Below are 110097 nucleotides of genomic sequence, written 5' to 3' on the forward strand. Positions count from 1 at the left end.
GGGCGGGCGGGGGCCCTCCCACCCAGCCCAGTATCTCCCTCCCTCCCCAGGCCCCTGCGTGGTGGGAAAGGGGGACCTCCCAAACCTGAGTCAGTCCAGGCCTGACCATCCCCAGACCTTGTACCACTGCTTACTCAACAGAGTTCTGTAAGTTCACCTGATCTCGTCCCAAGTGTTAAGATCTGTGAAATCGCAGGCTTGATCTGTTGGTTTTGCTTTTTTTAACAGACGCTAAAAGAAATCACGTGTTTTAAAAAAGTTTGTCGGGACCATCTGTGGATCAAGTAAGGCACAGCTGGCCTGGGGGAAGGCCAGCTCCTCCTTTGGAAACGCAGAGCCCAGAGGGGTCTGGCTGCAGCTGAGATGACCTGGGAAGGGGCTCTCCCCAGGGCAGCCCCAGAGCGTGGAGGCTGTGGTCTTGAGTCCAGTCCAGAGCCCCTCCCCGCTACACACACCTTCCACAGGCCTGCCCAGAAGCAGCCTCTCCAGGCAGCCTGGGGTCCCCTCCGCCCTGGGAACAGTGGGCAAGGTCAGGTACACTCCAAGCAGGCTCCCAGTTGGCCTCACACCCACTCACATCTCCCTTCGGCTCACCCCTCTGGGCTGCACCCCTCCTTCATCTCCAAGCCCCTGCCTTCCAGGCACCTCCTCCTGTGCGGGATGAGGCTTCAGCCCCTGAGAACCCTGCAGCTGGGAGAGCCCCCACATGGCCAGGTGACCAGCTTTGTACTGGCCCTACCCCTGGCCTGCCCCAGGCCACTGCCAGCTGATAGAATCACTAGACCGAGAAAGAGTCCCTGCAGCCCCTCAGGAAAAGCAAGGGTGAGGCCGAGATGCAGAGCGCACCCCCTACTGGAGAGAACCTGCATGGCATGCAGTCCCCCCCAGCCCTTGGCCACTGTGAAGGCAGAGGACGGAGGAGGCCCCTGCCCCATCTGCTCACAACCTTGCCCCCAGGGTCCCTCCTCCGGGTGGCAGGTAGGTCTTCTTTCTGGGGGGTAGTGAGCTCAGCCCCTGCCCTGGGGTCCTGGAAGCAGTTTAGAGGCAGGAAATGAGCTGATGAGGTCCTTGAGACACAGGCCAGGTGCAGGGTGGGCTAGACCGGCCCATCGTGGTCTGTGTCCCCAAGAGCGAGGCTGTGGGCAGTGAGGGCTGATATTACTGAGTGCTCACGACATACCAATGCTGGCCTCCACGCTGTACCTGCCTCCTTGCGCTGAGCCTACTAAGAGGTGGGTGCTGTTCTATCCACCTTTGACAGACGAGGAACCTGAGGCACTGAGTGACGGAGCCACCCACTCAGGCCCTGCAGAAGCCCCGGAGGGTCAGAGCTGAGACTCAGAGGCAGAGCCCACAGGGCCTGGGCTGCTGGGGTCCCCCTGCTGGCCTGGGTTCTGGGTGTGCGGCCTTCCAGGACCCCTTGCCCACCTGCAGCAGCTCCCCAGGCATTTCTCACCCTCACAGATTCCTCTCTGGCCCAGGGGAGGGAATGGAGACAAAATCTTTTCCTCTAAAAGGTTAAAATCTAGGTTAGGGGACTTCTCTGGTGGTTCAGTGTTGAAGACTTTGCCTTCCAGTGCAGGGGTGCAGGTTTGATCTCTGGTCAGGGAGCTAAGATCCCACATGCCTCGTGGCCAAAAAGCCAAAACATAAAACAGAAGCAATATTGTAACAAATTCAATAAAGACTTTAAAAATTGTCCACAGCAAAAAAAAAAAATAAAAGAAAGAAAAAAACCCACGTTAATAAATAAATAAGAATCTGGGCTGAAAAAGGGAGGGCTGTCTGGTGGTTCCTCGAACATAGAATCACCATGTGACCCAGAAATGCCACTTTGGGGTATATTCCCAAAAGAACTGAAAGCAGGGACTCAACCAGATATTTGCACACTGCTGTTCACAGTAGCCGAAAGGTGGAAACAACCCAGGGGTCCACTGATGGATGAAGGACAAACAAAATGTGCTCTGGTCCATACAATGGAATGGCATTCAGCATTAAGAAGGAAGGGAATTCTGACACATGTCACAACGTGGATGAACTCGAAGACATTATGCTAGTGAAAGTGGTCAGACCAAAAAGGACAAATATTGTATGATCCCACTTATATGAGGTTCTTAGAATGGGTCAATTCATAGAGACAGAAAGTAGAATAGAGGTTACCAGGGGCTGTGGGGAGGGGGGAAGGGGAGTTATTGCTTAATGAGTAGAGTTTCTGTCTGGGATGATGAAAATTTTAGAAATCGATAGTGGTGATGGTTGCGCAACACTGTGAATGTAGTAAAAGGCACAGAATTGCACACTTTATTATTATTTAAAAAAATTTTTTTGCCATGCCACGCAGACTGAGGGATCTTAGTTCCCCAACCAGGGATCGAAACTGTGCCCCCTGCAGTGGAAGCGTGGAGTCTTAACCGTCGGAGTGTCAGGAAGTCCCTGAATTGCACACTTTAAAAAAATACTTAAAATGGCTAATTTTATGTTATATGTATTTTTCCACAATAAAAAGAAAGATTTTTTTAGAAGGAAGGGGCCCAGTGAAAGACATGTAGGCGACCCCCTGGGGCCTCCCCGTCCCTGTCCCATCCCTCTGAGAGTCAGAGTCCACCTCCTTGGCAGCTCCCCTGCCAGGCAGGTCCAGCTTAACCGGAGATAAAAAGCAGTTCTGGGGCTTCCCTGGTGGCGCAGTGGTTGAGAGTCCGCCTGTCGATGCAGGGGACACGGGTTCGTGCCCCGGTCTGGGAAGATCCCACATGCCGCGGAGCGGCTGGGCCCGTGAGCCATGGCCACTGGGCCTGCGCGTCCGGAGCCTGTGCTCCGCGGCGGGAGAGGCCACAGCAGTGAGAGGCCCGTGTACCGCAAAAAAAAAAAAAAAAAAAAAAGTGAAAAAGCAGTTCTGTCCACTTTGCTCCTTATTCAAAGACAGATGGAGGAGAAGTTGACACCATCGGCACATATGAGGTTTGGGGGTCTTGTGTGGATTTCTCACGTCCTGCACCCGTAGCAGGAGTAGCTGCCAGGAGGCGGCATTGCTGCCACCATCCTCTTTGCCTGGTTTCGGGGGTGGTATCCTCTCTACCATCCCCCCCACCTCTGTCGCCAGAAAACCTGTCCTGGGGGACCTGATGCTGCGGTCAGTGTGATCCCGAGTTAGGACCTCTTCTGCGACTGCCAGCTGTGTGGCGTTGGGAACACCTGCAACCTTTCTGGGCCGCTGATTCTACACGGAGTCACCCACGGAACATGCAGGGAGTAGTCATCTCCGCATGTGAATGGGAGTCACCGGCTTGTGGTGGTGCGTGGTGGCACTCAGAGATGCTGCTCCTCCTCGTGGGGCGTTTCGGTGCGTGTTCAGCATCTTCCGTAACGAGGGCTTATTGCCATTTTTCAAGCTTTATTCTATAACAGAGCACAATATCCTGTAGAAAGAGCACAGGCCTTGTTAGAATAGGCTTCACTGTTTCCAAGCTGTGCCATTTCCAGGAGGCTGCTTAACATCTCTGAGCCTCATTTTTCTTATCTATAAAGTAGGATAATAACATCTGCACCCCAGAAATATTGTGAAAATGAATGTGGGAAAGCGCTTATTTGCATGGTACTTAATATAGACTGTGTTCTCAAGGGTGGTTACAGGTGAGGCTGTCACTGTGTTGGGGGTTGAATGGTAGGTATCAGCCCCCCCCAAGAAAAAAGATATGTCCACCTGGAACCCGTGACTGTGACTTTATTTGGAAAGAAGGTCTTTGCCAGCCTCCCCCCAATACCCCACTGAGGGTGGGTTTGTGGAGCTCACTCTTGCGCTGTCTTTCCTGCCCATGGACACAGCGTTTGCCCTCAAGGCTGAGCTCAAGGGCTGCTATGGGGGCCTTCCAGGCTCCCAGGAAGGGATCAGAGCTGCCTGCTACTCCAGCACTCAGATTCTGCTTTGTCCCCTCCCCTGGACCTCAGGACACAGGCCCTTCCCAGAGGGCCTGTGTCCAGTCCAACTGGCTGGCAGTGTGCAAGGTGCCAGCAGGGCAACGAGGACCTCGGGAAGAACCGGGGGTGGGTGCCCCAGGCCACCAGCAACGGGCCCTGGCACATCAGGGGTCCTCTGTGAGCTTCAGTCTCCTGGTCAGCTAAACGGAGGGTACCTTCAGCTCATGTGAGTGTTGGAGGAATCTCTCAATCGTATTTACCAAAAGGCCTCGGTGCCTTCAAAGGCAGTTGTGTTACTGCAGTGGGCATGCCAGTATTTCCCAAAGGGGTGAAGTCCCCAAGGCCCCAGTCTTGAGATGGGATGGTCAGGGAGCAGAGAAGATGCTGGGGACTCCCTGGGCCCTCGAACCACGGGAAGACCTTGGCTGACCTGGCTTTAGCCCCAGTGTGGCCCCAGCTCCCTGGCTGACCCTCTGGGGTCTGGACGGGTGTGACAGGAGGGGCTGGCCCTTCCAGCTCTGCCCTCGAGAGTGGGATGGGGGTTGCAGAGAGGAGGAGCCCCCTGACCGTTCTCACCCCCCACAGGAAACAGGCCGTGGCGGCGGTGGCCTTGGCCCGGGCGCCTGGGTTCACGCGCCAGGCTGCCGGGCCCCACGGGCGTGGAACCGATTTATTCGGTAGCTTTGCCGCTGATTAGTTGCAGGTGAGTGGATGGCACGTGGTTTCTGTTGTAACAATATTTTGGGACAATTAGATTGAAACCACATTGTCTCGGCCCTGCTGGTGGCTCGCCCCAGTGCTGCACTCTCCATGCCCTTTGAGGCTCCCGGGCTGGCCAGGCCACCCCAGTCTTCCTGGGGCCCTGGGGTGCAAGGCGAGGGGCCGGGGGCCCTTCTGCTGGGGAGCAGGGCCTTCCATCCTCACCCTCACCAGGGCTCTTCCCAGTGGCCTCCCACTGACCACAGCCCCTAGTTGTTCCAGAAAACAGCTGCTGGGAGGCTTCCCAGGGCAGGTAGGGAGGGGGCCCTGGGGGACCCAGAGTAGGACTTCTAGGCTGGAAGGCCACCCCCTTCCCCCCAACATTATCTCAGGACATCCCTGTCCCCACCCTGCAGAGGAATGCACTACGCATCCCCTCGCCCCCCCTCTAGCCAACAGCACCCCCAGACTGCATGCTCCAGGAGCGAAACCCAAGCCCAGTGACCCCAGGGTGGGAGGGGACAGCCAAGGCCAGGTCGGCCCAACTGCTGGGTGGGGGTCTCTTGTCCTGTCCACCCCCCTAGCACCACACCATGGGCAGAGAGGCCTGGATGCCAGGTTATTCCTCTCACTTTTGGGGAACCACACTCCCTACCCACCCCCTCGGGAAATGCTGAGGGCTCAGCATCCATCTACAAGGGGTGAGGGGGTGCAAGGGGGCCCCTGGGGCCAGGCCCAGGCTTAGGAAGGGGATAGCTGACAAGACCAGGCACAGGGAGCAGAGTGGGACCCAAGACATGCTCCCCTGCAAATAGCCAGCAATACCCCGGGCAGGGCCACGTAGAAGGGCTGGTGACTGCAGGTGAGGATTTTATTTTATTTTTATACTTTATAAATTTATTTATTTATTTAATTATTTGCTTATTTATTTTTGGCTGCGTTGGGTCTTCGTTGCTGCGCACGGGCTTTCTCTAGTTGTGGTGAGCAGGGGCTACCCTTCATTGCGGTGTGAGGACTTCTCATTGCGGTGGCTTCTCTTGTCGCAGAGCACGGGCCCTAGGCGCACAGTCTTCAGTGGTTGTGGCTCGTGGGCTCTAGAGCGCAGGCTCAGTAGTTGTGGCGCACGGGCTTAGTTGCTCTGCGGCATGTGGGATCTTCCCGGACCAGGACTCGAACCCGTGGTCCTGCATTGGCAGGCAGATTCTTAACCACTGTGCCACCAGGGAAGCCCCAGATGAGGATTTTTAAATTCAGGTGTTACCCGAAACCAGTTTGAGTCTGGGGACTTGTGCAGAATGGGAGATGGGGGTGATGGGGGTGGAGGTGTGGTACCTCCCTCCCTTCAGGAGGAGCTCAGGTCACACTATAGGCAACAGTTCTGGCACAAAGCATTCTGGGACAGCCTCTGGGTTGAAGTTGGAACCAGGCTGGGACCCTGGGGTGGAGGCGGAGCCAGGCTGGTAGCAGGGCCGCCCCAGTTGGGTGGGCAAGTGTCGCTTCTCAGCCCCCCAAATCCCCCCAGCTCTCAGACAGTGGTGTTCCTGCAGATAGGATCTTCCAGCCTGCTGGAGGCCCTGCCCAGGGTGTACCGGGGCCGTTCCTTGCCTCCTGCCTGCATCTTTGGTCAGGACCTGTGTTGAGATGGGGATGTGGGTGCCCCCACACCAGAGAACAGAATTAAGAGGAGGATTTGCCTTCTGCAACAGGATCACAGTATCTATCAGGTTTCCAATTTAATTCTGATAACGCTCGTTTGCCGTTGGAATGTTTCTAATGCTTCCTGAGCACTTGAGGGAAATTTTTCTGAATGGGATTTTCCTGGAGTTCTGCTCACTTGCCCACTTCAGCCTGTGCTGTTCCTTCCCCAGAACTGCAGCTCTCTGCCCGGCCTCTGCTCCAGCCCGGGGCAGCTTCATGCTTCCCAGTGACTCTTGCCTTATGACACGAAACAGAAATACAGGTCCAGGAGCTGAAACCTCAGGTGTGCCTGGCAATGGGGAGGCTACCTGGCTGGGCTGGGAGTTGGTGAGTGGCCTGTGGGCCCCAGCCCAAGGCACATGGTGTGGAAAGCTAGCTCTCCCATCCTCCCCAGCATTTCTGCTTCTCCAAGCCCCACCCCCGCCCAATCCATTCTGGGAGGCCCAGCTGTGCTCTCTGGGCACGGGCACTCTGCTCTCCTGGCCTCGGGTCCTGTGCCCATCTCTCAGAGGGACACTGCCAGGTCTCTGTGTCTTTGCCTACCACAGCCCTTCCTGGCCCAGGTTTGCAGAGGGGACAGGGGGCGTGAGGGCCAGGGCATGGCCTCTGACCCTGTCCTGTTCAGCCCTTGTTCCCACCAGGCAGAGGCCTCTCCGAGCCTTCTTCCCTGAGGCTCTCTGCTCCGTACAGTAAGGACGGTGGCCAGGGGTGGTGTGCCTGTGCCCCATGACCCTCTTCAAACCCTTTTCCAGGTGAGGACCCTAAGGCAGAGGAAGACTGAGCAGCTTGCTTGGTTCTTGGGGAGATGGGGGGTTTGTGAGCCCGGGTGTCAGTTCCATCACTTTGGAAACCCCTAAAAATAAGTGGGATCAGCCTGAGGGGACAATTTCTGGGGACTGAAGCCATCACACTTGGGGTATAAAAGGAAAATGTGATGAAACCCCAAAACCACAAACAGAAAAAGAAATTTCTCACACAAAATGTTTGAAATTTCTCCATGATTAAAACATCGTTATTGACAAATGTCAGACAGCAGACTGACCCAGGAAATGCAAGTTATAGCCACAAAGAGATGCCGCTGCGCACCTCCCCATGTGACCAAATGCAAGAAGCAGCCGGTATCAGATGCTGGTGAGGGTGTGGAAGGCTGGGCCTCTTGCTCTGCCTGAGGCAATGGAAAATGGTGCAGCCTGGTGGGGGGGGGGGGAAGCAGGTGACAGCGCTGGAAAAGGTCACATCCACCTGCCCTGTGACCCAGCCGTTCTGCTCTCAGGTGTTTGCCCAGGAGATGAAACACGTTCACATACAGCCTTGTACTTGAACGTGTTCCTAGCAGCCTGGCTTATTTATAGCCCCAAACTGGACCTGCCCAAGTGTCCAAGCACAGGTGAACGGTGCAGGCACGGCCACCAGGCCGTGGACGCTACCTGGCAGTGAAGAGGACACACACAGCAATGGCCTGGTTGAGTCTCAAAGTCATTTGCTGAGCAAAGCAGCCAGTACATTCTGCATGGTTTCTTCATTTATCTGAAATTCTAGAAAAGGTGAAACTATTCCGCAGGGGCAGAAAGAGCGGGTCGTGGTGGCCCGGGTTGAGATTGGGCGGGAGATGGGGATTGACCAGGCGCCTGAAGGAAGATCCCTGGGCTGCTGGGAAGTTTTGTATCTTGACTGTCGGGGTGGTTACACGACTGTACCCATTTGCCAAAACTCATCCAACTGGACACTTAAAATGGGCACTTTTATTGTATCTAAGTCATAACTTAAAGCTGATTAAAAAAAAATCCTACCAGACACTATTTGTCACCTATCAGATGACAGAGGCCAAAATGACCGATCATCTCTAGCTTTGCCAGGGACGCAGGGAAGCGGAAGCTCTCACACTTGGTGGGGTATATATTGGCACACTTTTGCCCAGAAGTTTGGCAATAGCAATCAAAATTTGAAATATGCATGCTTTTCACCTAGCAGTTTCTCTTCTAGGAATTTTATCTTCCAGACACATGTGCATAAGGGCACAAAGATGTGTGAACAGAGATGTCCTTCGTTAGGTTGAGAAACTAGCAACAACTGAAGCAACCAACAGTAGCCGCTGGCTGAATACGTGGAAGCTGACCCACCCTAACCAACCGCCTCAGCGCTCCTGGCACTAACACTGACAATCCCACGTCCTGGGATCCCAAGCCCCCTCATACCAGGACACACCACGGTATAGACAAGCTAGGGAGTAATACAAAGTCAGGAAAAATGACAGATGGGTTTACGTGTGCCAGCGGGCAAGGTGTCCGAGAGACTGCGAGTGAGATCAAACAAACAACCAAATTGCAGGTGGCGTGGGGCCGTCCACAGATGCCACCTCTGGAGAATGAGGCTCTGGAAGAGACTACTTTCGCTTTGTATCCTTTGTGCCGTTGGCTTCATTTATTTTGTGTGTGTATGGGTTGTATAATTAAAAAATATATTCTAAAGGACATGTGACCTTGGTCTGCATGTGTGACCTTGGTCTGTAGTCAAAGGCAGGTGGGCGGGGCCTCTGAGTGACAACCACAAGGAGGCAGGTGCAGGGCGAGGGAGGGGCCCGAGGCAGCTTCAGCAGCGGAGGAAGTTCTGAAGGGGAGGGGGGAAAGAGGCATTCCTAGATCAGGGCTTAGAAGATCCCTTCGGTCCTCCGGGCCCCTCACCCAGGGCCCGCCTCCCGGAAACTGACTGGGCCCCTCTTGCTGCCTTTGAACCCCTTGCCATTAGCAGGCAGCCCCTGGGCCCCAACCAAAACACAGCAGCCCAGGGTTGTTGCGCAAATGGACTGGTGGGGCCCTGAGCCTAGCTAATTCCTGTGTCTTAATGAGTGGGAAGATGAGGTTTTTATTCATCACTGGGGCTATAAAAATTGCAGTAAAGTGGCCCACTTTATAAAGAAAAAAAATCAATAGCTAAAAGAAAACAGGAGTATGTAAATGGACAGAGTGACAAAAAACAGGCCAATTACCCCCAAAATGAGACACAGTTATGGCTCCATTAACTCAATTAGATTTTCAAAAGGATTTCTTACGTGGGCCCCACCCCACCCCAACCTCACACGCCTGTAATTTTTACATCAACTTCAAGCCATTAAGTTGCATTAAATTATTTTGTGGGAGAGAGAGGTGTGTTTGGGAAAGGTGAGCTGTGGTCCTGCCCGGCTTCCCTGGGGGCCCGGGGTCCCGTGTGACGAGTCGAGCCTGGGGGAGGGACTCCTGCTCTCAGCCCTGAGAGATAATGAAGAGGAACCGCAGACTTCCCCCACGTAGCAGGACCAGCCTGGGAGTCCCCAACCCCAAGGTCCCCTATGCATGCCCCCCGCCGAATTTTTATTCCCAGATGATTCACTGCTCTGTAACTACCCCCCACAGTGGGACAGTGGGTGGCCCTGCAGGTGCCAATCCAGATGTGGGCACCTAATCCCCTTGGCTCTGTGAGTTTTCTCTTTGTCTCTCTACAGTTAGGAAACAATTTTTTGAAGGCATGGGAAAATACAGTGTATTAAAAGCAACCACACCACCAAAATTGGGGCCTAAACGGGGATATATTCGATGCCTGCTCTTCATGCAGCCCTTTGCAGGCCCAGAGCCCCTGGATGACACGATCCTAAATGACACTGGGAATTGTTTATTCAGCCACCACCTTCCAGCTCCCCCGAGATGCCAGGGAGGCCCTGGAGGCCTGACAGTGCCCACCCGCATTTCCTGACGCTTTCTTAAGAACGTGCCGGCCCTGAGGCTCACTGGCTGTAACCTGCTTTTCTGAGTCTGCTGCCCCCGGGGAGCCGAGGCCTGTCCTACATAAGCCTGTGCCCGGGCCGCCCAGGACCCAGCACTTAATATCAAGGATTTCAGGCGGAGGCGAGGAAGAGGAGGAGGAAGGGCTGGGGCCCAAGGGCTGGTCAGACAGGCTGTTGCTGGGCAGAATGTCCAGGGTCACTGGGCCAGGTCGTTGGCCAGAGAATATAAAACCAGCCAGTGGACAAATGGACGGGTGGAGACTCAGGCTGAGCAGCAGGGGTGGGGGCGACCCTAAGGCACAAGCCAGGGCCCCCCACTTCCAGGGCTGGTGCAGTGAAGGGTTAAGCTACAATACAGACACAAAAAAGCAAATAGAATCAACACCCCTCTGCCCTTTGGGGTATCAGACCCAAGACAGGCTGAAGAGAGGGCCAATCTGGGCATGCTGTACAGAGGGGTCCTCAGAGGTTCCAAAGGGCTATAGGGGGAGGAGAAATGAGGGAGGGGTCCCCTTCGACCTGGAGAGGGACCATCGCAGGGTGACCTATAGGGAAGATGGCACCATGGGGAGTGTGAGTGAACTTTAGGCTCTCATAACCTCCATCACCCCACAAGCACCCCAAACTTGCTGTGCCCATGCACCTGGGAGACAAGCCCTCACTCCGTCGGGCCCTCAGCCCCGTTTGAGAGCCTGGGGCAAGAGATTAACGGGGGCACTTCCCTGGTGGCGCAGTGGTTAAGAATCCGCCTGCTAATGCAGGGGACACGGGTTCGAGCCCTGGTCCGGGAAGAGCCCACATGCCGCAGAACAGCTAATCCCGTGCGTCACAACTACTGAGCCTGCGCTCTACAGCCCACGAGCCACAACTACTGAGACCGTGTGCCACAACTACTGAAGCCCGCACGCCTAGAGCCCATGCTCTGCAACAAGAGAAGCCACCTCAGTGAGAAGCCCGCGAACCCACGCCCACCCCCAGACACCTAGGCACCTTCCAGAGAACCTCGAAGGCTTGTGCTTACTTAGACCCTTCGCTCCTAGGGGATGGGGATGTTTGCACCTTTTTCAGTCCCTTGTTGCAGGAAGATGTGTGTGGTTCTCCTGCTGTCTTCTCCCCAATCCTGTGGGAGGCTGCACAGTGCCTCAGGACGAGGCCCCTCCCTTAACCTCTCCTGGCTTTTCCCCTCAGAGAACAAGCGGCCATTCCCCCCGCCCCCATCACGACTCTAGCAGGTGATGGAGTCCCCAGGAGCCATTAAACAGCTGCCCGGGACCAGTGGCTACAGGGTAGGGCTGTGGGAGGAGGCCAGAGCGCCCCCTGCACGGTCCCCAGGAGCAGACGGCCGCCAGCCTCCTGCCTTTTCCTGGAGATGGCATCCACAGGGGCCCAGGTCCCACGTCAGCCCAGGGCAGCCAGAGTTGCAGGTGGTGGGGTCACCTTGGAGCCGGGCTCTGCTCCCCCCCCAACTTTCCACGTGCCGGCTCGCCGGCCAAGCTCTTCTCAGCTCGGAGCTCCTCAAGGTGAAGAGGGCATCCTTGAGGGCTCTGGCGGCCCCACGCCAAGGTCCAGGCACCAAGGTCACTGCCAGCCCACACCGCAGGAAGGGAGAGGGGTGATCAGGAGGTTACAGCGAGGGAGGAGGGGGCCGGGGGAGGGGAAATAAAAAAGATTACATTTTTTTAAAAAGGCACTCTAGCTGTCTGCTGACACCATCTCTGGTCTCCGTCTGTTTTATAGCCTGATGGCTCAGGCCGCTGGGCTTTGCCGTCAGGGCGTGTGTGTGTGTGTGTGTGTGTGTGTGTGTGTGTGTGTTGGGGGGCGGTGAGGAGCCAGACCCCCACCAGCCAGACCAGGCGTCCTGGTAGACGCACCTCCTTTCTGCTCCCACCCCCATCCCTGGCTTCTGCTATGGGACTGCTCCGGCCACGGGCACCCAACCCTTGGCAGGGTGAAGGGCATCTGGTGCAGGTGAGATCCCAAGGGTGGAGGGGAACCTGGCCCCTGGCTGGCGGCCACTATCGCTGCCCATCTATCCCCCTGACAGGTCAATTTTCTCCCGTGTTTTACAGGACCTTTCAGAGCAGGAAATGTGATCTGGCGGCTGATTTATGTCTTTACCTGGTCTTTGTTCACAAGCCTGCTCTGCGGTCCCCTGCTCTGCAGGGCTGCGCCTGTGCAAGTGTCCAGGCCCTGAGTTCCTCCGCAGGGGTCCCCACCCTCGGCTCCTCCCAGGGACTGGGGCCGACTGTGCCCAGCCTGAGCTCGCCTCTGACTCGGGAAGAGGGTCCGAGCGGCTTGTTTCCTGGGAAAGGGGTGGTCTGGGGGCACTTCGAATTTCCTGGCAGAGGGGCTGCCCCAGCCACATCCTCCTACCACCTGCAGTGTGGGGAATGGTGACGTGGGGAGAAGGATGGGGAGCCACATCTGGGGAGAGCCGTGTCCCTTAGCAACGCTTCCCGGGTTTGGAAGGAAGGGACAGTTAGGGTAATTGTGTTCTTTACATGTTAAGTTGACTTTTGTTTCTCAAACTAAGTTCTTCCCTGGTGTCAGAGCACACATGGGGCCAAGGCGGGATGCGGGCCTCTCCCCTGGTCTCCTCTCGGGGAGACAGCAGTTGGAGGATTTTGGCAGCCACCTTCTGAAATAAAGAAAATCTTTTGGGTATAATTGACAAGCTCTCAGTCTTTTAGAAAGTGGCGCAGAGCACGTTTAGAAAACTTTCAGCGGACATTCCAAGTGAAAACAGCTCTTGGTTCCTGCCCCGCCTCCACCTCCCCCAGGTGCCACCCCCCACCCCTTCTCAAGAGGATTCTGGGAACCTGAGACTGTGGTCTCTTCCTCCGCACCATCCACAGGTTCCGTGTGGTTTTGTCACATACTCTGGGTGCTAACCGAGGTGACCACTGCTAACAAACAAGCTGGATGCCACCTTCCTCCTGTTTCCACCAATGCCCAGGTCTCGCCCCCAAGGCGCTGCCACCTAGTACCCAGGGGCCTACGATATGATGATCACTCGATCGGTGGTCAAACAAGTAAGTGGATTAAGATCCTCAACCCAGAGTCTGTGTGGGTGTCTCCAAGAAGAGGGTGAGTCCTGCCCTGACCACCAGGGCTCTCCGGGGTGGGGAGATGCAAACATGGCACACCGGGGGGTCCGGCATGGGCAGACGGCCTCCCAGCAGACCCCACTCCTGAGCAGTGGGCTCTGCCTCGAGATTAGCAGGGGCCATGCATGATTCTTGCTGAGGTAGGACCCCCATGGCCATGTGGTCTCTGCCCCCACAGGAAGCCCAGACACACATGTCCAGCCAGGACCTGTGTGTGACCCAAACCTTGGCCAGCAGACTCTCCCTGGCTCTTGGTGTTGATGCCTGACCGAGTCACCAGGTAAAGGGACAGGTAGAATCTGTGGTTGTGGCTGACCAGGTGTCCTGGCCCGACTGTGCCTGACCAAAGGTGAGTAACATTATTCCTGCTTCTCGCCTCCCCAGGAGGCCCCACTTTCCAGCCACCTGTTTCTTTTTTCTTTTTTTCTTGGCTGAGCCACGCAGCTTGTGGGATCTTAGTTCTCCAACCAGGGATTGAACCCAGGCCCTCAGCAGTGAGAGCAGGGAGTCCTAAACACTGGACCGCCAGGGAATTCCCTCCAGCCACCTGCTTCAACTGTGAGATCCTGTTATCCTTCCAAACTTATCCTGTTTAAATGGTGAGAACAGTGTTGGTTTTTATCTCCAAAAACTGAAAGTATTTTGCTGATTCAAGACCCACCAAGATGAAATTAACAGGGTTGGGACTTGCGGTTCCACTTGGAAAGGACTATAGTCCAGGTCATGCCCACCAACCCACCCATTTATCTCTCCATCCATCCATCATATGTACATTTACTCACCCATCTGTCACCCACCCACCAATCCACCAACTCTCCCCTTCCATCCACCCATCTACCCATGATCCACTTACTCATTCATTCACCTGTTCACCCACCTACCCATCCATGTGTCCATTCATTTGCTCATCCATCCTTTATCTATCTATTCCCCACTCCAGCAAGCCACCTTTCTATGAGGAGCACTGACAATATTCCAGGCCTGGTATCAGGTACCAGGGCCACAACAGTACATGAGACCTTGCTTTAGTCCCAATCTGGTGGAAGAAATAACATGTAAATCCAGGGGGCTCTGGGGCACGTGAGCAGGGCATGTATAACCCAGTTGGGGGAAAGAGAGGGCCAGGGAGTCTTCCAGGAGGAGGAGTCTGTGGAGCTTCAAAATGGGTAGTGAGGAAGGGCCTGCTGGGCAGAGGCCAGGAAAGGTGGGTGGCTTGAGAAGCCTGAAGAACAGAGTAGGGGGTCGGAAGTACAGCAGGATGCAAGCTGGAGCTGCAGAGCTGATGTGGCGGGCCTCATTCCCAGGCCATTTGGGAAGGGCAGAGGCGTGACCACCGACCAAGGAACCCATCATATCCTTCCTTCCTGGTGTTCCATCTCAGTATCAGCCAACCACTCACGCTGGAAATGATGATATGGAAGGAAAGAGGGGCCACAGCCCCTCTCCCGATCCTTCCCTTGTCAGTTTGCTGGAGGAGAACTCGGGCACAGCAGGAAGTGAAATAAAGACAGCAGAGTTAGTTTTGTGGCCTGTCTGTACTGTGTTCATAACAACGGAATACAAGAGCAGGTACCAGCTACAAAATACGAGTTGTGTGATTTCAGTGATTCCGCCTATATTTGTGTTTCAAACGGGCATCACACATTATAAAGATGAATGTTAAACGCATGCTAATAATTTAAAGTTTTCTTTACTTAGAATGACATTACATAGCAACTAAAAAACACCATGACAAGTGGAGAGACCATGGAAGAAAGGGAAAACGTTTATGCTTTCCCTTCTTTGATGGAATTTTCCGTGACTTTTGAGCAGGGTCCACACTCTCCTTTTTTTTTAAAAAATTATTTTTTATTTTTAAATAAATTTATTTTATTTATTTATTTATTTTTGGCTGCACTGGGTCTTCGTTGCTGCGGGCAGGCTTTCTCTAGTTGTGGCGAGCAGGGGCTACTCATCATTGTGGTGCGCGGTCTTCTCATTGCGGTGGCTTCTCTTGTTGAGGAGCACAGGCTCTAGGCCCGCGGGCTTCAGTAGTTGTGGCACGTGGGCACACTCTCCTTTAACTGGGCCTCATAGGTTTTGTAGCAGGTCCTGCAGATGACGGAAGGGACTCACTTTTCCCTGTGGGTTTTGGGTGCAGTGTTAGGAAGGCCTGGCCTGCTGGGGCAACTCTCCCTCCTTTAGCCTCAAACACAGGTGACTTCAATCTCTGTCAGCGCGAATTGAGGTGACTGTGGCCCAGCTCCCAGGGAGGAGCTCACCACACAAAAGTGCCCTTTCAAGACCCCTGCTTGGAACTAGGGGACCCCAGGAAGAGTGGGGGCAGCATCCTGCAGCTCCGTCCTGTGACTGCCTTCCCCAGGGGCTGGAGGATGGGAATGAGGCCAGAGGCTTCTTGTCTGCTTGGGCTTCACCCCCAATCGCCCCCCCACTCCCCCCCACCGTGGTCTTGGCTGCTTCCATCCCCAGGGATGCTGAGCACAGGAGTCGTCTGTGTGGAGCCTGGACGGATTGGGGGCTGGGCTGATGTGTGACCGAAGGCTGTGCGCTCTGAACCCTCCTGGATCTGTATCCGGCCAGTCCAACTGCCTGCCCTGCGCAGAGGCAGGAGGCCACACCCCCAGGTAGTGTGGGGACAGCTGGAGGAGCCCGGGCTGGAATCCGAGCCTGGTGGCCCTTGTCATCATCACCGGTCCCTGATGGGCCCTGGACGTGCAACGGGTGCCTGGCTTGGGGCTCAGCACCTGCGAGCCTGGAATTTCACTGGCTCTCCTGTTATCTGAAAACTCGGCCTGTGTTTGGGCACCCAAAAAACGGTAATAACACTAGTGGGCAGTGACAGCGCCCACGTCCCACGCACATCTGCTGCTTCCCAAACACGTGGCCCACTCCACCTCCATGGCACCTGACAGAGCAGGCGTGGTGACCGCCTCTCCATCCCTGGGGTCGAAGGCCTGTGAGCTGCCAAGTGTCCACAAGCGGAGGCCGGCCTTTCACCTGCAGAGGTGGTGGCAGGGCCCACTGTGGCCACTTCTAGAGGAAGGGGTGGGCAGTGCTGCAGCGGGGGCAGCTCCTCATTGATTAAGCCCGTGCTGTGTACCAGGCCCTCTGTGGGCCTCACTTAATTGACTGCCATGGCTGTGGGCGGTGTGTGTGTGTGTGGTTAGCGCTATATTTCAGTGAGGAGACCAAGGCCAGATGAAGATGATTGTCCAGCCCGATGGCTGGAAGATGGGGAGAGGCTTTGAAGGTCGCCTGGTGGCTACAGCCCTGTCAGCAGCAGCTCTTCTGAAGGAGAGACAAAGAGTGAGTCTACCCTCGGGCCAGGCGCCAGGTGGGGCTCCTCCAGGTCCTGTTGGAGCAGATACTGTTCCTCACCCTGCGAGGGGGCCTGAGGATTTGACAAAGCCCTGGCGCGGATCCAGAGGGCCCGGCCAGGCCCCCTGCCCTCAGCCCTGCCCCCCCGCCATCTGTAGCCTCCCTGCCCGGGACCCCTGCCTTCGTGAAGGCTGTCGTCCCCCCAGGCCCAGCTCCGGCCCTCTGCCTGGGGAGTGGAGGGGGCTGTGTCCCCAGGGACAGCCCGTCCTGCGCTCCCTGTCTCCATCAGCTCTCGGCTGTCACCGGCTCTAATTACCCAGGCTCCATCTGCCTGGGCCTCTGCACAGCTGGGGAAGCTCTCAGAAGCTGCACCCCACGCCCAGGCATGTCACATTCCTGTATACCTCCCCACCGCCCCGCTGTCCTGCCCAACTGCAGGGCAGCCACGGGTGCAGGGAGCCTGGGGCGGGGGGTGGGGGAGTGGGGAGGGGGCTGCCGCTGCTGGATGGGGGAGCCTGAATGCGGCCCAACTGTGCCCCAGGACTCCCAGCTGTGTCTCCCTCACCCCCCCCATCCTAGTCCTGTCCCCCGACCTAGCAAAGAGAAGTCAGAAATTTATCACTCTGGGTCTGTTGGGGCCACCTGGAGGAGCTCAGTGTTCTAATGGCGAGGGCAAGGGCAGGACTTCCCCACATGAAGGGGACCGTCTGACCTTCCAGGGTTGCCTCCCACCCTGTGGGTCACAGCCTTCCCTGGAGCCCGAGCAGGGCCCATGGGCCCTGTGGTGCCTGGGCAAGCCATGTTTGGGGCACACCTTTTAGGAGAGATAAGTGACACCTTTGATCCCAGGGACGCTGCCCTGGAAGGGGGCCCATCCTGGGGAGATGTCCCCGCTTCTGTGGCCTGGGAGGACCAGATGCAGAAGGGGCTGAAGAAGGTGGGCATTTGCCGGGCTCCGGCCACCATTGCTGGCTCCTCCCTTCTGGAGCATGAAATGGCAGTTTCCTGCTGGCTCAAAAAACCTTCGAGGTAGCTCACCCTGGCAAGCCTGGGGCGCGCACATCTGTAGCCAGAACATCCCACCCTTTGTCCCCACTCCTCAGATGTAGCCTGGGGAGCAGGCGTGAGGCCTCATGCCTCTTGCTGGCCTGCTCCACAGAGGGTCCGTGGGGCAGGGAGGAGGGTGAGCTGAGCGCATGCTGGGGTCTCAGCCCGGCTCTGCCCCAATCTGCCAGGCTGAGGCTGGGCGGAAGGTGGCCATGGTACAGCCTGGCATCCTGGTTTAAGGAGCATGGAATCCCAGAGCAGGCGGGGGGAGCACATGGCCTGCTGGTTAGGGGTTGGCAGCTGCTGGGGTCAAGTACCAGCTCCTAATCTGCTTGGTGCGTCAGGAGAATGAGCTCAGACATGGCCCTGACTTTCCCGCACCCCCAGATCTGCCTCCAGCCCCAACAGGAAGGGAAACACCTTGTGAATTTCCCAGGGACCTAGGTAGGGAGCCCACCCGCCCATGCAGGGCCTGCAGGGATGGTGCCTGGGGGTCCCTGTGTCCAGACGTGCGACTCTGCACCTTATGTGCCCAGGCAGCTCTCGCCTCGTGTCTGGAATTTTTAAAAAAAGGGGGGGGATAAATAAAGTAGATGAAAGCAGTTTTTCCATCTTGTCAAATTCTCAACCACCCCCTCTAATTACAAGATGATAATGAGATTCAGGGGAAGTTTTCTCTTGGTGGCCAAGATTACAATCTGAAGCTTTTGTCTGACCCCAGGGACATCATAAAGGTCACACTGTCTCTCCAGCTCAGCCTGGCTGCACAGAAGGCTCTCCCTGATGGGACTGGGGACACACTTCCCATTCCCCGCTGCTGGATAGGACCTGGCCAAGGGCTCCCCCCTCAGACCAGGGAAAGGGGAGGCCCCAGTGTGGACCAGGTCTACAGAGGCCACATGAGGCCCCAAAGCTTAAATGAAGGCGAGCTTGGAGACGGGTCTGGAGTGGTGCAATAGTGTTCTCTGTGTCCCCTTTCCCCTAACGTGGCCTAAAGCATCCCCAGGAGCCAGTCCCACAGGCACGGTGCTGGACTCCACCACCAGCTAGAAGATGCTACCTCCCTTGTCTCAGCTCAGGGGGCAGAGGCTAGCAGCCCCTCGTGCAGGGAGCTTGGAGCCACAATGACCTGTGCCCAGGCACTTGGCCTCCTGTTATGTGGCCTTAAGCAAATCGCCTTGCCTCTCTGAGCCTCAGTTTCCCCATCTGTAAAATGGAGAGGGTAACAGTTAGGGATTACCATTGGCTGCCTCTAGTAGGAAGTCGAGAAGTTTGCCCTGGCCAGGCTGCTACCAGGACCTGGGCTCTACTCTGAGTGAGAAGAGTTGGAGCTCTGACTTTCTGCCTGCCATGTGATGAACAGACTGCGAGGAGGCCAGGAAGTGCCAAGTGAGGAGAGCATTGCAGTGGTCCAGGAAAGAGATGATGATGACTGGGACCATGGTGGAAACAGAGGAAGTGGTAAGATTCATGGGTATCTGAACATGGACTCAACAAGATTTCCTGACAGATTGGATTAGGGTTCTGACTGAAAAGGAGAAGTCAAGGATGGGTCCAGGGCAGCTGCAGGAGTTCCAGCCATCACATCTGCATTCCAGGCAACAGGAATGAGGCAGGGAGAGATAAAAAGGACGATTGAAAAGGCTTTCCTGAAGTTCACCCAACACTTCTGCTAACATTGGTCAGGTCTTAGTCACATGACTGTCCTGACTGCAAAGGGGGGATGGGAAGAGTAATCTCTTTGCTCGGTACAATGCCATTGACAAGGACAGAGAGATGTTGTTAATAGGGAGAAGGACAGCATGGACACTGGTCAGGAAGCCACTTGGAGATGCTGATCACTATACACTTAGCCCAGGGTCAGCTCCCAGTGGGCACAGGCGATGCCCTGAGCGCTGACAACCTGGGCCAGGTGGCGTGTCCCACGGACCCTCTCCACCTGCAGGAATTAGGTGGGAGTTTCTGTGGTTCTCCAGGGTGAGCACTGCAAATTAGGTGGTGTTGTGAACTTGGCCCCATAGGAGGACATGGTTGGCTTGGGCAGCGAGGGGTGGCCAGGAAAAAGGAAGAGACAGGGCCAAGGTGGGGTTGCGGGGTGGCTGAGAAGGGCACCAGGGAACCATTGGCCAAGGAGGGGAAGGATGAACCTGTCAGACGGAGCAGATGAGGCCGTGGCAGGGGCTATGTCTGCGGGAGGCCTGCTGTGTGGACACCGAGGGGCCTGAAACCCGGGAGTGTCCAGAATGGACAGCATGGTAATGTTTGTGTCCTAGGGCTGCTGTAACAAAGTTCCAGAAACTGGGGTACTTAACAAATTTATTCTCTCCCAGTTCTGGGACCAGAAGTCTGATATCAGGGTGTCAGCACAGTCAGTTCTTTCTGAGGGAGAATCTGTTCCATGTCTCTCTTCCAGCTCCTGGTACTGCCGGCCATCCTTGGCGTTCCTTGGCTTGTAGATGAATCATGCCAATCTCTGCCTCTGTGTTCACAGGTGTTCTCTCTGTGTGGGTGCCTGTGTCCAAATTCCCCCTTTTTGTAAGGACACAGGTCATATTGGATTAGGGCCCCCCCATATGCTGAGGGACTGGGGTTAGGAATGCACACATGAATTTGGGTGGGGGGGGTCATATCCACCTTAAACCTGCAGGGTAGGAAGGTGAGGGTGGAGATTGCAGCAATGGCCCCAGGCTTGGGAGGTCACAGGCCCTCATTAGTGGATGTTGGGGACCTGGGACATTGGGAGGCAGCTCTGCTGATGGCAGTTTCTCAATTTCTTGTAGAAAACACCCCTTGGCCCTCTCCCTCCCCCACCAGGCATCCTGGGGTGGGTCTGTCCAGTGAGGTCCCTGGGGAGGGCTGTGGGAGGGCATCTGGGCCAGGCTGTTGGCTGGGAGAAAATGTAGGTGCCTCTCCCCAGTACCCCATTCTGGCGTCCTGCCTTCCAGGAAAGGGAAGAGGGGCGCCTCCCTGGGTGACCCCTTGGGTCCCAGAGCCACCTGAGGAGGGGAGGCCTGGTCTACCCTTGGCCCAGCTGGCTACTGGTCTCCCTCAGGTCTGGGTCAGCTGGCCTGGCCCCTGGTGTGGACAGGGTCTGCTTGCCTCCTGGGCTTCTGACCTTCCCAGTCTCCAGAGATTTGGGACCTGCATGGGGGCCCCTGGAGGACTGGATGGTTAGTCTGTGGTTTTTCCAACAGAGGGTCTCATGGCTGCCCCTGCTCCAGACAGAGGCCCCTGGAGGCAGAGGGAACCAGTGTCAAGACCCCTGGAAGGCCCTGCCGGCCCCCAAGGCTCTCCCAGGCCCACTCAGCCCAGGTGCCCATGAGCAGCTCCTCTCCTGTCTTCCTCTCCCGGGCTGCTGGCCCCTAGCCCTCCTCCCAGAGCCCGAGCCAGCACCGGTCACCAACAGCTTGAGATCTGGGAAAAACCCTTGGTCCGTGGCTTTAGGGGCTGGGGCCAAGGATGGACTCTCAAAACTGGGCCCACTCAGTGGGGGGCTAAGGGTGGCCCACCCAGCTCCCCCTTGTCAGCCCCAGCGAAGCTCCCTTGCACCTGGGCAGCTCCCCAGGTATCTCCAACTTGGGCAGCCCCTGACAGAGGAGGAGGGGACATAATCATTACCCTCCTATCCTCCAGGCCACAGTGGGGCCAGCCCCTGCCTCCCCACCTCACATGCTCCCCTCTCCCAACACAAAGGGGCCTATGAAATGAACTGAGCAAACGTACTTTGCAAAACACCAGGGCCTCCCCTCTCCTCTCACACCTCATTAAGACCTGACCACCCCCACCCAGAAAACCAAGGTCACGGCCAAGTGTGTGTGTGGGGCCAGGGGGCGGGGCGGGGGGGGGGCGGCAGTCACGAGGTTCCCTGTGAATGCAGTTACTCCACGTGGTTCCAGCACTGCCCCTTCCTCTGAGGAGGAGGCCTGGCGGTAGGACGGGGTTGGTGGATTCCCCCAAGCATGTGATCTAATTGCACCCCGCCCAGCGGATGCTAAATGAAATCCATTCCTGTCTGCTGGACCTGTTGTCAGTTTTATGGCTCTGGGGTTATATAAACAGCGGGAGGAGAGTACAGGGAGTCAGGGCCAGGGGCCTACCAGGCCTGGGCTCCCTCTTCTTTCCCTCGGCCACCTCCCTGGGCTCAGGGCAGCCTCCAGGCTCTGCTCAGACACAGCCTGAAAGAGGGAGAACCCAACCAGAGAGGGGGATGGGAACTTGGATATCTGGACAGTTCAGCCACTGGGCTGGCATGAACATTTAACTCCTGCTTGCTGGGGTGATGAAAGCCCAGACCCCGTGCCAGGGTCCCTGATGCTCAAGCCCCCCCAGGGCCCCTAGTATTCATTTCCAAGGGACCTTCCTGGCCCCCCATCATGCCTCTGGTTTAGAAGCTAGAGACACAGATGAAAAAGCAGAGGATTGCCGAAAAACAATGATGCTCTCCAGGAGAGAAGGGACCAGCCCTCACTGGGGCTTATACCTGTGACCTCACAGAGAATCGCAGAGCAGGGTCATCAGCCCCATTTTACACCTGAAAACACTGAGGGTTGATCCAGTGTCCCAGTAGCCAGGGCACAGCCAGCTCCATGGCCCTGGCTCTGCTTACCACCAGCTCCTGGGGCCCAGGCCACCTTCTCCAAGAGCCCTTCTCTGAAGCAGCCACAACTCTCATGTGGATTTAACCCAGGCTGGGTCCCTGCATTTCTCTGGTGAGGACTGAGGTGGGGGAGAGGGAGGGGAAGGGGAAGGAGGTGGTAGAGGGGCTCACCCTTGGTAAAGCAGGCACCACCTCCGGCCCCCCACCCCAGTGTGGGAGAAACAGGATCCTTCACCTCACTACAGACGTGCCAGGTGGGGTCAGCATGCCCCTCTGTTTGACGACCTAAGTTGCCAGCCTCCAGAGATGGGACCCTCATCCAGCCCCCTTCCCCTCCTTCCCCTGATGGTGCCCATGGCTGTCACCTCCAGCGACCAAATGGAAAGTTGCTGCCACTTCAGTGATGGGTGCCCCAGGACAGGCTCAGAGTGGTTCATTAACATGCCCAGGTCACAAAGTCTTTGTGCTCCAGAAAGCTCCCATGGAACAGTGGTGTCCTGTCAGCTCTGCTTATTGAACTCATGTGTCGGTATCAAGAATGGAGGGGGTGTAGGTTCAGAAATAGCTACAGCCCTGCCCTTCCCTGCTTTACACTTCAGTCCCTAAACCTTTAGGTGGTGCAGGGCGAGGTGAGTGACTGTGTCAGTGGGAATTGCAGGTGGGAGGCCACTCAGAACCAGAGTGGGATAGAGAGGGAGTCCGGGATGGGGGTGGGGCAGCCCAGGGGAGGGTATTGGAGCCCAAGTGAGGTGGGGGAGCATCAACTCGGGCGTTACAAGTATGGAAAGGGAGAATACCAAGATGAACGCTGTGGACCTGGACCCTCAGGGGTATTTGGCGATGTTGCTGTGAAAGTGTGGCTTTCAGTATATTTAGATGGACGTTGGAAGAAACCTATATGTGAGTGTGGTGCACACGTGTGTCTTCTAATTCTGTCCATTGAGGGACCAGGAGCAGTGGCATCCCAATGGCTGAGCACACACCCAGGGCCCAGATCTTGGTCTCTATGACTAGTCTCCCACTGGAAGGACCCAGGGCTCCTTGGAGAAATGATTGATTCTGGAAAAGTACAGGATGAGCTAGGAACATCTAATTGTGCAGGAAAGCAAGGAAGTGCTCAGAGAATGATGGGGACGCAGCACAGGACACAGGAGCCAGCTGAAGGGGCTGTCACCGTCCAAGTCCGGGAAATTTGAGCATCAGAATAACTAATGATAGTAATGGATGATAACCCATTGAATACAATAGGGAACTAGGATGATAACCCACTGAATACAATAGGAAACCACAGTGATATCGATACATTAGTACGTTGCAAGTTTGACAAGGAGCAGGACAGTTAGTTTCAAAGTACCTCCCCACAAACCACTCATTTTTTATAAAGGAGAAAGATGTAACTTTAACGTAACTATCTAATCAAGCAAGCAGAGAGAACATCACCAGTAATGGGACAAATCAAAATCATCCAGCACCTGATAGGATTCAGTGGAAACACAGCAGCACATCCATGATATTCCTGCCAAAGAAACGTAACTTGAATTTCATCATGGGTGTGGGTAGGCAGAATACTGGCTCCCCACAAAGATGTGCACCCCTTAATCCAGGGAACCTGTGAATATGTTACCTTACATGGCAAAAGGGACTTTGCAGCTGTGATTAAGGTTACAGACCTTGCGATGGGGAGATTATCCTGGATTATCCGGATGGACTCAATCTAATCACATGAATACTTAAAATTGGAAAACTTTTCCTGGCTGGGTCAGAGATGTGAAGCAAGAGGGAGTTGACCCCCTCACCCTGTTGCCAGATTTGAGGTCGGAGGAAGGGGGCCATGAGCCAGGGAATGCAGCCTCTAGAAACCGGGAATGGGCCTCAGTTTTCAGCTGGCAAGAAAACGGGGGCCGTGCTCCTACCACCCGAAGGAACTGAATACTGCCAGCCACCCAATGAGTAGGAAATGGAGTCTGAACGAGAGTTTCCAGAAAGGGGGCGACCTGCTCGCATCTTGATTTCAGTCCGGTGAGATCCATTCTGGACTTCTGACCCCCAGAACGTTAAGAGCAGATTTGTGTTGGTTAAGCTGCTAGATTTGTGGTTATGACAGCAATGAAAAACTAATATAATGAAGAGACATCAGACAAACTCCAATTGAGGGACACAGGGCTACTTACTAAGCACATTGAAAGAACGCAAAATTCGTAAGATCAACAGCTAATTAGAAAAATGGGCAAAAATGAATAAGCATTTCAAGAAGAAATGTGAATGGACAGTAAAAATATGAGTAGATGATTAACCTCATTAGTAATTAGGGAGAACAAATTAAAAACCACAGTGAGATCCCATTTTATTCACCATATTGGCCAAACTGATGATACCATATGTATGTGACAATGGAACTCGCAGGGTCGAGTTCCTTGTGCTCCAGGCCCGGAAAGACACGGCTCAGGATCCCAGGTCCACAGGAGGATTAGCGGGGTGCTGGGACAGGTGAGCGGCCGCCCGGCCCCGCCCCGCATGCCCTACCCTGCAGACCCAGCCCCCACCTCTCATTGGTTTGCGCCTCGTCAAGCCCCGCCCCCAGGCCTCGCCCTCCCGCCTTCCCCAGGCCCCGCCTCCGCAGGCTCCACCCAGGCCCGCCTCTCGTCTTGAGCGCCTTGCCCGAGCCCCGCCTCCTTGTCGTCACTTCCGGGAAGAGGAGCCCGCGGAAGGCGGAAGTGTGTGTGCCAGGGCGGCTGCGAAGCCGGGCTGAGGTGATCCTGGCTGGCACCCCGCGGCTGCTCTGGGTCTGGGCGTGGGGACACGAGGGTGGTCAGCGAGAGCCAGCGGGGAATGAAGCCATGAGGCGGCCGCGGGGTCTGGCGGGGTCTGGAGGTTGACTGCTTCCGCCGCCTTCCCGCGAGGCCGCCTCCTCCAGGCAGCCACCCGTCCCCCTCAGGGTCTCGCGCCCCGCCGTCGTCCCGGCGCCTCGGACTGGGGCTCCCGGGCCCCCAGCCCCCACGCTATGACTGCGGCCGCCGCCTCCAACTGGGGGCTGATCACGAACATAGTGAACAGCATAGTAGGTGTCAGTGTCCTCACCATGCCCTTCTGCTTCAAACAGGTGAGTCCAGTGGGCAGTGGTCGCCGCCCTCGCCGCCCCGGGCTCATCCGCTCACGGGAACTAGGGCTGGGGGAGGCGGCCCTGCAGCTCTTCCGCCTCGGGGCTGCAAGAGAAACCGAAGGAATTTCCTCAGTGAAAAACTTAAGCATAATTAATAACAGACCGAAGTGCAAGTGTAGCAAAAGAAAATGATCTTTCAAAAATGGAAAGTGACCACAGGATTCAGTGTTCTTTTTCTTTACTATTATTTTTTAAAACTCTGACCTGACTGCACTTGTATTCAGAAGCACACAAGTCAAACCCCCAGGCCTTGGAACTAGATTGGGGTGTTGGTTACAAGGTGATTACTAAATTCTCCAGAGTGTACGCTTAAGATCTCTGCGTTTCGCTGTATGCCAATGTTACCTTGATTGAAAAAATCTGAAATGTTAAAGAATTGGTGTTATCCCAACATTAAATACTGCATGAAAGAAACTCACCATTTTTGAGGTGTGAATTCATTTGGCTTCTGTTTAATTCACAAATAGACAGGCATTTGGTACGTTAGAAAAGGGAGATTGATGGAATTATCAAATTGGGTAACCTCTTTCCTAAAAATGAACTTCTTAGCTTCCTGTGTGCCACGGTGGAGGTGCCGCTCCACCTGCCTCCTAGGGCAGGAGCTGTCCACTACCTGGGTTGCTTAAGGCTGGGGGAGGAGGAGTGGGACATCAGAGAAGAACAGGTGGCCAGCAAGGCTTCAAAGACCAGTCTTATGTGATGAAACCAAATAGGTGGAAAAAAATGAAAATAAGATGGACATTTTGGAACTGAAAGTGGGCACCAGTCGTTTAATTTTAGATTAACACTTTGCATTTTTCATATTTATCATCTTTTGGATAAAACTAGCAAAAAGAAAGAAAATGTGTTTATGGTTCCCATGTGAGTGGTTGATCTGACTTGGTTGGTGAGCATGTTGGCAGGAGGACAGAGACTGCAGGCCTATGTGGAAGGCCATGCTGGCGGCTTCTAGAAGCCCTGGGGCAACATCTGTGTCTTGGTATGTGAATCCCAGTGTGAGCCGGCCACCTCTGTTTCTGGAAGGACTACATGTCCCAGCGTGCGTTGCGACTTGCCTGGCGCAGAACTGCATCCTGGGATGTGTAGTTGGCTGGTCCTGCATCTGTAAATGCAGTGCTGTCATCCTTGATGCCTGTCTGCCAAGTGCCACCATGGTAGGGCTGTGGTGATTCAGATTTGAGTATCTGCCATGTGCTGGGCACGAGGCCCCTGCCAGAGCATTTAAACATGGGCCAGGCTGACTTTCCTGGGGAAGAGCTTAGAGGTGGGGGTCTGCATGCAATCCAAGACCTGGAAGTGGTTTGCCCTGCCCCGAGGGCCTGGCTGAGTTAGGACACTCTCTCACTCATCTCTCAGCATCTTCTCCGTGAGAAGCCGTCAGCCAGAACACAATGTGAGCTCAATGGGCAATTTGGAGATGTGTGTTTTGATCTGGCAGCCAGGTCATTTAAAAAAAGTTTTGGTTTGCGTTTTTTGTTTGTTTGGTTTTAGTAATTTGGGTACTTTTCCAAAAGAATTAACATTTTATTGAAGTGTAACATGCATACAGAAAAGTGGACACATTTTAGGTGTACTCTTGATGGATTTTCCTAACATTAACAAACACATGTAGCCAGTTCCCAGCTTAAGGAGCACAGCATTGCCAGCATCCTCCAGCCCTGCCTTCTTACTGAGGGTCCCCCTCCTACCCCCAGTACCACAGGTCAGTGTTGCCAGATTTTAACTTTATGTGAATGGGTCATGTTGTAGGTACATTTCGATGTCTGGCTAGCATTCCTCAATTTATCTGTTTTTTAACCTTTACTAGGCAGGCATGGTGTTTCCTATTTGGAGTACTTTGGAACTTGTGCACAGGCTTTGACCCCGTGGACGCATTCTGTGGGGTGGTGACCTGCGTGCAGGAGAGCTGGGTCGTGGGCTGTGTGTGCGTTCCGCTCTGCTAGATGCTAGTAGGACAGTTGGTTGTTTCTTCAGTTTTTGGATTACAGATAAACCTGTTGTAAACATTGGCATGCAGGTTTGTGCATGAACACATGTTTTCATTTCTTTTGGGTAAATACCTGGGAGTGCAATTGCTGGTCAGATGGTGAGTGTCTGTTTAACTTATAAGAAAGGCGTAAATGTCATTTTTAATCTCTTCCTTCCAGAATGTGTTTATCACTCGTAGCTGTTGATCCAAGTGGCTGGAAGGTGGTTTGCTGTAGGGTGTCTGCAGGGAACTGGGGAGACTGGCAACCCCTTGCTGTTCCTTGAGACTCTGGGAGGGGCTGGGAAGGAACCAGTGTCCCTGGTGCTCTTTTGGGGTCATGCACAGGCTTTATGTCTTTGGACAGAGCCTGTGGCCACCACATCCAGGAAATTGTCCTTTTAATGCTAGGAACCGCTGCCTATAGGCACGGGAACTAAACAGAGCTGGGGCCTCGTGTCTAGGGGGCGGGGGCCGTGGGGAGGGCTGTTGGTCGTCGCACATGCTGTTCAGTGTGAGAGGTAAAGATGCCGGGTAGCTTTATTTTGTTAACATCTCTTTCTCTCCCAACCCTACAGTGTGGCATCGTCCTGGGGGCCCTGCTCTTGGTCTTCTGTTCTTGGATGACGCACCAGTCGTGCATGTTCCTGGTGAAAGCCGCCAGCTTGAGCAAGCGGAGGACCTACGCTGGCCTGGGTGAGTGCATCGCCTCCCCAGGGAGCGCTGGACCTTTCTCAGTACCTTCTTAAGAAGTGCAGTGGTTTGGGCCTTATTCTTTTCTTTTTTTTTTTGGCCGTACATGCGGCACGTGGGATCTTAGTTCCCCGACCAAGGATTGAACCTGTGACCCTTGCATTGGAAGCGTGGAGTCTTAAACACTGGACCGCCAGGGAAGTCCCTGGGCCTTATTCTTTTAATTACTTTTCTTCCACTTTATTCCTTTGAACAGCAGTTTCTTATTTTAAAATTTAATGCAATTAAAAAAAGACTGTTAACATCAACACACATTTTAAAATTGAGGTGATACTCATTCTCCTGTCTCCCCTTTATGCAAATCCACACAGAGAGCCCTCTCTCAGTTCAGGCAGCCTCAGCAGCCTCCGCTCCTGTGCCCAAGAGTCCCCAGAACCTTCCTTCCGAGCTGCCTGACTGGGATCTTGCTGCACATCCCCACTTTGAATGCCATGGGCACACTGTCCTTGGGCTCGGGTTTGTAGCTGGGAGCAAGTCACCATCTCCTCGGTGCCGTCCTCTGTTTCCTGTTGTTGTTGGTTGCAATTTCGTTTCCTCTAGATCTTTCTTGCTTCCTTTGATTTCAGCCGAGGCAGAGAAGGCTGTGCTTTCCGCCTCCTTTCAGTTTGACTATTTCCTGGGAAACTTGGCTCTGAGGGCAGAGTCCCTCACTCTCCTGCCCACCTCAGGGTGATGTGTGCAGGCTGCATTCTCTCCACTGCCTCGGAACTTTCAGCTCTGCACTCCATTCTGGGGATACCTGGTGTGGGTGTTGAAATACCAATGCACGTGGTCTCAGGAGCCGGCCCTGAGCCCTTCTAGGGAAAATTCCTGTCCTCTGGCTGGAAGTCCCTGACCCTCCAGCTAGTGTGTAGCCAGGATGCTGCGTCCGCTCGTGGAGGGCCTGGTTGGGCCCTCAGCTCACAGCTGTCACGGCAGAGAGGAGGCAGCAAGAGGAAGTGGTGTGCAGAGTTCCAGGGGCCAAACAAAATAAAAACATCTGCAGGCCCCACATGTGGGCTTTTGGCAGCGTGACCTCTGGTTTCCTTCCAGTCTGCCTACTTTGCATTGGCATGGAGGTACTTACATTTGTTCTGACCTCAAAACTGAAGGGCTGCTTCCTTCTCTCTCCGTTCTGATGAGAATGGTGATGTCAGACCTTTTTTTTCTTTAAGTATTTTTTTTTAAGTAATCAATTTATTTATTTATTTTTGGCCGTATTGGGTCTTTGTTGTTGTGTGCAGGCTTTTCTCTAGTTGCAGCGAACAGGGGCTACTCTTCGTTGCAGTGCGTGGGCTTCTCACCGCGGTGGCTTCTCTTGTTGCAGAGCACAGGCTCTAGGTGTGCGGGCTTCAGTAGTTGTGGCATGTGGGCTCAGTAGTTGTGGCTCATGGACTCTAGAGCACAGGCTCAGTAGTTGTGGCGCATGGGCTTAGTTGTGCCGTGGCATGTGGAATCTTCCCGGACCAGGGCTCGAACCCGTGTCCCCTGCATTGGCAGGCACATTCTTAACCACTGTGCCACCAGGGAAGTCCCTGTCAGACTCTTACATTGCTATTGGAGTCATTTGGGGAAGTGAAATTTATCAGCTAAATTTGCGCCCCGCCCCACCCCACACATGAGACCAAATTCTACTTGGGATTAAATGTGCTCCTGGGCAGGTTCCTTCCTCCGTCTGTGGGGCCATGGCCTTTAGGGTGACCCTTTCTCCCCACTGAGGGTTCCTGTAGCAGACATCCCACGAAGTGCTTGGCTGTGCCCTGAAAGAGGATGGGTGACCCTGGCCTGGGGAGGCTGTGGTTTTTGACAGCTGCCTGTCTGAGTATTCTTAGAAAGTCCCTGAGAAGGCAAACTGGTTTGGCTAGTTGTGAAAGATTGAAGAAAACTACCCATGGACACCCTTCTGCATGGCTGGCTGGGGCTCCTACCTTTAACTGCTTGTGGTGACTGCAGCCCAATTCTAACTGCTAGAAGCAAAAAGGATCAGAAACCACCAGTGGTCTCTGGTTATGTCTTTGGTACCAAACAAGATGGCTCAGTTGTGTGAACTCCCACAGTCCCCCAGGCTCAGCCTGCGGCATGAGCTGCCCTTCATCTTGGCTCTGTCTTGGCATAGTCTCAGAAATGGACAGGCCCCACCGCTTGGAAAGGAGCCCTAGACAGGAAGAGATGGGAATCTCTCGGACCCTGTGGGCCAGCAACCCTCCCACACTTCCTGAGCCATCTCCTGCTGCCTGCAGGCCTTTCTCTTGTTCTCTGCCTTCTCCTGGCCCAGAGCTTGCGCTGCAGCCAGAGAAGGTGGCCCAGGAGGAGAGTGCTCACTGCATCCTCGTGCCGCAGGCCCGGTGAAATACAGTCTCTGTCAACAGAGCCCCCAACACATGTTGTCTGCTGGGCCCATGGGCATCAGGCAGCTGGGGTTCAAGGAGATGGACAGACCTGGAGACAGTGCAGGCCATGGTGCGGAAATTCCTAGAAAGGCTGTCGCAGCTTGAACAAATAACCTTTTTAAACTGTCCGCGCTCCGAGGAACGGGTCGGTGGTTTTCTAGCGTTTGAGTTTGCGATATTTCTGTTTGGTCCCTCCCTGGAAATAACCATAGCTCTGCTCACTCCGCTCTGGCCAGTGCGTAGGCATCGCTGGAGAATGAACTTTGCCAGTTTGGGGAAATAAACACTGGTGGATTTTTTATTGGTGTTTTGTGTGTGTTTTTGTGGTGTCTTGTTTGCTGCTTATGGGCTGGTCCACTTCTTACCTGCTCCTCCTTTGCCCTGCATGGCCTACTTTTGAGTGGACTTTTCAAACTCCATTTTCAGAAGATATACAGCTATGTCAGATAGTCAACTGCCCCCAGAAGCCGTGGCCCCCTCGAGGCCACTCTGACCCGGGCCCTGCCCGAGGAGGGTGGCCGGGCCTCGCAGCCAACTTGGAGGGCTCAGTTGTGCGCAGCAGATGCTCTGGCACCATGTCTGTGGTCCTGTCATCCGCCCGCCTGGCTTTCCGTGGCCCTGGTCAGCCTGCTGCCCGCTCATGGGTTGGGTGGGGCCTGCAGAGGACCTGTCCCTCCCTGCCTGTCAGCGGTTGCGTGACCTGTACCTGTGGATACTTGGCTTGGGAAATGAGGGTCGTAAAACCAACCTTTCTAACACCCAGGATTCTCTGCACCCCCTACCCCTCATTTATCCAGCAAATGCTCATCACCCCCTGGCGGATGGCAGTGGGGAGTCAGCTGCCATCCAAGGCCTGGCTCTGGGGAGGGCTGGGTTGAGGTCATCGCCCTCAGCTTGAACAGCACGATTTGGTGCGTGCTTCCCCGCTCTGCCTGCCGGGCAGGAGGCCTTGGACTGTGGGTGGTGAGTATGGGAGTGGGGCTGGGGTCCCACACTCAACGAGGCGGGCTAAGAGTCAGTTCTGTGTGCACAGCGGCCATGGAGCCGTGAGCGAGGCCATGGCCCCAGGAGGACGAGCTGAGCCAGCGTCTCCAGGGAGACTGGAGAGCCCCTCCTGACACCAGTCCTGGCTCCGCACCTGGTGGGAGTGCCGGCTCCTGGCCCCCGTGAGGCCTGGCCCGTGAGCCGCAGCGAGCCTATCACAGATGGAGAGGGAAGGCCCGACCCAGGAGCGTGGGGAAGGGACGCACCTTCTCAGAGACCACCCCGCACACTCCTCCCAGCCTCTCGGGGCAAGTCTGGTGCTGTGGTTCCGGCCCAGAGGGGCAGGAGGGCAGTCCCCGGCTTGCCAGGCAAGAGGCTGAGGGCCGGGGGGCTGCCAGGTATTTGTATCTGTGATGGGATTAGAGGTTACTGAGGGATGGACACTTGAAATGGTGGGAGGGGTGTGGGGGGGGCTGGCCCAGGTGAGGAAAGGGTGAGAACGGGGCTGGAACCACAGGCCATCTCAGCACAAGCAGCAACTCGGGGGCAGCCCCGTGAGGGTGTCGTTCTAGGAACCAGTCGAGTCTTTCTGGGTGAAGAGGTGCCACCTCCCGACTTGACCTCTGGCTTCCTGGAGCAACATTAGCTTCCTCTGTCCAGAATGCAGGTGTGTTCTGGAACTTTCTGTGGCAGGGTGCTCTGAGCATTTGGAATACGCTGAGATGCTCAGCTTCTTTTTGGAGAAGGAAAAGGAATGGGATGGCTGGGCCCTAGGCACCTTCACGTTTGGGGCACCGGGCTCTGTGTCTTAGATGACCCTGAGGTGCGAGTGTCTGTGCAGTAGTCAGACAAGCTGGGAGGCTGAAGTGACCTCCCCAGCAGAGTGACCCCCTTTGCTTCTCAAGGCCACCTGCCCTGTGGCTGTGTAGCCCGGGTCAGGTGCCACGCTCACTTGCTTTTGGCAGTGTCATGCCTTTTCCTAAGTAATTTGAAAGTAACAAGCATCTTTGGACTCATTCATATCAGTCGACCTTCATGTTCCCTACTTTCCCAGTCTCCTGGGCGGCCCTGGCGCTGTGTGAGGGAGGGACAGGGGCAGGAAGCTGGGGCTGTGCTGTCACATGCACCCCCTTCTGCTTGCTCCTGGGAGACCAGAGCTTCTCTCTGCCCTCGTCCTGCTGGACTGTGGGGATGGGACACAGGGGTTCCCGGCCACTGTTAGGTCCTGGGAGGGACCTGCTGAGTCAGCTCTTAATCTCGCCTCTGCAAGAAGCAGCTCCACTGTCAGGAAGGAAGGGCAGAGGGGCTCCTCTCCGCTGTAGGACGCGCTGTTCACCAGCAGGGCAGGTGGGGGCAGGCCCGAATGTACTTGTCCCCTCCTGTCCCAAAGTACCACATCTGAGATTTTCTTCTGAAATTACAGAGGAGACATAGCGGCCCTTAGCCAGGTCCCCTTGGTGTGGCTGTGAAAACCAGATGTGCTGGGGCTAGGCTGAAAGCCCTCCTGGGCACCCCCTACCCCTGTGCAGCTTCTGCCCCAGGCAGGCCTCTTTCAGCTTCCTTCACAGCTGCCCGGCTTGCCCAGAGATAAACTGTTACTTCGCTGGGATGGTTTTTCTTGTCTTTTTTTCTTTCCTTTTCTTTTCTCTCCTTTTTTTTTTTGTGTGTGAGAAAACCAACCCACACTGGCTTTGTTCTTATTTGCTGTGATTCTTGTTTGTTGAAGGTAGATCTGAAAAAGAGCATGGGACCAAGATTTTAAAATACCCCCTTTAGGGCTTCCCTGGTGGCGCAGTGGTTGAGAGTCCGCCTGCCGATGCAGGGGCACGGGTTCGTGCCCCGGTCTGGGAAGATCCCACATGCCGTGGAGCGGCTGGGCCCGTGAGCCATGGCCGCTGAGCCTGCGCGTTCGGAGCCTGTGCTCTGCAACGGGAGAGGCCACAACAGTGAGAGGCCCGCGTACCGCAAAATAAAATAAAATAAAATAAAATATCCCCTTTACATCCATGGAACTCCAGACCTGCAGGTTTTTGTCCAATTGCCTTTCACAGCTTTTATTAGTAACATTTTTACTGATGTGCTTCTCCCACTGTTGGACTGAGCTGTTCATTTTCTCCCCCACCCTCTGCCCACTAGCGTTGCACGCCTACGGAAAAGCGGGGAAGATGCTGGTGGAGACCAGGTAGGTGGTGCCATTCTGTTGGGGTAATTCTCTCTGTTCTTCACCTGTGGCCAAAGAGAAACTGGAGGATCGTTACACAATGAGCCGTATGTTTTAGATGCGGATTGGTTCATAGCTTAAAATATTTCTCTGAAGTGTTACTTACTAAATAGCTGAAAGTTCAGTTTATTGTACCCTTAAAATGATTAGTGTCAAGGCTGAAAGCCGTATTTAAGTCTTACTAAGAAAAATATAAAAATGGAAAACCCAGGGAACATAGCGAGGGGGCGCTCCCACGGCTGCACTTCATCTCTTGGTTCTGTTCCTGAAGCTCATACGCACCCCCCACCCCGCCCCCTGCCCCGGACACTGTTGCATAAAGGTGGCATTAAACTCATATTCTCCCTTTGGAGTAAAATTTTATGAGATGAAAAAATGGCTGGGAAATTGCACTTTTAGGCTTCTAAATTAGGGAATTGCAAACTGAAAAGGATAACCTTTTCTAAAGCAGTCGATTGTTCTTTTAACTTGTCTAACATCACAGTGCATTTCTGTAGCACCTGAAAGAACTTTTAGAACCTCCTGTGGAGAGAAAAATGTAATGCCACATAAAGAAGAGTTCAGTGTTACTCAATATTCATTCTGAGTAAAATAGCAAACTCCACAGCCAAACCCTGTAAACTGCTGAATGTTGATACCATATCTCCCACTCAGCCCCTCCCTTGGGTTGTTGCGTGTCAGCGGCCACCCAGCAGGGATGGGGGCACGTCTGGGGCTCCCCGGGACCCTGGTGCTCAGCTCTCAAGCCCGCGCCTGCCTTCCTTGCAGCATGATTGGGCTGATGCTGGGAACCTGCATCGCCTTCTACGTTGTGATTGGCGACTTGGGGTCCAACTTCTTTGCTCGGCTGTTTGGGTTTCAGGTAAGGACATCTGCACGTGCGTTGGAAGGCTTGTGGCTGCTTGCGTGGCAGCCCAGGGACACTGTTTAAGTCCACATCTCAGACGGGTAGTGGGAGGGGGGCCGAGACCAGCATGCTGTGTGGTGAAGGGCCTTGGGTCAGTTCCGGGGCTCCGGGTGGGAACCCCAGGGACTAACTGGGGCAACGCTGGCGCGCCCTGCAGGTCACGGGCGCCTCGCGCGTGCTGCTGCTCTTCGCGGTGTCCCTGTGCGTCGTGCTGCCGCTCAGCCTGCAGAGGAACGTGATGGCCTCCGTCCAGTCCTTCAGCGCCATGGCCCTCATCTTCTATGCCGTGTTCGTGTGCGTGGTGAGTGCTGGGCCACCAGCCGCCTTCCAAGGATGACAGGACGGTGATGCAGAATCGCCCACAGGGGCGCGGTGGATAGACGGAGCCGGCAGGAGAGGGGAGGCCTCCAGGGCAGGGAGTGAAAGTGTGATGCTCCTCAGTTCATGAAAGACCTTTCATATGGGGTTTGTGGCCAGGAGTCAGGAGGCCAGCCTTTTGTCACAAGGGGGCGAGCAGCTGTTTTCCAGTGAGTGTTTATCACAGGCTGGGGGTGGGATACAGCGTGGAGTTGACACTCAGGGTGCCCCTTTCCTCCCAAGCCTGGGAGGCCCTCAGTGGGAGCCCCTGGGCCTGAGCCCCTGATCAGACCTGCGGGAGCAGAACGTGAGAATCTGTGCAGTGGGCTTTCCTTAGAAGACCGAGCACCCGGCGGTGTTCCCAGCGTCCCTTGGCTGTGAGGGCCAGCCCGGTGACCATTCCCCTCCTTTCCAGACAGCCTTGTCCTCAATGGGTTTGTCTTTTTTTTTTTTTTTTGATGGGTTTGTCTTTTAAATCATGTCCGTGCAGGACTGGCAAGGACCTGCCAGGTTGGGGGACTGTCCTGTCCCGGAGGCGACTGGGGCCCACCAAGTGGGCCTCGTTGCTTACCGTCTACGCTAAGCAGCCCTGGACAGGCAGCTGCCCCCGATGTCAGGAGGCCCTGCAGCATGCGCTTCTCTGGGCAGCACCCGGCCAGCTTGCAGCACAGCAGAGGGCAGCGGCCCCGGGACCGTGCACCACCCCCGGCCCCTCCAGCTGGTGGCACCAGGTGGCACTGTGCCAGAGGCTGTAGGCTGTCTCTTTCCCACTGTGGTGCAGGCAGCATCCATTCTTTGCCTGGCCCTGGCCCGAGTCCCACCTGTGTCTGCTGTCTGGTGCCAAGCTCCGCTTTCTTCTCCTCACAGATCATGCTCTCCTCCCTCAAGCACGGCCTCTTTGGTGGGCAGTGGCTGCGGCGAGTCAGCTACATCCGCTGGGAGGGTGTCTTCCGCTGCATCCCCATCTTTGGCATGTCCTTTGCCTGCCAGTCGTAAGTACTGCCTGCTCCCAGGGCCCCGGGTGTGAGTGTGTTATGAGGTGGGGCTATGATCCTGGGAGAGGGAAGCACTGTTTTGTTCAGTGGTTGATCCAGGCCACGAGGAGTAATGCGTTCTTCACCGTGGCCTTCCTGCTTTGGGTTCAGGGTGGGAGTTAGATGTTTAGTGAGGGAGAAATCGACTTTATTCCCAAGATGTGTTGCCGGCACGTTGGTGAGAGCGCCGAGTTTGCCAAATCCCCCACGAGTAGAGTTGGCTGTGGGGAACACAGAACAGCCCCAAACCATCTGACTCACAGAGTCCCGAGCATTTTGCCAGAATTTAGCTGTTCGTGTGAGAATATTTAAGAGGAAATTGCACAAACATTGACTTCAGACTGCCGCTGGGATGCTTTCAGAGGCCTGTGTGTGTATGTGCGCGTGCATGTGAGCAGGCGTGCGCTCTCTGGCACGCAGGGCTTTGTAAATGCAGAGCAGCTATTTCCTTAATTCCAGTAGCCTTATCTTCTCTACCAAATGACAGGAGCCTGTGATTCATGCCCAGTCAGGTGGTAACCCGCTCAAAAGAGAGGCATAAATCCGGCGGGGATAGGAAGGGACCATCGGTGGCGGGGGGCTGGCAGAGCAGCCCCCCACAACTCTACGGGCATCAACTGTGCCAGTCGTAAACTAATGTGACAGATGAGACTGTTCAGACTGCTGTGTTTACACCCACACGCGAGATCCAAATCGTGGTTTCCCACTTCTCGTCTCTCTTGGCAGCTTGGTTTCCACCAGAACACTCTCCACTCTTGCTGTTTAATGTCCCTGTTACAATCAGTGACAGAAGTTACATCCTTTTGCCATGTACCTAGTTACCGGTTGTCCTTTTTGTCTGAGTTTGCTTCTTTGAAAATAAACCCTGGTCGGGCTTTTGGTGGTGGCTGCTCTGTAGTCAGGCACGTCTGCTGGGTTTGGTTCTCAGGTGGAGTTATGGGTTCCGGAGGGGTTGTGAGCACATGTCCCGTCTGCTGCTCATGGAGGGCACAGGGCCTGCAGAGGCACTCACGTTCCCTAGGGAGCGGTGCTGAGGGGTCCAGAGCTGGGGGCATCCAAGGGCAGAGACGGCTCTTCCCTCCCCTGCAAGTCTGCCCCAGAGCACGTGTGGGGCGGGGGCCCTGCTGCTCTTGCCGGGTGACCACGGCCCCGGCTGTGTGGCTGGTTTCCCCGTCCTGGACGGGACGGGCCTCCGCTGTGCCATCACTGTGTGGCCCTTTCTGGTCTGAATTCGCAGTAAATGAGTACGTGGTGGTGCAGGACCACTTGGCCCTGCGGCCCAGAGAAGCTCGGAGAGAGCACTGAGCACGTGGAGGCCCAGGCTGTGCAGGGAGACAGGCGGACTTCTCTGACTCAGGTAAACTGAGTCACATGGCTGCTCAGCGAGGTGGGCAAGTGCTCTGTGGGTGCTGGGTTGGCCCACCACGGGGGTCTGGCTGCCACCATCAGGGGTCCCTGGGGCCCAGGCAGGATGGGAGCAAGGCGGGGACTGTGGTCGTTCCACACGCATCCATCCCCACTTTCAGGGCACAGCCCCCTCCCCTCAGTGTCAGCGGCTCTTGGGCAGGGACTTCTCCCTGTGTGTGCTGGGGGCTGGGGTGGGACGCCCTTGTCCCGAGATCTGGTGCTGGGGCTCCCTGGCATGGACCCCACTCTGGTCCAAGGAGCTGGTCAGCACCCAGATGATGGTGCCAGTTCCCCTGCAGGTCCTCTGCCGCCTCCCTGGGCTGCATGGGCGTGTGGCCACCCGCTGCCCTCCGCCGGGCCGAGGTGAGGACAGCTGTCTGCTGTGACCCCGCCCACTGTGGGTAGCTGATGGGATGGTGTACAGGGCCGGGGGACGGTGCCAGCTTCTGCCGGCCAGGCCTCCCCCATCCTCATCCTTGTCGTTTGCTGTTAATAACGTTAGCGGGTCCTCTTTGTTCTCCTTTCACTTTTTTTAAGGCGGTTTTGGGATTTGGCTCCACTGACTATTGTGGTTTCATTTATGTCCTGACGCGCCCCCTCCCGGCCTCCCGCGTGGCGTGACCGCTGGCCCCGTCTCCCTTGGTGCTGAGCCTGAGCCTTCAGCATAGCGTCACCCTGCTTTCTCCTCTCAGGGCTGCACAGGAGACCCCCGTCCCACCCACCCCCCCGCCCCTTCCTGTTTGCCTCCGTGGGGCCCACGTCTCGCAGGTGCAGGGTCCCTGCCTGCTGTTTGCAGAGAGCCTGCATGGACGCATCCCTCCCAGGCCTGGCGGCACTGCCCTGCTGGCTGTGGGCCGTGGGACTGAAGCCACTCTTCCCGTCGCAGAGCTGGGTCCACGCCGGCTCTGAGCCCCTCGCTGAGGCGCTGAGATGGGCAGGCAGCCCGGCTTGTTTGTTTAACTTTCCATTCTTTTGACAGCGATGCTCTGAACCGCTTCCTGCTTCCCCTGTAAACACGGGGTGCTTCAGCCCAGCCCGGAGCGGTCACGCTCCTGCTGCAGTGGAACAAACGGCCTTTCATCCTGTGGCACTTCTGAAATGTTTACAGAGATCACGTTCAGGGAGGGCTCTGAGTACTGTCTGTAGTATTGTGAGAGCTCGGCCTCGGCTCCAGTGGTGGCCAGCGTGATGGGAAGGCAGGTGTTGGAGACTCGGCTGGGGCTCCGGGGGAGGTGTGTCTGTCTCTGGAATCGGCTCCGTGAAGTCGCTCGTTTTTATACAGCCAGGTCCTGCCCACCTATGACAGCCTGGATGAGCCATCAGTGAAAGCCATGAGCTCCATCTTCGCCTCCTCCCTCAATGTGGTCACCACCTTCTATGTCATGGTAGGAACCCTTTCACACCCCACCCCCTTGCACAGTTCCTCCAGTCCCCCAGCGCAGGCCTGCCCTCTCTCCTTCCCATCCCAGTGCCCACTCAGCTCCAGGGCCACCTGTGAGCCTGCTCCCCAGGTGGTGGTGTTGTCCCCATCCCGGGAGGAGCGTGGGTGCCTCAGCGCAGGGCCTGGAGCCTCCCCAAGAGCTCTACTGATGTGCTGTAGAAAGGTGGTCCATCAGTGAGAAGTGGGAGACAGTGAAATAGCAGAGAAAGGATATCACAGGTTCCAGCCCACAGATGCAGATACAGTTCATGTTTTGGGAGATTTTCCCTCCAGTCTTCTTAATTCTCCTCTTCGTTGTTGTTTTTTTTTTTTTCCCCGGTACGCGGGCCTCCCACTGCTGTGGCCTCTCCCGTTGCGGAGCACAGGCTCCGGACGCGCAGGCTCAGCGGCCATGGCTCACAGGCCCAGCCGCTCCGCGGCATGTGGGATCCTCCCGGACCGGGGCACGAACCCGTGTCCCCTGCATCGGCAGGCGGACTCTCAACCACTGCGCCACCAGGGAAGCCCCTTCGTTGTTTTTTTACATGGCAAATAGAGATATAAATTCACTGAGAGCCTGGCTTGTTTCCCTGAACTTTGTGGTTCCACCATTCTTGTTGGTTTTTACAAATGGTCCGTCAGATTGTTGTCCACGCTGAGCCTGAGCTTGTGGGGACCTTGATTTACCCCTGGTTTGGGTTTTGAGCCAGATTAAGTCCAGCCCCTCTGCGGGGCTCATGGGGCATTCTGATGCTCCCTTTCCATGCAGGCAGCTCCCTTCTCTTGGTGCCCTGTTGTCCAAGTGGGGAGAAGCCACATCGGACTCTCGCCTTTAGACCTGCAGCCTCTGCTTGTCAAGGAGGTTGTTTACGAGCCAGGAGCTGGGGGGCCTTGGTCTTGCTGCAGCTGCTCGTGATGAGGCTCGCGGCTGTTCCGGGGAGGGTGCGCCCCTCTCACCACATGCCCCCTCCATCCCTCTGTCGTCCCCCTGCAGGTGGGCTTCTTCGGCTACGTGAGCTTCACCGAGGCCACCGCGGGCAACGTGCTCATGCATTTCCCTTCCAACCTGGTGACCGAGATGATCCGTGTGGGCTTCATGATGTCCGTGGCCGTAGGCTTCCCCATGATGATCCTGCCCTGCAGACAGGCCTTGAACACGCTGCTTTTTGAGCAGCAGGTAAGGTGCTCAGGGCCCCTTGGACAGCGTTCTGCCCGAAATTGTCTCTGTCCTGGTCTCAGTTATGTTGTCCTCAAGTGGCTTTTGCTAGTTCTTTATTTTCCTGGGCGGTAGTAGGAAGAGTTTTTCCTAGTTAAAAATTAAAAACTCCAATTAAAATGATATCTTTTAATAGGGATCTTTTTTTTTAACCAACTTTGGAGAACAGAGCCCCAGATTAATCGGGTCGATTCCAGCAGGAGATGTGGAGTCAGGCCCAGTGTCCAAGCAGGTTAGGCTCGTGTCCTGTGACTTCCCTGCTGTCCCCCACATCGGAGAAGTAGCAGGAAATCAGGGGCTTGCTTCAGCACAACCCTGTGGGAGAGGAGTGTTTGGGAACTCAGAAGAGCTGGTTTAACTGACAGGAGCTGATAATGGCTGGCCGGGTGGGCAGATGAACGCTGGGCTCAGGCCACCATTCTCTTTACATTTGTGTAAGGGAAAGTTTTGATAATTTGACAAAGGACATCTGAACCTTGAGAGAGGCTGAGTTTTGTTTGCTGTCGTGTGTGTAGGCCCAGCGCCATGTAGTCCTGTGTAAGCAGTTTTCCAAATGTACAGTGGGAACTCACATTCCCCTGGCTCTCTAACTCCTGCCCAGTTGACAACAAGAGGTGCAAGTGTGGTAGCTCGTGCCCGAGGGCGAGGGCATGGGGTTGGCCCTGTCTCTCTGCAGTGGTTCTTGTGTTCCTGCCCGAGTCCTTGAGCCTGGTCTGTGGCGTCAGCCAGGACTCCTGGTGGCCACTTGAACTGCTTAGGCCATGGTGGCGGGGAGGGGAGAGTCTGGTAGGCAGACGGGGTGGGTGGCTGCCTAGGCCTCCAGGACAGCCGGAACTGGGCTCGTCCATGTGGCTTGGCGCATGGTTGAGGCAGCCTCCCACAGATTCTGCCACCAGGGACAACACCTTGCGGCAGAGCTCCAGTCCTGAAGAACTGGCTGCCTGCCCCACCCCTGTTAGCTGTTCAGGCACCTGGGCACCAAGCAAGGCTCTGTCCCCTGGGGGGCGCGGCGGGCTAGCTTATGCAGCCATGGGGTCCTCTGATGCAAACATGTACTTCATATCTGAACAGCATTTGTGTTTCTGTAAATAACATGTTTTTGTGATTTTTTAAATTAGAAAATCAGTAGCGGTATTAAAGGAAACGTTAATTCAAGTGGAAAACTTACCTGCATGCCTCCATCCTCATTCGAATGACCCGTTCTGCTCCCCTTGGCGTTTGTGTGCATCTCTTTGCAGATTTCCTCTCGCTGTGTTTTCTCCCGTCTTTAGTCCATGTGTATCCATAGAAACCCCCAGCATCACTAAGCCCTTGCTCTCACTTCCTGTTCATTGCTGGTCTTTCACCCTTGACCTATCACGGGTGACTCTCGTGACCCCCTTCCTGCATGTAGCTGCCCATTTCTTCTTCTCCTCTTGGAGTGTTTCTTGGGTAAATTTCTGTAGGTTTCTGAGTCAGAGGGTGTAGACCTAACAACCTCCCTCACTAGTCTGTCCTAAGAAAGCTGCCTGTGCAAGTCAATTCTGGATATTGGGTGCCTCCAAACTGTAGTTCTGGAAGGGTCTGAAGCTTCACTTGAGTGCTGTTTTCCTAGCCCAGCAATAGTAATCATGGCTAGCCCCTCCTGTGTGCACAGCACTGTTCTAGAAGCTTCACTCCCATCACCTCCTTTGGTCCTCACCACAGCCTGATGAGGTGCTTCTGGTGCCCCTGTGCCTATGGATGTGGAGGTGAGGCCAGAGGTGGTCTCTTTGGCTTGATTACAGCATGTAATGACTTGACTTGTCCCCTTGTCTTCTTCCTGGACGTGCCTGCTGGAGACGAGGATGGTGCAGCCGAACGTGTCTGCGTGCATGGGGGGCCCACTGCACCCTGAAACCCACTGCGTGTCACTGTGAACTGAGGATGTGTTCTGTTTCCCGTGCTATGCAGTATTTTTAAAAATCTCTCTCACGGCATTGCTCTAAAAGGAGAACAGAAGGATTTGTTCTTCATATCTCAGAACGAAGTTGTTATTTACCACCGTAGCTGCTGTGAGGAGCAGCCTGGACCTTCCTGGGGTCCGCAGTTCTGGTTGCAGGTTCACGTTCAGGCACATCTGCCTGTGCCCAGAGTGCTCGCCTGCCACCTCCCGGGCAGACCTACCTGGGGTGTTGGCAGAGCCCTTTAAGGACTTGCTCACTGCAGGGTGGAGAGGAAATTGGTCATTTCAGAACCTTGTTTTTATTTTCTTTCATGTAGCAAAAAGACGGGACCTTTGCCGCTGGAGGCTACATGCCGCCCCTGCGGTTTAAAGCCCTCACCCTCTCGGTTGTGTTTGGAACCATGGTCGGTGGAATCATGATCCCAAATGGTAAGTGGGGCTGCTGCAGCGGCTGGCCTCCTGCTGGCCTGTTCTGCCCCGCGCCCCCTTCCTGCTGTTGTGCGCCCCTGCCTCAAGTCTCGGTGTTCAGCCAAGACGCTCAGAATCTCACCACCGTCCTCTCTGGTCAAAAAAAGTCTAGAGACTCTTGGGCGCTTTTTTCTTTGGCTCCCTGAGAAAGGCTTGGGAGAAAAGGCTGCAGCTTGATGTGACCACAAACACGTGGGTGGGAGCTGCGATGCGGGGTCCCCGCCTGATGTGTGAAGTTAGTGGTTATAAAGAAGCTCCTGACTGCTGACTCCTGATTTCATTGACACGTCACCCAGGGAAAAGGGAAGGGCCCTGGGCAAGATTTCTGTTGTCCGATGTCCTGCTGCAGCACAGACAGAGCTCACTGTCCTCAGACATCGAGTGGGCCCCGCATGCCCTCCAGGGAGCGACCCCCAGGCCCCACACTCCAGGCTCCCAGCTTCCCCACGCAACCAGGACAGGCCCTGCTCAGTCACTCGCTGGGCAGCAGGTGGGGTGATGTAAGATGATCCGGCCCAGAAGCCCCCGCTGGCCGCCCGGACGCTCCGCGAGGAGCCGTAACAGCGTTGTGGACCCAGCATGGGGCGGGCAGTGCTGTTAGCCTCACCTCACTGGCGAAGAAGCTGAGGTACAGAGTGGAGGGGACTTGCCTGAGGCGCCTGGCCCGACGCTGTCAGATCGGACACCCTAAGGGTCCTTGCGGGCACAGAAGGCTGTGCCCCGCTCCTCGCTGCTGTCCGGCGGCACGCGTAGATGCGCCTTAGTGGCAAGGCTCCTCACCCTGCTCGCTGGAAGCTCACCCCTCCCTGTGACTCTTGTTCCCAGTGGAGACAGTCCTGGGCCTCACGGGCGCCACGATGGGAAGCCTCATCTGCTTCATCTGCCCGGCGCTGGTCCACAAGAAGATCCACAAGAACGCCCTCTCCTCCCAGGTGCGTGCTGCGCAGCGCTCTCGGCCCCACTCAGGGCGGGTCTGGGTCGCGGAGAGCAGGAGGCGGTGTTCTCTGAAGTGCCTGTGAACTCGTTGTGTTTCTTAGCACAAAAGGATCGTGGTCCTGTAGGTCTGAGAAACGTGGGGTTAAGCCAGGGTGAGCAGCCTTGCACCGCAGGGCCGCTGAGCCGAGCTGCTGACCACGCTTATCTGAGCATTGAGTGCTGAACCGCTTTCCCCCGCCTGTCTGTACAGTGACCGGATTATCTGTGTGTGCCACACGCTCACGTCCCCGTCTCCATCCCCTCCTGAGGACATCCGCACTGTCTCGCTGGGGACTGTCTTGTTGGTGTCACCTCTCCAGTCTTTCACTGTTACAGACAGTGCCAGGGTGACTGTCTGTGCCCACGAGCGTTTCTGTATATTTGAGAAAGTACCTATAGGAAGCTCTCTGGGCCCCGGGATCCCTATGTCAGGAGTGGGAGCTTCCCCCCAAGGGCCCGTGTGCAGGTCAGCGCCGCTGCTTAGCAGCCAAGCTCTGCCTCTCCCCTCCGTCAGCCCGAGGATGGTGGCAAGTCTCGGCTGCTCTGGAGTGAAGGTGAGCGTTTCTCTTTCCATGAACTGTCCGTGCTTTTTGCTCACCTTTAATGGAGTTGTTGAGCTTTTTCTTATCAGTTGATTTTGGTAAATTTTTTAGGAGCGTAGTATACATATGGCAAAACACATAATTCTCAGGTACAGCTTGATACATGTCGGCTAAGTTCCACACCTGGAACCACCTCCAGGCCAGATACAGAGCATTCCAGCACTTGAAGCTTCCCTGGGGCACCCCACAGTCTTTCCTCCACTAAGGTTACTGCCTGTCTGTCTTCTAACATTTTGGAATAATTTTGCCTGCCTTTCAAGTTAGTACAAATGGAGTCTCACAGGAAGTGTCGGCGTGTGTCTAGCCTCCTTACTCAGCATCATGCCTGAGTTCCTCCGCGTTACTGCCAGGGTGGCCAGGGGTGGTTTGCCCGTCTTCCCTGCCATGTGATTCTCCACTGTAGGAATCTACAGTCACCCAGAGCAGGGTGTCCTGGACGGGCCGTTCTGCACGTCTCTCCTGGTGCAGCGTGTGTGCACTTTTGTTGGTTATTCACCTAGGTGCGGAATTGTTGGGTCCTGAGGTTATGTCTGTCCAATTTTAGTAGATTTTGCCAGACTTTTTCCAGCTTTCCAAAGTGCTCCTCAGGCACCATATTGGAATTTTCGTTGCTTTAACATCTACTGTCCCTTTGTTAGATTCTAGCCCTTCCGATGGACGTGTAGCAGTACCTCATTTGGGTTTTAATTTGCAATTTCCAGATGACTGTTGAGCACCTTTTCATACTCTTGTTAGCCGTGTGGGTATCTTCGTTGAATGCCTTTCAAGTCTTGCCCATTTTTTAACTATTGGGTTATTTTTTTCTTACTGATTTGTAGAGGTTTGTAAAAGATTCTAGATATAAGACTTTTTTCAGAAGTATATATTACAAATGTTTTGTCTCATTCTTGGCTGCCTTTTCACTTTCTAAATGACACCTTCTGATCAACAGATGTTCGTAATTTCAGTGTAGTTCAGTTTTTTGAGTTTTTCTTTTGCTGTGTGCTTTTTATGTACTACTTAGGAAATTTTGCTTATCCCCAGGTCCTGAAGACAGTCTACTCTGTCATACTGTAGAAGCCTTGTATTTTCTCTTTCACATTTAGATCTACTTCCCATCTGGAACGCTTGGTGTGTGGCAGGGGTCAGGGGTCGTGTTCTGTGTGACTCTCCAGTTGAGCAGCAACCCCTTGCCCCAGCGTTGCTGGGCACCGTTGTCATCAGTTACCTGTGTACGTGTGAGGCTGGGAACTCCCATTCACTGGTCTGTCGGTCTCTCCCACACTAGCGCTACCCTGTGTTGGTTGCTAAGGCTTTGTAGGGAGTTTTGATGCTGGCTGCTTTAAAGATGGCCTTTCCTATTGTTGGCTGTTTGCATTTCCAACTCAATTTTATATTTTTTAATTTTTAAAATTTTTTGACTGCACCATGCAGCATGTGGGATCTTAGTTCCCCGACCAGGGATGGAACCCGTGCCCTCTGCAGTGAAAGTGCAGGGTCTTAACCACTGGACCGCCAGGGACGTCCCCCAAGTCAGTTTTAGAAGTGGCTTCTCAGCTGTTGGCATTTGACTGGGATTGCATCAAACTATAGATTGAAGACTTGACATCATCATTCATTTTGCAACTTTTCCTAATTTCCATCCTTATTTCTTTTTTCTTTTCTTTTTTTTTTTTTTTTTGCGGTACGCGGGCCTCTCACTGTTGTGGCCTCTCCCGTTGCGGAGCACAGGCTCCATACGCGCAGGCTCAGCGGCCATGTCTCACGGGCCCAGCCGCTCCGCAGCATGTGGGATCTTCCCAGACCGGGGCACGAACCCGTGTCCCCTGCATTGGCAGGCGGACTGTCAACCACTGCGCCACCAGGGAAGCCCCATCCTTATTTCTTATTTCACCACTGGCTTCTTTATTTATTTATGTATTTTTAATGCTAATAATATAAAATTTTAACTTTTTCTCTAACAGCAAAATCGCAAACAGAAAAAACACTGTTAACGAGTTGTGAGAGAGACCACAGAAAAAAGGAAAAACATTCTAGTACTTTTAATGGTACTGTTTACCTGATTTTTGGATAAAAGGCCACACATCTTCATTTTGCACTGGGTCCTACATATTAGGTTATATTAGCTCTGCTTTTGACTGCTGTGCTCCTCCTGAGGCAGATCTCAAACCTTTCCTTATCGGAACCCCCTTCTGTCTACAGCCCTTTGGGGACTCTAGCTGATTGTCACCAGTAGCTTCTTTAGATTTCCAAACTTTGGGGGATTTTCCAGGACTCTCTTTTATTGATTTCGAGCACAGTCCCAGTGTGATTCGAGAACACGAGCTGAAGAACTTCAGTCCTTTGACATTTCTTGGGGCCCAGCAGATGGTCTATTCTGATGGCTGTTTAGCTGTCTGTAGAGTCTGCAGTTGTTGGATGCAGTATGCATCCAACATGTGGTTGAGTTGAGTTTAGTAACTGATTTTTAGATTTTACATATTCTTACTGATTTTTTAATCTTCTTGTGTATCAGTTATGAAGAAGGTATGACAGTTCCCACTTTAATTATAGGCTTATTTGTCTTGTTATATCAATTTTTGCTTTTTGTTTTGAAGCTATGTTATTAGGAGCGTACAGTTTTAAAATGGCTATATTTTATTAAACTGACCCTTTTGGTTGTGAAATGTCCCTTTTTATCTTTGGAAATGCTTCTCTCCTTATAGGCAGCCCTGTCTGAACAGTGTAGCTAATCCAGCTTTATTTGGGGTTTATATTTGCACAATATTGTTTTTATTATCCTTTCTCTTTTGATCTCTCTATGCCTTTATATTTAAGGTATGTCTCGGGTAAGAGCATTTAGTTGGCTTTTGTTTTGTTTTGTTTTGATCCATCCTGATAATAGGAGTATTTAAGACTATTTACAGTTAATAAAATTACTGATTTGGGGGGATTAAAGCTTCCGTCTTACTCTTTGTTTTTTATTTGTCCCATATGTTCTTTTTTCTGTTTCTTTTTTGCTTGCTGCCTTTTGGATAAATCAAGCATTTTAAGTATTTATTGTCTGTTCTTCTATTAGCTGTTGTACATTTCTGTTCTACTAGTGGTTATACAAGGCAGTTTAATATGAATCCTTGGCTTATTAGAGTTGACCGTAAGTTAGTTTTTTTTGACTGTTTCCCAGATGAGGCAACTATCCAATGATATTTTAACTCCATTTACCTTCCTCTGGCCTTCGGTGCTGTTGTTTTTATGTATTTTAATTTTACATATATTTTAAACACCACAAGACATCATTATTATTGTTCAAATAGTCAGTTTGTTTATATTGATCCTTTGCACCCTCTTGGTTTTCTGGGGCCTGGTCCTGTCCCCTGACATGCTTGGTACTTTGTGTAGGTGTATGTGAGAAATCGTGGAGGCTCTGGATGATGTTGTCCTCTGTCCAGCAGACGGAGAGGATGGGCAGAAGGCCTGTGTCCACTTGAGGCCAATCTGTTTCAGGTTTGCCCTCACTCCTAGAGTGTAGCCCTTCCTGAGTCTCAATGCAGTCACCCGCAGATTGCTAAATTATCTGCTTAGCTTTCATCCTCTTGGCAACTGCTCTCTGCACGACTCTGCCCAGCTGGTGGCTGGCACGTGCCTCAGGGGAGAACTGAACACAGAACGTGGGTGCATCCTTGGAGGGTTCCTCTTCTCCAGGATTGTAGCCGCTCCGGTTCTGGCTGCTGGGGAGCCCTCACTTCTAATGCCTGGGGCCCAGTCTGTGTGACTGCAGGCTCCAGGGCTGCTCAGCACTGCTGACTGGGAAAAGCCTGGCCTGGTGGCCCCTCGGTGCTTATCTGTTCTCTGGAGTCTCTCACCCTTCAAGTCTTAGCTGCTGAGGTTGTTCACCGGTCTTCAATTGGGGATTTTGGTGAGTTTTAGGAACTCCTTATAATATGAGGAAATTGGCCCATTGCCTGCCAAATTGCAAATGTTTTTCCCAGTTTGTGAAGTACCAGTGTTTTAGTCTATCAGACTCTTTGTAGGAGAGAAAAAAGTCATTGTTAAAATGACCCTCCCACTTCAGTATTATTTCAAGGAATTCTTCCCTCAGTTCTTTCAGTAATTCCATGATTTCATTTTTCCATTTAAATCTTTGACCCATCGGTATTCTATTTTGGTGTGAGAAACAAAGTAGGTATCCTCAGTTTTTCTAGATGGCTTTCTAGTTGTCAGAAAACTGTTCGTCCATCAGTGATATGAAATGTTACTGCTCCTGTATATTAAGTTCTTGTATGTATTTGGGCTCATTTGGGACTTGTATTTTAATTTCCTGGATGTCCCGTCCAGTGACGTGGCCGTCCACGCTGTTTTAATTACCCGGCCTTGTGATGGTGCTCCCTTGTTGTGTGGCTCTGAAAACGTTTAAATTCTAATCTCTTTTCTTTCATTAATGACATTTCTGGATGTTCTTGCTTGCTTACTTTTTTTTTTTTTTTGGCTGCGCCATGTGGCTTGCGGGATCTTAGTTCCCCAAACAGGGATTGAACCCAGGTCACGGCAGCGAAAGCCTGGAATCCTAACCACTAGGCCACCAGGGAACTCCCTGTTTACTTTCTGTCAGCTGATCTGACTCTTAACAAAAATAAATCCACCTTTTTGGTTTTGGTCTAATTGGAATTCATTGAAGCTGTAGATAACTTTGGAAAGAATCATTCCCTTGAGACTCTGGCTAATCTGCAGAGTGTATTAGTGAGCCTCCCAGTGTGATAATGGGGTGTGGCGTTCAGTCGTCACAGCTGCACTCAGCCCCCCTTCCCCGTCTCCGTCTGCTGCACCAGCATCCCTCTGCTACATGTGCCTGTGATACTGGGACCTCTCCTTCCTCTGGCTTTCCTGATTGTTTGTACGTAGGGAGGCTATAGATTCTCATATATTAACTTTTTTTTACCTTCTGACCTTACAGCATCTCTTGTTAATTTCACCTCCCCCTTTCCAGTTGTTTCTCTCTCATCTGTGTCGTCCTACACCTCTCGCCGTGGCGCTGGCGGGGGCGCGGGGGGGGGCAGCTAGTCGTCTTCCCAACTCAGCTGGGACAGCTTCCAGTGTTGAACTGTCGAGCGTAATGCTGGTTTTGGCTTCATGTACAGAAATGAACATGCGCATTCAAACGCCCCCACGTGTCTGTAGACGTGAACACATGCAGAATCGCGTTAAAGAGACATCTATCTGTGCCTGTGTTACTATGGATTTTTAAAACTGGAAAGCATATTAAATTATATTAACTACTTTCGGACTACGTGCAGAGAAGATGGAAAGTTTCCCCTTTGGACTTAGTGTCTTGGTGAGGTACATCGCAGATCAGTCCTAGAATCGACCCTCTGACCGTGGCATACCATTTGTATGCCCTGCTGTTTTATTTCCCACGGAGTTTACATGTTTTGAGGAAAATGAACCTTGCAAGGGGCATGCTCAGAAATGTGGCTGGTTGAGAGACCGCCTGCCGATGCAGGGGATACGGGTTCATGCCCCGGTCTGGGAAGGTCCCACATGCCGCCGAGCGGCTGGGCCCGTGAGCCATGGCCGCTGAGCCTGCGCGTCCGGAGCCTGTGCTCCGCAACGGGAGAGGCCACAATAGTGAGAGCCCCGCATACCACAAAAAAAAAAAAAAAAAAGAAATGTGGCTGGAGTGTGGTGTGCAGACCTAGGGCCCGGAGGGTACCCGCTTGGAGTGTGTCCCTCCTGTCCTGGGAGCCCCGGCTGCTGCTCCCTAGGATGGCACAGACCTGGCATTAGCCCGAGTCTACTTGCCCCAGATGCCTGAGGGCTGCTGGCACAGAGGTGCTTGTTACTGGCCCCGGACCTTGGGAAGAGCCAGGGAAGGTGGGGGGCACGGGTGATGGGCCCATCATAGCTGTGCCGGAGAAAGGCATAAAAGAAACATATTCTGAGAAACGTCCTCAGAAGAATAAGCAGGGACCGCGAAAACACAGTTGGCCCCTAGCAAATCGAAAAGAACCTTATCTGTCATCACTAGTTCATCCTTTATCTTGAAAATTCGAGAACTCAGAGGGTCTCTCCAGTGGGGCTGAGGCAGAAGGGGTGGGTTTCACCGTCCGGAGTTGATGCTGCGGCCGGGAGCCAGCAGGGGTAGCGGGGCCACCTGGGACTCACAAGAGGCAGTGGAGCCCTGAGCCAGAGCGGCACCAGCCTCCATAGCTGTCCTTGTGCGGAGCACTGGGGAGCATCCGCAGGGAGGGCCAGAAGGCGCCGCTGTGCTCCTGAGACAAGGACACAAACGTGCACCAGGACCTGTTGGACGCCACCCAGGCTGTGACGCCCTGGCCTCTGGGCTAGGATGCCTGCCATGCCCTGATCACACTGCCCTGAAGACCCAGATTGGGGTGCACGGGGCGGGCTCCGGAGCCCCTGCCTCGAGGTGGTTTCGTTTGAACGTGTACATCTTCAGTCTCACATGTGAGCAGTGAAAGGGGACACCTTCTTCCCGGCCAGGGCTTGTCTCTGGTTCTGAGTTGGAGACCCCAGCAGATTGGGAGCCTTGGGGTGTCGCATCGCAAATGGTCCCCAGGCCAAGCCCCTGGTTTTGCCGTATGTACCTGGGCTGAGACGTCAGGATGTGTTTGTGTTTCTCCTGGCGGCTCTGCAACTGGTTAAGAAGAACAGAAGTCAGCGCTGCGTGATCAGACGTCTGGTGCACCCGGCTCGCTCACCAACCTTGTCCCATTTCAAAGCAGCTCTGGACTTTCAGGAAGTTGTACCTGGAAGACGGGTTCTGCAGGCACAGGTGCCCTCCTGTCCCCGTCTTGAGGCCATGACAGCCCTGTACCCCAGCTGGCTCCCCCGTGTTCCCCATCATTCCATCACTGCTGGCAGGTGCAGTACAGACCTCAGCTGTGGCCCCTTCTTCTGGGAGCAGCATCTCTTCCTTATCAGGGCTTTGGGGGAACTGATGACTGTCCCTGTTAACACATGTGCGGCATCAGCCTCCCAAACTTCATGGCAGAGCGGCAACCTGGCAGCTCTGGCCTCTTGTGACCCTGGGGCCTCATGGACGCCTCCGGCCTTTGGTGGGGTGGTGGTGGGGGTCTGTGGTCGGTGCATACTTGTCATGGCTGCCCCAGGGAGTTGGCCAACACCTGTGCCCTTTCCAAAGTCTGGCCCACCTGGAGCTCCTGACACTGCCCTGGGGGCCTTGTGCCCACCGTGGCTCTGGCTGACTCTTGCCTCCCCACACATGCCTGCTTGCAGACTGTGATCTGGTCACTGCATCAGCATCACCCGTGGACCTAGATTCCCTTGGTGTGAGGCATGGCCCTCCCACGTCCTCAGTGACGCCAGCCTGCCATTAATCCTCTGCCCCCCTCAAGCTGGGGTGGCTTTGGCTTCCCTGCCTGGAGGTTTCTGCGGACCTGTGGCATTTCTTCAAAGCAAAGGGTGAGAGTGGAGAGCTGGGGCTGTGACCAGTTACAAAGGCTCTGGCAGGGCCAGCAGGCTGCTCATGCTTAGACAGTGGTCAGCTGGCAAGTACCCCACAGAGCCCAGGGCAGCTTGAGAGCCAGGTGTGTCAGGGGACGAGGGGGGGTCTCGGCGAAGGGTGGGGTGGAGACTGCCGCCGGGTGGGGGAGCGTTGGTGGGGTATCTTCTTGGACAGGGTGGAGCCAGGGAACACACTTGGCCAGTGGGCTCGTGGGATGTCTGGGCCGGGGGCATAGGCACGTGTGTGTGTGACACCAGGCGGCGCTTCCTGGCTCCGTGCAGGCTCTTCGTAAATTGAATTTAAGTTGATGCTTTCTTGGTCTTTTTTTGGGAAGCTTGCTGTCTCCTAGCATTGATGGAGTTAACGTTTTTTATTTTGTGCGCGATTTGTTTCTTTAAGGTCAGAAAGCCAAGGGTTGAAATAAATCATTCAAAGCCAGGGATGAAATGTTGCCTTTGGCTTGTCCGTCTCCCGTGGAATGTTCAGTGATGTCCCTGTAAAAAAAAACCAACAAAAAACAACCAAGCAGATGTCTTCATCTCTGTGTCAAAACCATTTTAGGGGCTGTCCAAATCAGGGCCTGGAGGGGAATGGGGTTCTGCTGGTGAAGCCCAGGCTCATTGGGATCCCCACCTGGCGCTGTCCTGGGGGCCCTTCTGGAGCTGTCATCCCCCTCTCTGGCCGGCCACGCAGGCAGAACCACTTTGGCCGTTTGAGTATTTCAGGACTCTCACTCGGTCTTGTCCTCATCCTGTCAGTGCCACGGGGTCCAAGTCGGGACGTGAAGTTCTTTTTGTTGTTTCTCTGGAGAAATACGAGATGCAAGGGATTTAAAGTTTCTTTTAAATTTTTTAAAACTACTTTGGTCGCCTCTGGATACCATTGCTCTTTGAATCTTCCCTTCATGGCGAGTGGGTATAGCATGCTACTCTTTGAGCACACAGCTGAAGCTGGGAATCCACACATTTTTCAGAAAATAACTTGGGGTGGGGGGCGAGAGTCAGGAGCTCTTGACCCCAAGCTGTGTACAGTCTTCTGATGCTGCTCAGACCCCAGGGGCTCAAATCCAACAATATCCCCATGCGCACCTGACTAAGGCCGGCTGGTGGTCAGTGCCGGAGGGGCCTCTCAAGTCCATGGTACTGACCAGGCCTCCCTGAACCATGGCTGATCCCGGAGCACGGCCAGCATTTTGCTTCCATGAGCCCTGAACCAGCTCAGTGTTTCCAGAGTGGCAGCGGTTGAAACAGACTTTCTCCCCAAGGTTCTCCTCATTTGCTGGACCCACCTTCAGGAGCACAGGTCCTTTCTTCCTGCACAAAATCTTTCTTCTCTAATTGTGTTGGGCCTGGGAAAGTCTCAGTGGTTCTTTTGAACAGATATATTTCAAAAAGTCAACGTGCCTTTCGGAAAAGGTTTGAGTTCTGACTCTGAGAGCACGTGGAGGTGGGTGGTGGGGCCCCCTGGCTCTTCAGGCAGGCCGCCTCGTGGTCCTCTCTGCGGCACCAGGAGTTATGGCTCCTTGGGCAGAGCTGCATGGGCTGGGCCTGGCTGGGAAGGGCAGAACAAGCAGCGTCCACTGCTGTGGCAGCAGAAGTAACATGGAGAGCGTCGGCCCAACGTGTACAGGAGCTGCAGGGGAGACAGAGTTACACAACGTGGGGTTCGTGTACTGAGTCACCGAGGGCAGCACTTATGATCAGCCTGGGGGCCACAACAGGAGGGACCAGGTGGGGATGAGGCCCCTCGGTGAGCAGTAGTGCCTTCAGCTCAGCTCGCTGGGCAGCACCGATGGGCACCGACGGCCAGAGGGGGCGAGGAGCCACCTCCTTCCCAGCCGTCTCCCCGGCTGTGCCCTGCAGCTGCAGGCGTGTCTGGCTTGCTGGGTGATGTTGGGGATAGGTCATTTGTAGCCGGGCACCCAGTGGTCTGGGCCCTCTACTGGGTGAGGGGGTGGGACAAGCAAGGGCTCCCTTCAGGTTAGGCAGATGCCCCAAGATTCTTGCTCTCCTGGCCAGAACCATCAAGGGACCCAATCTCTGCTGCATTAGGCGTGGGGAGGCGTGGCTGCCGGGTTCTCCAGGGTGCCTGGCCGGTGGGCTTGGGTCTCTCCAGCCAGTAGGCCCCTCCATGTCATACTTGCTGCCCCTGCTGTCTTCAGGCTCCCTCACGGCACCCCCGCCACCCCACCGGCCCCATCACCAGTGTGGCTCCTGCAGATGTGGCCCATGATTCGGTCACGCTGATCAGTTAGTGACCATCATCTAGTGGTCATTGTGGTTGGGGCCTCTGTGGGCTGTGCCCCACCCCCCAAGAAGGGCAGGGGCGTAGGGACTGCATGACCCCTTTAGCTCTTGGGGTCTTTGTCTCGTCCAGGTGGTGCTCTGGGTCGGCCTGGGCATCCTGGTGGTCAGCACACACACCACCCTGTCCGTGAGCCAGGAGGCCCCTGTGGACTTGGCAAAGGAAGCCCCAGGCAGCAGACTTGGAGAGGCTGAGGGCGCGATGAAGGCAGAGGCAGCCCAGCTCCCAGGTACGCGGCTCCCAGGTACGCGGCTCTCAGGTATGCACACAGGCCTGCAGCCTTCTTGGGGACACCCCAGCAGCGTCATCTTGGGGTCACGGGGACCCAGGTGGCACTTCCCAGGCTGTCTCACCTGCCCAGTTGCCTCCATCCTCTTTGGGTGATGGAGGGGGTGGGGGGCCTCCAGGGGGCTGGCGGGTGCGGCCACCTGCGTGCAGGGGACAGACAGATGGCAGGCAGCCGGGCCAAGATCTGAGCACCCCGTTCAGAGCGGTAACAGGTGAGTAAACTTGGGGGTGTCGTTCACGTTTGCCTGTTTTGTTTTGAGGGTGTAAATTTTAAGCCAGGTTTTCCTGGACAAAGTCAGTGATCCCCCTCAGCTTTGTTTCCTGTTTCACTTTGTGTATTACTTGTTGACCTGCCCGTTGATAGAGGGATGAGCCACACTCCCTCATGAGCTGCAGGCCTGCCTTGGAAGGCCCCCCAGTGCAGTGGCCCCATCGCCCATATGTGGCAGGGCCCATGGGGTGCAGGGTGGTTTCTAAGCGCGGCTTTCTGGGGTACAGCAGGAGCTCCGTTGCGTCTGGGGGTATTGGGAGAGAAGAGGTGTCTCGGAGCCTGTGGCCTTCCCAGGCCTAGATGGGAGGGGTGCGGGGAGGGCTCCCTCCATCTGGCCTCTCTCCTTCTAGGAGCTCCGAGCGGCATCAGGTTCGGGTTCTGGTCGGTGGTGCTGCCTATGATAACGTTCATTCCAGGGGCTTCTGCCCTGACAAGGGCTGGGTTTTGTGTATTCATACTAATGGTGTGTGCGTGTCTGCTTACCTTCCCTGCAAAGAAACCCCTGGCTTGGATTGAGATTCCCCAGGCTGCCTGCCTGGCATTCCCCTCTGGGGGAGCAGTGCTGGTTGCTGGTGGATTCCAGGTCCCTTTGAGTGGTGATGGCTAAGAAGCTCAGAGGAGCCCTGGCCTCCTCAGCTACTGTGATTGACAAAAGGAAAGGTCCCAAGGGCTGTCCAGGGAGGCAAGCGTGCTGGGTGCTTGCAGGGCTGGGCTACCCGCAGTTGGAGGTATGGGGCTCTTGGATGTGTTGCTGTCTCTGTTCCAGCCTTTACCTCCCTGTGCTCAGAAAGCCCCTGCAGTGCCAGCACCCCACACCAACTTCCTGCAGAACAGTCTATCCTGGGGCTCTTTTGGGGGAGCTCTGAGCCCGGAGTAGCTGGGCATGCTCTCCTCTGCCTTCCTGGGATGGCGAGAGCCGGCTAGAAGACTCTCCCTTTGGGGGTCCCCTGCAGAGAGGACCCCTGGGAATAGCGGGGCTCAGCAGAGAAGTTAATCAGAGTGGTCAGAAGCTGCCCGGGGGACTCGCCTAGTGGTCCAGTGGTTAAGACTCCTCGCTCCCAATGCAGGGGACCCAGGTTCGATCCCTGGTCAGGGAACTAGATCCGCATGCTGCAACTAAAAGACCCTACATGCCACAACTAAAGATCCCACATGCCACAGCTAAAAGATCCCTCATGCCGCAACGAAGATCCCGCATGCGGCAACAAAGATCCTGCATGCCACAACTAAGACCTGGCGCAGCCAAATAAATAAATATTCAAAAATAAAGAAGAGGGCTTCCCTGGTGGCACAGTGGTTAAGAATCCGCCTGCCAATGCAGGGGACACGGGCTTGCGCCCTGGTCCGGGAAGATCCCACATGCTGCGGAGCAACTAAGCCCGTGTGCCACAACTACTGAGCCTGCGCTCTAGAGCCTGTGCTTCGGAACAAGAGAAGCCACCGCAATGAGAAGCCCGCGCACCGCAGCAAAGAGTAGCCCCTGCTTGCCACAACTAGAGAAAGCCCACATGCAGCAACGAAGACCGAATGCCGCCAAAAATAAATAAATAAAATAAATAAATTTATAAAAAATAAAAATAATAAGCTGCCTGGGCATCCCACAGCAAGTTGCATGGATTCAGTACTTTGGATGGGAAAAAAGCCTCCTTGAAGAGGGAGATAGGTGTTGCTCCTCCACCCCTGTTGACAGCCCCACTGTGTCCCTCACTCTCCGGTGTCCTGGCCCTGTGTGCTTTAAGGGCACCTCCAGCAGAACTAGACTCGGACACCAGTTTCGCATCTCAGCTGGCTGTGGGCCCGCCCAGTAGGGCTTCTCGGCATCAGTTGACATAGTCGGCACTGGGCTACCTGTCCCCACGGCGCTGTGCAGCCTCCAGCCCACGGCCTGCACGAGCAGCTGCATCCTGTCGTGGAGGCAGGCCCCCGGCTCACCTGGAGCTGCCGCGGCCACATCTGGTTTCCATTTCTTCCACGAGTCTGTAACAAACACATGGCCTCTCTTGGAACCACATGCCGTTTGTTTAACTCAGTCTCCGTGTTTCTTGCCCCCGGCCTCCCCGTCATTGATGGGTTGCCTCGTTGAAGCAGAGCTGGGCCCGTGGGGCCTTGGCCACGTGCCCTGCAGACGTCTGCCCATCAGCGTGTGAGGTGGGTTTACTGGCCTCTTAGATGTCGAAGAGGCCAAAATGGTATGAACGTTCCTTAGAGCCCGAGCTGGCCTTAGGACTGGGGGAATCCTGCTCTCCTGGGGACATGCGGGACTGGCCACCCCCAGCCTGTCACTCTAAGCACGTGCAGGGCCCAGGACGCACCTGGTGTGGACAGAAGAGGTGGCCGAGCCCTTTAGGAAAGGCTACGAGGCTGCTCACCTGAGGCTCATGGCCTGCTCAAGGGCCTGGCGGGTGGGTTCAGAGTTGGTGATACTCTCAGCTCCTCCTTTGAATGTGGCCTTGTCCCCTTCCTTCCTCTCCCGCCCAGTCTGCAGCTTCTCTTGGTGTTGGGGGGGCCGCCTTGGCCACACCCATTATACAACTCATCCCTTTCCCCATCAGGGACACGGCCCGGCTTCTGCTGGGTGGGGAAGAAGAGGAAGGGCCAGGACGGGGCCTGTGGCCAGCAATCCGTTCGTGTGGGGACACAGGTGACCTGAGCGGGAGCTTGACCCCCACAAGCTCCTACCTAATTGTTCTTCCGAGGATGCGTCCCTTGTGCTGCTGCGCCAGCTGCCGGTGCACGCAGACAGGAAAGCGTCCAAACTCCTGCGACAGATGCCGGCGTGCCCACGGGGAGGCCCGGCTCCACGCCTGCCTTCTCTCCGTGGTCCCCCACAGCTCTCCCTGTGCCCTGCAGAGAAGGGGCTATTAACACCGCTCTGCCGAGTGACTTCAGTTTTTCTGCCCGTTTGTCAGGACAAGGCTGTGAGCTTATTTCACCGGTGCTAAGATAACCACGCCAGCCGCGGCTGAATCCAGAAGGACTCCTTGGGGGCGGGAGGGGTGCTGCCTCCCATGTCCAGCCCCGAGTGACCGGCCCATGCCCTCTCCACCTGCTGCCCGTGGGCAGATGTGCCTGTCTGCAGGAGAGCTGTGACGGTGAGCCAGATGTGGGGCCGCCGGGCCACCCGGCTAGGACTTTGGGTCCAGGGGCCCATTGGGATTCCTGCACATTCAAAAGGGTGTCATAGTCAGCGTTTCTCTTGCTGCCTGCTGAGAAGACTTGGGGGTAACGAGTAAAACCTCAGGGCAGCAGCGAGGCGGGCACTTCGAAGGCTGTCAGGAGAGTTACTCAGGAGCAGCATCTGGCCTTTTAAAGGAACGTTGGTGGCTGCTCCTGCTCTCCGCATGGCCCTGGGGTCCCGTGTGTCTCCTGAACTTGGGGTTCCCCTCCAGTCAACAGGGACTCCATCTATGGGACTCAGGTGTGATTTTGAAAGTCACTTCATTTTTGTGCTTAGCAGTCAGAGAGGACTGCTTCCATCTTTACTGATCACAAGATACGGAAAGAGACGCCCCTGGACTCAGAATGGGGTCCTGCAGGGGAGAGTCGACAAAGAGGAGCCCCCAGCCCAGACCCTGTCTTCCAAGGTGGAACCAACCTTGAAGGCAGATTCTCGTTGCCGTGGACAGGCCTACTCAGGACGTCGCACCTGCAACCTGACATACATACCCAGATTTTAGAACTGCAGGTGTCTATGGCCTTTGGTCCTCTGTCTCCCTAAGCCAGTTACAGAATCACCTGGCGCCTGCACTGGACACGGGAAGGAGAGTCTGATGGGTGACCGTCCATCGGCCTGTGTGTCTTGGGAGCTCCTGGCCAGAAGCACCATCAGGAGGGTCTGAGTGTGGGATGAGGCCGTGCATGTCGGGATGCTCCACCGCCTGGCAGAATGAGGCAGGCATGGCGTATGTCTGTGTGGTTTCCACTTTGGGGCGCGGAGGCCATGACCTTGAGAACGAGAGGAGGCCCTTCCAGGCCGAGGCGCCCTCTGCTGGCCACTCCCCGCTGACCCACTGCTGCCTCCAGGAGGAGAAACGGTCCAGGGTCGGCCTGGCAGCCTTCGTCCTTCCCTGGGGTGATGACCGATGACCGCACGGGCGATTTCCTGTCTGTGCCACCGCGGGCGCCTCATTCCAGAGCCTAGCCGCAGGGCAGACGGAGTGTGGGCTGGTTTTCAGTTACTAATTAGGAAGTTCTGTGTTAGTTTTACTGTGGCCCAGAGGCATTGCTGGCAAACTGTCCTCATGAGGAGCTCCGTTCCTTTTAGGAAGCGCTGTGTCCATTGCCAAGGACAGCTGTGAAGTGTCGGAGGCCCGGCCTCTGCAGGCAGGGTGGCCGCGCTGTGCACCCTGTGCCCCTTGCACACCTGAGTCTCCAGGTCGTTCCTTTGCCTGACGAGCAACAGGTTTTGTTCTCTGCTGAGAACATGACTTGTTCCTGTGACATAATGGAGTAGTTTTCTGTTTTGTTGTGTTCTTCCTTCCCTTCCCGGCCCCCTTTCTTCACTTTGTGATCCGCTGGAACAGACACCTCTTGATTCTGAGCACAGGGCTCTGTGCGGGCTGGGGATGGGGTGTTAACTGTGGTGTGGCGAAGGGCCGCGTGCTTATTAGAATCAGCTGCTTGGTTGAACTGTGGAGCCCTGAGTCTGGCTTCTGCCCAGCACGACCCCCCACAGTCTGGACACTAAACCTCAGCTGCTGAAGGCGCCCCCGGCCAGCATGGCAGTTCAGCCTGGTCCCTTCTCCTCCTCTGGGGGAGGGAGCAGGCCCACCTGAACAGGACTGTTGTGAATCCCCCCAGAGGCCCTTTCGGGATTCCGCCTCCCCTTTTGCAGGCAGCTTGTGCCCTGAAGGGGGAAACCAGTTGCTTCAGGCCTCTGGGATGAAATGATTCTTTTTTATTTATTTGTTTTTATTTTTGGCTGCGTTGGGTCTTCGTTGCTGTGTGCGGGCTTTCTTTAGCTGCCATGAGCGGGGACCACTTCGTTGCGGTGCGTGGGCTTCTCATTACAGTGGCTTCTCGTTGCGGAGCACAGGTTCTAGGTGCACAGGCTTCAGTAATTGTGGCTCGTGGGCTCTAGAGCGCAGGCTCAGTAGTTGTGGCGCACGAACTTAGTTGCTTCGCGGCATGTGGGATCTTCCCGGACCAGGGCTCAAACCCGTGTCCCCTGCATTGGCAGGCGGATTCTTAACCACTGCGCCACCAGGGAAGCCCTGAAATGATTCTTTTTACACGTGTTTTTTCCCCAGATAGTTTTTTAGTTTCTGCCACGTTTGCCTAACAGGTAGAAAGTGGTTTTGTTAATGGAGAGAGTTTCCTAATAGGCTCCATTTTGGCCCAGTTCGGCGGCCATCCTCGTGCACCTCTCCCCGAGGACCCGCGGTGACTGTGCAGGTGAGCTGTTGGACCTGCTGGAGGATGAGATGGCTTGTGGGATGCAGGCATGTGGGAGGCAAGAGGGTCCAGCTTTGTGGGCTACACCTCTTTCTCACCTTCCTTTTGATAGGAATTTTCACTTCTGCAGCAAGAAGTTGACAGAATTGCAAATCAACCTCCCTCAGGCATTTTCCTTAAGCATCCCTCATCCTCCCCTTCCCCCTTGGCCTACAGCAAGGGGTTGGTTGCGCTTGGGCCGGATGGCTGTCCCCAGGCCTCAAACGGTGGGTTCGTGCTGCCACCTGGTGGTGATGGCCAGGCTTATGCAGGATGTCGCTCTTCTGCACCCAGTTAGGTGTAAATTGCATTTTGACGTATTTTTGTTACGAACACACATGAAAAATGACAGGTTTCTATACTACTTAACTGCTAATCATTGAACAGGAAAAAGTATAATTGCTTAGGCTCTGCCATTCGACTGGGAAATGTGATTACAATCCAGGGAAAACTGCCCAGTTGCCGTGCTGATTGCTGGTGCGGCCATGTGGAAACACCGCTCAGTTATCTGTGCCGTGCTTACAGGCCAGAATCCAATTGTGGACGTGGCCGAGGACAGCCGAGATAAGCCGAAGCTACCAAATGAGAAAGATGAGATGGAGCAGGCCCAGATTAAGGGCCCTGTGAATCTGCCCCCAAGGGAAGACGCCAGGGAGAAGCAGGAGGAGGCACAGCTGGATCGCCCTGGTCAAGGTGCTGTGACGGCCCGGGCGGGGGTTGGGGGGTGGTGTCCACGGGGGAGGGACCTCAGCTGGACATCAGCCACGTGGTTGGTCGGGAACGAACTCAGTTCACAGGCCTGGAGAGGGAAGGCCACCCTGGGAGGGAAGGCCAGGCCACCCCACCCACTCCCCCACCTCGGCCGTCTCCTTCCAGGAGTTGTGGTACCTCTGGGCGAGGCCCACCGCCATGAACCCCCAGTCCCTCACGACAAGGTGGTGGTGGACGAAGGTCAAGACCCAGAAGGACTGGAGAAGGAGCATCCGTCCAAACGTGTGGATGAAAGGGCCCTGGGGGGCAAGGGTCAGATGGTGCTACCACTGCTGGATTCAGAACGGGAGAGACCCAGACAGGACCAGGCTTTGGAGGCAGCGGGTGGTCTTCCTAAAGATCCCCAGAAGGTTCCAGAAGAAAATGGTCAGCCAGCCGTTGAGCCCCTGAAGGAGGACCTGGGGCTGGGCGACAGGGGTGCGCATCCAGGGCCCCAGGCAGTGCTCCCTGAGGGGCAGGACGTCCTGGTGGCAGGTGCAGGGGCCATAGCAGACGGTGCCCTGCTGCCCGGCCATGCCGTGGGGGCCATGGGCAAGCTGGTGGAGAAGAACGAGCACGGTGGGTGTGGGCTCCTTCCATGTGGGGCCTGGGAGAGGCTGCGGAGGGGGCAGAAGCTGACCACCCTCACTGCCTGTCTTTTCTCGCAAGATTGGCACGTGCGTGTGGCAGCCCTTCTGCCGCTGTCGGGGGCTTGGCAGCTATTCTCATCAATCTGTCACACACTTGTTTGCCAGGCCCGTAAACGTCAGGTGCTGAGCTAGTCCTGTGTGTCTGGGCACACACGGGGCTGCGGCGCAGGCCTGGCCGGGTGGGTGGTGCATTGTTAAGTGCCATCTCAGAGCTGCTGGGGACGGTCCCTGCGTGTTAACTGGCGAAGGTAGTTAACACCGGCTCCCTGCCGCCAGCCTATGACATGTTAAATATCTTTTATTACCTCCCTGGTACTCAGCGGGTTGAGTATACACTGCCACAGGGGAGGGAGGGGCGACGTGGAGGGTGATTTTAGGAAACATCTGCCTCCTTCTCTTGTCCCTTCTCTACGTTCTTCTGAGTTTCCTGCCAGCCTCCTGAGTTTTTGCCGTGTGTGCAGGTGGGAAGGCTCGCCTCCCGGAGGAGAAGCCAGGCCCAGGGGCAGTGCCGCAGGCAGAGCCTCGAGAGCAGAGGACCTTGGAGGGACAGGGCGGGGACCACGCCGGGGACCACGCAGGCAGCAAGCTGGAGGGTAAGGCCTTCACTTTCTCTCTGCATCCTCCGGGGGCCTGGAGACACCTGCCCCTTCCTTCCAGAAGCAGAGTGATGTAGGGAAGGAGCCACAGGTGCCCGTTGTCTTGGGGGCCTTTCCAGGGCCTCAGCCTCTACACTTGCCAGTTTCCTGCTGAGGAAAGATCTTAAATAGCTCCCGTGCCCACTAACAACCTTTTCTGCTCCTTTCTCACCTTCCTAGGAACGTTTTCTACCTCCTTTTCTCTCCCTTTTTAAAAAAAACTCTCACTGTCACGTGACTTTCTGTTACCATTTGGATCTCATTTCAAAATAGATATGTTAATATTTCCAACAAGTCGGCCCAGTGTGGGGGCATTAGTGAGGGTGGGAGGGCTGGTGACTCACTGCTGTCTTAGCTCTCCCCCCAACCCTGTGGCAGCGGCTCCCACCCCTTCGTCTTAGCTGGGGCAGGGGTGGGGGAGGGGGGGACATTTGTGTCCACCTGCAGTGAAGACCCAGCACCTGTCCCAAAGCGAAAGCTCGTCTTTTCTCTTCAGTGAACAAAACTTGCTCTGCATCCTCCTCCATACCTTCATGCCCATTTTGGGGTGCTCCCAGCTCTTGGCTTTTGACTACCCTCCTCGTGGGCCCACCTGGTTGGGCACTGCCCCTGCGCTAGAGGTGGTGGCGGCCGTCCCAGCGAGTGATCACCCATCCTGGTTTCTGTGGTCCCCGCCCAATCTGAGTCGCTGCGGTGTCACCATATTTTGTAGCAGTGTCCACAGAACGGCCCCTGGGTGTTTCATTCTGTGCTCTGGGAGTCTTGATCTGTGCGTGGGGATGGCGGTACAGCAGACTTGCGTGGGTTCATGGGATGCTCGTGCCTTGCCGCCCCATGAGCTGCTTCCCAGCAGATCCTGCAGCCTCGGGATAGCTGGCCCAGAATACTGCACAGGGATGCCAGCCGAGCCTCTGCACACCAAGGCTAGGAAGGCAGAGCCAAGGGTCCTGGGGTTTCCTGCCGCTCAGGAGCCGTGGGAATTCCGCATGTTACTTGGTTTCAGTCTGTTTACTGGTCCCGGTCCTTATAATCTGTTATGTAAGCCTGTTTGATTCTTTGACTTTTTCTTTTTTGAAAAGAACTTTCATGGTTTCCTATTCTGCCTTTCTCCAAACGCCTCTCAATGGGACACGCACAGCTGAAATCAGAAAGATGGTGGCAGGTAGGAGTCGGGAGGAGCATCACAGTGAATGCGTCTGTGGGGGGTTTAAAGACGCAAGAGCAGATGGTGTGGGCCCCGCATCCAGTAGCGCCTCGCATGGGGCGCATGAGGCAGAGACCGGGAGCCACACACGGTCTGCCCCCCACCCCGGCTCAGCCACAGCCCCTCAGGTGGGGTCCCCCCGATGCCCCAGCCCACTCCCTTCTTGTACAGACACCCTGGTCCCTCTTAGCCCTGCTGGGGCTCCACTGCCAACCGTAGGACAGCCAGGTGCAGCCTGCGAGCGCCTGGGCTCCCCCAGAGACGGGGCGGGGCCTGTGTGTGACTTCCGCCATGTGCATGGCCTGGTATTAATGTGCTCTGCACGTATGTTAATATCCGTGCAGCTCTCATCCCATCCACGAGCCTGGTCCCCGTGGTCCTGGTGGGCCGGGCAGGAACCCAGAGCCACATGCGGGGCTCTGGCTGGGAGCTCAGTTTGTCACCTCCACTCTGCTTCACGTCTGTCCCATGTTGCTTCTGGCTGGACATGGCGCACTTCCCCCCTCCTCCAGCCTCAGTCCAGGGCTGGTCCTCCGAGGAGCCAGTGAGGCAGGGGGCCTGCTCCTCAGGAGCCCTCCCTGGGGGCAGGCGGTATTGGCAGCACGTGGGACCATTAGGTGGTCATGAGCCACGGGCACCCAGGGTGACAGCATGGCCATGGCCAAGGGAGCTGGTCTAGAACCCTGTGGGATGGCACTGTGCACATCCCTTGTCTAAAGGGGGTGTGCGGAGCCACGAGCCAATCTACGGAACATGGGCTTTCTCAGGCAGGCATCTTGGTCACCTTAGGGTGTCTGGATGTGTGCCTGGTGGGGAGCAGGGGGCTGGAGCGCCTGGGCTGGCCAAGGGGCCTGTCCTCCCTGTGGTCGGCCTCAGCATGTTCTTCGTGGGCCTGCCCGCCTGTACGTCCTGGCACCGGCCTCTGCAGGGGAGAAGCCATGGCAGTCCCTGACAGAAGGCCAAGCCCACTCTATTCTGGCGGGTCACAGATTGCCGTTGGGGAGGACAAGTCAGCACATGTGCGTGTGCCCGGCACTCAGGGCCCTCGCTGGGGTGTTAGCTCTCACCACTCACAAAATGTTCTTCTTTCTTTGGATTTGAGCTTTTACATCTGACAACCTGTACAGTTACATCATCTTTCAAAGCTTCCTGTCTAAAGACAGGAAGCTGTGTTGTAAAAGTTACTTAAACCCAGATTGCTGGCTGTAAAGAACTGACCCAGCGCTGAGGTGTTTGTAGTGCAGTGGGAGCTCTCCGCACCCAAGGTGTCCAGCCTTGGGGCCTCCTCTTGGTCCACAGTCTGTGGGGGGCCCTCCTACACACACCTGCTGCAGCCGGCCTGCCCCTAGCTCACCTGGCGCTCCTCCCGTGCCAGCTGCAGCCATCTTCCTGGGGGAGGTGGGGCCGGTGGGGGCACTGTCACAGCCCCCATCTCACTGAGGTCCCAGCTCTTGTCTCTGCTGAAGAGGAAGATGGGTCTGTTTGTTTTTAAAATTCACACCTTGGAGGAAGTTTTCTTAAAGCACCGATGTTCTTTCTTAGAGTAGTTCATAGTTCACGTCACCCAGCCCAGATCACCATCATTGTGGTTATGGCGCGTGACCTCTCTCTTGGCTCTCATAACCCCTGAGCCACTGTGGGAGTGAAGCAGTAGGAAGGGTGTCTGGTCGCTGGAGAGAGGCGATGGCTGTGCCCCAGGGTGGCCTGGGCGCCAGCTCAGCCGGGTGGAGAGGAGCGCCCGGGGATGGTGTCCCGGGGGTGGTGTCCCGGAGAGGGGCCCACAGGCCGCCTTGGCATTGCTGCATGCGTCATGTCACCCTCGGCCCAGCAGAGCGCCTTTGCAGCCTTCAGGCTCTGACTGCGTGTGTTTTCCGAACTCCAGAAGCTGGCCGGGTGGAGATGCTGGACCATGCCGTTCTGTTGCAAGTGATTAAGGAACAGCAGGTGCAGCAGAAGCGCCTCCTGGACCAGCAGGAGAAGCTGCTTGCAGTGATCGAAGAGCAGCATAAGGAGATCCACCAGCAGAGGCAGGACGGCGAGGACGGCAAGTCCGGGGGAGGCGGCAGGGGGAGGGGGCCGGGCCTGCAGGGCAGGGGACAGTTGCTGCATCTGCTCGGGGAAGAGGGGTTGTCACTTAGTGCACGAACGCCAGAGTCTCCGGGGGTCCCTGCGCGGTTGGGTCTGTGGCTCCATGCCTAGAGTCCTGCTGGGCAAATTTAAGCCGTGGTTTGTATTCCTTGATTGCTGGCAAGCTGGGTTCTTTTAGTCCCTGCATTGGTAGCTTCTGTTCATTTCTGTGGCTAAACCGGTGACTGACTTCATTTGCAGCGGACGTGCAGCCTGAGCTGGGGGTGGCCGGGCCCAGAGGTAAGGAGCAGGAGGCCCACGCCGTGGGGATGGCAGAGCGTCCCCCACCACAGCCTTTGGGAGCTGTGCTCGGTGCTCCTGGGCGTCCCCCCGCTCCTCCCCAGGGGCACAGCCAACACTCTGTGGAGAAGCCCGAGGGGGCCTTGGGTAGAGCCCCGGCTGCGCCTCCTGGCGGCGCTGACCTGCAGCCCCGGGCAGCCCAGGCTGAGCCAAGGGAAGGCCGGCGGGGCGCTGTGCCCGAGGCCGTGGACGCTGGCGTGCAGGAGCGGGTCCCTGTGCTGGACCCCGCCAGGGCACCCGGGAGCCCCGAGCAGCACGGCGCTGGAGACGTCCCCCGGCAGAGTCGGAATGTTTTTGGTGGAGGCTCCCACGAAAGGAAGAAGTCTGGAAAGGAGGAGGCAGCCACTGGCACAGACGCTCAGGAGGCAGATGTGCTGGGGGCGGGGGCAGCAGTTGGGGCCCCTCAGGTAAAGTCCCAGCAAGCAAGCCAAGACCGGGCACCCGGAGGCCTGTCCAGCAGGTCGGGGGGAGCAGCCCCTCGGGCCCAAGCCGTGTTACATCAGCCGGAACAACAGGCTGTCTCTGCCGGAGGGCAGGGCGGGCAGCAGGGCGGTCATAAGGAGGCGAGGAAGGAGCACGTGCCCGCTCCCAGGGAGGACGCCGCCATCCAAGAGCCCGAGCAGAGGCCGGACCCTGAGCTCGGGCCCAAAGCAGCCATGCTGGGAGATCAGAAGCCAGACAATGCCAAACCCAACCGGGACCTGAAAGTCCAGGCCGGCTCTGACCTTCGGAGGAGACGGCGGGACGTGGCTCCTCGTGCAGAGGCCGGGCCAGCCCCAGAGGACAGGGCCATCGTCAGCTTCAGCCCCCTGCCTGACGTGCAGGTCAGCGACCTCCGCAGCGCGCTGGAGGCCCGGCTGCGCCAGGCCGCGGGGGGCGCCCTGCGAGTGGTCCCAGGCCGACAGATCAAACAGCTGCTCGGGGCCCTGGACGAGCCCTGAGCCCCGTTAAGGCCACAGTGCTCCCTGTCAGCCGGCCAACCTGGACCACGGTGGGTGTGAAGTCCTGGAAGTCAGGCCCAGGGTGGAGTCTGACAGCTCTCCAGCTGCACCCTGCTTCCAAACCAGCTTTGCCGTCCCTCTCTCCTTACACTTCCCGGTGACTCAGCTCCCTGAGGCCACCGGGAGAAAAAGTGGCCTCAAGGAGAAATAGCCGCTCGCTGAGACCCAGGAAACGTGACTGGCCGCCGGCCACACAGCTATTGTTACCCCGAACTTTCTTTATTGATGTTGTCTGTGTCATACAAAACCTAAGGAAATGCTTCTGCCTTCACCCTTCTTCACAGCAAATGCTGCTTCAAGTCTCAGAGGCTGGGCAGGCCTGTGAGTCCAACTGCTTCTGCCCTAGAGCTCTGCTCTGCATACTCTGGTCTCCCAGTCGAGTGGTTGTGAGATTTAAAAAGTAAAACACACCACTGACGTCTGGTTAGTGCGGTTGGTGTGGAGGTGAATCACCCAGAGAACCCCGTACCACAGACATAAGCCATGACCGTCAAACCCCACAGTGACACGTGCTCGGAGCCTCAGCTGGGTGCCAGACCCGCAGGTGTCGGGGGTGGGAGTACACAGCCAGCAGAGGCTGCTTCTCACTTCTTCCGGGGCAGCTTCTCCCGAGTCTGCACCTCTGGCACCTGCTCATCTGTTGAGAGGGTTGTGGTGTTTCGTGCTGTACTTTGTTCTCAAGTGGCAGAAAGGCCGATGGTCACGCCCGACCCCTGAGGCTGGTCAGCAGGTGACCCGGCAAGTATGCCAGGCCGTCCCGCTGCAAGCCCGGGGCCTTCACCTGCTTTGTGCTGTGTGTGCCTCGCTGCCCTCTGGGGGTAGGGGCAGCTCCAGACCCTGCCCCGAGGGGTCCATGAGTGGGCCACTTGCTGACCACCGGCCAGGGGTGCCCAGGGCACGTGGCAGCTCCAGCCTCGGCCTCAGGTCACACTCTTCCCCTGCGCCTTCTGAAATTTCTGTGTCATCTTGAAGACTAGAAATGAGTAATAAAAGGAGTGGAATCTTCTGGAGGCCAAGCTGATTCCCCATGAACCCCGGGCACTGCTCACATAGAGGGAAGCTCTGTGAAAGGGGGCCGGGTCTCAGTGCTTCCCACCCTCCATTCTTAACTAAAAGCAATTCCAAACAAACCGTGCTCAGTGGAAGTTTCCCTCAGGTTGGAACTCCATTTGTTAAGGTCTTGCAGTGGGACTTTGTTTCCAGCTCTCTCTACCTGAATGTCTTACTTTGACCCAGTGTTCGTGTCCTCTGGAGGTCACACCACCCTCCTGCTCTTTCTGCCAAGATAACTTCTTCCTTAGAGCAGGGCGGCCCGAGCCTAGGGTGAGAGCAGCAGTGCAGGGCCTCTTGCTGCAGCCTGCCATCCCCACACACCCTGACACTCAGGGTCCTCTGTCCCAGTTAACGCTTGTTCTCTCCTCCTGGCTTTCAGCTCCACTTCCCTCCCCAGTTGGCAGCCCCTTGGGAAAGGAACCCGAATCTTCCCCAGAATCTGGGCAGACCTCTGGGTGGGGTCACCATTACCAGTAATGCAGGGAGCTAGGAAGGGCCCCGGGACAGTGCTTTGCTTTCTGACCACAGACCACTCCTCCATCTGGGTCCCGTGGCTGGCAGGTATGGCCAGGGGTCCCAGCCAGAGCAGCACATTGGGCCACCAGTGGGCGACCTTCTGTGCAGGCAGCTACACTTGGCGGACACGGGGCCATGCTGGCCTGGGTGACTGGGACAGCACCCTGTCCATGCTCCTGTTCGAGAGCAGGGCCACTGCGTCCAGACCAGGGTAGGAATAAGCCAAGGCCGAGGCTGTATACTGCCTCCACTGGTGCAGCTGAGCTCTCGGTCTAAGGTCAAGACAGGTGGAGAGTACAGAGCCACATGGGGTGACTTCTTCATGGTGACGCAGCTGCAGAAGCAGCAGAGATCATCTTTCCTGCATCCTGACACAACTTGGTTGAATTCCCTTCAATAAGTACAGTCTTGAAGACAGGGTGAGTTTGGGGAGGCGAGCCGGGGAGACCTGCAAGGTGACTTCAGTGTGTGGTGAGCGGCCTGGCCCCGTCAGTGGACCACATCCGCAGCCCTAGGCTTGAGACGTGAGGTGGCGGCTTCATCTGCCTCCAAGAACTGGAGTCTGAAGGGATGGCAGGAGAGAGCACTCGGCGGCACAGTTCTGGAAGGGGCCAGAGCACCTGTGCCCAGCAGAGATGCTGGAACCCCTAGCCAGCAGGCTGTCAAAGGTCACGAAGGATCAGGAAGAGAAGGCCATCCTCAGGCCGGAAGCACGTGCTGAGCAGACGCTAGGTCCGGGTGGACGCCGAAGTGGGGAGGCCCGCTCCTCCCCACAGCTTTCAGCCTATCTGTGGGTTCGTCACTCCCGGCAGGGATGGGGGTCGTGTCACGGTGTCCAGTCCTGAATTCCAGTGTTGACTATGACACGTGACTGCCCAGCGGGACAGTTTCTAACAGCCCTGAAGCCCTTGAACGGCGTGTGGCTCCCCTCCGAGGCCGCCCTGGGAACTGCATTTCACTGGGATGATGTCTCAAGAGATGAGGGGTTTCACCACCTGAGGGAAAGTCGGGCTGATTCTGGAGGAGCGTTTACAAGAGGAAACAGCTCCAGGACTCAGGGCGAGGGTGCCCTGGCACGAGGCTCTGGGACGCCGTGGCCTGGATGGAGCCAGAGGACAGTGTGACCTCCACACCCCGGGGCGGGGGCTCTGGGAGCACAGTCCCCACGCGCCCAGCAGGCGGTGCTCAGGACCTTGGAATCTTCAGGCCGTGGCACCAGGGTCCTGTCAGGTCTCCCTGGACTGCGCATGTGTATGTTGGGAGGGGAGCTGCTGCGGCCTAACCTTAATCTCAGGATGACAGGTGGAACCAGAGCCAGCAGGAGCCTGGCAGGGATGGGCTTGGGCTTGGACTCCAGAGGCTGCAGAAGGGTGGATAGGAGACCCCACGGGGAGGGTCTCACTACTGGGTTCCTAAACCGGACCCTCCCTCGACTCATGCCTTAGTCTGGAAGAGCAACCCCTGCCTTTTTTCCTCTCCAAGTCTGAAAAAACCATCAGTATCAGATTCCTACAGTGGTTACCTTTCCCTCGTGGTGTCGCTCTTCTCTCTTTGGTCCGTGCTGTAAATTGGTAGTCACTTCTAGAGGCCTCGCTAGACTCAGACGACACGCCTTTGGTGAGAATTCCTTAAAAAATGAGACTCGGGCTTCCCTGGTGGTGCAGTGGTTGAGAGTCCGCCTGCCGATGCAGGGGACGCGGGTTCGTGCCCCAGTCTGGGAGGATCCCACATGCCGCAGAGCGGCTGGGCCCGTGAGCCATGGCCGCTGGGCCTGCGCGTCCGGAGCCTGTGCTCCGCAACGGGAGAGGCCACAGCAGTGAGAGGCCCGCGTACCACAAAAAAAAAAAAAAAAAAAAGAGAGAGACTCGAGAGGCAGGGCGTTCTATGGCCCACACGCTCACCCTGCAGACGACAAAACAGATCTTACAGCATCTGATCTGGTCTTTATTGTGGGTTCACTTCATCTTATTCTCCTCTGAATCCTTAAGTGAGCAAAGTTGGAAAACCCATTCCCCTCTGCCCGCACTCGCCTAACGTGTTTCCGGTCCTTTTAGCCTCAAGAGCTTTTGAGGTTTTAGACAGTTGCCCCTCGGGGCCATCAGTACCACACACCCGGGGACGTAGAGTGGAGCTCGCAGTCCTTCCTAATGGCCTCCTGTCAGGGTCTTCTTGGCCTGGAAGAGAAAGTTCTTTGTCTGAATGTGTTGTTTTCAAGTTAGACATGGCTCTAAAGTAAGAAAACTACCACACCAAATGCCATCTTCTGGCAAATAACTTACAAAGAGCCTGGCCATGGATGTGCAGCAGGGGGCCCCTGGGGCTGGGTCTCTGCTCCCACCTCCACAGGCCACAGAGCTCAACCTGCTCTGTGGCCTCAAAGCCACGCCCACCTGTGCCAGGCACTGTGCACCAACGAGTTACGTTTAGTTTTCCCCCTGTAGCGGAAACTCTGAGGTCAGAGATGCTGAAACACTTGCCCAGGGACAGGGCTCCCAGGGACGGAGCTGGAAGCGGCACCCAGAGCCCTCTGCCTCCTCGTTCAGCCCCGTGGAGTCTCAGGGTCCAGACAGAGTGGGCAAAAACGCGTTCACCGGCTTGTGTTCTTAGGTGAGAAACCCCCAAGTTCCCTGTTCTGAGCTTCCAGTGCCCAGGGTCTGCAGTTAGGTCACCCTCAGTGGAAAATGGCACGAGAGGCAGCGACATGCTCCTGGGGGCAGGACGCCGTGACAGAGGCAAAGGAGCGTAAGGAATCACAGATGACCAGATACCTGTAATGGGTGATTCCTGACTAACCACAGGCGGTAGAGAAAAGCCTAGCGTGGCCAGAAGTGTGTGATCTTTATCTCATGTGTGAATCCTTCCAACCAGTGACCACAGAATGAAGGTTTGTCCCCTCCCCGAGGGAACACTCTAAGTGAAGCAGGGAAGCTGCCAAGAGGCAGGAAGCAAGTCCAAGGGACACATGCAGCTTGGGTGAAGGGCACATGTCAGATCAGAGGTTGGTGACAAGGGCTGAGGCCACACATCCCACCCACAACGATGGCAAGGAAGGTGCAAGGAGTTCTCTGAGCCCTCCAGGAAATGAGGGATAGCCCACGCATTCTCAGCCATCCTGGAACATCAGGAAACTGCCTTGGATTCCCTAAATTCTGCCAGGCTGACCCAACTGCCCCTTCTTGGGTCCAGTTCTCGAGATCAGCAGTTCTGGCAAACAGAGCTGACCACTGGCATCGTCGCCCACCCCAGACCCACTGGGCCAGGGGCACCCAAGGCCATGACACCAGCTCAAAACCCTGTGTTAAAGCCTCATTACAGGCGGTCTCCACACCCTCCTCTTGAGAGACTGGAACTCCCATCTCGGTTCCCCAGAGAGCTCCTCTCCCTCAGTCAGTGTGGGTCTCTTCCAACCCTACTTCCTCCCCATCCTTTATAATAAATGCATCAACACAACACCATAAATCTTTACTTGGGCACGGTGTCTATTTTCACTGGCATAGCATTTGATCAGATGAGGATCAGAAAACGCCACAGCTCAGAAACAGAAACCACCTGTTACAGAAGGGTTAGAGGCAGAACTGAGTCCGGAGCCAAGGAACACACTGTTGTCACCACAGCCCGCTTCTCCGCCAGTGAGAACCAACCAGCGCGGCTGGGTGGGGGACTTCTCAGCCTCTGTAACCTTGGTCATGACAACAAACCTAAAATACACTCGTTTTTTCTCCTTTCACCCTCTGTGAAATGGGGTAGTCGAAAGGAAGGGGGGGGGTCGGGGTGCCCGGTTGCAACTGCCCACGCACAGCACACACGTGAGGTCCTAAACACCAGAGAAACTAGGACAGCAGGGGCCGGGACCCCCCACCAGCAACAGTCCCGCAAAGGGTTACAAGGCACTGGCGGGTACACGTTGAGAGCGGTGCTCCCCCAACCTGACAGACACTGGCACGCGCGCTCCATGGCGGCGGGGGTCGCGCCGGCTGATGGAGAGTGTGCCGCGTCTGAAGCACTTGCTGGCGCCCAGCACCGCACCCAGAAGGAAAGGAAGCCGGAGGGCCCGCGCAAGCACGTGGGTGCCAGCCTCCCAGGGTCCGTTCCCCGGGCGGGGCCGGCGCCCACCTACCGCGGCAACGAAGCAGCTCCGTAAGGCCTCGAACTCCTGCGCGCACAGATCCTTCCTCAAGCGGCCGCCCGGGGCCATGGACGCCTGCACGCACCTGCCGTAGGCCGCGGCCTGGGGGCGGGACGGGGACGGGCGAGGGTCGCGGCGGCCCCCACGCCCGCCGGTCACCCGGGCAGACCCCGCCGCCGCTCCCCAGTCACCACCACCCCGCCAGCCCGCACCCCGCCCCGCGCGGCCCCTCCTGCCCCGCCTGACGACTCCGCACCTCGACCCCACAGGCCGCCAGGCGATCGGGGAAGGCGCGGAGGCGGCTTCGCACGCGACCCCACACCGCTCCGTTCCCCGACATGAGCAGCTCTTCCGGGCACCCGTGGGCGCCGCCATCTTAGGTCCAGCCTCTTCCGGCACCCAACAGCTTAATAGGCCGGAGCTTCCGCCCACAACCTTTCTTGCGCTTTGTCATTGGCCAGGCTTCAGCCCTCGCCTCCGCCTCTTCTCCGGAACCGCTCCCGGTGTTCCAGAGCCTTGCAATTGGCTCGCGGTTTTGTCTGTCTTTGTCCTTGGACTTTAGATTGGTTCACGTGCAAATTGTTTCCCGAAGTCAGCCGCAGGGCCCGCCTCACGCGAGTGATTGGCCAGTGGGGTCAGACCCGCGCAGTTATTGGAAGGGGCTCGGGCCTGGCGGGAGCTGGGCGGGGCCGGAAGCTGACCGGCACCATGGCGGCCACGGTGCCGCTGCGGGACCGCCTGAGCTTCCTGCACCGGGTGAGTGCGGGGGGCCCCGGCCCCGCTGCGCGCCGCCTCCTGGTCTGCCCCCGGCCCGAGCCGGCCGCCTCCCTGGCTCCGCTCGACCCTCGCGGCGTCCCCGCGCCGGGCTCTCCGGCTGCTCCTGAGCTCGGCGTCCCCTCTGTCGTCCCCCGGCCCCTCCCACTTATTCTCTCTACTCCTTTCCACCCCCTTCCGTCCCCTCCTACACCCCAGACCCCTCCTCCTCTCCCCTCCTACTCTTCGGCCCCTCCCAAAGCTGGGGGTCCCCACAGCACGTACGTCGAGGGGGCAGGTCAGGCCACCCGTGTGTCAGGTCCACTGGGGACAGTGAGACCCCCTTGAACAAAATCCAAGTTGGAGAAGAGAGCTGTGGGACACCAGTTTTTGTTTTCTTACCCAACTTAAAGTATCAATAACCTTACAGAAAAGGAAACATAGTGACCCCAAATTCTGTCTAAGGTAAACACAACCAGACACTGGTCCGGGAAACAGGGGAAAACCTTTTATTCAGTGGTTCAGGCAGTGGGGGAAGCCCTGAGCTCCACTCCAAATTGTGCAGAGAGGACTGAGAGTTTTCAGGACAGAAGGAGGGAAGGGTGGAGCTCAAGTGAAAAATTATAGGCAGTTGGGCAGTGTCCACGGGATACCGGCTGCTGTGCTGATAGCTGGTGGTTACAGAAGCTAGGATCCCGTCGTCCAGTAGCGACTGGGAGACAGCCCCTGTCCTTCCTGGTGGTTACATTTAGAGGAGTGGCCTTCAGGCCCTTGAGAAAGACACCCCCGACTTGTAGGAGTTCCGTGTTCACAATTGTAGGTCCTTCTTAGAAAATGCTTCTGAAATGACCTTGAACCAGTAAATTCTCCTTGCACCTCGAGCTTCCTCAGGCAGGCGGTGGGGATGGGGGTGGGGGGATTCCCGGTTCACCCTCGTGCTGCCAGAAGCACAGTCAGTTTTCTTTGAGCAGAGATTTCGCTATGTGCCAAGCATTCTACGGTTCTGCCGACCTTGCCAGCTCCCCTCTGGGTCTTGGTGGACAAATACCTAAAGAGTGTGTACACACACAGCCTCGTGCGACATTCAGGCAGACCGTATCTGTGGCCAGCACCTCCCGGAGTGCACCCGAAGTCTGTCTACACTGAGGCTCATGCCCCCCAGATGTTCAATGATGTGGAACGGGTGTTTCTGGGTTTTATCCCTATAAGCTCTACATCTTTGTGCTGAGTCAGCTCTTAATGTAAAGTCGTTTCTGTTAACAGGTAAACGTGAGACACACAACTAAGTTGGTTGTTCTTGCTTTGGGTTGTTTCCGTGGAGTCCCTTCATAGAAGTGGAGCTGTGGGTCGGTCAGGCTGAATGGTTATGTCACTTTGCTGATTTGTGTTCTGGAAAAACGTAATCTTCCCAGTGCCCTGCCTGGGAAGTGGGAAGGGGGCTGACCCCAAGGGCTTTTTTTTTTTTTTTGCCAGTCAGTAAGTAGGTAAACTAAAGGTGGTTTTAAGTTGTGCGGCTGTAAGCATAGGGGTCTGGGGGCCATGCCGAATCCTGACCCAGAGGGCCCGTCACCATGGAGACCACCACCCATTTCCTCTTCCCAGGCGCTCATGCTGACCTCCACAAGGGAGGCTCCTGCAGGCTTCCTGTGGCCAGTAGGACCATAACTGCCCTCTCTGGGTCCCCTCACCCTGTGGCATGCCAACGAGATGTGTGGAGACTGGTGCCCCGAGAACGAGGGCTCCTGTGGCCCATCTCAGGAATGGGTGGCCCCTTTGGTGGCCAGGGGCCCCCTGTGTGCATGGCCACTCACTGTGGGCAGGGCTCTCCCTCCCTTTCAGCTCCCGATTCTCCTGAAGGGAACGTCGGATGATGACGTCCCGTGTCCAGGCTACCTGTTTGAGGAGATCGCCAGTATCCTTCCTTGTGGACACATGTGGGGGCCCTGGAGCAGGGTTCCTGGGCTTCTACCCTGAGCGGGCCACGGCTCCTTTACCATAGTAGCCAGGTGTGAGCGGGCTCTGAAAGCCGCACTACTGATGATATGAGGCTCAGGAAACCCTAGAAGCCTGATGCTCCTGAAACCAGGGCCGGGGTGGGTGCCTGTTGGGGGGACACACTGAGGAGCGTGTGGCAGGAAGGCCTGGCTTCTCTCCCAGGCCAGCGGCCTTGTGCGGCCCAGGGTCAGCTCGCCCCTTCCCTAACCGAGCACCTCCCAGAGATCTCCCACGAGTCCCTGGGAAGCAGCCGGTGCCTCCTGGAGTACCTGCTGAGCCGTCTGCAGAGCGGCTCTGGCCGCGTGAAGCTCAAGGTGAGTCCGTGAGCTGCTCCACACACTTTCCTGGGGGTTAGTTTAGGGCCCAGTCCTGTCCCCGGTGGTGAGGCTGGAGGGGAGGGGTGAGCGGGGGGCGCAGTGGCTGTGTCAGGAGGGGTGCCATTCTTTGGGCCCAGCTCTGCCCCACGTGCCTGCTCCCCCAGGTACTGAAGATCCTGCTGCACCTGTGTGGTCATGGCTCCTCGTCCTTCCTGCTCATCCTTAAGCGCAACCCCGCCTTCATCCAGGAAGCCGCAGGTACAGCGCCGGCACAACCCAATGGAGGTGCAGGGAGGAGGGTGGCCAGGGCAGGTCTTGGCCAAATCCCATAACCCGGGCCCCCGCTCCCCCACCCCTTACTCATGCTCCCACCCTGTGCTCCGTCCACCCTGTCCTCTGCTGCCAGCACCTCTGTGCCGGACCCTTCCCTCCTCCCCACAGGGCCAGGCCAGCTCAGCTGGGGGCTCCTCCAAGCCCTCCCTGCGCTTAGCCCCCTGCTCCTCCCCTGTGTTCACTGCACTGTACAGAACGACTGGTGTCTGTCCGTGAGCCCTGCCAGGCCCTTGCGGCCTGGACCTTTCCTGTCCTTGGGCCCTGCACACGGTGGGCGCTCAGCAAGTATCTGCACTGCCATCCCTGCCACGGGCTCTCTCTTCTCCCCAGGGCTGCTCCTCAGGGCCCTAGTAAGCCTTCCGCTGTTGGAAGGGCTGTGGGAGGACGGGACTGGTGAGGCCGTCAGGAGAGGTGGGGCTCTGGCCTGTCGTGGTCCAGGCGACAGGTGGGTCTGGGGTGGAGCCGCATCACGCACCCACCCCCAGGCCGGAGGTGTCCGTGCGTCTCTCATCTCTTGTTAACAAGGACTTGTGGGGACATGGCCTGAGATCTTCTCCTCAGGTGGGGCAAACTGAACAGGAAGGCCTTGGTGTTCAGGCAAGAACCCACCCTGCCAAGCTGTTCCTGAGAGGGCAATGCCATGGAGGGGACTGAGTCCCTTGGCCACTGCTTGCTTGCAGGAGACCCTCAGCAGTTAGCGAGTGAGTCCCACCCGCCAGGTGCTGGGACTTATCCCACCCACACCCCAAATCCACTGTCCCCCCTTTACTGCAGGCAGGACTGAGGCCAGGGTGGGGCTGGGCTGCCCGTGGGCCCTGGGCCACTATGCCAGCGCCTTGGAGACAGGGAATGGCCTTGAAGCGGGCACAGACCATGACTCAGCAGATGCCCAGAGGCATCCAGGGGGCTGGAGGTGCACTTGTCACGGCTTAGCTCCCCAGAGCTTGTGCACTGAAGCAGCACGGCTGGTTCATACTCACCAGCCAGCTGGTCAGAATGGGCCTGTCCCGCTGGGCAGCTCATGTGACCATGGCTGGTGCCAGATGTCACCTCTATCCTGGTCTCCAAAGAGGGCAGATGAAGCTGAACAGGGACAGCAGACCGTGGTTTTCTGTTGGCACCAAAATCTCTTGAGCTCTGAGCACTGCCCCCAGAGGACGGGTGCCCAGATAGGCCTGCATAGGCTGTGAGAAGAGATGGTGCTGGGAGCAGGAAGGTACACAGACAGGATGGCCCTATTTTGGGGGCCAGGCGGGGGTCCCCTGCAATTCGAGGCTCGGGCCCCACAGGGAGGGTGGGAGCTGTGGCACGACAGCAGGGAGGTGTCCGCTCTACCTGGTTGCAGGGCCGTTGTCTGCACACCCTGGGGCTGGCCTGCCAGGGTGGAGACAGCACCAGATGGGTGAAAAGTGAGATGTGTCTGGACAGAGGAAACAGAGAGGCCCTGCTCTTCCTCTCAGCTCTGAAAGGATGAGGTGGAGCCAGGCATAAGGGTGTCCTCCAGCTAGCGCAAGGGCCCTGCGGCAGGGAGAGCCCGCGAGTGGTTTAATGAGATTTAAGCTCGTTTGATTCACCACATCTGAAGTTTTATGAGCAGGAGACTTTTCAGACGTGGTAAGGAACTTGAGTTTTATCATCTGTGAGCCCCTGGAAGCTCTAAGTGTTTTGAATTGGACAAGAGCCCCCTCTGGTTGCCTCTGGGTGGAGAAGGGGTTGAGGGGAGGCAGTTAGGCCACGGGTGCAGGAGCTCAGGCCGGGGGGCGGCAGTGCGGTCAGGGAGTGATGCAGCCCATGATGTTCTGGAGGTTGGATTGCAGCCTCGCCGCTGTGGGTGTGGGCCAGGGGGAGCCGAGGGGTTGTGAGGGCATAGCCACCTCAGGCCTGGGGACGGTGGTGCATCTGTGCTTTAGGAAGCCCCCAGGGACTTGGGGGGTGGTGCTGAGCAGGGGCTTCATGGGGGGCTGGGCGGGGCCGAGGCTCACCACCTGTGTCGGGGGTGGGCTTTGAGGCTGGGCCCCTCGGGGTGGTTGGCATAGCCCAGCTCAGCTCTGCTCCCCTCTGCCTCCGTCCCGCAGTTTTCACGGGACCCCCGGATCCTCTCCACGGGAACAGCTTGTACCAGAAGGTGCGGGCAGCCGCCCAGGTGAGCCCAGGACCCAGGTCTCTCCCTGCTTTTCCCACCCGGGACTCTGGTTCCACTCCTGCTGCGGGACGGGAGCCCCTGTGTGTGGCCCTCAGAGGAGAAGGGGACAGGGGTGCAGAGCAGAGGGGTGGGCGGGAGGACAGCGGCGTGTGGCTGTGCTGAATGTCCTCTGCCTCTGCCTAGGACTTGGGGGCTGCCTTGTTCTCGGACGCCTTGTCACCTCTGCCTCCTTCCCAGCCACCCAGGGCCCTGCCTCCAGCAGGTATGCAAGTACGTCCAGCCCCATCACCAGGTTCCACTCTGCGGGGGCTCACGGCCTCTCCTCCCCTGAGTATCCGGGACTGAGGGTGGGGGTCCCCGCTGCTGCTGACGTGGGCCTCCCCACAGGCATGGGCTCCCAGTCCAGACCCCAGAGCTCCCTACAGGGCTTCGGCTACAGCAAGGAACGGGGCCACACAGGTGAGTGCTGTGGGGATGAGGGGCCGGGCGAGGGGTGGGCGGGGCCTGTGCGCCCCCCGACTGACTTCCCTCCCACCCTGGGGCGGCAGGGCAGGTGCAGCCGGCTCTGTTTAACCGACAGGTGAGAAGCCAGGCTGAGGGTCAGCCTTGCACTCGGGCCCCCAGCGCTGGCTCCTTCAAGGAGCCAGGGGCAGAGGGTGGTGGTCCCGGCTGTGACAGAGGTGATTTAGAGCAGGCCCGGTGCTGGCCCTGCTTGCTGGGAGAGCCTGAGGCCCCAGCAGGGCCACGTGAGCCTCTCATGGGCTCTGGGCCGTGTCGAGCTGTTGTGCTGACTGTGTGGTCACGGCTCCCAGTTCCCTGGCACTTCTAATTCCTAAGGTGGGTCTGCCTCAGAGGCCCCACCTGTTCCTAATTTGGGGGTGGCCGCCGGATCACCCTCCGTGGGGCACTCGTGGGAAGGCCCTCCAGCCCTGGGCGTGAGCACTCCTTAAGCGGCCACGGAGATTGTGGTTCTCAGGACAAGCACCTTAGGTGGTCCCCTGCTCCGAGGCGGGGACCCAGGGGGCCCAGCGGCACAGCTTTGCTGTAAGCTGCCAAGCGTCCAGGTTCCACGGGGCCAGGGTGCACTGAAGTGAATTCACCACAGAAGCTTCCGGAAGGGCCCTGTCCCTCCACACGGTCTCTGCTCTGTGACTACAGCTTGTGTCCTGCTCCCAAGTCCTGGGTGGGGAGCAGGCAGAGGTACCTCATCCTGGGAAAACGGGGCAGGACTGAGAGGGGCTGCGCCGTCTCCTCTCCGTCTCTGATGCAGGCTCTGCGGGCGAAGCCTTCCTGTCCACCATCCAGAAGGCCGCAGAGGTGGTGGCCAGCGCCATGCGCCCTGGGCCTGAGAGCCCCAGCTCCCAGAGATCCCTTCTGCGAGGTTACGCCTACCAGCCGGCTGTGACACCTTCAGCCGGCCTCGGCCCTCCAACCCCCAGGAACCCTCTCCCCACAGCCGGCCCAGGTGCCCGAGGTATCCAGCGAGACTCCTCCCCTGGAGGGGTCTGGCTTCCCCCTCCCAGGGCCCTGGGCTTCCTGTCACCTGTTCGGGCCAGGCCGGAGCTGATGGGGGAGGAGGAAGAAAGCAGCCCACCCATGGTGGGAGGGGGTACGAGCCACACCTTGCTGGTCCCACGACATCTCTCAGAGCCAGCATGCTCCATTGGCCACGTGGGAACCCCCACAGAGCCAGCCGCCCACACGACTCGAGTTCCCTGGGGCCTCTGCGGTGGCTGCCTTGTCCCCGCACTGTCTGACATCTCTGTCAGTCTGCTCTGGGTGGGAACTTGGGTGGTAAGGCCCCACGAGAAGGTGGGGTCCGCCCAGGATCCCAGCTGCTCAGACACAGAAGCAGGACTTGAGCTGGGACGGGAGCCCAGCCCCAGCTCTTGTGCGTTCACCCAGCGCGTTCAAGCGGCTGTGCAGCCCATCAGGGCCCAGGGACAACAGGGAAGCCCCCCACAGGGGCCAGGCTCTGTGGCACGTGCGTTCTAGTGGTGAGCTGTAAGAAAGGAAGGAGGGGCATCTGTCTGTGATCTCCGCCTTTCCCAGAAGCTGCTGTCACGTTTGTCTGGCTCGAAGGAAGAATGTCAGGGCTCACTGGGATTTGAGAGCTGCTGTGCTGGGCGCTGCCCCACTGCCCCAGCCCGCTGCCCTGCATGTCCTGCCTCTCGCCTGGCCTGTGGTGCCTGGCACTGCTTCCTGCATCTTCCAGGCCGGGCGTGTCCCGTGCGGGACCCCCCACCCTGGCCCTGAGTCAGAATGTGCCCCATTCTGCCCCGTCTCCTCTCGCCTGGTGTTTCCTGGAGCTGGAGCCCAGGCGGCCACCCTGTCCACATCTCGAGACCCAGCCCCCAGGCCCTTCCCTGGGTCTCCCCATCCAGGGCTCCTGGAAGATGGACATGGGGCCAGTCTGAGGCCCACAAGGGTCTTACCCTTGGTCACTGTTTCTTCCAGCCATGAGACACCAGCCTGGGCAGGCCGGAGGCGGCTGGGATGAGCTGGACAGCAGCCCAAACTCTCAGGATTCTTCCCAGGAAAATGACGACCTGGGCAAGGCCTCGGACTCAGGTAGTCCGTCGGGCAGTGACAGCCCCTCAGGGGCCAGCCGGGCACCCAGCGACCTGGCAGAAAGGTGAGCCAGCACCCCAGGGCACCCCTCCCTGCCCTGCTCCAGGGTCCTACCCCGATGGGGGAGACTTGACCCGGAAAGGTTTCACCCCTCCTGGCATGGGTGGAGTCCACTCTCTTTCCTGACCTGCGTGCCCCCGACAGGGTCGAGGCCGTGACCCTGAGTGACTGCCAGCAGGAGCTGAGCCTGGTCCGGGCCGTGACACGGGGGCCACATTGCTTCCTGAGCCGAGAGGAGGTGCAGCACTTCGTCAAAGAGTGAGCCCCTGACCCACTGCAGGCCCCCCAGCCCTGCGCACCCCCCGCCCCTCACCCTGGCTCTGCACACCGCCCCCCTCTTGCTCTGCTGGCCCAGCCCCATTGCCCGGTGCCCCCTTCGTGCAGGTGTGGACTCCTCAACTGTGAGGCCGTGCTGGAGCTGCTCATCCGCCACCTGGGCGCAAGCAGCGAGCGTGTGCAGATGGTGAGGGGGGAGCGGGGGTGGCGGTGGGTGGGGGGAGTGAGCACGGGATTCTGGGGACCGCCCAGCTCGGCTGAGGGCCGAGAGGAGGGAGGGAGCTGGTCAGACAGCCCTCCCTGGGGGTGGACCCTGCTGACATCAAGCCCGCCCCGCAGAGAGCCCTGGGTGCCATCGCCTCCCTCGGGTGCACCGACCTGCTCTCCCAGGAGCGAGTCCTGCTCCTTGCCCGGCCTCGGCTGCAGGAGCTCAGTGTGGGCAGCCCTGGACCCGTGACCAACAAGGCCACCAAGGTGGGCAGCCTCTGGGACCCAGAGAAGCGGGCACAGGACGCCTCGGCAGCCCCACACCGTCTTCCCCACCCTCCACTGCCTTCCCTAGACCCGCCCCTCCTGTCCTTGCTGGACAGGAGGGACAGGTCATGCCCTTAGGACAGCGGTCGGAGGCCTGGCCTCTCCCCGTTCCTGGGACCCCCATGCTCCCCCGCCCTTCTGCCCAGCAGCTCTGCCCTTCGGGCAACTCGCTCTCCCGCATGGCTCGTCTCCTGTGGGAAGCTCTCCTCGAATGCTTGGATGCATCTATCCCTCTGTTCTACACTCTGGGTCACAGCTCATGGGTCTGAGCTCTGCTCCCCGATCCCCAGCTCCAGGAGGACAGAAATGGTTCCGTTCATCTGAGTCCCCTTTCCGCTGATGAATGTGGGGAGGCCACCCGGAATCTTCGCTGGGGGCCCCTCGGCAGCAGCCAGGCCCCGGCCCCTCCGCCCGCTGTTGGCCTCCTTCGGCGTCTGGTTTCTTCTGTGGTGGCTGAAGATTCCGATCCTTGGTCACCTGTCCCTAAACTGCCCTTCAAAGCACTAGTGAACCTGCCACACACAAAACACGTTGTGGGCGTGTCACGGTGGTGTTTCTAAAACCTGGGAAGGACCCAGGAGTCCGGCAGGTGGGAACGATCGGGGGTTTAGACATGTCTGTTCTCTCCGCGTGTGTGTCAGGTGCTTGTGTGGCACCTGACCAGGGGGGCTTTTCCCGCTCTGGCAGGTCACACGGCAGCTTGATGCCAGGAAAGTGTCCATTTGTGTGACAGCGGGTGGGGAGCAGCAGCGCTGCAGTTGGGGGAATGACACGAGAACAGTTGTGAGCGGCTAGCGGCCCTGCCCCCTGCTCTGGGCAGCGGCATTGAGGAGGGAACCGGGAGGGCCATGTCCTCTGAGATTCCTGGAGGAGCACAGGAGCCCTCACTGATTCCCCTCTTCTTACCTCGTTCAGATCCTGAGACACTTTGAAGCCTCCTGCCGACAGTGGCCCCCTGCCCGGAGGCCCCCAGCTGAGCCTGGCCCCGCAGTTGCCCGTGTGGGCCCATCAGACCTGCTGACCGACACCCTGCCTTTCACTGGGGGCCAGGCTTTCCTGCAGCCTCTGAGTTCAGCTCTGTTTTCGCCCAAGAGCACCGCTCCCCCATCGGGACTGCAGCCCGGCCCTGTGCCCCCGACTTCCCTGGACGGCTGTCCCCTTCCAGCCCGTGCGGATGCCAGGGAGGCCAAGACTAGACTGGCAGGTTCCAGAGAGCAGGGGGCTGGATCCGAGCGGGGCTCGTTCAGCACAAACACTGCAAAGAGAGGGCCAGAGCTTGACTCGGGCCCCGGGGATAGCTGTGGCTCCTTGTTTGCTGGCATGGAACTGGTGGCCTGTCCCCGCCTGGTGGGGGCCGGGACTGCTGCAGAAGAGCCCCTCCCAGCCTGCCAGGCTCCCTGGACGTCGTCACAGAGGGTGGCATCAAAAGAGCCTTCTGGCTCTGAGCCATCAGCGTTCGCATTCTTAAACTCATGATCTTGTCAGCCTGGGCCACTTGCAGAGTCTCTGTGTCCCCCAGCCCCTCACTCCTAGGACTCTGTGACTTTGTGCTGTCCCCATGTGCCCAGAGCCTCTGTGTCCCACCAAAGAGTGGCTCCCCTCAGGTGTCTGCAGTCGGCCTCGCCCTCCTCTGGCCTCCTCCCCTCACCCACTGAGGCCTTGGCGCGGGCAGCCACCCAGCCAGGTAAGCTCAGAGTGGACAGCCCACCCAGTGACGAGAACAGCCACCAGTAAAACACAGATAATATTTCAGGAGTCCACGAACCAGCCAGAGCCAGGCCGGCACTGCTGGAAGGGTCATCCTTGCCCGTGGGGGCTACTCCCCAACCTTGTCCCTGAGGTGGGTTCCCCATTTTTCTGCTGGGGGGCAGGACCCCCCCAGCCCACCCCGTGGGTGTGATGGCCGAGGAGCAGCCCCCCAAGCAGCCCGCAGGACACACGGAGGGCGGGACGGGCACAGAATGAGGAGCCAAGTGCTTGCTGAGACTGGCAGCCGGCGGGCCCTGGGCTGCCGGGTCCCCCACCTCACAGCCATCTGGTCTGGCCGGATGAGCATACCACCCGCTTTTCCCAGTTGCCAAAGGGATCCTAAGGGAGGACAGTGGGGTGGGTGGTATGGCGTAGGTGGGCGGGAAGGCCTGCTGACCGAGCTCAGAGACCAGACGCCCCTTGGAACTGTCCTCAGTCCCCAGGGTCCTCACGGGCACACAGAGAGGGGCACCAGGGGGAGACAGACAGGCCCTGTCTGCAGGCTGAGCCCAGGCCCGGCCCCCAGCCAAGCTTCTGCTGTTTCCAGACGACAGGCCTGAGAGGAGGACCGCAGGGCCACCTCAGTCATTCCCCCTTGCCCACACTGTCTCCTTGGCCAGAGACTGGCCATTTGGACTTGAATTCCTATAGCAGCAGGCAGGCACAGGGCCTCACAAATGCTGACTGCGGGGTCCCCTGGGGAAACCCCTGCCTGCCTGGCCCTCAGAAACAAGGATTTTTGGGTGGATTTGGAATCACTGCTTGGGTCTTTGAGCTCAGATCCCTCTCTCAGCGGGGGTAGGGGGTGTGTCCTAAGCAGTGTCACACCTTCTCGTCCAGCAGGACGGGGTCCTTTCCAGCACTGGGTCCCTGTGTGACCTATGTCAGCTCCCACCTGCCGTGACCACTGCCTGCAGACTGTACGGCCACCTCAGAGCAATGGCTGTGGTCCCTCTTGGAAGAACTGGGGTTGACCTGGGGTCACACCTCCTACATAAACACTGCTGTTCACACAAAGCTGCACTGTTTGCTTTTTTAAAATTTTTCCATCGTTGTGTGTGTGTGTGTGTGTGTGAAAATGGCCCTGAGGGGCACACAGAGGGACTTCTAAAAGCAGGGACAGGTATTTCTTCCTTAAATGTTTGGTAAGACTCCCTAGTGGAAGTATCTTGTCCTGTAATTTTCTGAATTGAAGGTTTTTAACTATGAAGTTCAATTTCTTAAGTAGATTTAGGATGATTTGGGTTATCTATTGCTTCATAGGCGAGCTTAAGTAATTTTTTTTTTAAATTTATTTTTGGCTGTGTTGGTCTTCGTTGCTGAATGCGGGCTTTCCCCAGTTGCAGTGGGCGGGGGCCACTCCTTGTTGCGGTGCGCGGGCCTGTCACTGCAGTGGCCTCTCGTGGAGCACTGGCTGTAGGCGTGCAGGCTTCAGTAGTTGTGGCACGTGAGCTCAGTAGTTGTGGCTCGTGGGCTCTAGAGCTCAGGCTCGGTAGTTGTGGCGCACGGGCTTAGCTGCTCCGTGGCATATGGGATCCTCCTGGACCAGGGCTCAAACCTGTGTCCCCTGCGTTGGCAGGCGGATTCTTAACCACTGCACCACCAGGGGAGCCCCAGCTATAGAGTTTTTCTAGCCTACTTTTCATTATTCTTTCAATTTCTATAGAGTCCCACCTGTCATTTCTGTTACTGATAATTTTTCGCCTTTCTTGGTTAGTCTGATTAGAGGTTTATTAATATTACTGACCTTTTCGAAGAACTAACTTGGTTTAATTCTATCTACTAGTTTTGTTTTCTATTTCATTGATTTTTGCTCTTTATTATTTCATTCATTCTGGTTGTTTTTCTTTCTCTAGTTTTTTAAAGCTTAGATTATTGATTTTATTCTTTTCTAATACAAACATTTAAAAAATATTTATTTATTTGGCTGCACCAGGTCTTAGTTGTGGCATGTAGGATCATTTTTTTTTTTTTTTAGTTGTGGCATGCAGGATCTTTAGTTGAGGCATGTGGGATATTTAGTTGTGGCATGCAGAATCTTTGGTTGAGGCATGTGGGCTCTTTTAGTTGTGGCAGGCAGGATCTAGTTCCCTGACCAGGGACCAAACTTGGGCCCCCTGCATTGGGAGCGTGGAATCCCGCACGTTTTCGTCTAGACACTGCTTTAGCTGCATCCCATGAATTTTGAAACATTTTATTTTTATTCAGTTCAAAATATTTTCTAATTTTCCATAAGACTTTCTTTTTGTCTGATGGATTATTTTTAAATGTGTTTTTTTTTGTTATTACTACTTTAACTCTGATGTAAGAGAACATATTTTGTGAGACTTCCATTATATTGTTAAAGATTTCAAACTTTTGTTAAAGTTTGTTTAGTGGCCCAGAATATAGTCTATCTTGGTGAATGTTCCATGTACGCTTGGTCTAGAGAACTACAGACCAATCTCCTTCATCAACATAGATTAAAAAAAAAAATCCTCAACAAAATATTAACAAAACAGGGCTTCCCTGGTAGCGCAGTGGTTAAGGATCCGCCTGCCAATGCAGGGGACATGGGTTCGAGCCCTGGTCCGCAGAGCAGGATCCCACATGCCGCGGAGCAGTGAAGCCCGTGTGCCACAGCTACTGAGCCTACGCTCTAGAGCCCGCAAGCCACAACTACTGAAGCCTGCGCACCTAGAGCCTGTGCTCCGCAACAAGAGAAGCCACTGCAATGAGAAGCCCGCGCACCACAACGAAGAGTAACCCCTGCTTTCTGCAACTAGAGAAAGCCCGCACGCAGCAACAAAGACCCAGCGCAGCCAAAAATAAAAATAAATTAATTTAAAAAAATTAGCGAAACAAATCCAGCAATATACAAAAAGTAATACATCACAATAAGTGGAGTTTTTCCTGGGGAAGGAAGGCTGGTTCAACATCTGAAAATCAAGCAGTGCAATTCATCATATTAACACACTAAAGGAGAAAGAATCACATTATCATTTTACACAGAAATAGCAAGAGAGAAAATTCAACATTCATTCATGATTTTTTAAAAAACAGCAAACTAGAAATATAACAATTTCTTTCACCTGGTAAAGCGTATCTACAAAAATCTCATGGCTAACACCATACTTAATGGCAAAGGACTGGATGTTTTCCCCCTAAGATTGGGAACAAGGCCAGGTTGTCCACGCTCATCACTTCTGTTTAGCATTGTCCTGGAAGCTCCAGCCACAAAATAAAACAAGAAAAAGTCAAAAGGCAAACACATTGGAAAGGAGGAAATAAAACTTTCTATTCACAGAGAGCATGATTGTCTATGTAGAAAATCACATGGGATCTACACAAAACCCTAAAACTAATAAATGAGTTTAGCAAGAACACAGGCTACAGAGTAAATTATACCATGAACTGTATTTTCGTATACTGGTGATAAACAATTGGAAATTGACATTTAAAAAGCTATTATTTATGATAGGGCTTCCCTGGTGGTGCAGTGGTTAAGAATCCACTTACCAATGCAGGGGACATGGGTTCAAGCCCTGGTCCGGGAAGATCCCACATGCCGCGGAGCAACTAAGCCCACGCACCACAACAACTACTGAACCTGCGCTCTAGAGCCCACGTGCCACAACTGCTGAGCCCACGTGCTACAACTACTGAAGCCCACGCGCCTAGAGCCCGTGTTCCACAACAAGAGAAGCCACTGCAATAAGAAGGCCATGCACCGCAAGGAAGAGTAGCCCCTGCTCGCTGCAACTAGAGAAAGCCTGCACACAGCAACGAAGACTCAACACAGCCAAAAATAAAAATAAATAAAATAAATTTATTTAAGAAAAACAAAAAAAACACTATTATGATAGCATCTGAAAAATGAAATAATTAGGTATAAATCTAAAAAATATATGTAGGCTCCATATGATGAAAATACAAAAGACTGATGAAGGAAATCAATGAAGACCTACATAAATGGAGAGATATACCATGTTCACAGATTGGAAAATTTTACTGTTAAGATGTCAATTCTCCCCAGATTGATCTATAGATTTAACATAATCCCCATCAAACTCCCCTTGGATTTTTTTTGTAGATGGAGACAAGCTGATCCTAAAAGCTACAGCCAAAGTCAAAGCAATTAGAATAGCTAAGGTGATTTTGAAAAAGAACATAGAAGGCTCACAGTACCTGATTTGAAGTGTGAGATGGGTGAAAGTTCAGACACAGCTCAATGGACCAGTACAGACAGTTCAGAAACAGACCCACACAGATATGGTCAATTGGTTTTCCACAGGTGTCAAGGTAATTCAATGGAGAAAGGATAGACTTTCACCAGATAGTACTAAAACAACTGGAAGAAAAGAATGAGGCTTGGCCCCATCTCATATCTTACACAAGTGTTTTTTAAAATTTATTTTATTTATTTATTTTTGGCTGTGTTGGGTATTTGTTGCTGCACGGGCTTTCTCTAGTTGCGGTGAGCGGGGGCTTCTCTTCATTGTGGTGCATGGGCTTCTCATTGCGGTGGCTTCTCTTGTTGCAGACCACAGGCTCTAGGCATGTGGGCTTCAATTGTTGTGGCGCATGGGCTCAGTTGTTGTGGCTCACAGGCTCTAGAGCACAGGTTCAGTAGTTGTGGCTTAGTTGCTCCGCGGCATGTGGGATCTTCCTGCACAAGGCCTCAAACCCGTGTCCCCTGCATTGGCAGGCAGATTCTTAACCACTGCACCACCAGGGAAGCCCCTCTTACACAAAATTTAAAGTGAGCCACAGACCTAAGTGTAAAACTTCCAGAAGAAAACCTAGCAGAAAATGTTCTGTCCTTGGATTAGGCAACGTCTGTGAGATACAAAAAGCTCAAACTCTAATAGAAAAAACTGGGCGTCATCAAAGTTGAAGAACTTCACTTTGAATGACACAGTGAAGAGGACAAAAAGACAAGCCACAGACTAGAGAAGATGTTTGCAAATTACAGCCCTCAGGAAGGACTTGTATCAAGAACATATAATGAACACTCAAAACTCGATGATAAAACAAAAACCCCAGTTTACAAAGTTGGCAAAAGATTTGGACAGACACCTCACCAAAGAAGGTATATGAATATAGGGCAGAGAAGCACATGCATAGATTTTCGACATCATTAGGGAAATGCCATTGAAGACCACGTGGGATACCACTACACACCTATTAGTATTACTTTAAAAAAATAATAATTAAAAAACCCAGTAATATCAAGTGTGAGAGCAATGGGGAGCAACTGGAACTCAGACGCTGCTGGTGAGAATGTAAAAAGATACACCTCCTTTGGAAAAGTTGAGCGGTTTCTTAAACAGTTAAACATGTACCTACCATACAATTTAGTAGTCCCCTCTTAAGTATTTATTTACCCAAGCGACATGAAAACTTATGTTTATACAAGAGCCTAAAAGTGAATGTTTACAGCAGTTCCATTCATAATTGTCCCAAACTGCAAACAACCCTATGTCCTTGGGTTGCTGAATAATAAAGTATGGTTCACGCATACTGTGGAATACTAGTCGGCAATGAAGAGGAACATGGATGCCTCTCACACCGCTAAGCGAAGAAAGCCAGACCCAAAATGCTACACACCGCAGGACTGCATTTCTACGACACTCTGGAAAAGGCAAAATCATAGTGACGGGACAGGTTAGTGGTGGCTGGGGCAAGGGGTGGGGAGGGTTTGGCTACACAGAGGCAGCCCAGGGTCTGGGGAGGGGAGAAAGTGTTCTGTGCCTTGTTTGTGTGGTGGTACAACTCTAGGCATCATCAAAACTCAGCTGTACGCACCAAAATGTGATTTTTATTGACATGAATTTAAAAATTTTAAAGTAAAGTATTTGATTTGTAAAAGTGGGGCAAAAATCAGCAAAGTGCTGTTATTTTGAAGGGAAAGACGCCTTGTTGGTGAGATCAGAAGTTTCGTGGAGGAGAGGGCGCTTTCCTGGTGAAGGGATCACAGACCGGTGGAATCTGACCGAGCAGCGCGGCGCTGGGCGTGCTGGGTCCACCTGCGCGCTGGGGAGGACGCACCGTGCCGTTCGTGGGACACTGGCAGGAGAGGCCCTGCCAGTGGGGCCTATGGACATGGGTTATAATAGGAAACAACCCCCAGGTGCGGGGGTGGAGGTGGGAGGATTAAAACTTTCGAGAAGGAGGCAAAAAAAAAATAAAGGCATCCTCAAGACAGAAAAGATGGAGACAAAAAGGGCAACGCCACCGCGCACTGGGTGTGGGAGTCAGTGTCAGGGCCGCCCGAGAAGGGGCACCCTATTGACAGCTTCACGTTTCCCCCAAGGCGGGCCTCCCTGGGACTCGCAGGTCTGGACCCCCAAACGGAGCTTTCAGAGGGTAGCGGGACCCACGTGTCTAGACGGGTCTCGGCAAGGAGGGAGCCCGGGGACCGCGTGGGAGTCGAGGTTCCGCGTGGGATCCGGGGGGCGGCGTGGGAGCCGAGGTATGCGTGGGAGCCGGGGGACGGCGTGGGAGTTCGGGGACCCTGTGGCAGCCGCGCAAGCTGGCTGAGCTGGGGTGAAAGAGAAGCTTGGAGCGACCACGCACCCCCGGCTGCTCTCCCCGTACCCCGCCCCTTACTCCTCCTCCCCCATCCCTCCCCACAGGCTCCGCCCAGGACCCGCCCCCATTTCTGCTGAGACCCCGCCTCCCGCAGCCAAGTCCAATCGGCAGCCCGCCGCCACCACGGGCCCCCAGCTCTCTGCTGCTCCTCCCACGCCTGAACTTCCCGAAGGACAGCCGAGCGGCCCAATGAGCTCCCGGGATGTCCGGAGCGGGAGGCCGGAGGGCCAATTCGAAAGCGGCGCGGGCAGGAAAGGCGGGCCTCCGTGACGGACGGGGAGGAGGTGCTAGGCTGTTTGCTGGTTGCTAGCTGCGGCTGCTCGCCCGGCCTCCCGGCCGTTTCATTGTCACCGGGCCTCGGAGTCAGCGCCGGGGCCGGGGGCGTGAAGTCGCCGGCCCAAAGCCTGGGCCCCGCCGGTCCCCGCCTGGAGGGCCCCGCGCACCCCTCGCCGTTCGGCCCCGCAGGCCCAGAGTCCCAGGCCCGACCCGCGCAGGTGAGGGGATCCCTGTGCTGGTGGGGTTGCCCGCGCAGGTGAGGGGGTTCCTGGACCGCGCAGGGAGGGGCATCCCGGGCTGCGCAGGTGAGGTGGAACGTGCAGGTGAGTGGGGCCTCGTTCCGATGAGGGCGTCCCCGCGCAGGTGAGGTGGTCCTGGGCCCGCCCAGATGCGGAGGCCAGGGCAAGTGAAGGGGTCTGGCCCTCGCACAGGTGAGGGGGTCCACGCAGGTGACCGGGGGGGTCCTTATGCAGGTAAAGGGGTCTGCCCAGATGAGGGGGAGGGTGCAGGTGAGGGCCCATCGGTGCCCCCGCACAGGTGAGGAGGGGCTCATGCCCCAGGGCCGCTGAGCTCCTCCTGCCTTCCCAGGAGGATGGGGTGGAAACCAGTCAGCAGCAGTCCGGTCTCACCATCTTGAGCCAAACTGCAGAGAGATGGGGAGCTGCCGGGCAGAGAAGCTGCCTGGGGTCCTGGGACAGCCCATCTTGAGGGGTCCAGGCAGAGACTCTGGACACCCACCTTCAGGTCCTGGGAGGGACACCTCTATATGCAAGGTGAGGTCTGGCCTGGAGGTTTCCACGGAGAGGCGGTGTTTACCATCCCAGAGCCCTGCACGCTCCTTCTCTAGTGGGCCAGCCTGGGTCCACGTGGGTGTGGCCAGTGCCTCGAGGAGAGGAGGGTGTTAAATTTCACCCCCAGGACCCGACCGGAAATGCATAACTGAGGACACTGGCCTGGTGAGTGGCAGGGACAGCCTCTGCCCTCACGCTGGAGAGTAGGGGCCAAAGCCTCTGCTGTGGGTGTTGGGGCTGAAGGAGGCTGCAGTGCTGACCTTGGGGGACGATGGTGTGTGCCCGCTGGCCCACCAGGGTCCTCCGTGGCACAGAGGGCTGTGCTCATTACTCTCTGGTCATTCCTGGTGCCGGCTCACCCCCTCTTATTACCTGAACACCTGCCACGTGCCGGGTTCTGGGGCTGCATGGTCCCCACGCTCATGGGCTTTACCTTCTTACGAGGGCATCAGGCCGTGCACAGACCAACCTGTGTGCGCAGGTGGTCAAGTGAAGAAGAATGAAGCAGGATGAGGGAATGAAGAGTGACAGCGACAGGCAGCCCTCTGAGTGAAAGGGCGCCTCGTGACATCCCAGGGAAGGGTCTCAAGCAGATTGAGGAGGGAAAAGGGAGGCAGTGAGGAGGTTACAGAGGTCAGGGTCAGGTCTGAGGGGCATTAGGCATGTGGACTTTATTCTCCCTGCCTGGGAGTCCTCGGAGGGTCTTCACTGGGGGCATAGCCTGATCTGAGACCCTGTTCAGAAAGATCAGCTGTGGCTGCCCTGCGGGGAGGGGCTGGGCTGGCCAGGCAGGGCCAGAGGAGGGGCTGCTGCGGTTTTCCAGTTTGAGGAGATGGGGGCTCAGATGGGGGTTGTGGAGGGAAGGCATTGACGGGGAAGGGGCATCGGCTGGGTTGCTGAGGGGGCAGGTGTGGAGGTGAGGGAGAGGATGTCAGGACGAGACCCGGATCTTCGGTCTGAGCCGGTTTCAGAAAATGCCCTCCAGGGAAGGGCGCTGGAGGTGGTGGTCAGGAGTCCGCTTGGGTCTGAGGTGGCAGGGGCTGCGTGGTTAGCTAGGTTGGGAACTAGGGGACAGGGGGGCGGGAGGTATGCCTGTGGGAACCGGCAGCCCATGGATGGTGTTTGAAGCCAGGAGGCCAGAGGCAGTCCCCCGGGACGAAGAGAGAGGCCCAGGGCTGAGCAGTCGGAAGAGGAAGGGCCAACACGGGACGCTGCAGAGGTGGCCGAGCTAGGAGGGGAGGAGGGACCTGGACACGGCAGATGCTGCATCCCAGGAGCTCGTGGATGTTCTGGGTGGTTCTGAGGAGATGGAGGGGGTTCTGTGGTCAGATAAGTTTGGGGGCCCTAACCCCAGTTAGAATATCGCCTGTGGGGTGCTCACCACGTGCCAGCCTCACAGCTGTCTTGTCTGAGCCTCATGATAACCCCTGGGGAGGCACTTTTAAAGGCCCATTTTACAGGTGAGGAATATGGGGCCCAGGCGGGTGGAGTACCTGTCACGGGGTGGGGGCTCACAGCCATGACTGCCGCAGCCCCCAGCCACCCCCAGCAGTGCCCCTCCGGGGAAGGTCATCTTGACCCCAGGAGGCCCTCCTTTAGCCGTTTGTGCTCGGGGTCCCACTCTGTCACTCGCTTCTGCTCCTAATGAGGAGATGGCCACCCAGTGAGGAGGGTGGTGGGCGTGGCAGGCTTCTGGGGAGCTGGGTGGCAGGCAGACTCAGGCGCCCTGGGCCCCTGCGGCCGGGCCAGAGGTTATGTGTGCGCATCTGGTTCCTCGGAGGACACCTCCTCGCATCCCTTCTTCCCTGCTCAGGGCCTACTTGTCCACCATGAAAGGCTCCAGGGCCCTCAGCGGCCCCTCCGGCCCTCCCGAGGGCAGCCCGGAAAGCATGGACCTGAGTCTGACAGGCCTCCCTCCGCCCATGTCCCGGCGTCCCAACAGTGCCTCCACCGCCAAGCCCATCGCCCGCTCCATCTCCGTGGTCACTGGCAGCGAGCCAAGGAGGAAGATGCTGGTGAGTGTTAGGGCTGGGCCTCAGGTCCAGGGGTGTCCAGGGCCCCCTACCTCGGGGTGGCGTCTGACTCCTGGGTAAGCTCCACACCTCAGCAGGCACCTTCATGTCCATCATCCGGTGCATCCCTGGGGCCACCCCGGGGCAGGAAGGACTCCGGCTTGTAGACCAGGGAGCTGACTCACCAAGAGGTCAAGACTGGGGTCGGCTGGCCCCGGGCAGAGCCTAGATCCTGCCAGCACCAAGCCCTCTGTCCCTCCTGTTCCAGCAACATTTGGATTTGTGTGATTCCTCTGTAAACGGGGTTGATGTGTGGGGAAGGAGGAGCTCCTGGTGGCCTTGAGATACCAGGCAGGGCAGGGCAGGCGGGCAGCAGGATGGCCGCGGGAGCTGCGGGACGAGAGCTGCAGGGGGAGTGAGCGGCCAGGCTCGTTGGTTAGAAGGTGATGAGGAGTATGGTCAGCCTTTGTTGCGGCTCCCGGGCGGGCCTTACACGCTTCCTCTCGGACCTTCCATCTGCCAGGGGTGAGGAGCTCCCACTTCGTGTGAGAGGCCGAGGACCTGCCCCCGCTCAGCAGGTCAAACCCAGGACCCCCATGCTGCTCCCCTGCCCACCTGTCTACGTGTGACCCAGGAGAGCCTCTCTCTAAATCTGTGTCCAAGCCTGGCCTGGTGCTGCGTGGACTGGCGAGGGTCTAAAACCTTGGCCACATGGTTGGTTGCTTCCCTCCTTTTGGCAGGAGGCCCCAGGGCCCGGAGGCTCCCGGGCCATCAGCAACCTTCGCAGATCTAACAGTGCCACGCAGGTCAACCAGCCACAAGCCAACCAGGCATGGCCTGGCCCCCTAAGGTAACCTCTGACCCCTCAGGTACCCCCGGCCTGCTCTCTCCTCCCTCTGTTAGCCCTTCTCCCAGCTTCACTGGTGTGAGCGCTGGCTGGACGGGGGGCCAGCCCTGGGCGGGGCGGGCGGGATGAGTCTTGGCCCGTCATTTCCCGCGCAGGGATGTGGACCTCAAGGCCACCATCCCCCTGCCTGCGCCTCCTCCTTGTCCTTGCTGCGCTTTCCCTGAGGTGTTGTGGTGGCCACAGGACAGGTGTGAGCACCTCTTCCAGGCGCGGTTGTCAGATCGGGGCTGACAAATGATATTTTATGCTGTGGGCTGGGGAGCAGGAGTCCCCACCGGTGACCTGGTCCCTCCTGTCCCCTCGTAAGATGACCCCTGTCTGGGTTCCTGGAGCCGGGCTCCCCGGGCCCAGTGACTATCCCTGCTTGCTGTCCTCTCTGTGACACAGGCCAGAAGAGCCCCCGGACTTCCTGACACTCTTCGAGGGCAGCCCCGGTGGGAGAAAGAGGCCTGCCGGTCTGAGCAAAGCTTCCAGTGAGAAGGGAGCCACGTGGAATGTCCTGGTGAGGCTGCAGCTGAGCTGAGCGGACAGGACGTCACGCGGCCCGTGTCCGTTGGGAGTGACACCTGGTTCCGGCTTCGTTCTCGCTGCCCCTGCAGGGTGGGCCAGCAGGGGGTGGGGGGCATCAGTGTTAGTTAGCCAGCTTTGACCACAGCGGTCAACGTAAGGAGGAGCAGCAAAGAATGGCCCAGCCCTTAGGCCATCCCACCGCTCCCCATGTGTGTGTGGGACAGTGGGGGCAGGGCAGGGGCCTTGTGTCAGTGGCGTGTGCAGCGAGGTCACAGGCTGTCGTCTATGTGCAGGATGACCAGCCCAAGGCCTTCACCTTGCCACCCGATGCCCAGAGTCCTGGCACCCTCGACGTGCCGGTGGGCCCACGGAGGAGAGAGTGCACGGTGCCCCTGGCCCCCAACTTTACCGCCAACAACAGGTGCGCCGGCTGCAGGGCCACACGGCCCTGCCCACCCAGAGCTCCCGGGGGTGGCCGCTTTGTCTTATTTGTGTCTGGACCAGGGTGCCTCGGAACATTTCTGTGGGCAGGTTGCTTAACCCTCCTGGGCCCCAGGATCCTCATTTATACCAAGGGGATAATGGTTGTGTTTGCCCCCCAGAGTCAGGAGGATTGAGGAATCCAAGATGTGAACCTCAGAGCAGAATCTGCTCAAGAGACGTTGTTGATGTTTGGGGCACACTTTTGTTTTTCCCGGAGTTAAAAATGATCTCTTGTTTTCCTCCTTGGTTCGTCGTCTGTGTGTGGGTCACTTCTTCTCCCAGACTTGACAAGAGAACCTTAGAACTCCCCTCCAGCAGGCCAGCAGGTGCCCTGCCCGTCCACCTTCCTCCAGAGAAACCTCTCGCAGCCCTGTCTTCTCTTGCCTGGGTCCGAGCTGGCCTCCCTCTGCTATCCCCTCCCTCCTGGTAGGCCCTCCGTTTCCTCCATCTCTAGGGGAGCACATCCTCCCGTAGATTCCTCAGGATGTGTGGGAGGTAAAGTTTCTAAGACCACGTGTGCCTGAACATGCCGTGACCGTTCCACCGACTGAGAGTTTGGCTGGCGCTGAGTTCTAGATTGGAAAGCCTTCCTGACATCTTGAAGCAATTGCTCAGTTTCCATGGAGAGCTGTTGTGAATTCACTGCCTTCCTGATCCCCAGTCCTTTCACGTGTCTGTTTTCCTCCCTCTAGAAGCAGTTTGAGTCATCTTTTCATTTCTCTGTTGTGGAAGGTCCCAGGGCCAGGCCTTCGACGTGGTTCTTTCACTCATCACACTGGGCTTTGGTGGCTGGTCCATGTGCACACTTGTGCTGTTCGGTCCTAGGAAATTTCCTCTTGTCATTTCTTTGACAGTTTTCTCCCTTTTCTTTTTCCCGTTCTTTCTGCGACTGCGGTTATTTGCATGTTGGGCCTCCTGAGTTGATTCTACAAAGTTGGCGTCTTCCCTTTTCTTTCTCTTCAGCTTTGGGATCTGCTTTCTGATAGATGCACTTAACTGTGTATTTCAACCCTTTGCTCGCTTTGTTTCTTCTCCTGTAGCTCCTCTTGTTCTCGAATGTCTCTCCGTCCTTCCTCTTTCGTAGCATCTTGTTCTTGTTTTGTCTCTCACGTGTTTGAGGATTCCACGCAGCGGCGGCTGGAGCTGCCTGCACCGGCTCACGAGGCTGACCGTCCTCCTCTGCCCGGCTCTGGTTCCAGGGTGTCTGAAATCAGCCATGGTGGGAACTATTGTCACTGACATTGGCAGATGCTGCAGATAAGAGCTTTTCTCTCCAGAGACTTGGCTGTTAAAGATTTATCAGCACAGCCTGACACTGAGTGTACATTTGTTGAAATGTCCTGTTCTTTGCTTGGCCTTATTTCCATCATATTCTGTTTGTTGACTTTTTACATGTGGGTCTTTCCCCAAATGTCTGGAATACTGGCTCTGTCAGAATTTAAGAGGGAGGCCCTAAAAGTTGCCTGGAGGCTTCACTTTGGGGTGATTGTGTGGGGACCAGGCTGCTGTGCTGGGGGCTCCCCACCTGTCTGCGTCTGGGACTTTTCTGCTGGGGCTGCCCAGTCTCTCCAGGGAGAGATCCTCCTGTCTCCCCCGTGGGGTAATTTGAGGGCCACCAGTTCTGCGGGCCGGCAGGAAAGGGCTGGGGGTGTCCTGGTCCAGTGCACAGACTCTCACCTGGAGACCTAGCTGCTTGTCTTCTGCAGGAGGAGGGGTGGGGCAGGGTGGGCTTGGTGCCTGATGCTCAGAGTGAGGAAGGGGGTGCAGGCGCAGCTGCTGCTTTGGAAGAGCCAGGTGCCCTTGCTTCCCGCACCTCCCTGGATTCTGGGGTGCAGACCAGCCACCTTGTGGCCCCTGAGGCACCCAGGTTTCCCCTCACTCACTTTGCGAGTCAGTCACCGCTGGGCCCTCTGTTCCTCGTCCTCAAGAACTTTGTGGACATCTCTTTGCCGCTGTCTCGTCTTCTCATCCTTGTGTGTTTGTACATTTTTTATTCCTTCTGGCGGGTTTGAGAGGGGCAGAGAGAAAACAGTGTGTATTCCATCCATCACATGTAACTGGCAGGGGGAGGTCCTTTCTCTGTTGACTGGTCTGTGACCGTTCCCCCACCCTGTCGCAGGCATGTCCAAAGTCAGGGGCCGCAGTTTTCACCCTCAAACCTTGGGTTCTGCTCGGTGGAATGCCCTGGCGGAGCTTTCTCGGGTCCCAAGAAGGGCCCCACCGGCAGGGACACTGAGACGATGCCACAGTGAGCCCTGGCATCAACAGCATGACTCGGGGGTCTTTCCCAGAGCCTGACCCCCCTGCCCCGGTCTCTCCTGGCAGGAGCAACAAGGGCGCCGTGGGCAACTGCGTCACCACCATGGTGCACAACCACTACACCCCCTCGGAGAAGGTGCCGCCTCCCAAGAGCTCCAACCACATGGCTCCCTCCCTCAAGTAAGGCCCTGGCTCCAGCCTTGCACGGTGCACAACCTGGGCCACACAGGTGGGCCCGGGCTCACTCCAGCCTGAGGTCCTGCCGAGGAAGCCGCAGCCACCCCCTGAGTCTCCGGTCCCCGGCTAAGACCAGAGCCAAGGAGGGCCTCAAGCAGGGCTGAGCTGAGTTGAGCAGAGCAGCCCCTAGTCCGCCAGCCCTGCATCCGCCGCACGCTGTGCTCAGGTCAGGGGCGGCCCTTGGGTATCTTGAGTCACCATCTGGCTCTGGGATCCTGTAACATTTGAGACCTTTCTGCTGTTTTAAATGCAGTGCCCATTAACCCTGGGTGCCACCAGACGGGCTCTGGTGGGGGCAGAGTAGGTGACCCTGGCAATGACCAGCAAGTCAGAACAGGGGACAGGATCTGTGGGTGCCTCCTGCCAGGCCCAAGGCCCCAGGACCAGGCCGAGGCACCTCCCCGGGCTGCGGGCAGAGCTGTCCCCCGGGGGCCAGGAGATGGGGGCCCTGTCAGGAGGCTGTGAGCCTTTCTCTGCCCTCCCGGTCAGCAACATCATCAAGGCAGCCACGGATGAGGGCGAGGGCAGCAGCCTCGGGAAGCCGCAAAAGAACGCGGCCCGTAGCAACCACACGGTCCAGAACAACTCGGGGGGCACCGCCGGCCAGCTCAGACGGAAGGAGGTGACCGAGGAGGAGGCTGAGAGGTGACCGCAGCTGGGGCTGGGAGGAGACCGGAGGTACCAGTGGGAGAAATTTCCATTTAAGAGTTGTTTTAAGATATGTAGGCTGAAAAGACCACACGTACAATCCTTTTTATATAAAACGTCAAGAAAGGCAAATCTGCAGAAACAGAAATTAGAGCGGTGGCTGCCTGGGGCCAGGGGAGTGCTTTGGGTGGCGATGGAAACGTTCTCAAACCGGATCATGCTGGTGGTCGTACAACTCTGTAAATTTACTAAAAATCATTGAATCGTATACTCAAAATGGGTGAATTTTATAAGTATGTAAACCATACCTCAGTAAAACTGTTAGTTAAAAAAACATTAAGCAGAAAGAAGATATAAAACTGAAAAACTCCAAACAACTGATGGAGCCGCCCCTAGAATCTTGCCCCAGGGGAGCGCAGAGGGTGGGCATGGTGGGATCTTTGCTGCAGCCCCAGGTCTGTGATGTTGTGCCCCGTCAGGAACCACTTAGCGATCAGAGGCTGGGCTTTGAGAGCCTCACCTGGCTGAGCAGTCACCCCTGCTGTCCCAGTAGAGCTTGGGACTGGGCCCTGGAAGTGGGCAAGCGGGACGAGCTGGGTGAGGCCCGGGTGTCCCTGCCAGGGCTCCCCTCTGCGTGCATGTCCCACGGCCGGTGACTGCTCACATCCTAGATGGTCCATTAGCACCTTTGCTGAGTGAATCAACAAAGTGTCCCTGAGAGCCAAGGTGAAGGCTTTGGGTTTAACCCGCTTTACTGAGTATAATTTACGTACAGCAACACACGCCTCCTTTAGGGCACAGGTCTATGAGTTTGATGCACGTGCAGACGGAACGATGTCACCCCCTGGGATCCCCTCGCATGCCTCTCACCCAGCCCCTTCCGGCCGAGACCCTGGCCACACTAGCCTGTCCCCTGCAGCTTGCCTTCCCTAGCAGGCCCTGACTAGAGCACCGGCCTGTGGCCTCCTGTGCCTGGCCTGCAGAGTCCCTGGTTTGTTGCTGTTTGTCTGTGAGTAGTGTCGCTGTCAGGAGCACACGGTGCTCACCCATAGGTGGTGGGCCTTTGGGTTACTTTCTGTTTCTAGCAGTTTTCCCCATTTCCCTGGGGAACGCTGGCACCTGAAGAAGGGCCACGTGCACAGCCGCCGGCTTCTCTGCCTGCCGGGCCTTCTGGAGACCCGGGGAGGGAGGCCTTGGCTCGGCCGCCTCCATCCTGAGCCCCACTTTCTGGCAGGTTTATCCACCAGGTGAACCAGGCCGCCATCACCATCCAGCGCTGGTACCGACATCAAGTGCAACGGCGCCGAGCTGGAGCCGCCCGCCTGGAGCACCTGCTGGCGTCCAAGCAAGAGGTCAGCGTGGGTGTGTGAGCCATACCCTGAGGGCGTGGGCGAGAATCCCAGGGGTCCAGCTATATGGCAGGGTTTCTCGGACCAGTGGGGTTGAACCTAGAATTGCCCCATGGGTCCCCCCCATCTGGGGGCCCAGCTTCCTCCCTCCTGAGTCACTCGGTTGGCAGGGCCTGGGTGCCAGGTCACCCCTGCTGAAAGGTGGGGTGGGTTTCTGGCTGGGATGCAAAGCCATCTCCCACCTGCAGGAGCCGCTGGCCACCTGGGAGAGGGGGGCCTTGTCCTCTGTGGGGCAGAGAAATGGCAGGATGGGGCAACCCCATCTTCCCAGGGAAACCCACCATGGCTCGGCTTCTGCAGGGGCAGCGGCAGCGGCTAGGAGAGGGGACCCTCCTGGACCGGCACCAACAGAAGGAGGTGGCCAGGAGGAAGGCCCGGGAGGAGAAGGCGCGCCAGGCCCGGAGGGCAGCCATCCAGGTGAGGGGTGACCTGAGCCACATGGGGAGCCTGGTGCTAAGGCAGGACCCCCGTGTGCCAAGAGCACCACTGCGCTCCTGGGGGCCCCGCCGCCCCCTTCCCTGAGCCCCTGGGTGTGGGGCCTTGGGCAGCACGGCTTGGGGAGGACAAGGGGCCACCCTCTCCCCTAGGCGGGGTTGCTCACAGGTGCTCCCCACGGCAGGAACTGCAGCAGAAGCGAGCCCAGAAGTCAGGTAACGCTGACCTTGGGCTGCTGAAGGGGCCGGGGGAGCCGGGGAAGCCCCAGACCACCCAGGAGCCAAGCCTGAGGCCGGGGAGCGCCGCCCAGCAGACCCGCAAGGCCAATAACACTGGTGAGCAGGTCCGAGAGCCCGGAGGCTGCCTTGCCACCTGCCCACCTCTGCCTCCGGCTCTATGTACAGGCACCCCAGGTATGGTGACCCCAGGTGCAGCCATCCCTGAAGGCGGACACCCCATGCCCAGACCTCCCCATCCCCTTCCCTCAGGGAGGCCCGTGGCTGAGAAGGAGGTGTGGCCTCTGCCAGTGTCCTCTGGCCCCCTGTGCCACTGCCCTGTTTGTGGCTTCCACCCGTGGAGGAGGGGCGTCGTTCTCAGCAGACGCCAGGCCCTGCTCCTCCACCTGTGCCCCAGTTACTCTGGAGCTGGACACAGGGTCCCTCCAGAGCAGCTGCACCAGCTACCTGACCTCTCGCCCCGGGAGGTCAGGGCTCTCTATTGTCCCCGCTGTTCCATGAGGTCCACTGTGGCACGTGCTATCCCAGGCCTGCATCCCCCTTCCCTGGCCTCTTCCCAAGGGCTCCCCCGCGTTCGCTGCCCCCAGGTGGGCTGACGCTGCGTTCCTTTGTGCAGGGGCTGGCCTCTGCACTGCGGGCCCGGAGGACCCCTGCCAGCCTGCCCGCGACTCGTCGCCAGAGCCCCGGCAGCTTCCAGAGGACAAGCCTCAGGTCTCGGCACAGCCCTTCCTGCCCTCCCTGCCCGGCTTCAGCTCTGGGGTGCATCTGTGCTTGCCCTTTCCCTGCCCCTCCCTGGCTGTGGGGTCACTCACACCAGGAAAGGCCACCCAGGATGGGTCTTGTCACTCCAGCGGAGGGCTGGGGTCTCAGTGGTTGCTCTGGAATCCCGCTGGGTCTTCATGGACACTGGGGTGGAGCCTGTGCAGACCCACAGAAGAGAGCTGGAAGCTCAGAGGTTAGGTGTTGGCCAACGCCTCCAGCCTGAGGGCCGAGGAGGCCAGGTCCGGACCCATCTCACTCGGCCGCCCTTTTTGTTTCCCTGGAGGTGGGTTGGGGGGCAAGCCCAGTCCCTGTGGCTGAGCGGGCAGGCACCCGTGTGGAGGAAGCCTCACCCCGGCCTCTCCCCCCACCGTCCTCTGGTGGTCTCTACCTCTAATGGCCCATCTGCTGCAGGATGCCAGCTCCCAGGACATGGCTGGCGAGGGCCTGGAAGCTTTGGGCCCTGCTGGGAGCAGGGCCAAGTCCAGGGCAACCCTGGACGAGCTGCTGGACACGCTGAAGCTGCTGGAGCAGGAGCCTGAGCCGCTGCCCCGCCCCCAGGCCTACCACAAGGACAAATACGCCTGGACCGACGAGGTGACCGTGGGACTTGCCACTGTCCACGCAGTCACAGGGGCGCTTTGGGGGCCAGGGAAGTCCACCGGGCTCCTCCCTGCTCTAGTCAGGACGCTAACGAGGGCCAGATGGGACCTTGTTGAACCCCCCCGTCATCCCCGGGCTCACTAAGGTTTAGGACCCCCAGAATAACCTAGGGGTGGAGGTGGGGTGGGCACCACCTCTCTGCCAGTGGTGCCCCCAGGTGATGGATGCCCTGCCAGGGTCTGGGCAGCCTGAGAGGCCCTCCCTCTGGACCAGGCCCTCCCCTGCCCCAGGGGGCCCCGAGCAGCTCCTAGAAGGCCAGCCCAGAGTCTTCCGCTGCGCCCCCGCCCCCCGCAGGAGGACGATTCCAGCTCCCTGACAGCCGACAACCTGGAGAAATTTGGGAAGCTGAGTGTGGCTGCTTGCCCCCGCGAGGACGGGCCCCTGCTTTCGGAGGCCAAGCTGCAGAGTATCATGAGCTTCCTGGATGAGATGGAGAAGTCTGGGCAGGGCCCGCCGGCCTCGGCCCCCCAGGTGTGGAGGGGTCTCCAGGGGCCCGTGCCAGAGGAGGGGCTGGGGCGTCTGGAGCCTGCGTCCGAGGTCAGCACATCGGTGATGCGGCTGCAGCTGGAGGTGGAGGAGAAGAAGCAGGCGATGGTGCTGTTGCAGAGGGCGCTGGTAACGTCGCCACCAGCACTGCCTCCGTCCCCATGTCCCCAGCTGGAGCGAGTGCCCGGCCTGCCCCCTGAGGGCCTCATCTCTGTCTCATCTCCCGCACCCCCCACAGGCGCAGCAGCGCGACCTCACCATCCGGCGGGTCAAAGAGACGGAGAAGGAGCTGGGTCGGCAGCTGCGGCAGCAGAAGGAGCACTACGAGGCCACCATACAGCGGCACCTGTCCTTCATCGACCAGGTGGTGCTGCCTGGGAGGCGGGGCTTGAGGGCAGGGCTGTCAGGACCTGAGCAGTCAGGGAGGAGAACGAGACTGGGTTCCCGACCAGCTCGGGCCTCATGGAGATTTCTGGAGCCATTGGCCTCCCCTGTGGGTCTCCTTCTCCTTCTGTAGAAACGGACAGCATCTTCCCCTGTGGGGACCAGGGCTGGTCCTGTCTGTGCACACCAGCCCCACTGGGTGCTGCTCACCAGCCCCCAGCGATGCTCCCCCCAGCCATAATCCTCCCCCCACCCATGGCCGTGCTCCCCAGCCCAGCATGGTGGGCGGGCAGCAGGAGCTGCTGGGCAGAGCACATCCAGGATGGGGTCCAGGCGTGTGGGATCACTCAGAGGACCGCTTGGTCCTCTGGGGGCCTGGTGGGAGGCGTCCAGCAGGACACACCCTGAACTTTCCTGTGCGTTCCAGACTGTCCGTGTCCCGGGGAGGCCACTCCTGGTCTGCTGGGGCTGGTGGGGCAGCCAGAGCTCCCTTGACAGGGTGGTGGAAGCTTCAGCCCCACGCTGTGTTCAGTCAAGAACCCCCATCGGGTCCTTTTCTGAGGAAAACTCTGGTGCGGGGTCTTTGAAGAGAGGCAGGCGCCCAGAGGAATCGAGCGGCCTCCCATGACCATTAGCGACACTCTGCCTGGTGGTCATAGGTGTCTCCAAATTGGGGGTCTGCCTGGAGCCCTCAGTGAGGCTGGGTGCCATCCTGGGGCTTCACAGAGACCCCTTGGCAGGCGACGGGCAGGCCCTTCTCCACAGGCCAGGTGACGGGGTCAAAAGAATGACCCCCATTCCAGGAAGCTCCTGATGTGGCCACAGTGGAGGGCTTGTAGCCAAGGCACCGTCCCTGCCTGAGCTCCGCTGACACCAGCCAGGTCTCAGGGGGCTTGAGGGCCGGGGGCAGCTGCAGCCCCTTGTCCATGTGTGCATACCCTCCCAGACCCAGGGTCCCGCACAGACCCAGGAGCAGCGGGGTGTTTCGGGATTTGGTGTGCTGGCCCCCCGGGTGAGGGGAGGCGGGATCTCCTGGCCTCATGGGGCAGCAGCTTCACCTCCGCCCCTGGTCGCAGTTGATCGAAGACAAGAAGGCTCTGGGTGAGAAGTGTGAGGCCCTGGTGGCCGAGCTGAAGCAGGGGGACCAGAGGCTCAAGGACAAGGAGGCCCAGATGCGGGAGCAGCACGAGCTGGTGAGCCCCTCGCCCTCCTGACACCTGACCCCAGGCCTGCTGTGCCTGCAAGCCCTGTGCGAGGAACCCCAGGACAGGTGGCCCCGGAGCCTCATTCCCCGACCTCCGAGCTGCTTCCCGCAAGCCCAGCGGGTGGCACACCCCGGGGCAGGGGCTGAGGGACTCGCGTGACCCCTCCCATGTCGAGATGAGGAGGTGGGGTTCAGAGGAGGTGACCGAGGACATGCCGCCGCTCTGGTCCCTGGTCAGAGGGACGCCACTTACTACTCCTGGCTTTCGTCAGACAATGACCCGCAGCCCCTGGTGCTTTCTGCTCTGCCCGAGGTCACTGTTGAAAGGCCGCCTCCTGAAACCCAGGGGATGGCCAGAAGGGGGCTGTCATTTGCATCTTCCCGCTTCGCACAGCTGCTCTGTTGACTCCTGTTTCCTTGCTGGTAGGAGATTAAGAAACTCAAAGAACTCATGAGCGCCACCGAAAAAGTCCGCAGGGAAAAGTGGATCAATGAGAAGACCCGGAAGATCAAGGAGATCACGGTCAAAGGTGGGTGCCGCTGTGCCCAGAGCTGCCACTCGAGCGGAGTAATCGTGGGGGTCTCGAGTAAGAGCAGTAGTTCCAATTGCACACGTGGCGGAGAGGCTTCCTGGGAAGCAGTGAGACTCAGGGATGCGGCCCAGCTGGCTCGAGGCCAGGAGGAGCAAGGGAGGCTGGCGGCACACGAGCTTGGCCACAGACCAGCGTCCAGACAGAGGGCCCGGTCCGGGTTGGGGGGCCTCACCTTCCCTTGGCCGGGCTCCCCTTGCTGGGTCTCCTGGTCTCCTCCAGCTTCCAGGGGAGCGAGCCAGATGGGGGTTCGGGGTGGGGGCCGCCTGCTGGCGGCACAGTCGCTCCTCTCCCACTTAGAGATCCCTCTGAGGGCTGATGGGGCAGCCCCAGCTGTGCCTGCCCATGCCCGGCCCTCCTGCCCCAGGACACCCTCTCCAGTGAGCCCCCTCCTCCAGTGGGAGACCCAGCAGGCCAGAGCACCAAGGGGGGGGTCTTGGAGCAGTGGGCAGGGAGAGCACCCAGCAGGCCAGAGCACCAAGGGGGGGGTCTTGGAGCGGTGGGCAGGGAGCTGCCGTGGGCACTGGTGCGTTCAGCTGTGCTTAGGGCTGGAGCCCGGGGTGGGGGGTCCTCTACCCGGACTGCAGCCCCGGCGTCATGGTGGGCAGAGGCCAGGGGTCCCCCACAGTACAGAGGGGCGAGGGGCGCGCCCCCGCAGTGGTGGAGGAGGGTCCCTGCAGCATGGTCTCCCGCCACGCCCCCCAGGCCTGGAGCCTGAGATCCAGAAGCTGATCGCCAAGCACAAGCAGGAGGTGAAGAAGCTAAAGAGCCTGCACGCGGTGGAGCTGCTGCAGGCGGACGAGCGCGCGGCCCAGCGCTACGGACGTCAGGCGGAGGAGCTCCGCGAGCACCTGGAGCGGGAGAAGGAGGCGCTGGGCCGTCAGGAGTGGGAGCGTGCCCAGCAGCGGTGAGGGGCCCAGCCCTCTGGGGACGTGGAGGGTGGGGGTGAGGCCTGGGGTGTGCGCAGACCCCCCCAGAGCGAACAGCACTTCCTCCGCAGTGACCTCCCTCGGAGGACAGAGAAAACGGGGCGGTGCAGGACACCGAGGGATGCGGCTGTACTGGGCAGTTCAGTTCTGAGGGGCGTGCCCGGCTGGCGGCTGGGGTGGATGGGGCGGGGACTCCAGCACTCCGGCGGCCCCACCCCCAGCGGGTCCTGTGTCCGCAGCTTCGAGCAGCACCTGGAGCAGGAGCAGCGGGCGCTGCAGCAGCATCGGCGGCGGCTCTACAACGAGGTGGCCGAGGAGAAGGAGCGGCTGGGCCAGCAGGCCGCCAGGTACCTCCAGTCCCCAGCCCCGCCCCGCCCAGCCCCGCCCAGCCTTACAGAACTGGCCTCTGTTCACCTGCAGGCAGCGGGCGGAGCTGGACGAGCTGAGGCGGCAGCTGGAGGAGAGCAGCTCGGCAGGTGGCCGGGCCTTGAGGGCCGAGTTTGAGAAGGGGAGAGAGGAGCAGGAGCGCAGGCACCAGGTCAGCCCCGCCCCATCCCGCCCGGGCCCCGCCCCTCCAGGCCAGCCCAGCAGGAGAGCACCCACACCACCCGTGGAGAGGGGCCACTGCCAGGAGCAGCGCCCACCTGCCAGGGTGGCAGCCACTTGGAGTGCTACGCTGAGCCTGGGTTCACGTGACGGGGCTCCCCAGCTAGCTCACCACAGACCCCCAACTTGACCGCAGGCCCCATCCAGGCTCTTGCAGACACTGCCCTGGGTGGGGAGCAGCCAGCGGGGGCTGCTCTCACCCTGTCACTGGCCCCCAGATGGAACTGAAGGCCCTGAAGGACCAGCTGGAGGTGGAGAAACAGATGTGGGAGGCCAACTCCGCCAAGAAGGAGGTGGGAGGAGGGTGAAGCTGGGGCAGGGGGTGGGGTCTTCCTTCCCTCTCTCCCCTCCTGCCCGGCACCCCAGGCTTCAAAGCTGGCTTGTAGGCTCCACCTCTGTGGCCTCCCCTCGGGCACATGTGGGTTCTGGCTGCCCAGGGCTGGCGGTGTGATTCTGACTGTACTTGAGTGAGCTTCCAGGTGGCCTCGGGAGAGACCAGGAGGCTGGAGCGAACCCCACTTGATGGTGGCGGGCATTCCTCAGCCTCCCCTCGCCCAGGTAGCTGCTCTCAAAGTTGACAGGCTGACCTGCAGCCAGTGTAAGGGGCCCACGCAGGAGCAGGCTTTTCCTTGTCCTCTCATGCCTTTTACCAGGTGGGCTGTGTCAGTGGGCTGTGTCACCTCTCCTGTCCTGGAAGGAGGCTGTGGTGGACAGGCACCCGGGGCCACACAAGGCGTCAGCCTGGGGACAAAGCCTGAGCAGTGGCCCAGCAGCCATGCTACTCCCCACCCCCAGCCACGCGTGGAGGGGTCCCCATATCTGTGGGATACGTTCCCAGACTGTTTGCCGAGTTAAAGGGTGAGGCATGTTAAACCTGATGGCAGTTTCCAGGTTGCCTTCCAAGAGGCTGCCCCACTGACGCTCTTGCCCCCAGGTGGGGGCACCCGGCCCTGCCCTCAGCAACCAGATGAGGTCCCTTCTTGCATCAGGAGGGTCAGTTTGGCAGCAGACACGGTCTCTGTGGCCTTGGTCCCGGGTCTCTGGGTGGGGAGAAGCACCAGGCTGTGCTAATGGTTCTTACTCAAGCCCCTGTTGTGTCCCACGCTGGGTCCTGATGACAGGACATGGCCTCCGCCCCTGAGGACAGGTGGGGCCTGGGGTAGTGCGAGGCCTCTCCTTCCCTGCCATTAGGGCATTCCCAAGAGTCCATGTGGCCATCCCTCGTCCTCCTCCGCCAACCTCAGCCGGCCCCCCCAAACCCCCTGGGCCTCCCCTGCAGGAAGCGTGGCTGCTGAACCGGGAACGGGAGCTGAAGGAAGAGATCCGGAGAGGCCGGGACAAGGAGATCGAGCTGGTCATCCACCGGCTGGAGGCCGACATGACGCTGGCCAGGGAGGAGAACGAGCGGGCCGCCGAGAGCCGGTGAGTCCCCGAGAACCCCAGAGCAAGGCCCAGAGACTGGCAATGGGGCTGCCTCTGACCCTGCTTCTCCCGCCACCAGGGTCAAACGCCTCCGGGATAAGTATGAGGCGGAGCTCTCAGAACTGGAACAGTCGGAGCGGAAGCTCCAGGAACGGTGCGCAGAGCTGAAGGGGCGCCTTGGGGAGGCCGAGGGGGAGAATGTGCGTCTGCAGGGCCTGGTGCGGCAGAAGGAGAAGGAGCTGGCGGATGTGAAGGCGGTGAGCAGGCGGGAGGGGTGGCCGACCACCAGCCCCCAGCCCCCGCCGTCCCCTCATGCCGTCCCTGTCGTCCCCACCCGCCACCCCACCCCAGGTAAATGAGCAGCTGGCTGGCGAGCGCAGCAGCCTGGCCCAGGTCCTTCGCCAGGAGTTCGCTGACCGGCTGGCAGCTTCTGAGGAGGAGAACCGGCAGGTCAGGGCCGAGCTGGCCGAGCTGCGGGCCCGCCAGCGGCTGGAGCTGGAGCAGCTCACGCGGGAGAAGCAGGCGGAGCTGGAGGAGGTTCACGGGAGGTGGGCCGCAGGGCTGACTGGGGTCCTGGGGAGCACAGGGCTGGGGGAGGCAGGCGGGACCCTGTGGCTCCAAAGAGGACGCTGGGCCCAGGAAGGTGAGCAGGCTGTGCGCCCTCCTTCCAGCTTCCTGCCGATGCAGAACTGGGCCCCATCAGCCGTGGCTGCTCCAGGCTCTGTGTTTGAGGCTCTGTCGTCCTCTATGTGGTGCTTGGCCCCAGAGCCCGGGAAGAAGCCCAGCCAACCCCAGCCAGGGCGGGTGCCCTATGTGTGGGTGTCCGGAGAGGAGCTCCCTGGCCCTTGGCCCCCTGGGCCTGGGTGGAGTGGGTGCTATACAGAAAGGATGGACACCCTCCACCCCCTACTCCCCCTGCCGCCATGGACCCCTCAGTCCTTCCCTGGTCCCTGCCTGCCTGCCCTCCGTGGGTGCTCTGCGACGCAGGCACGTGGTGGGGGCTTCTCGTCCTCCTCTCAGCAGGGAGCCCTTCCCAAGGGGCATGGATTCACACGGGGTCAGCTGTGGGGTCACAGATCCTGTCATTGGCTTCTCCAGGCGGCCTAGTGCCGCAGTCAGCAGGGCGGGACAAGGTGGGCAGGAGTGGCCCCTCCTGTTCTTTGGGGGATGGAGGCCCCCCACCGGCCACCCTGCTGCACTCAGAGCTGCAGGCCGGCGTGGGGGTCTGGCAGGGGCATCGCACAGAGGCCCACCGTGCGCTCCCCTGCAGGGTGAAGCTGGCCCTGGCAAAGAAGGAGGAGGCCGTGAGCAGCCTCCGGAAGCAGCACGAGGTGGGTCCCCACGGCCGGCCTTCCTTGGGGGAGCGGGGGTGGCTTGGGCCTGACCAGGGTGGACGGCCTGTTGCAGGCCGCGATGAAGAGGGCCGACCACCTGGAGGAGCTGCTGGAGCAGCGCAGGCGGCCGTTCCCGAGTGCCAAGTGACCACCGACAGCAGCAGGCTGAGGGCGCCTGGCGGGAAGTGCTCTGGCCGCCCCTCAGGTGGAGCACCGAGGCTACGTCGTAACAGTAAAGAGGTGTCTTTTAGTACTTTGTGTGACCCTGACTTGTCTCTCCTTGGCTGGGGCCTGGGGTGGCGGGGCTGGAGGCTGCTCAGGGCCAGGTGTGAGGTGACCCGACCTAGCTTTGCTCTTGGCCTGCCCCCCATGTTCCCTGCCTGGCCCTACGGTTCCGCAACTCAGGCCCCAGTCCCCGAGCAGAGAGAATGGCCCTCTGTTCCAGCCTGGGCCTGGACGAGCCCCATGACGCTTGTGCCCCCTCACCACACCCCTCACCCCTGGGGACGGAGCTCTGAGCCTCCTCCCCGACCCCTGCACAGGCTGCTGTGTGCCCCCTCCATGGTTAGAGAACTGGCCAGCCTCCCTGAGGGCCTCTCCTTCCTTCCCCCACTCAGGACACCCCCTGGAGGTGACAACCTGGAACCTGTGAGAAATGGGCACTGGACAGGCCCTGCCCACGAGGAGGGTGGAGGCCCCTCCTGGAAGGTCTGGGCAGGGGAGCGGGAAGGCAGCGGAGGGGACACTCCCCCTCTGGGAACTCTCCCCCGCTGCCCTCCCGCCAGGCATTCTGTCGCTGCTGCTGCCCTGGCCGAGGGTGCTGGGACCAGGTCGCTGGGGAGCGCCGGCGCTAGCCAGGACAGCCCTCCTACTGGCCCAGGCGCCACCCTACTTGTGGGAAGGCGCAGGGCTGGCCCTAGTGCAGGTGGAGCCCCTCCTGCGCCCTTGAAAGGCCCTGGGGCTTGGCCTCTCGCTAGCGTGAGTCCCGGCAGCGGTCACTCTCAGTCTCAGCAACCAGGAGGGCATAGGCAGACGCCCCGTGGGCTTGAGGCAGCTCACAGTAGCGCTGACCTGCAGGCCCTCCCGGCACCCGCATCCCCTGCTTTGGGGTACTGGGGGCTCAGCTCCCTCATCTGCACGGGACGGCTCCTTCCTTCCTTCGTGCCGGAGCTGACTGCTCGCAGAACCCCAGGCCAGAGCTGGATACAGCAGTGAGACGAGCAGGGCCGCTCTGGGCCTGACCCCTCCTAGGTGGAGTGCCTGGCCTGGTCCCTGGGCAGAGCACATGTGTGCCATCCATGTTCCCTCCCTTGCGGGGCTGTCTCATCACCATGAGATGACCGGGCAGAGAGCAGGCCTTGCAGCCCCTCCAGCTCCAATTGGAGCTCCCAGTCCTGGGGCTCAAGGTGAGGAGGAGGTTTGCTTAGTCACCCACAGCGCTCCTGGCCCCCGCCTGTCTCCCCTTGGGACAGCTTTGCTCCTAGAGCCCTTCCCACTGGGCCTAGAGCCCCTCCCAGCTCCCCACCCACTTCAGCCAACCAGCTGTCTCTGCCTGCTGTTCTAAAAGCCAGGCTGGCCATTTGAGGCATTCCTCCTGAGTCCCAGAAAAGAGGTGGGGAGGGGCTGGGCCCCAGGGGCAAGGTCTTGGGAGTGAGCTCTGCCAGGCGAGGGGCGGTGGGTCACCAGCTCAGCAGGCTGCGGGCTTCAGAGGCTGGGTCTGCTCGACCCTCCCTGAGCTGCACAGAAGCAGAGGGAGCTGGCTGCTCACTGGTCTCCAGGCCAGAGGCTCTGGGGGCAGGGCAGGGACCCAATCGGGGAGAAGCAGCCTCTGGATGCTCTGATCCACCCCCAAAATGTAGTTTTACCTGAAGCTGTTGTTGGGAGTTTCTAAACTATGGTATTTTTGCAAGTAAGGTTTTCAGCAGATGGGAAGACAGGTACTTGGGGTGACTTTCAGGGAGAGATGGTGGCACAGCCAGAGAAGCAGAGGAATGGATGGTGGTGGCTTTCCAATCAGGGAGATGGTGCCTGACTCCCCAGCTCCTGGTTTACGGGTTTCCATTCATCTGTTCATTTGTTTGTTCATCCACCCATCCACCCATCCACCCACCCACCCACCCACCCACCCATCCACCCACCCACCCACCCACCCACCCATCCACCCACCCATCCACCCATCCACCCACCCACCCACCCATCCACCCACCCACCCA

General features: G+C 57.4%; 4 protein-coding genes across 26 annotated transcripts; 3 read left to right on the forward strand and 1 right to left on the reverse strand.

The window, feature by feature from the left end:
- The first annotated feature begins 24842 nt into the window (after positions 1 to 24842).
- On the forward strand, positions 24843 to 67310 carry SLC38A10 (solute carrier family 38 member 10). 7 transcript variants are annotated; one of them, XM_029210925.1, is made up of 16 exons: positions 24843 to 25238; positions 27843 to 27960; positions 33507 to 33552; positions 34360 to 34453; positions 34656 to 34799; positions 35723 to 35847; positions 38579 to 38681; positions 39711 to 39893; positions 42174 to 42285; positions 43150 to 43256; positions 53719 to 53905; positions 60164 to 60331; positions 60515 to 60967; positions 61500 to 61631; positions 64760 to 64921; positions 65206 to 67310. In XM_029210925.1, exons 1-16 carry the CDS (start codon positions 25140 to 25142, stop codon positions 66243 to 66245), a joined length of 3273 nt encoding a protein of 1090 aa, XP_029066758.1. In that variant the 5' UTR covers positions 24843 to 25139; the 3' UTR covers positions 66246 to 67310. The 7 variants fall into 7 exon arrangements, with proteins under 7 accessions (XP_029066758.1, XP_029066761.1, XP_029066759.1 ...); XM_029210928.1 differs by having other exon boundaries at positions 60515 to 60826; XM_029210926.1 differs by having other exon boundaries at positions 53719 to 53890.
- A 2511-nt stretch (positions 67311 to 69821) lies between these two features.
- On the reverse strand, positions 69822 to 72396 carry NDUFAF8 (NADH:ubiquinone oxidoreductase complex assembly factor 8). The gene is made up of 3 exons (XM_029210933.1): positions 72257 to 72396; positions 71992 to 72102; positions 69822 to 70048 (listed from the first exon to the last, which is right to left on the reverse strand). Exons 1-3 carry the CDS (start codon positions 72338 to 72340, stop codon positions 70019 to 70021), a joined length of 225 nt encoding a protein of 74 aa, XP_029066766.1. The 5' UTR covers positions 72341 to 72396; the 3' UTR covers positions 69822 to 70018.
- A 279-nt stretch (positions 72397 to 72675) lies between these two features.
- On the forward strand, positions 72676 to 83741 carry TEPSIN (TEPSIN adaptor related protein complex 4 accessory protein). Of its 12 annotated transcripts, none has more exons than XM_029212967.1 (14): positions 72696 to 72756; positions 74593 to 74665; positions 74971 to 75062; positions 75230 to 75323; positions 75729 to 75843; positions 77474 to 77541; positions 77725 to 77811; positions 77929 to 78000; positions 78812 to 79015; positions 79999 to 80176; positions 80317 to 80430; positions 80557 to 80635; positions 80788 to 80922; positions 81898 to 83741. In XM_029212967.1, exons 1-14 carry the CDS (start codon positions 72709 to 72711, stop codon positions 82456 to 82458), a joined length of 1920 nt encoding a protein of 639 aa, XP_029068800.1. In that variant the 5' UTR covers positions 72696 to 72708; the 3' UTR covers positions 82459 to 83741. The 12 variants fall into 12 exon arrangements, with proteins under 12 accessions (XP_029068806.1, XP_029068802.1, XP_029068807.1 ...); XM_029212965.1 differs by having other exon boundaries at positions 72727 to 72756; positions 74017 to 74665; XM_029212972.1 differs by lacking the exon at positions 72696 to 72756 and adding an exon at positions 81273 to 81571 and having other exon boundaries at positions 72834 to 74665; positions 81898 to 82114.
- Positions 83742 to 89584: 5843 nt separating this feature from the next.
- On the forward strand, positions 89585 to 108137 carry CEP131 (centrosomal protein 131). 6 transcript variants are annotated; one of them, XR_003792063.1, is made up of 26 exons: positions 89585 to 89798; positions 92185 to 92386; positions 93124 to 93233; positions 93678 to 93792; positions 94094 to 94221; positions 96609 to 96722; positions 97269 to 97424; positions 98662 to 98779; positions 99137 to 99253; positions 99456 to 99606; positions 100124 to 100218; positions 100681 to 100863; positions 101224 to 101544; positions 101654 to 101782; positions 102876 to 102992; positions 103431 to 103533; positions 104299 to 104500; positions 104594 to 104869; positions 104943 to 105060; positions 105347 to 105421; positions 106408 to 106550; positions 106630 to 106807; positions 106902 to 107098; positions 107222 to 107683; positions 107821 to 107881; positions 107958 to 108127. XR_003792063.1 is itself a non-coding variant. In XM_029213006.1 (25 exons), exons 2-25 carry the CDS (start codon positions 92201 to 92203, stop codon positions 108030 to 108032), a joined length of 3468 nt encoding a protein of 1155 aa, XP_029068839.1. In that variant the 5' UTR covers positions 89585 to 89798; positions 92185 to 92200; the 3' UTR covers positions 108033 to 108137. The 6 variants fall into 6 exon arrangements, 3 of the variants coding, with proteins under 3 accessions (XP_029068839.1, XP_029068840.1, XP_029068841.1); XR_003792065.1 differs by having other exon boundaries at positions 104762 to 104869; XR_003792064.1 differs by having other exon boundaries at positions 101654 to 101779.
- Positions 108138 to 110097: the final 1960 nt, after the last annotated feature.

The sequence above is a fragment of the Monodon monoceros genome, unplaced genomic scaffold, assembly GCF_005190385.1.
Source record: "Monodon monoceros isolate NGI ecotype Baffin Bay Population unplaced genomic scaffold, NGI_Narwhal_1 Super_Scaffold_9, whole genome shotgun sequence".
Classification (NCBI taxonomy): Eukaryota; Metazoa; Chordata; class Mammalia; order Artiodactyla; family Monodontidae; genus Monodon; species Monodon monoceros.

What these genes read in the sequence shown, in the direction of transcription:
- NDUFAF8 (XM_029210933.1), bottom strand. Translation starts at nt 72,340, where the DNA reads ATGTCGGGGAACGGAGCGGTGTGGGGTCGCGTGCGAAGCCGCCTCCGC. An exon ending in TGGCGGCCTGTGGGGTCGAG is followed by an intron (nt 72,103 to 72,256) that starts GTGCGGAGTCGT and finishes TCCCGCCCCCAG; the next exon opens with GCCGCGGCCTACGGCAGGTG. An exon ending in GGAGCTGCTTCGTTGCCGCG is followed by an intron (nt 70,049 to 71,991) that starts GTAGGTGGGCGC and finishes TTTCTCTTCCAG; the next exon opens with GCCAAGAAGACCCTGACAGG.
- CEP131 (XM_029213006.1), top strand. Translation starts at nt 92,201, where the DNA reads ATGAAAGGCTCCAGGGCCCTCAGCGGCCCCTCCGGCCCTCCCGAGGGC. An exon ending in CTGGGCCAGCAGGCCGCCAG is followed by an intron (nt 104,870 to 104,942) that starts GTACCTCCAGTC and finishes GTTCACCTGCAG; the next exon opens with GCAGCGGGCGGAGCTGGACG. An exon ending in GAGCGGGCCGCCGAGAGCCG is followed by an intron (nt 106,551 to 106,629) that starts GTGAGTCCCCGA and finishes TCCCGCCACCAG; the next exon opens with GGTCAAACGCCTCCGGGATA.
- TEPSIN (XM_029212973.1), top strand. Translation starts at nt 72,709, where the DNA reads ATGGCGGCCACGGTGCCGCTGCGGGACCGCCTGAGCTTCCTGCACCGG. An exon ending in AGCCGGCCCAGGTGCCCGAG is followed by an intron (nt 79,016 to 79,998) that starts GTATCCAGCGAG and finishes TGTTTCTTCCAG; the next exon opens with CCATGAGACACCAGCCTGGG. An exon ending in CCCAGCGACCTGGCAGAAAG is followed by an intron (nt 80,177 to 80,316) that starts GTGAGCCAGCAC and finishes TGCCCCCGACAG; the next exon opens with GGTCGAGGCCGTGACCCTGA.
- SLC38A10 (XM_029210925.1), top strand. Translation starts at nt 25,140, where the DNA reads ATGACTGCGGCCGCCGCCTCCAACTGGGGGCTGATCACGAACATAGTG. An exon ending in GAGGACCTACGCTGGCCTGG is followed by an intron (nt 27,961 to 33,506) that starts GTGAGTGCATCG and finishes TCTGCCCACTAG; the next exon opens with CGTTGCACGCCTACGGAAAA. An exon ending in GGTGGAGAAGAACGAGCACG is followed by an intron (nt 60,968 to 61,499) that starts GTGGGTGTGGGC and finishes CCGTGTGTGCAG; the next exon opens with GTGGGAAGGCTCGCCTCCCG.